The sequence below is a fragment of the Dromaius novaehollandiae genome, chromosome 15, assembly GCF_036370855.1.
Source record: "Dromaius novaehollandiae isolate bDroNov1 chromosome 15, bDroNov1.hap1, whole genome shotgun sequence".
In the NCBI taxonomy this organism is placed as follows: Eukaryota; Metazoa; Chordata; class Aves; order Casuariiformes; family Dromaiidae; genus Dromaius; species Dromaius novaehollandiae.
In genome coordinates, this window is record NC_088112.1 from 21,234,248 (window position 1) to 21,341,376 (window position 107,129).

General features: G+C 43.7%; 1 protein-coding gene and 1 long non-coding RNA gene across 7 annotated transcripts; both read right to left on the bottom strand.

Moving 5' to 3' along the window:
• Positions 1 to 1,800: 1,800 nt before the first annotated feature.
• On the bottom strand, positions 1,801 to 49,111 carry LOC135329988 (uncharacterized). Its single transcript, XR_010391700.1, has 3 exons — positions 48,655 to 49,111; positions 3,584 to 3,702; positions 1,801 to 1,946 (listed from the first exon to the last, which is right to left on the bottom strand). It is a non-coding gene; the product is annotated as an uncharacterized LOC135329988 (long non-coding RNA).
• Positions 49,112 to 65,971: 16,860 nt separating this feature from the next.
• Positions 65,972 to 97,858, bottom strand: P4HA2 (prolyl 4-hydroxylase subunit alpha 2). 6 transcript variants are annotated; one of them, XM_026118281.2, is made up of 16 exons: positions 97,723 to 97,858; positions 95,530 to 95,640; positions 88,451 to 88,550; positions 85,772 to 85,868; positions 84,687 to 84,838; positions 83,044 to 83,169; positions 81,538 to 81,750; positions 79,625 to 79,824; positions 78,654 to 78,830; positions 74,528 to 74,598; positions 74,192 to 74,291; positions 73,019 to 73,072; positions 70,518 to 70,583; positions 68,363 to 68,431; positions 67,761 to 67,857; positions 65,972 to 66,500 (listed from the first exon to the last, which is right to left on the bottom strand). In XM_026118281.2, the coding sequence occupies exons 3-16, from the start codon at positions 88,530 to 88,532 to the stop codon at positions 66,430 to 66,432; spliced, it is 1,575 nt and encodes a 524-aa protein (XP_025974066.2). In that variant the 5' UTR covers positions 88,533 to 88,550; positions 95,530 to 95,640; positions 97,723 to 97,858; the 3' UTR covers positions 65,972 to 66,429. The 6 variants fall into 6 exon arrangements, with proteins under 6 accessions (XP_025974066.2, XP_025974065.2, XP_064377226.1 ...); XM_026118280.2 differs by having other exon boundaries at positions 81,538 to 81,777; XM_064521156.1 differs by having other exon boundaries at positions 83,032 to 83,169.
• Between the last annotated feature and the right edge of the window lie 9,271 nt (positions 97,859 to 107,129).

Consider the following 107,129-nt stretch of genomic DNA (forward strand, 5'->3'; position numbering starts at 1 on the left):
GGCAGTGCCGCGCTGGGCTGCTGCAGCGGGGCGCGGAGCTGGGAGGCGGCAGCAGCCGCTGCTCCTGGAGGAGCCGGAGCCCGAGGCCGGCGGCGGCTCAGCACCGCGGACAGCGCCCACCGCCCCGGGCTCCTCCCTTGAAAGCGACCCGGTCTTCGCCCCCTGGAGCCACCGGGTTTTGTGACCGACTGCAGTGTGCGGTGCTGCTTGCCAGTGCTCTACATAACACTTACTGGTTAATGTTATTATATATAGCATACTGGTTACTATACCACCCTAGAAGCCCCACTTGCTCCTTCTGAAGTGCGTGCCTGCTCTCTGCATTCTCCAACCATTTTTTTCCACCTGTGAAAGACAGTTAACCTCATGCTGTATTTCCCAACAACCATCTTATACCCAAAAATGCGGTCTGAGAGCTGGCAAGCAGTCCAGCTATTCAGGATGAGAAGATGATACATTTACCAGAAGACCAGCACACAGATTCATGCTATTTGGCAGCTCAGATTAGGAACGAACGATAGGAGGACTGGCATTTTGGCAAGTCTATTTTGCATCCCACAGCAAAGAACAGTACAAATCGCTCCTGAAGGCTATATGAACATGCTGTACAGTGCCAAAGCATAAGTGTTCCTACCTACTCAGAAGATTTAAACAAACGTATTTTGGAGAGATGAAGAGCTAAGATCAGCCCTTTGAAGACAAATGTAAATCTTCATCAAGCCAATAGAAGTGGCTACCTCCTCTGACCACTACATAGGTGCTTAAGTCATCACTGATACTGGCCAGCAGAACATTTTGGTTTGCTAGCAGCTCTTGGCTAAACTATGTTTCTATTATTGTGTATCATCTCTTATCTGCAAGTGTGCAGTTACTATCAGAGAGCAGCAATGGCCAGCTGCTCCCTCAGGGACAGGGATCTGGGAGCCAAGCACAACCATGCAGCCAGGAGGACAGGGCCCTCACCACCTAGGGCCCAGTCCCACAGTACCTGAGCCAGGAAAGCAAGACAGGCCTAGGGATGGCAGCCGGTGGTCTACCAAGAGCCCAGATGATCAGACAAGTTTGTGATGAAGAGGCAGGTCCAAGGTCAAGCCAGGAAGTCGGTCCAAGGGCCAGGTTCTGGATCAAAGGCGACCTTGGCCAGGCACAGGCATGGCTGTGGCTGAGATGCAGGCTGGTGCTCCTCTGACATAGCTCAGGCAAGGAGTAATAGCCCTGGGGCTGAGCTTAAATAGGCTCCTGGGCCCATGGGCAAGGTGTGGGTGGAGGCCTCAGGTGAGGCTGATCAGGGCCATTAAGGTCTGTTCATGCCCCCAGGGCCCTGCCAGTTATCTGTGGCAGGAGAACTGTTGGAGAAGTGGCTTAGGGTCCAAACTTTCTGCAGCAAGGGCTGTCTTTCAATGTGTGACTCCACAGTTCTTTCCATAATGAGGGCTCTACGTGATACTGTAATGTAATCATCAACTAACTTGCATTTATCTGTTAAATATTTACAGTAAAGACATTTCATTTGGTAAATATATATATGTATGCAAATTGTAATTCTTGGACTCTGAAACAATCTAGCAAGCATGGCATTTTACTATGTCACATTAATTTCATATAATTTACCCTACCCACCCCTGTTTGCTGAGATGAACAACTGTAGTGACAAAATTCTTCCCCCTTGTAAGAAAAAGGCTGTGTATAAAATTTCTACTTAACTGTTCACAGGAAAATTCAGTTGACTGCCTATGCAAGTTAGGAAAACCAAAACATTTCATTTGAGGGTACAAAAATACCAGCAGTGCTAGATAAAAATGGTTTAATACCCTACTTTATTTTTTTGGTTTCTGTTCGCATCCTGTTCGCCATCGTGAACTCTCTGAACTATTTCTGGCAGGATTATGCAAGGAGAGGGGTGGTGACACTGCTCCGCTGCTGCTACACCAGTCCGAGGGCTCCAGCTGTGAAAACAAAGCAAAAAGTTACGAGAGCTTGTTGAGAACAAACACATTCTAGTCCTGCTTTTCCTACATTGCAGTAAGAATAAACAAGTAGCTCTATTAAAGTTGTTTTGGAACAAACTAAGACATCCAAGCTGGACGGAGCAGCTGTTTAATCTCATAACCCTTCACGCTGGCTACTCTGCAATCACATGTGGCCAAAGAAAGATATTCAGCTTAACCTCTTCTAGCTTGGATCCAAAAGACTCCTGTCAACACACTGGGCCTGGCTCTGGCCTCACTTATGCTGATGTCAACCAGGATTAATTCTTTTGAAGCAAATTAAGCTATACCACTATCAGGCTGGAAATAAAGCATCAGCCCTAATATAAATACAAACATACACTGTAATAACCTCTGTGTTTTCATTAGACAGAAGCTCTTCTGTTTGGATCTGGATAGCAGAAAAATATAGATATTGTAATGCTAGTTGTGGCTAACGAGCCATAGCTCCCAAGGAAAGCAGTGACAAAGGCAATACCTTAGCACATACGAAAATCCCACCTTCTCACAGCATTTTGATGGGAATTCCTCAACTTTAAGTGGTGTTTTAAAGGATAACTTGCATATCTTGAATTAGTTTGACACAAGTTTTGGGTGAAGGAGTCACAAGAGAATCAAGATTTTTGTATATCTATAGCTATATTTTATATGTTTGTGTGTTTATATGTGTATATCGAAATCTATAAATATGTATCTATAATATGCCCACACATATGCATACATAAATATATACATATAAATATGTTACACATCAAAAAGGCATATTTCACACATTAGCAGCAAAACGTGAACATTTAACCTTTAAGTAACAAAGACAATGTGTGTGAAACATTACATTGCACAGAAGATCTGCCTTAACCAGGACAATTTGAGAAGCTGTGAGTTTACAGTTGACATATAAAATCATCTGTTTGGTTTTAAACTTTTTGTACAAATGGACCCTGTTCACTAGAGATTGATAACCAGAGAGTCATCCGGTTTCTGCAGTTCAGTCGTCTCTAAGTTCACAGCAGAGCCAGCAATAGTAACTGCTAGTGCTTAATTAGGCAATAAAAATCTGGAGGAAACTAAAATGGAAAAAAACATCCAAAAGGGGAGGGTGCAGACTGAGTCATGAAGACTCAGAGTGAATTAATTGCCTAGGGAATTATCTCATTCAGAAATAATAATAACTTTTGAACAGAACAGAGCAAGTTCTCCTGGGGCAAACACAGGTTCTGGCAGAAATGGGCTCGAGGAGGGCTTGGGAAAAGAGAGCAGCTTAGAATCAAGCTCAGGAAGTTCTTCCAGATTAATCTTATTTAAATTAGAAACAAGGGATGTCCCCAAAATTTCACCTGACAGAGACTAAATGAGTAATTTTTCTCCCCAGACACCAGCACACGTGCTTCCTTACCCACTTGCCTTTTTTAAAAAATCTCCTTCTGCTGGTCAGTCTCTAAGATCTCAAGGCAAGTATCAAATGCTTCAAAATTTAACAAATATGTCAAAACCCCTGAGCATCACTGACAGGCACGGTGGTGCAGTACCTCATCACCTGATGAGCCATATTGAAGATACACGAGCAGATACAGAAAGCTTGTGCCTTTTCTTACCCTTCTGAAATGTCTGAAGCCTTTTTCCATGTGTGCTCCTTTCCATTTTCTAAAATCCACTTTTGGGATTGCTTTGTTTCTTTGATAACGTGCTTGTAAGGAACACTCTTCAGCATTTTCTGTGGCAAGGAAAATTCATGAAAATAGGATGTTAGTGTATGCACACACTTCAGGATTTCTTACAGCGACACTGAAATAAAACACGCGCTTACCCAGGAGTGGCACAACGCTGTATGTGAAGACCTGCCTCAAGAATACGTAGCTGATTGCCAGCTTTGGTACAAAACCTGCTCTGAACAATCAGGATCCTCAGCGCACCCTCTTTTAATTAAATTAAATTTCAAAACATAAAAAAAATTATGAGCAGAGTAGCCTTGGAAAATATAAGAAAAATCTCTTAGATAAAACACGATATCTTATACTTCAGCCTAGCCATGTAGCTGCTGTGTCCATGGTGCCGGTCTGCGTCACTATTAGGAGTTTCGCATTTGCGAAGGAATATTGCGCTCTGTAAGATGTTCCTGGTGATGTCCACCTCTATTTTTTGATTTTTGAACTGAAATGAGAATGAAATGGTGCTAACAAAGGCCCCAGCTAACTGTGCTTCGCCTTCCTTCCTCGCCGGCCCGGGAGAGGTCTGGAGAGGAGGACGGAGGAGAGGACGGAGGAGAGGACGGAGGAGAGGACGGAGAGCTGCCACCGGCGGTCCTGCAGCGCTACCCGCCGCACGCCGGGCCGCTGTGACGGACGCGCGCCGGTGCTTCGGGGGAACTGTTGACCGCATTATTGTAAAAGTCACCATTTGTGCTGCAAATGCTACACAGAAAAACAAACCACTAACTTTCCCAGCCTAGGCGAGAACCGAGATCCCCCAATGCCGAGTTTTGCCGCTGATCGGTGGCACGACCACAGCGACAGCGTGACCACAGCGACAGCGCGGCTTGGCAGAGCACAACAGTGAGGTTTTGGCTTTGTTTCCCTCTGCCGTAATCCCGGTTTTGGCGAAAGCTGCCATCTGCTGTCGGAAGCTCGTGCAGGCGCCGGCGCTCCGGGACGGAGCCGAAGCCAGGGAAGCAGCGGGACGCAGAGCTGGAGGAGCAGCTCACCGAGAGCAGACCCAAATGCCTTTCATATGACCTCATATTAGCAGCTGTCTCACACAGTCCGTCATGATATAATAGACTTAGATTGTACCGAAACGGAGCGGCTTTCCGACGAGAGTCCTGGCATCTGCACTGCAGACCACGAGCTGCTAAAGCCACTCTGCCAGGGCCTGTTGTGTGGACCCTTTATTCAGTACGGCCAACTGCCAGCTGCTTATTGCTGGCGATTTTATGAAAATATAGAAAGGATAGCTCATGTAATTTTTATAGTAGCAAGGTAAGAAGTTGGAAAACTGTTCAGAATTAAAGGTAAATGAGGTCTGAGTATCAGGGCTGAGCTTGAATTTTGCCGGCACTTTAGAAATACGTGGAATCCACTTGCGCCGCACATAAAGAATGGTTCACTGTTAACGACACAACAGCAAAAACAGCTGTGAAACAGTAAATCTTTCATTAATATTTGGAATCAAAGAATATGTCTCGCAGCGGAGTAAAATGCACTGTGTGGCCTAATGAAGAACTCTCATCTGAATATACGGGTGCGGAACTGAATGTGCTATAAGGGAGCGTAAATAAAATCCTGCGGATGAAGAGTTCAGTTGGCTTCAGTCAAACTACAGGGAAAATACCGTTGCATGACACAAGCGACTCGGACGAATTACTCACATCGTCATGTGTCATCAGCAGGGTTTAAAGCCAGAATTGTCAGCACAGGGGACTTGCATTGCTTAATGTCAGCCGGACAAGGCAGCGGATGTAACATGAGAAAGCGTGCAGTGATGCTGCATGTTCGCGGACACTGACTGTGAGGAGTTAGAGGAGGGTTTTGCAATGATGGGTGACCGGGCAAGAAAACAGCACATAAAATTCAGTGTTGGTAAACACAGACCTGCAAATAGGCAAAATCACCTTTGCTGCGAATAGCAAAGGGCCCTACGTTAGCTGGTCTCATTCAGCCTGGGACCAGTGTGGACAGTCCCCCAAGAGAATCAGCTCGGTCTAGTCTATAGCTGTCAAAAAAAGCTAATGAATGTTAGAAACCTTTTGGAAAGGATTTGAGTACTATATATATACATATATATATATATATATACATATATATATACACACACACATACACATGGGCCGTTGCAATCATGGGCGGCAAGAAGAAGGTTAATTGCAAGTAATTATTCATTATTTCTCAAAATGCGAAAACCAGAAAGACATTCAGTGAAATGACGAGGCAGCAGCAGTTTGTAAAGAACACACAAAAGCCAGTACCTTCTCACACAGTACTCACTGACTGCAGGACTAATTACTGTGCAATGTCATGGAAAACAAAATCTATACATTTGTTCAAAAAGGTGTTAAACAAATTCACAGGTGACAGGCCTCTATGCGGCATGAAATGCAGCAGCGGGGATGCAACATTAGTCTCAGAAATTCCCTGCGTTGCCAAGTGCCAGAGGTCAGGATGGTATCGTAGGGAAAGATCTTCCCACGCAGTCCATTCCTCAAACCATTTCCCTAAGTATTCACTGCTGATTGCAGGACACTGGGCAACGACAGGCCATTGATCTGTGCAGCACCTCAATTCTTACTTTTTTTGGTACCATTAGCACATTCTTTCATAAAGGCTCAAAAAGCTGAGAGCGTAGCATAGACCTTAGTTACATTTAGACACCTACAGTTAAGTATATGCAAGGAGTGGGTACATTTCCTGTAAAAAGTAGAAAACAGATTGACCGCAATAATGACATTAGGAGTGTTTCTGTTGAGCTAAACTTTCTCTATGCAATGGGAAATACTGTAATTCAAGCGATTTCACTGCCATAATGGCAACAGAAACAAGGAACATGATGACAAACAGCCAATTGCCCACAGCGAAATTACAGTCAGTCAGAAAATCATAGTAATCTGCAGGTGAACAAGATGTGAGCCACTGTCCCGTCATTAAATAATTTAAACACGAAACAGCTATTTTGCAGAGGGCTCCAAAACCTATGTTTTATAGGTGACATTTTCAAAGCCTATCTTTCCACCTGTAAACTTGTCATCACAAATACAACGATGTTCTCAGTGAAAGTTGAGCTGCAGGCACTCACATACTGTTTGTGTCAATTTTAGTATAACCAGTAATTTTCAGAAATTTTCTCAGGTTATATATCCTAAAATGGAGGCTACTAAAATAATAGTAGTAATCGTTTCTGAAAACACTAGGCTCAGAGATCTAAAACATCATCATACTTTGTCATCTTAGGAGACACTGAAGCAACTGTAGAGTTGTGAGAAAGCTGAAAATTATGCTGTTATAAGGTATTCCATGGACTTCGGCAGCTCCCTAAATTATTCCATGGAACAGTGCTTATTCATGAACATATTGGTCACCATTTTCTTAAAAAAGGAATTAGTAATACAGCTTCAGGCTGACTTGAGCTTAGCTTGAAACAAAGGATGTGAGAACAGAAAGAAGTTGATTAGTTGAGTGAAAATGGATAAAATTAGTGGGAAAAAACATGAGTTACTTTTGTATACTTTCTATAAAGGAAAACTAGAAACATGACAGCAGGCAAATTCTGGCTTTAGGTCTTTCCCCAGTGTGGAACTGAGATTTTCAGATGCTATTTCTGTTTCTGTATATTGACACAAATAGATGTTAATATTACACTTTAGCCATCGATACGGATTTCTCAGACTTTCATAGTCAGCAAGCAGCAACATGCTCGAGCTGAGCAGCTATTCTTGGGACTGAACTAAATGAAATGTGGCACCACTGAATGTAAGGGCGGGTGATACAGGTATACTGGAAAGTCAGAAGGTCTAATAAGTCCACGGAAGGCTTTGACTTTCAATTTACATTAGGGTTCTGGAAACACGTCTTCAGTGTTAACTAAACTGCTAAAGCAGTTGCCTGTAACGCAGGCAAGAAACCTCAAGATCTTTTTTTAGCGCGGAGCAAGGCATTGCCCAGAAAGAAGTGCTTCCCTGGGTCTGCGCGGGAGGAGACGGAGAGCGGCCGGACCTGCCGACGAGGAGCGCGGAAGAGCAGGGGATGCCGCGCTGCCTGTGACGCTGCCGGCTAACCGTGATAAGGGCAATATCTGCTGGTTGCTTTAAGCTGACATGATTATTCTTAGAACCTAAATCTCTTTTTCTGAGGGTGGAAAGTGTTGAAACCCAGGAGTTCATTAGCTGATCGAATGAGATATGGAAACCTATTTCTCAGCACCCAGCTAGGGAAATGGACTAAAATCCCCACTGCAATGTGAAATCTTACCTTTTCCCCCTGCTTTGAATAAATTGAGCCTGATGTGTTTTCATTTCTCAGCCCTGCCCTGCTCCCATGGGCAGCCTCGCAGCTGGTTCTGCGCCCACGCTGGGTTATCCAGCAGTGGTAGATACGGGGCTGCGTATGAGCATCTTCATGGCTTTGTGGGAAAAACAAGCTGAGAGGCACAGAGAAAAAAATTTCCTCACTGTTTGAAATGGATGAGAGGTAAATGGTTTCTTTTTCACCCCAAAAGGCACATTGGATATGTCAGAAACTTCCAAAGGAAGCTCTGACTAAGCTTTTGGGGCAGTCTCTGGTATCTGCCAGGGAAACGCCGACCGGAGACAGCTTTCTCCACACGGCTTCACTCAGGGCCCATTAACCCTTGACTTTTGCCATTAATTCCACTCGTCGCTGGGGCATTGCTGTTAGTGGAAAACCTTCTGCCGGCCACGGAGGTGACATGAGCGCAGCCCGGCTATGGGGCAGCCGCGGCCGGGAGCGGTGTCTCTGCGGCTGCCCCAGGGGCAAGGCCAGTCCTGCTGCCCCCTCACAGCATCATCCGTTTTCACTTTTACACATGGTTTTGGCCAACCAGGAAACAAAACTGGCAAAAAAACGAATTATGGAAGGTGCGCATTTCCATCCCCGCTCCCAAATCGATATCGTTGCCACCGGAATCATCAGTTGCACAAAGCCATGAGTGACTTTCTTGGCTAACTAGGCGAAGCCCAACAACAAATTGTTCTCCAGATCACTGATCTACTGGAGACCAAAAGGATGATTGGGATGGGAAACAGAAGGAGCAGACTGATGGGAAGCGGTTCAGGAGTTTCACACGGGATGGATACGGGTGTCTGGGCAGCACATCTCAGCGTCCATCACGGAGAGGCATTTCCCTTCGGGGCCTGGGGCTGCTCACACAGAAATATCCAACTTCCCTCTCCCTAAAACCTGCAAACTGTTGAGATTCGCGAGATGATTTCTCCCATATAACTCTAGCCGCTGTAAATCAGTTGCCTGAATTAGAAAAATGTAATTTCTTTGTCACAGCAGCAAGGAAAGGGAAGATATTAAAGCACCAGGGACATTCAGTGCATGCTAGCTAACTGTTTTGCAAAGCTGAAAGTGACAGCTAAATTTCTGTAACTTGAATAAGCGCATGGAAATAGAAGCTGGAAGATCTCTATCCTTCACTGAAGATTACCCATAAGTGAGTTATTTTAATTTTTTGCTAGGGATTTCTGTGAAAAAGCTGGATGAAGAAGGAGTATGGCTTTTGATATAGCCTGAGAAAGTGATATTTCTTCCATTCTTTCATCCTAAATTATATATACATATTATCATTTCTTTTAAGGACTAAATTCATATACCCAGTCTTTTTCTGCTGTGGGTTTGGCTTGTGCCAAAACTTGTTCAAACCCCGCTAAAGGGCAGTCATACCAGCTAAAGGGCGCTGGCACGTGCTGCAGGGATGGATGGGTGACTCCCGTACCCCAGCTCTGCTCTGCGGCCGGGGTGGGCGTTTGTCCTGTTTGGCAGTGGTAAGTGATGTCCCTCGAGAAAGGACACTGGTTTGGCCCCAGGACACGGTTGAGCTGTGCTCGATGACCCAGGGCACCAAGCATTCCTGCGTCACGTGGATGAGAGGCCACAGTTGGGCGGCCAAAGGTTGTAATTATTGAAAAAATACATAGATCTTTAACTAGTATGAGCAGTTACCTTTGAGGACATCTTTTCGTGAAGCATGACTTTTCTGTGCATGTGGACTTCTTGGCAATTGCCATATATTCTTCTCCCATTTCACCAGTTGTTGGGTATGGGAGATGATGGTCCATGGAATAGTTGTCTTTTCCAAGAGACGCACATCTGATAACAATTTAGGAACGAGGCCTTAATTATACACCTGTGTCTCTGAAGCATTGTCCCTTGCGGCTCCCATTATGATGCGGCCAAAGCTGTATTAAGCTTTTTAAACCTCTTTCCCTACAGTGAGATACCAAAATACGTATTTCGGCCTTTATATAAAACGAATCTGAATTTAAAGGCGTCTAAGTAAATGGGGACAGAGGGACCCAAGGTGGCCTTTTGGTCCAGTCCGCCGCAATACAGTACGGCTGGGGTCTAGGATGCACGGGGCCATCCTGACGCGACCCTGTGCCGCGCTGCTCGGGGCTCTGCCGGCTCGGCGCCCGCGGGAGAGCCTGCGCCTGCCTCCCTGCACCGAGGCGCTGAGCCCCGCGCCGCGCTTTCTCGTGGTACGCTTTCGAGAGATGCACCTTCTCCCTTGGCGGGTGAGGCTGATGCACTGCCTGCTGCGCTCTTGCCGAGAGACTTCTTCAACATCGCCGTGTTGAAACTTTCCGTGCTGACGCGGTGCTTATCTTGGAAGATTGCAGAGAGCTTTAGTGGTTTCTAAAAATAGGACTAAGGGAAAAAAGTTGCTTAGTAAGACTGAGAACATGCCAGTGACCTTTTGTGTGGAGTCTCTGAAGTGCGGTTCACCCAGTCATTAACCATGCTGGTGTCAGCGTGGTTCCGCAAGGTAGTGTCTCTGGGATTTTGTTTTCTTTATCGCTTGATAAAGAAACCTCAGAATTTGATATGAAAAAATCTGCTTCAAAGGATGATTAAGGTTGCAAAGCAATTTAAAAGCTGGAACAGGCTGAAACAACTGTCGCGGTCCAAGAAGGGTCCATCCATCAGGCTGAACAAAGCAGGGAGCTCATGGGAAAATTATATTAAACACGTAACCAAAGAAATTTTGAAAGCACAACATGAGGAGACCAAGTTAAGGCTGCACAAGCAAACTTCATTTTAGGAGTTCCTTGTTTCTGAGTGTTCAGCTTTGGACTTCCTAATATTGAGGCATCAAAAGCGGTCATCAGTGAAAGGATTCGTTACACAGACAGACAACAGAAAAAGAGGCAGTCAGATTCATCGTCTCTGTATAATCTATTATCACAGGATATTGAAAACTGTAAAAAATGTTCAGGTGAAAGCCTTGGTTACTGGGACAGAATTGCACAGGTGGCTTTATTCTGACAGTTCTTGTCTGGAGGTTGAAGGTTGGTTACATGAAGGGTATCACACGCAGATCCACAAATACTTGCCAAAACTAAATTTCCACTCTCTTTGCATTTACTACGCACAGGCGGGCATCCTTCTGCAGAAACAGAAACCACCAGCTGGGCCCTGATGTCACCTCAGCATCATCAGCTCACCGTGATGGGAACTGGGAGTTTCCATTCCCTTCCTGCTATTGCCATGTGTCCTGATGTACCTAAGGCTGCCTTCAGAATCGAGATGGATCCTGGGAAAATGATCTGATGGTCATCAGACCGTCATCAACACTTTGAATTCTGCTTTGTATTTATTATGTAAGATATCTTGAATTTTTTTGCCCAAAGCACCTGCTATACTCACATCATCCCTGGCTCTCGGATCCAGTTTATGGAGCTTCACTGATTTGCATCTGTGGATTGATCATGAGTGTTGGCTTTTTTTTCCCAGTGATACTGATGATGTCTATCATCCATATCATGCTAGCACAACCATCTCAAGCTCATGTCAGGAAGGTATTTATAAATGTAAGCCCTCGCTGTACTTTTCTTATCATATAGAGCCACTGGTTTTTGGTAGACAAATGTGTACGTAATGCGGCAAAAGTTATTGTGTGCTTGAAAATACGAAAATAATCAAGAAACACAGAGACTACAAAGAAGTTATTCTATGCACTGCTCAGGCCACTGCAAAATATGGTGAGGGACTGCTCGGCTGCTGTGGCAAGCCCACTGGAGAGGAAGGACGCGTGCCTTTGCCGGGGCTCTGGGTCCCGGTGCCTCGCGCCCCGCCAGCACTGCACTGCCCCGGGAACGAGCCTCCGCTGCTGCCTCCCCTCACCCGCTTGCTAAGAAAAATACCCAATCGAACATGGAAACAACCCATAACTGGTTTTAAGGATGGTTTGCGTATCTGGGCAATAGGAACACGAAAAGGTAGAGTTAGAGGCGGAGGAGGATGGACGTCAGCCTCCGCTAGGCGTTGGGAAGACCCGACCAGACTGACTCCGCCAAACACGCCTGATGTTATGGTTTATATTTTTATCATCCAAAAAAAATTTGCCTGAACTCGTCTAAATACAGCCGCTGTTCTCATCGCACAGCAGCAGCAGAGCTGGGGCCCCTCACACTTGACCCTCACATTTTTCATAACGAAACACGTGACATTAGATTTGCTAAAAGCAAAACTTTCGCACAAGTCTGAAACATGCTTCCAAAAACATGAAAGAATTATTTAATCCGGATCGCCCAACTGTAATGTTTGACAATTCCGGGATAAACAGTGTATATTTGTAAACAAACACACATTTTTGATATAAGTTACTGGGCCAAAAGCAAATCAACGGAGATTCCTGAGATTCCCCTTGGGAGACGCTCGCTCGGGCGAGCAGGGACCCCGCACGCCAACCAGACCCTCGGCTCAGCGCGGGGGCAATCCGTGCCCGAGGGCAACGCGGGCCGTGGAGATCTGCGCTGCCGTGGCTGCAGTGCAGCAGCGGACATTGATTCATCTCATCTGCGTTTTGCCACCTCGTTTCCAGTAACCCCGTGGCTACAGCAGGCAGCAAACATTTTCCTACATGCTGACAGCTACCAGGCAGCGATGGCAGCTACGGGGGAGGACTCGCTGCTCACTTGCCCTGTGCACAGAAACGTTAGGACTTTTTCAGCGCCTACTACACTAATAATACAAGATTAGCACAACACGCTAGCTTCAGAGGAAATAATTTCATTGAGCTAACGTGCAGTTCTGTTTGCACTCAGGATACACAGCACCCGGCTTTCCCCACGTCTGCCAGCACCGCACGACTGCAGAAACCCCTCCGGCTTCGCGTATCAGAGGTGGTTTGTGGCAGGCAGTAGTGGACCTAGTTTCAGTGCCGGTCTCTTTCGGGACCTCTGCGCGCTGCCGCGGCGCGTGCCCCCAGCACTCCCTCCTCGCCCGGCGCGGTTCGTTTTCTAGACGTGTTTTCTCCACGCCCCTGGGGCCGAGCGCACAGAAAAGGCACACGCGCTGACGCAATGGCCACTGATGACTGTGCACAAACCTTCCTGTGCACCAGTGTCTGATATAGGTCAAGAGCAAAAGTTTGCCACAGGTATGCTGCTTCTTAGAAAGGTCTTCTACGGGTTTCTTAGAACGGACTTGTGTATTATTTTACAAGGAATCTGTGGTTTCATAAATTGCGAAAGTTGGTACGGTGGTTGGATGCTCACCGTTTTACAAAGCACTAGGGCAGTTTGAAGTCGGAGGCTTTGGGGAGAGTTTCTTCAACTACAGCTGCTAAACGTCTAATGGGTCAGGCTATGGGCTTCACTTGCAGAGGCTAAGCTACATGCTGATCATGTAGCCCTCGATAACTAGGTTATGTTTTTGTGACTCCTCCTTTACCACCAACACACAGCTGTTCTTACTCATCCGTTGCAGAAACTGGGAGCAAAGATTCTGTAAACCAGGATGTACGTAAGAGATTTGGTCAATTAAACACACTAGCCTTCTCTGTAAAGAGAGCAATAAAGACTATTGAGATAAGATAGCCGTAGCTGAGTCTGCAGGACATGATGCAATCCCTCTTAGGGCACCCGAAGCTCTCCGCAACGTGACCGCCGGCAGCCGGCACGCCGCGGGAGCGCGAGGACCACGAGCCCTCAGGGAGCGGAGGAAGGCAGCCGCGACCCAGCCACGACAACGGGGCCGGAGCCCGCGGGACGGTCAGCTCAGCGTGAGCTCCAGGGAAGCGGTCCTTCACCAGCCTGTCCTGCTACAGAACAAGGCGATAAAATTAAATTTGAAGTCATCAGTAAGGATTTGCATTCTTGACATTTAGGTGTCCTCCGACAGACTGCCTGGCCTCGCAGGCGAGGGAGAGGGGCAGAGCGAGGTGCTGCTGGACGCCGGCGGGCTCGGCAGTGACAACCTCACGGGCCAGGTGGAGAAAGCGTCTTTCTGGCCCCAGATCCAATAAAAAAATTCATTACCTATTTGGATCATAAAACAGGGAAAATCCTTTCTAGATCTGGGTGTTACGTGGCCTCGGGAAGAGTAGAAACCGCTGGAAAGGCAGGATCAGGATCACAGGCCATGGCCAAAGGGGCTGAAATCAGTAAGATGGCACAAAATGAGGACAAGGCATAAAGTGCTACAATTAGGGAGGCCAATGGTCAAAAATCATCAAAACACACAAACACAAGCGCCGAAGGATCGCAAAAGTCAGCGACGTTTGCCGCTTTATGAGTGGCCAGACTCCCCTTGGGAGGTATCAACAGGCCGCTAGATGCAAGACACGGCAGATAGTTATTCCGCTGTGCCCATCCCTGGAGACAGAAGTGTTTTGCCCCTGCAGTGCAAAAAGCATTTCCTTCGCGAAACACTTCCTCGGAATACGACACCAACACCAGACCGCGATGCTGTTTTTCCACAGCCGCCCCAGCGTGGCTTTCTGCTTACTTTAACGATCTAGAGCGGAGCCAATAAAACAGTCATAAAACTCTCAGCGCTGGCGTTCGTCTCGGATTATCGCCACGGCGTGCGGTGCTCGGGTAGATGCTCTCCGCAAGCATCGCGGCCGCGGGGCGGTGGGAGCCAGCGCTCGGTGCCAGGGCACTGCGGGCCCCTCGCTGCCGCTCCGGCCGCCGGGTTTGGCACCTGCCGCGGCGCTGGACCGCTCGCCCCCCCCAGCCCCCCCAGCCCGCGGCTCCGGAGGGACTCGTCCTAAAATACGCCTGACCCTGACAGCTGCGCTTAAAATTCGGGGGATTACCAGAGAAGTGTCACAGATCACCGCAGGAATGTGGAAGGAATTATTAAGCGGGGCTTAGATGCTGATGAAATGATGGGGAAAGCATCGGTCACGGCTGGAAACTACCCCTTCGGTGGAAAGGCAGCACGGGGGCACGCTGCGGCGGGGGAAGGCGCCTGCCGAGGCTGCGAGCTGATACGGGATGCGCCCCGGGGGACACGCTGCCTCCTTTTCCCTCCCACTTCACATTTTTTAGAGACTGGGGAAAGTGACGGTGTCGACTAAAAATGCTCCTTGCAGCGGAGTCTGCTTCACATTGCAGCTGGAGAAACACAGGTCGTTACAGCAGGTTAGACATTTCAGGGAAAAAACCTACTCAGGTTAGGTATTTTGGGGAAAAAAATCCTCAGTGAAGCTAACAAACTACATCCTAGAGATGGGAAAATGCAAAACCCACATGTGACTTGAACATACCAGAAAATAAGAGGAGCTAAACCGAGACCGAGCCGTCAGTTCCTCCCCCCTACGTGCATAAAGCACCTGGACGCGGGCCGAGGGGGTGCTGCCCCCCAGAAGGTCCCGGTCGGTGGGGTCTGGCCAGAAGAAAGTCACGGCTGATTTTTAAAACCCCTTTCAGTTCCTGAAGGTTAAGAGCAAACGAGCAACAGCAAAGCGGATCATGTCAGCTGCAGCGTTTGGAACAAGTAGTTTAGTCTGCCCTTTAGATTTTCCATTTGGTTAGTAAGAATAACTTCACTTAAATTTTTCCCCATCTAAAATCAATAAGATCAATAAATCCATTTATTTTATATATATATATAAACACACACAAAATTATATATATAAAATAAATATATATTAAAATTCAATTATAAATATATTTTTATATAATGTAAGTGTTATAGCATATAAGATATATTAGGTTATATGCACTTACATGTTGTAATTATATGTAATATTATATATTATATTATATATTATATATCATATAATACATAGAGTATTACATATAACATTATATTACAAGTATAAATTATCTATATGCACACGAGTATATATGAATATGCATTATATAGTATCACAAGCAGACTAGGGGAAAATGACTGACATTGCTATATACCTACTGTAAAATAGGTCTGCGTATAACTTCTCAAAAGAGCAGGTAAGCAGCGATTCACCTTTGGCTGGAGAAATTTCTCCTAGACCCTGCTGTAAGACCCTGGTCTGGGTCTGGCGTTATTGAGGACTTTCATTAGTATTTTGGATTAAAGGGCAAAAGTGCGAAGTCTGCGCTAACGAAATCGGGGGGAGCGGTCGGGCAGGGGCAGAGCACGGGGCAGGGTTTGCGCTGCCTCCCCAGCGAGGTGCCCGCAAGCCCCCCCCGAGCTTTAATCCGCTTCTCGGTAGCTCTGGAAGTAACAAATACCCTGACAATGCTCTGATATGGAAACTGCCGTTGCACGCTTGAAATCAAATGTGGAACGCGACCTCCTGGCACCCACCTTCCCCCCGGCCCCCGCCAGCCCGGTGCGGGCTGCCGGCGGGTAGAACCGCCCTACCTGGCCGTGCCGGGACGGCTCGGCGTCCCTGCCGGGGCTCCCGCTAACGCCGGCCTGGGGACAGCTGCTCTTGCGAAAAGCCGATTTCTTCGTGTGCACAGTCCAACCCGCTTCCGAATCGTTCCGCACCAAACGTCCCCATTTGTTGCTCGTAAGTGGCTTGGGCACCGCGCCCGCAGCTCGGCGCAGGCTACATCAGCCCCGGCTGCTTCCGACGCTGCAGCGACAGGGACGAGGGGACGGGAGCGGACGTGCAGGCCCGGACTCGATGACAGCAGCTGCTGGAATTCTGGATTCCCGTCAATAATCCTTATTCATTTAAGCAGTCTCAGTTGCTGTTCAGGTGGTGCTAGAAGCCTTTTCTTTCACAGCCCCACGGGACAACGCGCTTCCCTGAGGCCCCCGGGGGCTCTCCCGAGAGCCCGAGCACCTCTGGCTGACCGGCGATCTGACCCAAAGCAAGTCGCAATACGTTTCCCCAACTTATCCACAGCATTCTCTATAGGAACTGTACAGAAAAATACGGTATTTTTACATCAAACTTAAAAAAATGTAAACATTGCAGCATCAAGCATCACAACCCAAGTTTTCTGGGGTGTCTCTACATTTTCTTTACATGGTCTCCAAACTTCTGAAAGCACTGAAGAATTAATATAAGAGACGTAACTCTCTAACATATGTGTTTGCGTCTGTATATGTCTATATATGCAAACGCATATGTATAATCCATGAACTTGGTCTCTAGTGCCTCTGCACATGTACACACATGCATATTTACATTTTACCCCCGTTAAAGAGCTGTAGAGCACATCTTGGAGGTATGCAACGAAGGGGGGGGTCAGTTGTCGGTTCTTTAGGCTGGCTCTTGGTTGAGGCAGTACGTAGGCTCTTAATCAGTTGAAGAACCAGCAGATTCCATTCTGCAGGTAAATCCTCCCCGCCTCCCCGTTAGCATGAGCGTGTTTGTGGTGAGGCATTAATCACTTCCTCTCGCACGGCATATAAGAGGAACCGGAGGCAGAGGCATGCACAGCAGCTCACCCAGCCCAGGCGCAGAGCCGACGCCACGATGCTGCCCCGGGCTTTGGCTGTGCTGGTCCTGGGAGCGCTCTGCAGCGCGGCACCCGCGCCGGCACCCGCGCTCCCCAACGCCCCGGCGCGCCCGCCGCGGGACCTGTGCCCCGGCGTGGCTGTCATCCAGGAGGTTCTCGTGGACGTTGGCAGCCTGGCAGTAAGTGCATTTGCTTTTAACGAATTCCGCTTGGCAGGTTTTCTGCTCTAAGTTTCGTTTCGACGTTGCTAACCTCGTTTTCTCTTGATCAGGTTGACAGAAGCCTCACCGTACCTGTGGACGTTAGGGTAAGAAATCGCATATGTTTCTTTCGTTTAAAAATACTGTCTTGAATGCCCAAGTTTCGTTGCCACTTCACAACTTCAATCGCATTACGACGGCTCCAGAAACCCAGGGAAACGCAAAGCTGTTGCAAGAGCCCACTGAAGGCTCCTGCCCCTGCTGGCACCTTCCGCAGGGTCTCCCGGGGCCACAGGTCCTACGTGTGCTCCGCGCTCCTCTCAGCAGGCGCAGAGATTCACTCTGAACCATTTATGCTACGGAGAGGTCAAAACTGCTGCTTGATTGACATCCCACAGAGCCCCGTGGCCGCCCCTGGGCCCTATTCTGCTGCAAATCCAGCAGAAAAAATGAGCTTTTTAGGGTGGAGATCAGCAGTACAAGGGAGAGGCAGGACCCCATCTCCTGCCAGATGGGACCCAAACAGCATCAGCCCCTCTTACTTGCAGGGAGAAGGAGCCGAAAATTCGTACCATTAGTCACAGTTAATTGTATTTTATTGAGACAATTCTCGTCCAGTCTCAACAGAGATACGATAGCAAGTAATAAAGTCTGAAACACTTGCAGTAAAGGCTCTGCCTTCCCTTTCCTTCAGAAATATCCACCTCTGGCAGTGGATACTTCCACACTGTGCTGGTCCGGGTGACAGTGGCACCTGCAACTTGCACTGGAAGCAGCGGGAAAGTTTCCTCCCTAGCATAACTTCTTAAAAAATTACAGCTTGTACTATGTTTTTCTAAATTTGGTGTCTGGTAAATTGATGAGTACAAAATAAGGGGCTGTGTTTGGAGACACAGTTTTTAAGAGGTATTTAAATTCCTGTGATACGATGCATTATGGATGTGTTACTAAGGAATCGCACAATTGTTGGAAATAACTGAACTGTTTTTGCAGGCGAAAAAATGCATGCGCCACCACCTGAAAACGTTTTTGGACTCCCTGGCCACTCTTGATGGAAAAATCGCCCAAAAACTGGCAAAACTCCACTCCTGTAAAGAGCTCTTCACCCAAGTAAGCTTGGCTTTGTGCTTTCTCTTAAATACCTCCTGGATTATTGCAGAATGGGTGCGTTGGCCGCAATAAGGGGCCGGGAAGGCGGCCCCGCAGCCCCCCATGGCCTCCCTCCGCCGAGGGCACCGGCCGGCCGGCGGCTGGTCCCTGCTCGGGGGCGATGGGTGCTGGCCGCTGCTCTCCCGGGCACGGAGGAATTGCTCGCGCCGGTTTCGCCGGTGCCCTGCCCCGGCCGTCCCGCTTGCGCTTCCCTATGACGTGGGCACTAGAGATCTCCCCGCTTCAAAGCTAATGTCGTTTAGAAAGGTACAACCGCGTCTTCTGTTTTCCTCTTCGAAGCACTCTCCCTTAAACCGGGTGCTGCTTCCTTTTACCGCTGTAATCTCAATTGCAAGAGAGATAATAATACGAAAAACAACAGATGTAAACGGAAACCGTGGCAGAATCTGATCTCGGGACATCCTTTGCATTTTGCCTGGTGTGGCTGATCACAGATACCACGTTGTATAACGCACACCTCGTAATGTTGCCTTTGCCTTTAGAGGCTTCCTCACGGAGCTTTCCAAAATCCCTCAGGTGATATTATAGCATATTTTACTAGTATTCGTTAAAAAACAGATGTATCAAATAACAGAGAGTTAAGTATGATATTCCAATTACCTGATGAATTATATCCTCAATTTTTTTTAAGGAACCTGACGAGGAATGTGAGACTGCAGAAGTGGATAACAAGTCATTCAAGACAAAAATCGAAGTGTTCCTTCTCTTCCTGAACGAGCAGCTTTAAAACATGCCCAGCCAGAATGATTGTGCCAAATCCGAGGAGCAACAAAGAACTCTAATTCTACTCCATCTGAAGATGGGATTCTACTGTTCACTGATTCTCAGGAATATGGTTATGGAATATTTATATATATAGCTATATGTTGTAGATATGTATATGTTTATATACATATAAATATATACATAAATATATATAAAAAGCAATGTTACGACAGCAGGCATGTTTTCTGTAACGACTAAAACATGCTGCTCACTTGAAAGACTGAAGTATTTTTAAGAAGATTTAAATATTTTAAATAGTTTTAATAGTTTAACTGATGCTGTAATGATCCATTAAGAAAGCCGTATTTATTTATTTATTTATTTATTTTATTTATGGATATTTAAAAATATTTATTTGGATAATGCCGTATTTAAGTACTTTCTTTAGGAGGTTGCTATTTAATAACGAGCGATGGGGAGCTACGCGGATGCTGTTTCCTTATCCCCACCACACTGTTTTCTCTATCACACTATTCAAAGCAACTTTTTCAAGGCTCGGCTCTCCAGCGCCCGCGTCCCCCCGAAGTCGGGGCGTCCCTGCGCCCATCGGGGCCACTTGCGGTGGCCGACGCGGACGCTGGCACAGTCCCGAGCCCGGCAGGAGCCCGGTGCCCCCGGCCCGGGCAGAGGACTTGCCGGCCGCGCTTGTCATGCGCCGGCCACCAAATACGACCAGATGCAGCTCTGGGAGACGCTGGTCGACCCTTCCTGCACCTTGGAGCAGACTTACTTCATCTGAGCTCAAATCTCTGCTCATCCCCTAGGCATTTTGACTCACTGGTTAAATGAGTTAAAAGAATGGTAACTTCAGCCACTGCATGTTTTATTATTCCTTCTCTTACTAAGCAGAGCAGTGTCACCAAAAATAACCAAATTCTGAATAATAGACAAACAACCGCTTCTCTGACGATGTGGGTTGCCCTCTCTCAAAGTGCATTCAGCTGGTACGAGGCGTTTCCCACACCTGACGCGAGCTGAGTTTCATTGAGCTGAATGGGGTAATACTTGTATTTTAATTCGTATTTAAGTATCCACAGCTATGGGAGCTACTTAAAAGACGTGTATGCTTGTAAAACTATCAATTTAGATTCCAGAAGTTAATATTTAATAAAATGGTATTCAATAAGGATGTTACTGCTGAGGCTGGTTTGTACGGACTCATGCCATGCTTCATATATATTGACTTTTCCATTATTAAATGTTTGTAAAACTTTCAGGAAAGCAAATGAAATCTTTACAGAATAAACAAATCCTCCAAAATCAAGAGACTTTGTCATTGCATTTTTTTGCTGGAAGGCGGAGCGGTTTCAAGACCATACCCACGAGCAGAGCTGTGTATCGGCGCTGGCTCAGCTGGGACGTACGACGGTTCCCGATGGAGAGAGACCGACAGAGGCTGCTCGGGATGGGCGAAACCCCCCCGGGCAGAGAGTGACCGCGTGACGTCCGTGGTCACCAAAGTCCAGCTAGCTCCTGACGAGTTTAAGTGAGAAATGAGCAGTGCCCTTGCTTTTTGATCTATCCCACCATAAGATATATTGCTCCTTCATCCCCTCCCTGTTGCGTCTGGCCTCAGAGCCCCTTCCCCTGGTTTATCTGATACCCCCAGCCCCGCACAAATCGTGCACTGAGGAACCTGCAGCCCTTATGCTGAATCCAGCCCCGATTTCAAGTTCGGCGAGTTGTATCGTGGTTCTCTTTTAAAAGAAGACAGGTTCCCCTCTCGCCGACCAGAGTGATTAACTCCTGTTTATAACACGTGCCTGCTATGTTTACAGCACTGCTGGACCAGAAGAGCTTTCCCTTGTCACAGCTATGACGCTCCCCCCACCTTTCCCCGGCGTAGGACAGCTGCGTTACTCAACCGACACAAGCGCGGGAGTCGAGCGGAGTCCCTTGGAGGAAGACAAGCGGGCAAGGAGCGAGCCGGAGCGCTGGGCGGCACGAATGAGCTCCCTAATCAGCACCACAGATTCAGGCACCGTGGGAAACAGCAAAAAAATCCACTCTTAATTACCGCTGGCCACTGCAGTGGGTTTGCAGCCCAGTGTCCAAGCGCTGCGTTGAGCATCCAAGCTGGGTTTGCTACCGATGGCTCCCGGGTGCCCGCCGGGACACAGACCCACCGAGGGAGCCGCAGCACCAAAGCAAACGTCCTCCAGACTGAGTGCGGCCATGCTATTTACTTGCTTTGCTTTTTAGTCCTCGTCTAACAGACTTCACACGCAGCATCATGCCTTCTCGGCACCTCAGCTAGATGTTAAAGTTGTAGAATTGTAGAAAGCCAGAAAAAATGCAGGATGCTATGCAAAACTGCCCAATACTTGTGTGTTTTTCCACCTTGAAAGCTCTGCACGGCCCAGAGCCACGCACGCAGGACTGCGGGGTGGAGGGGGACCTTCACTCCCATGCGGGTGCTGCATGTCCCCACGGGTGACCGCTTTCCTCCCAGGGCGTGGACCATACGCTACCGAGACAAAATACCGAGGCCATGCACTGAAAGAAGAGCGATTGCATCCTGCATGCATGGCGCATGTCCACCTTGCAAACCCTGCCGTGTGACGGAGCAGGCGAGATGCCCTTCTGCAGGCAGAATCAGCTCCACCGGATTTCAGGGCCGAAATTAGTCCGGCAACAGCAGCGTCTCAGCTGCCAGCTTTGCCCACGGAGCTGCCGAGACAGATCCTGCTTCAGTCATGAGTCCTCCCAGGGTTTAGCAATTCCTCCTCAGGTTTTCCAGAGCCTGAAAACAGTTGCGCTTCCTGAGCAGCTGAGTAGCAGGGAGCAGATGGATTTCATCCTCCGCCAGCTGTTTCAAGGCGCCCCTTTCCAGCCGAGCGCGGGACGAACCGCCCCAGAAAGCCCCTGCGATGTGCGAGATAGAAGCAAGCCCTGAAGGAGAGGAATTCCTCCACCCAGAACCTGATACTGCAAACGGCTCCCATTCCCTCGGCAACATCATTAGTGCCTCTGGTTTTTATGTTTCATGCTGAATTTCACGCAAACCAGAAAACCTGTAAATAATACCAAAACATGTGTCTGTTTATAAAAATTGGAAAAACGGAGAGCAAATGTTTAGATGCACTCCCACAGGTTATACAGAATCAACAAAATTTCTGATCTTGACTGCTCTCCCTCAGTGCTACAATAATAGAAGTAATAATAAGAACTAACCCTGAAGACTTTCCTACTATTGAATCTCAAAGTTTTTATGAACAAGGTGGTACCTTAGTTCTCCCATATATTATTTTAAATTGTATTTTGGCATTTTAAATTCACCCTTTAGATAAATGTATAGTCATCGAATTGCAGGTATATGAAAAAAGAGAAAAATATCAGGGTTTTCAGTACAAAATATTAGTGAAACTCAACGTTCTCAACACAGCAGTCCAGGAAACTCTGAGAAATACAAAAGTGGAAGGAAAAGTGAAGCATTAATAACTCAAAGTCAACACTAAAAGGCAGGGCTGGCTCTAGGCAAATGCAAAGTGAGCCGTTGCCCAGGACAGCAGACTGCTGGGGGAGGCAAAATAGTCATGGGCTGGCGGTTCTGGTGCTTTGCAGGAGGCAGGCTGTGGGCTGCCAGCTGTGCACAGCGCTGCCAGATGTGCCTGGGTCAGGCTAGCTGTGCTTGGGGCTGCCAGATGTGTACATGTCTGTCCAGACGTGCTGGGGGCTGACAGGTGTGCACAGGGCTGCCAGATGTGCCCAGGTCTGTCCAGTTGTGGCCAGGTCTGTCCAGCTTTGTCCGTGGCAGCCAGCTTTGCCCAGGGCTGTCCAGCTGTGCCCGGGGCTCTCCAGCTGTGCGCTGGGCTGCCAGATGTGCCCGGGGCTGGCTAGGGCAGCCTCTGACCAGCCCAGGGTGAAAGGTCGCTTTTGCCTACGTTTCCAAGTGGCTTCCAGTTACCTCTGGTCCCCCGTGGACCCGCATATCCTCCGAGGCTCTAAGCCTTGTTAAGCCCTTCAGGGAACCGTAGTGCAAAGAAGAGTGAAATGAATACCTAGTTTCAAGGAGGTGGTACAGTCATACCACTGTCATGATTAAACCGATATATTGAGCACGGTTGCCTGAACATGAGTACCACAAATGCATCATCATCATTGGTTTAATACTGCTGATAAGACACTAGCAACATCACAACACAATAAAACACCTATACTTTAAAGTCTGAAGTTATGACTTTGTCTGCAGCCGTGTGTCGCAGGGGTTGCCGCAGTTCTGAGCATACTTGCTAGTACAGGAAGTATTTTTTTATTAAAAATTTAATGATATGTTACTCCCTGTAAACATAGGTTAGGCAACGTGCACGGTGCAGAGCATCTTGCAGTTCTGAAAGTCCTAGGTGTGGACTAGATGTGCTAGACAGTGACACAGCCCGGGAAGGGGTGTTTTGGTAAGTGCATGTTCTGCTTTTAGAAGTTGTAGGTGTGAGTTATATTTAGCTCTCTGCATTGAATAAGCATGAAATTACTCTGGGTGAAGCCATTTCTTCCAAAGACTCTGGGATGCTCTGGGATGCTTCCAAAGGCTCAGGACAGCCCCGGGGCCCTGCAGCAGTGAACGGCCGGGGAGCTGCACGCTCAGGTGATGGAGATCGGCTCAGGCCCACTGGCATCCGCGGGGACAGAGCACATCAGCGCACCGGGTGCTGTCATGCAGAGACCTGGGCAGAGCCGAGAGTCACCGCCCTCTCCATCAGCCTACAAACCCAGCCAAGCAGATCCGTTCCTCCCTCTCTTTCCTCCTCCTTCCTTGCCCTCCCTCCCTCGCACGGCGGGTGAGTCACAGCGGTGGCCTGACCCAGGCTCTCCCCGGCAGAGCAGCCGTGGCAGCAGGATGAGAGCAGACCTCGTGGGCCAGGAGGGAGAGGTGCACGGCCGGCACCCGCAGCCTCTCCCGACACGTCTGCTCAGCACGTTCAGGGTGCAAACCCCATGCCGAAGGGTCTCCCTTGCCCTTGGGGACCTGCTGGGTCCAGGCCTCAGCAATGAGCCCTCCAAGGCTGGGCAAAGCCTGTCCACCCCAGCCTAGACCGGCCATCGTCTTCTGGGCTACCCTCCAAATCCTTACCATGACAAATGTTGTGCACCACCACCACATCCCGGGTCACTGGGAAGGTTTGTCTAGACTTGGCAGTCTCTGGGTGCATGTGGGGACGGGACACACCAAACTGTTGCTCAGACACCTGCGTTTCAAGGCCAAATTTTGCAAACGAGTCCATGGGTGCCTATCTTAGGTGACTGTCTTCCAGGCCATAGCAAGCTCATGTGCGGCATGCCCTGCTGCCCACAGACATTGCTCACAATTTCTGTGAAGTGGCACTGCCCACCGCCACCTTACAGAAATTAAGGAACAGGACCCGTTTGTGTAGGAGCGTGCGGCAGCGGTGGGCACTCCGGAAAGGCTCCTCCTGCCCTGTGACACTACGTGCTGCTGGTGTCCATCTCCCAGCAGTGTGCTATGTGAGCCAGCACACAGCCTCCCCCGAACAGCCTCTTCCACCACCAGCACGAGTTGTGCTGGAGAGGTCTTCTTCAGCAAAAGGTCCCTCCTTAGCTCCTGGTAAGAGCCGAAGAGGAAGAAGGGGGTGATGTACCTGTCCTGGGTACCAGCATCCTGACGGCAAGTCCGGGATGGGAGTCCAGGCACTGATAGCGCAGAGTGCTCTCCTCATGTCCTTGTCCTGGTCTCCTGCACGCACAGGTCCAGCCGCTCAGAAGCGCAGACGTGCAAAGGAGCAGCCTGCCACCCCGCTGCCGTTGGCCACGGAAACGTGCCGTTAAGGTGCTAAGCCGCTGGGCCAAGGGGGAGGCGTGCAGGCATGAGGCTGTGGGGTCTGCTGGGATGCCTCTGAGGAGCTGAAGCAGCATGAGGGAGACAGACACTGCACAGTTCATCCACTGCCTAAACAAGGACTAGACCCCAGCACACCGTTTCTTCTAGTCCACGCGCATGCTCCCCTGCCAAAGGCTCTTCATTTATGCCAGAGCAGAGCCAAAACCAGACACAGTGATCAAAGACGACAGAGAACTTGGACGCCAGAGCACAACAGAAGCACTCCAACATGACAATTCAGAGGTACAGTTACTACACCACCGAATTAAATCATTCTCCAAACTGGGAAAGCAACTGTTGAGTTACCACCAAATATCAACTAGTTAATGAAGAGGAGATGAGCCATCAGTCTCTTGTATAAAATACATCTTCAGGCACTGAGGGAAGGAGCCAAGCTGGCTTCTTCGAGGGTATGGCCTTCCCAGGCTCCAGCAGGCCTCGGAGAAGGGAAACTCTGCTGTCAAACGGCAGCTTAGACACAGAAATGCAGAGGCTGCGCCCATTCTCCCTTCCTCCCCTCTCTCCTTTCCTGTTCAAGCACCACTTCGGCTGACCCTGTTTCTTAGCTCTGAGGATGAGACGACGGGAGATAAACAACGGCATCATTCTCCCAGTCGGTTCTGCAGAAAGGGAGGCGATGACTTCATGGCCGGGTGAGGGTAGCCTCGACTGCAGCGCTTGCAGTCAGCAGCCAAATCTGGACTAATACACTGCACGGGCAATTCCACTGTTTGATTTTCATGAACTATTTGGCAGATTACTCATTTTCTCTTGTTGTTTTACTTCCTTTTTGATGTTCATTTCTCATTAGTCACTTTTCAGGCTTCAGAAACTTTTTATTTTCTGTAGAACATGATGCTACTTTTACAGGGTCTGGAACACGATTTTTTTTCTCATTAATATGAGGTGGCTTTACGACTGAAAAATTAAGTGTCCCTTTCTGGCCACCTTTCCAGAGCCAAACTTCAGATGGTCAGTGGGTGGGGCGACAAGCTTGAAAACACCCATTACAAATTGTTTGGATTCATCATCTGTGTTTCTCACAGACTTGCTTAGTTTCAGACGAGTGAATGAGAAGGTAGTGAATCATTACTGTTAAATATTGCCAAGTTGTTTGCGTATTTGCCAACAACTGCCAAAGTCACTGCACAAATTTGATAAACAGTAGTTTAAAGATGCCAGAGATGTGGGGCCATGGCTGCTGCCAGAGAGCACGGAGGATGCTCAGGGGGCTTGAATGTGATTTAACTGTAAACTCTAACCCAGACAAGTCTTTTAACTACTCTCCATGGACACGAATGTCTGAAAATATTCTAGAGATTTAAAAATATTCTAGATGTAATTTGTTTCAAACAAATGGTGAAGACTATTTATTTTATTTTTATGACCAAACTTTTTTGGTTTTGACTTACTAAAGAAGGGTAGAAATAGGCCCTGATGTATACCATGGCCTCTCTGCTGTCAAGGCTTGATGTACAGAGACAATAATGTATGCCAACCTATACAACAGCCCGACTATCACTTGGAATGGACTGGACAGATATGGAGGCTTTCTTTGAAATCTCTTGTGACAGAATAGACATTTTTTAGAATTTAACAGCTAAATGCAGAATTTATCCCATCTCTATTTTTTTCTGAGAGGCAAGAAACTCACTGTGGTTCTCCAGGACAACACTCCTTCGAGGGAGCAGGGCTATTTTCCTTGCTTCCCTAAAGTTTTCAAGCTAAGAAAAAGTCTATGATTCTTAAAGTATATGGATCCTGCTGAACCCCCTATTAGATACAGAGAACACCAGTAGATTCTCAAAAAATAAAGGAAATAAAAAGGCAGGCATGGGGTCAGAATGTCAAGAGGCACAGGATGAGTTAGCCTTGGACTAATTCCTGGTTATTTCATTAGTCTGTACAATACTCCCCCCGTCCCCATAAAGGAAGGGCATGCCTCTGTGACTCAGAGGTATTTTTTTGAGTAACTGCAGAGGAAGTAATACAAACCATGGGAGTACCTTTTCACTAAATAAAATAAAAACTCTTCCTGTGCTCAGAGACTATTCCAAAATGCACAGCCCGTGCTCTTTAATCAGTCTGACTTGGGTCCACATCCAAAGGCCCCTTTCCAAAGAAGACAACACACTGTCCAGACTGCTGGCCAAGAACCAGCAACCCCAGCCAGAGTACGAAATGTGAAAGGAATGTCCTCGGGCTGGGTGGGGGAGAGCTGCACATCTGCAACAGATGCACCAGCTTCAGCACAGGGACCAGCAAGGATCATTTTAGCTCAGTTTCTAAATGGCAGTTTAAAGCTTCTTTGAACTGCATGGAGAGCAATGGTTTCCTTCCTTCTGTAGATGCAGACCACGGAGATATAATACTCTAACTCCTTCCAGGACTAAGACAAAGAAGTATTAATTGTGTTGTACAAAGAATGTGATAAAGCATTCCAGTCTCTCACATTCAAGATTAATTGAAATTGGAAGAGATACAGGGCTAAAGAAGACTAACGAGGGGAATAGAGAGCTGATCATGCCCGAGGAGCCTAACAGCTTGGCTGCCTTAGCTGATCAAAATGAGGGCTGCTGATCTGTGTTAAGTGTCCTCTATAAATACGACTGGGGCAAATATATGAGAAGAAATAAAAAATTTTCAGTTAAGGCTAATGTTGCACAAGCATGTATAGGTACAAAACTTGACACAAGTGCGAGGGGGAAATAAGGGGAAAGTCTATAACATTCGAAGCAGTGAAAGGGGATGCTGATCAATCTTTCCACAGAGGAATGAGAACAAGAAGCTAATTTTAACATGAAGTGTCATGAATGAGTAAAACCATGTTGTGGCTAGCTAGGGGGACTTGACTTAGTCAAGGTCATCTTAAGGCCTCTGTTGCCACCTTGACAGAGCAGTCATGCACATTAGGTCTAGACCAAGCACAAGACATACCGTGCTTGTGCTGTAAGTCCTGTTTCAGTGTACATGAAATACACGGGCTCTGCTCATGGTGCTCCAGATGTTCGGTCCTATGAGACAGCCCCAGAGGACTGTTTCAAGGCAGTCTGGGCCAGCACATCATCCATCAATGTACCCTTAGTCCTGTGTATTCACATTGACACACATTGCTCGGTGGAACTATGGCAAAATGAAAATTAGATGAGATTTTAAAGTTTTAAGAGGTCAGGAGGGTCTTCTTCTAAGAACATGGAAAATTCCCTGATGCAATGTACTCTAAAAAATTTCTGCCTTCCCCCTAAAATAACAGGAAGCCTCACAAGACATGTTTGTGTGATAATTCAGGTGTCTGAATTCCTATGAGTGATTTAAATGTTCTGGATGACCCAAAAGTTCTTCAGTGAACTCTTCAGAGAGAGTGAATTTCACTCAGAAGGAAGAGTCCCAGCTTTTTGCAGTAGCATCACTTTACTGAGACTTTCCAACAGGATTTTTATTTTTATTATACAGAATACAGCTCATAAAAAGGAAGCCCTTCATCTCTCTAGGCTTAGAAAAGTGATTATTTCTGTTAGTTTTCAATTAATTCCTAATGGGTTAGGCCATTTTCTGGTCATTAATTTAATTCTGTATCTGACTATGACACAGGTATTTCAGACGGCTTCATTTAAGACTAAAATCATACCAGAGATTTATATCTCATCAGTGCAAGTCCTCACCAGATTTTTTGGTGGAGGAGGAGGAGGAGGAGGTGGAGAGGGGTGCTATTTGCATGAGCCCTCACTGGAAATTCCCTCCTGCCATCACTCAACATCCCACAGCAGTTATCCCCGAGATGCAGAGAAGGAAAGAAAGGTCAGCAGTGATCCCAGTACGAGAGAAGAGCAGAGTGGCCGCAGTGGTTTCATTTCTGAATGAATATTTACAAATGAGTCAATGCTTTAGAGACCAACTGATTAGTGTACGTACATGAATACACCACAAGTTCCATCCTCCTTTCTGATTTTATCAGCCCTTTTTTTTCCACCGTGGCTGCAATCTAAGAATATATCTGCATGTCATGCTATAAAAAGAATAAAGAGAACAAGGTGGAGTCCTAACTTAATAGTTCTGTTTTTTCCAGCAGTAAAAGTCTGTACTGCCCACACTTTTCCCTTCTGCCCACTGAGCAGGGACTGTCATTTCTTCAGCCAGTTTTGAGATAATACAAAATCCCTGATGCTCACCTATCTGAAATTTAGCTACACTCCAAGTTCTGACTGCCCCTTCTAAAGGAAGAAATCCTTCCATGTGGTTTGAACCTAGCTACAACATACTGTATCAGAATGCACTCTTGCCCAAGCAATATATATGGTCCGATACTTTCCTTTAAATCATACTATTTTCGGTTTTATCTCCACCAGCCACAGCAGAGCCACAGAGGTGTGACGTTTTGAACCAGTCCATTCGTTGTCTGGAGGTAGCAGGGACTGGGGCGAGTACCTGAATCTCAGGAGCGATGCTGCTGTTCCGTGTGCGTAATGGATAGTGTGTTACGCACTGCAATGGTTCACGCTATTTCTGAACTCACTGAAAACAGAGGAGGAACAGGGTTTCCTTACAAGAGGCCAGCTATACACCATGCTGACTAGTATTCCCTATTATTCAGCCTGAAATCTGGCTGAATTGATGTAAATCTGCTGATAGCACAACGCAAAGCTGCTGTGTCCGCTGTCCTGAAGCGGCTGGTGCTCTTCAATACCCATAAACAAACAGAAAAGGAGAACCTGAAGGACAGAGCTAGTTTTATCTAGCGGTAAAACTATGCCCCTGAGGGCAGCACAACGAAGAGGTGACGAGGAAGGGCTGCAGAGGAACCTCGTGACTTTAAAAGTCTTGATGATAAAAAGGCAGATGAAATTCATCATAGACAAATGTAAACACATGAAAAGCAAACACGGTTTTACAGATAATACCATGATGGGTTCTGATGTAAGAAATACCACGCAGGGAAGATGCTGGAGTTGTAACAAATGCTCTGTGAAAACATCAGCTCAAGAACAAATAGCAAAATACAACATTAGCATAGGAAAGGCAGCATCTGTGCTACAGGCAACAACTTTTATCAGCTCACCTAGCACATGTGTGGCTTTATTGCCTTTACTTTAGGGGGAGGAAGGGCACCTCAGACATGACAGCCTATGTACTCCTATGTACCGCTCATTTTTTTAAGGGTAGGAAAATCTAATGCGTATTGAAAAATGTTAGTAAAATTTCTGTAGTGTAAAGGGAGTGAGATTTTAAGTACAGCAAAATGTTTAAAGAAAAAATTCAGGATTTTTAGACAGCGAAGCAGCAATTTGCTGCATGTATCCGTGTGGTGCAGCCTACACCCTTCCTGCTGGTGCAAGTCCGGACACAGGGATCAGCAAGGGGAAAGGCCAGCAGCAGCTCTGCCCTCCTCCCCGGCAGGCTCTGACGGTGGTGCAGGGAGAAGGGAGGGCTCTGCACGTCCTTGCAGCTCCGCAGGGCCCCGTTGCAGCTCACCGCAGAGATCCTAAGGGGGCTGCTCTCTACCTAAAGGTGTGCACTGAGCTCGGTACGAAATTCTGCCTGAAACGTCGGCAGTGGGACCCATCCAGTGACCAAAAGTTCTTGCGGATTAAGTATATGGAAAACCGTCTAAATAGCTTCAGCCTTCTCAGGGAGAGTGCAGACCTTACCCGGCCCCTGCTCCCTCCAGGAGCAAGGAAGGAGCTGTCACCCTTTGGGGCAGTGCCAGGGATGTGCAGGGCACGGGCTGCGCCCGACCACACGCTCAAACCACGTCTCCAAAACCCAAAGGCACCTCCTGAGCGCACAGCGTAGGACTCCCAGATCCCATTTCTTGGAATGGGCACTGTTTGTCCCGCCTGGCAGCGTTTACTGAAACTGCTCCCATCGTCCTCAAACGGCACCTAAGGAGAACCTTCTGCAACCAGGGCTGCGAGGGGCCTCAGCGGGGCCCCTCAGTCAGAGGCCCTTTCCCGGGCGCGCTGGTACCTCTTCCCGGCCTGCAGCTGGGCTCATAAAATGCAACGCGCCATCTCAGAAGAGCTCTTGAACTTGTCATTTACATAGAGAACAAAGCAGGTAAAGATTTCAGTGGCATTCAGGTAGCCCTGGTTTATCTTGCACCAATTCTTTGCACTACATTGGTTCATAAAAATATTTGAACATTTAAAAACAAAGAGAGGCTTAAACATCTGAATGATGTAGCTCCTACTAAGCTTAAGGGAGGATCTTTATTTTAGAAACATGTAGGTTCCTAAATCAGATAAGAACCTAACAGGTTCCACTTTACAGGTGACTTCTCGCCTTTTAGACCTATCTGCGGCGAGACATTAATCATTTCCTCGAGCGCCGCATATATAAAAGGAAGCAAAGACCCAGCCGTGCACAGCCGAAGAGGTGGAAGCGCAGCGCCACGGTCACGATGCCGCCCCTGGTTTTGGCTTTGCTGGCCCCGGTTTTGGCTTTGCTGTCCCTCTGCAGCTCGTCACCTCTGCCGCCAGCCGCCGACGCTCCCCGCACCCTCGTAGCGGACTGCGGCGCAAGCTCCCTGATTCAGGAAACGCTGAACGACATCCAAAAGCTAAAAGTTGAGTTCGTTCCGTTTTCGTGACACCAGGTTCTCACGCCTGACTCATTGTTTTTAGTGCAACGTTTGCTAACTGCATTTTATCAATCTGTTTCAGGGCATCACCGAAATGACACCTCTGGTAAGATCACTTTCTGGCTCAAACTGCAGCGTTTTGTGCTCACGGTGTGGTTAACATGCTTTCTGGGACAAAATGGAAGGATGTGGTATTGTCAAAGGTCCACCGAGGACATCTGCAATCTCTTATGTCCTCAAAATCAGTCTCGCCTGGCTCGTAAGCGGCTCGCAGGCTTTGCGGGAGAACGCGGCAGGGCTCGGACCCTTACGACCGGCGTCCCCGCAGTGCCCTATACGTTTCAGGGAGGTAAATCCTCCTCGACGAGCAGTTATCAACGCAAAATTATTCCCCTGAAAAATCAGCGCTCAGGACTTTGTCTTAGGTGAAGTGAGTGCATAACAGCTTGCTTCCAGCCAGTGCTGGTGATCTCCCGTTCCGCGGGGTAGGCTGTCAGAAGAGACGATCTCCCGAAGTCAGGTGAGAGGCAGCTACCTGCTGCCTTTGAAAGGGAACGGAGGGGAGCAGGTTCGTCCCCTTGGCTTTTTTTGGAAAAAATATCCACATCATTAGCAGACCAACTCCAGCACCAGCATCAGCAACGAGTTTCATGAGCAAGCTCAACCGAGATGAATAGCAGCTGGTATGATCTGAGGTACTCTTAAACATTACTGCCTTCCTCTGTCTCAGTGTTGTGAAGGAGACAATTAAAAAGAAAACGGCCTCTGATTCTGTTTGATTCCACCCCGACAGTCTCACTCTGCACACAGATCCCTGGTTTTAAAGATACCTTCAGCCTTTAACAGAAGTCAGTAGAAAAGCACTGGGTTGCAGAACTGGTTGCCTACTCTAAGTGTCCCAAGTATTAATTATTGGTCTTAATTACTGAGATATACTATTTCTTGAAACAGGCATTTCAATTCCATTAACAGGCACATCCTGTGACACCAACACAGGACAGAAAAGACTGAAATAACTATGCCTTTTTATTCCAGAATGACATGGCAGAGCAGGAGGATAACGTATTCACACATCTGGAAAGATTTATTCAAGTCCTGGAAACCAGCAAGCCATCAATGGAGAAAATAATTGTCCAGAAGCTGCGGAGAATCCACGCTGCTAGAAATTCCTGCGTCCGCTGGACGGTACGTTTGGGACGGATTTCCTGTTAGATTACTACAAAAAGATACTCGGGCGTTTCTCCAGATTACAAGGAAAATGTGCGCGCAGTAAAAGCACGCAGCTCCCGGTGGATGGAGGGATGGATGGAGGGATGGGAGCAGTTTCCTCCTAGCAGCTGCCACCCGGCCGCGGTCCGTGGCATGGGACGAAAACGCCCGTCCCAGGTCTGCCAGTTTGCTCGCCCCGTGGGAGAGTCACTTGAGCCTGAAAATCTAAACTGAACCCATTCCTTACGCTTTCTTACTGCACTGAGTATTTTACCCAGAGTCTTTGTGATCTTAAAAGCAAGGGGGAAAGAACATACGAAATGAGGATCTAAACAAATTTGACTTTTGAAAAGAACAAAATCTGGCAGAGCCACACCAAAACACTCAAGCACTACAGCAGACCTGTTAGCATTTTTTATACCAAAAAATAACTACAGTCATGAAATGGAATGTAATGTACATGTCCAAATTATGCTCTTTTAATACTTTTTTTTCCTGTATACCCCCTAGGAACTTGTCTGGGAGCCAATGGAAGGGGAGGATTTTTTGGAAAATTTGGAATATTTAGTAAAGTTCCTAAATCACAATGCCTATCTGGAGAAAACAGCATAGTCTTCAAAGACGTCTGAAGCAGCCATGTTCCAGTCAGCCAGAAGACCTGATCTTTGCATATCTTTGTTTGCATAACCTTGCTCTGATGAGTAAGGCTATTGAAAGACATTATTTATTCATATATATGTTCATATTAATTTATTCTATTTATTTGTAGACACTTTGAGTTATTTATTCATCTTTATAACGAAAAAATGAAAAAAATGTTTACTTTAGCAGATTGCTATTTAATAATGGATGACGAGGAGCTACGTGGATCTTGTTTCCTTATCCCCATCACACTATTTTCTCTATCACACTATTCAAAGCAACTTTTTCAAGGCTCAACTCTCCAGCACCTGCGTCCTCCCGAAGTCGGGGCGTCCCTGCGCCCATCAGGGCAGCTCGTGGGCGGCCGGAGAAGCAGCCCGGGGGGTCCGTGACCCGTCTGGACCCACATCTGCGATGCAGACGCCGGCACAGCCCCGAGCCCAGCGGGACCCTGGCTCCTATGAGCACCTCACCAGCATTAACTATCTAACTGAAAACTGGTGCCTAAGAACCTGGTACACACCCTATTCCATGTATTTTAACCAAAAGAAGTCTTCATATAGTCTGTTTTCATGCTGTCATACTCCAGCTATTTCAGCATTGGGTTCTCGCAGGTGGAGTTTCCCGCATGCCTTCAGTGCAGCGTTTTACATCTGTTTAGAGAAGGTCAGAAAAATTTTCAAAGCGGGATCTTGCAAAAGGATGTGATTGTTACTTTTAAAATCATGCTTAAGTACCTATATTAACTGAAGCAAAATAGAACGTTACTCTTTTATGATTTCAGTGACAATCATTTTAAAATGTAAAAAAAAGGAAGTGCAAATTGTGGAAACATAACTTTTTCTTAAGGATCTGTGTGCTGCCAACACATCGCACATAAAATTTCCTTTTTTGTATTTTATAATAAGAGATTTGTGAAACTTTGATGCAAAATTATGAGATGTAATCAAGCTCTAATAGAAACTATGCAAAATAAATGTCTTCCACAAATGTATACCTATCATCTTTTTTGTGATGTATTATGGCGATTTAAAGAATATTTTGTTTAAACAAAACTAGAGTGATCTAATCAGGGTCTTCTGCTGGTTAGCGGGCTGTTGGCTCTTAGCTGCAGCCGTAACCCAGTTTTGGCCACAGCATTTTAAGCAAGATACAGATAAACTGGGGATTACCTAGAGGAAGCAACAGGAATAAAGAGATATTTTAAAGGAACATCTGAGCAAGGAATTGGGTGCAAGAGAGAGGAACTGTTACAACCTTCCAGCAAATGAAACACTGATGTGAAAGGGGGCAAGTTGGGAGGGGAGGTTGGAAATGGTCCATTTAGAGCAGGTTAGACAGCCACCGTCCAGAAACAGCCTCAGCATAACCTGCTACACAGGTCGTTCAGCCAGATAATGTGGGATCCCCAGCCAATTCTTTCTACATTTTTTCCTGTTTTAGTGAATAGTAAAATCTTCATCACTTAGGTCAAAAAGCTTGCAAACATCTACTCCAAAACTGAGGAACAACAGTAGCAATTTTCATTGAAAGATTACATTCTCTTCAAGTATAAAATACTTTCCCTGTATGACCTTCTATTAATAGGAACACTCTTCTTTACTAGTTAGTATTTTAGTTTGTCTTTATTTCCAGCAAATTAATATGCCCTTTCTGGATTCCAGTAAAGGGCAGCTTTTTCCTACCTATGCATTTGCATTAACCAGAGGAATGAAAGCAGCAGAACATCTGGTGTGGATGGTCAACAACCAGATGGGTAAAAAAATGGTTGGATGATTTGGCTCAAAGGATAGTGGATAGTGGGTCAAACTCTACCTGGAGGCCAGTAGCAAGTAGAATACTGCAGAGTCTGGCCTGGGACCTGTCCTGTTTTATGTCTTTACCGAAGACCTGGAGGGGACAAGGAAGTGCTTGCTCGTCAGATTTGCAGATGACACCAATTTGGGTGAACCAGTCAACACCTTATTAGGCTGGCAAGAGATTTTAATTGTAATCACTGGAAGAGAATCCAGTTGGAACTAAAGACTCTGGAGGATATTTACTGTTCACTTTTAATGCATGCAACAAGTCTGAAGAATTTTTTCCCCCAGAAAAAATAGCACATCTTGATTCACTGTGAAACAATAAAAATATTATAAAGACCACTCCCTCATTCCAGCGCAATGAAAGAATAAATAATCCCCAGGACTGTACCAAACAGAAGGCTCTAAGAAAGATACTAAACAGTCATATAAATGGCTTATTTTAACGGAACTTTTCTCTTGTACTGTTTCCATTTTAAGTAAGACGACTTTCCTTTCTGAAAGCTGCTTTCAACTCATTCGCTATTCAACAGAAAGCATATCTACTGGCCCTAAACAAACTCAGGCCAATTAGGTATTTACAGGGTTTTGCAGAGTAAAGACCTATTAGGTCAGAAAGAAAGCATGGATTTCCAGTGATGACAGAGGACTTTTAGAGGTCCAGACTTCAGCACACACTACTTGGTGGTTAAGAAGGGACAAGAGGCTTTTCACCCTGGTTAAACATTTCATGCTGTGACCTCTTGAAATGCCAATGCACTGGCAAAACTGAACTTCATCTCCTCCAAACGTATAGACTTCCACCATTTCAGGAGAAACCTATCTCTAACAGATAGGTCAGACAAACAGCAGCTGGACAGCTGTTGACAGCTGTTGTGCCTCCCTTCCTGCAGCTTCCGGCAGCGAATGCGCTCGCAGCTACCATCACCGCGGGCTTAGAGAACTGCGGACAGGCATGCACCCGGACAGCACCTTTCACGTAAGCTTTTAAAAATGCTCTCTGTAAAGAAATAAAATTACTCTCACTATAAATCCAACATGTTACCCTATGTCATTTCATCCAGGCTCTCAGGCTGGGGTAAACCACAGAACGAGCAGCTTGCCTGTTGTTTCAGTTAACCCATGCAAATAGTATGTCCTAAGATCTGGCATGCATTTCTTCTCAGAAAACAGGAAAACAAAGACTGCCTTAAACTGACACTTACTGCACTCTAGATGGCAGTCCTTTACTGCACAATACTACTCTTAACTCACGCAGGACTGGTGACAAGAATGATAGAGAAAGGGGGAGGAAAGGAAGAAAGGTTGCGAGTTTATTATTAACACGGGCTTTTAATAATCTTTTTCCGACTATTACTACAAAGAGCTCAGAACTGTAATAGAAAGTGAAGAAAGACTTTGGATTAGCTGTTTTCTGAACAGACCCGAGAAGGGGGGTTCAGACCCCCCAAGGCTCACCTGCAGTGCCCCAGCTATTCCCGCTGCCAAAGTATTACCTCTTTGTACAAACTCCAAGTTCCAAACATTCATGATTCTTCCATATTTTGTATTCTGGGGAACTCTGCGCGCTTGCTTGCTTAGCCTGGCTTCTCGAAACTCCCTCTGTCAACAATCACAGAAATTCCTCAGCTATTGAAAAAAGCTGAACAGTCCTGTTTATAACACCAATGTTACCAAGGGACTATAGAACAAAAGGGCTTAATAACATAGGGCAAAAGTTAAGAGAGAAAACGGCACTGCTGCAACCGTGTCAAGCCTAAAGCACCTAACAAGACCCCCCCAGACAAAATACTGGCATAAATTGGATGTGAGCGGAGCAAGTTATTAAACACACGATGACGACGATATAGTACACTCTTCCTGTCCTTGCAGCACTACCAAAAAACGCATCGTGTGCAGAGCATTTGGAGCCGCTTTCTTAAGTTTCATTATATTGATAACATCTTGCTAGTCCTGTCTAGAGCAAAATGCTAGAGCATTTTGACATTAAGTCATGATATGTTTTCCAAGTGGCTGAGTATTAAAAGCAATAACATTGTCCCAAAGAGTAATTAGTGTGAAAATTATTTGATAAATGGATTTAAGAAGTGTCAGTGTTTACCTAAAGGTTTAGACGAACAAATAGCCTAAAAGTCGTTTTCACCTTGTGGTTCTGGCTATTAAATCCCTGTATGGAATAAAACTATGTCGAACCAGTTGTCAGCAACTTCCCCTGGGGCGAATGTTGATGCAGACAAAGAGCGAGAGACGCTAAAGGAGACAGACTATCTTTGCTTGTTTTGAGGAGACAGAGCCTTGGAAAGCCAGGCAAATCTCTCTCTCCTTTTTGCAGTACATCAGAATCCCACCCTCAAGCACCTGCTGTTGAGAGCATCCCTTGGCTGTGTTACTAAACAAACATTTCCACTGTCGTTTCAGTCCTTTCTACATGCACGTACATGCTCACATGTGCATATAAAACCAAGCAATTAATTAATTTTGTGAAGTGCTACATAAGGACCCACGTACGATTAATGAAGCGATGGACTTTTCCCCCCAGAATGATAAGTTGCAGTTGACAGCTGAGATTAAAGACTTACACAGCACTGTCAGAAAAATTAATTATGTCAGGATAAGATCCAGTCTTCACACTTACTAATCAGGATGAAAAAATATTTTGCTTTATTTGCAGGTCAAAGAAAAATTATTTGCTATAGAGAGAGGGGAAAAAAAATCAGTATGGTTTTGAAAGGCTTTCGTACATCACTGTTTACCTCTCCGCTCCCACGCTTCCTGCCAAAGTAACGTTCTAGAGATGTAGACAGATGTTTAGGTCCTATGGGCTCCCTCTTCAGCTGATGTTAACTGCACAGGCACTGAAACCATTAAAGCTGTGATAATTTACAGCAGTATAGGATCTAGTCTCATCTGATAAGAAACAGTGAGCTTCATTACTGTGTTACTCGAAGTGGAATAATTTCCTCAGATATTAATGTTATTCTTTCACATTGTCTTGCACCTCATTAGTGCCCTTGTACACTGTAGTACTGGCATTGAAGGGCTGTCCTTGAGTTAGAAGCTCTAAGAAGTTAACTAGGACATTAATCACAAATGCTTCTAAAATCAGATACGCTGCTAATTCTACTGCTGAAGTTGTAGTTTATTTCCTATTTTTAATGATCTAGAAATGAGATAAGATAGTAATCACATCCTGCACTTACTCCGCTTCTCTATATAAGTGAACTTAATATCTGCCCACTACAGATAAGCTTGAAAGCAAGGCATTTTTCAGGTAACAAGGTCTGAGCTCCCAAATACACCGCCTTTAAAATGTACCTTTACATGCTCTTCTTACTACTTAGCCTTAGGGCATGCAGTTGCTTTCTTCCTCTGAAGGAAAAACCATTTTTGCAAAACAAGACTATATCTACAATAATTGATGAAATGCTTTGTTTGCTTGAAGCTGAAAAGGAGAGTTTAAAGGTAAATCACTTTCCACTTTTCTCCACAAAATTTTCTTTGCAACTTGTAACTGTTAATTTGTAACTACCTGATTTCTATCATTTCTAGATGGAGTTCAGCACACCGACTCACGTAAAGGTAAGTAGCTATTGCTTACTATTCTATCATTATCAGAGCATCCAAAGGGATTCATGATTTATAAACTTAAGAAGGACTATCATATAGTGATCTCTTATATAACAGGTCTGAGCACATTTAAAGGCAACACACAAAATAATATCTGAGTTAGGGACTGCCAGCTGGTGAGTACGGGCTAAGTGGTAAGGCAGGGAGGGAGCTCAAATAAATAAGCACTGCTGCTGCTTTCCCAGCTACCAATACAATATCATATTTTAAGAAGATTACTAGAACATGAGTAATACCCCATCGTAATTGCTAACAAGGACAAATAGTATGTCCTTCCTCAACTTTTTTTAAAGTCGTTTTAATGCTTTACATAAGGAGTTTCTGCTGACATTTGTAAGGTCTGGTCACCAAATGACTGGCTAATGCAATGAAAAATGCTTAAAGTGATGATCTGTAAGCATCCTACGCCCAAAGAAAAATCACTCTGATTTTGATGGAATTGAATCAAATCCCAAATGTTATCAAATTCATAACTGACAAACTGGAGCATTTTACTGGAAAATTTGCCATTATAATAGCCATGAATACTGTTTTTATAACATGACCTCTTAAAAGAAAGTATTAAAAAGATAATCAGATTAAAGAAGCTAAGATTTTCAGGGAAAAATAACAGTTGACATATTCAGCATGATTTATCAACAACTCTTTTAAGAGAAAAGAAAGCTATCTGCTTGTAAAATCGAACACCTTTTACTTTCCCTATTTCTCCTAGAATAAAACTTGTGCAGACAGTGACACTGAAAAATTTATTAAGGGACTAGAAAAGATACACAACCATGTGTGTATGAAGAGAGTGAAAGCAGGTATGGAAAGGCTACGAGAAAACTGTCCAAGTTTGAAGGTAAGCTTTCACTATTTATTTGATTTTTTTTTTCAAGTATTTTCTTGCACCTATCAATATATCCATTTTTTTCTGCTTGTTGATTTTGTTTGGTCAGCTTCCCACTCGTTCTTATTGGGAGCTAAATCCCAGTAACGGCAAGACGACAGACCTTTCCCTAGCTAAGTAATGCAGCTGCAGCCAGCAAATTGCACCAATATCTTCACCTTCATTTTTGCATATCACAGAGAATAAGGTGTATTTCTTTAATGGAATCTATAGATATGCTGAGAAAACATAAGCTGCTGTCCTTATGGTTTTAAAGAAGCAAGTAATGCTTCTGCAAAAGTTAATTTCCCTGAAGGAATTAAAGAAACATCAGTGGAAGTTGTTCACTAACACCTTGCCTGTCACACAACTTTGCACTCACCTCTTGCTAAATTTTAACTCAAAGTTTTGAGATTTGGAAACAAAGAAATTGTTCATCCTTTTTAATTTTGACCAGCTGTAGCCTCAAGGAAGAATATCAAGGTTTATCTGTCATGCACAAATTCTTTCTTACACAGACTACATTAATATCACCTAGTTAGACCTGCAGTAATGATGACGGTTTTATTAGATGCAATTAATAATGAACACAAGACCCAGTACAGCTTGTCCTTGAGGAAGAATAATGCAATGAATATCAGAAAAGATATAGACCAGGAATACTACAGACCAAGGAATCTGCGATAAAAAGAGACAGAGAAAATAAGGTGATAGAAAGTAGCTTTTGTGTATATTCTCCAAGCAGATGTACTTGCAACAGTGACTGTGCTTAAACAACGTTTTCCTGAAACAGAGAAATGGGCTGTAGAGGGAAAAGCAGATCTGCACCAAACTGCTGTCTATAGCAAGTCGCAGAAGAACGCAAGTCTAAACCTATCGCCTAATCAGCGGCACTCAAATTCATGCTGAACACCATCCTACTGCAGCTGAATTGTCTTTCTGCTTAGTATTAAGAAGCAGCATGATATGATGTTGCTGGGATCGTGCAGTGCATCCCAGGACTCACTTTGAGTATCCAGGATTTGCACATTATAGGAAAGGTGTTTTGACTTGACTTGCTGTCTTCCCATTTGGCAGATACATCTCCCCACAATAAAGAGGAAAAAATTGCAGTACTGTGCAAGTTGAAGGCATGGTTTTCTTTTACTAATGATTTGTAGGAGTCACATTGTCATTTGGAGCTGGTGAAAAGCAGTTAAGCCTGCCTTTATGCTCTGTACTAGTGATGTTATGGAAGCGATAAAGAAAATGTAGGCTTTGGATGGAATTCTTCCATAGCATATGTATCAGAAAAGAATCTATTCTTTTCTCTTAGAAATCCTTGCACCATGACAAACGATGCTCAGAGATGAAAACAGATTTCCATCGATTTAAAGAGACACTGGAAAACTTCTTGAGATGGATCAACCACAACATGGTATGCAAGAAGGTTGTGATAACTGAACCGGATTTGTATACAGATGACAAATGCACCTGTCATGACCCGCAAAAATATCGAAAAGGATCACTCTAAGAAAAAGTCATCTTTGCAGTGATGAGGATGGGTGGGATGGGGGAAAAAAAATGGCTGTTTTAAATCAGAATCTTTGCTGAGTGTTAAAGCCAATAGAAAAATTAATACTGTAAACAGTAATTAAAACTTTATATAACAAGTATGGCCAAGTGTCATGATTTATATCATTCACAGCTATTGAAAGTGCACGTTAGCTATGTCATCAGAGATGCATAGACAGGCACAAAGGTTGTGTTATTATGCATCTAGGGGAAGAAAACATAACCTTCATCCATAGACCATAAGGCCATTTAAATACTTTGTTAACTGGGGCTAAGAAAGCAGTTTCCACAGGCTACGTGCTGCCAGGTAGCTCAAGACTCACGAAATTCAGCAGAAATTTAAAGGACCCAATACAGCCCTTGAGAGCAATCCACTGAGGAGCAGGGAGGACTTTGCAAACTCCTTCTGTATTTAAAGTGCCTGAGAGGAAAAAGACACCCACGATACAGATGGTCCGCTTTAATCTGCATGGTACTAAAATCAATGCTTTTAATTTCTAGTATTTAATAACAAACTTTAACAATCTGATTAAATAAATCTTGAGGTTTCATGCAACTTCCACATCTGTTGCAATATTTCCTCACAGCATATTGAATAGTTTTTGCTTTTAATTTTTCAGATCTTTACAGTATCCAGCAGTTACCCAATTTATGACTAAGTTTATGACAGTTTATGACTACAGCCAGAATGGTGCTGAATCACATGCTTTTAAAAAGATACAAGGCATAATATTTCATGAACGAGAACCTGCACAGCTCTGTGTACATCAGTACAAACTAGGTGCCAGACGCTGGGGGTTTTGATATGTATTTACATCCTTGCAAAACAGTACAGTCAGGCAAAAAAATTAGAGGCAACATCTCAAAAATGCAGACTACCTAGACACAAGCTAGTGGTAAAGAATAATGCTGGTCATGGCAATATCTGCACTTACAGTCCGCAATAACAATACCAAGATAGCAGATACACGAGATCCTGAACAAACAACCTGCCGCTGACCACAGAGCAGGACTAGGATTGCCTGCACAGTCCGTCAGCCAGGCGTAGCAGTTGGGATTTAGCGAGGAGATCTTAGCAGCTCCGAGGTTACTTGCCGGGTGAAATGGTTGACTGACAAGATTTCCTTTTAGTGGGACTATTTTTCTCAGTGCCAGAGGAGCATGACCATGGGTTTCCCAAAGGCTGCTTCCAGGATGGCACCACTTTGTGTGTAGGCAGCAGTGAAGGAGTAGGAGTCCCAGGCACCGCAGAGATTTCAAGGGTTTTGTCCTCAAGACTTAAAGAAGATGGGGGGAATCCAGACCGAGGGTCTCATGCCATACAGCTATCATCTCTAAATACAGAAAGAAATAGTTTGCCGTAAAACTGATCCAAAAGACAGTAGCTTGTATCATAAAGGAATCTAACTAGTATCAGTTGGATAAAAATCCATAATTCTTCTTGGCCTAGCAAAAGGCTGAGACAGGAATTCAAATCTATTGTGATAAAACATGACAGAGTCATCAAATGATCTTCAACTCAGAAACAGCATAGACACCAATTTTCAAGATAAATCTTATCTTGGTGCTCAGACATTTGCTACCACTGAACGAGCCTCACCACCGTTGTACTCGTAGAATACCTAACTTCTATGAATTTGTAGGACAAGGATATGTGTTGAAATCATTAACAATAATGAAAATCACTCATTATGAAAATAGAATTTATCACAAATGTAGTATACATATAAAATTTATACATACACAAAAACCAGAAGGTTTACATGGCTGCCTGTAGTATCTTTAACACTAAACACCAAGTCTAGAGCTGGATGTCAGAACTGATTTTGGCAGTTTGCTAAGAGATGGCAAGAGGGAGAAAGAGACACAGCATTAATAAAAGCCATGTGGAGAGTAAAGAAAATCTGTTGCATTGTCATGCTTGAATCCAAACACAAGTACCTCTAGGATGCTCTAAAGACCCAGAAGGGCATCCCGAGGTTAAAACAGCGTCCAAAATGGGGTCGCAGGGTTCTCAGTTTAGCTGTCTGCATCTTTCCACATCTGATGTAAGATGACCACTTTGGAAACACCCACATCACAGTGATCTTCGAAAATTCAAATGAAATGATAAATTAAGTGAAGCTCAAAGCCTAAGAAAACATTTATAATAAAAGTACAAATGTAACTTGACTTGTAGCAGTGTTCTGAAGTGCTCTATTCCATAAAGCAAGTAAAAGATAAGCTTTTGCCATCATGCATGAAAGACTGGAACCTACAGAAAGAGACAAACCTGCTAAATTACTGTAATTGAATTATTCACAGTGCATACAGTAACTGCAGCCAGCCACTAACCTTCCACTCAGAGCAGCGGATGAGTAATACTCGAATTTGTTCACACACTCAGCTCCATCTCACCTTACAGAAGACATGAAAAACCATCAGGCTGAAAACAAAATACTTTTAGCCTGGATGTCTTCCATTATTTTTCAATCTTGAAGCCACTGTTTAATGTCATCTGTTTGCAGTTTTACCACAGTCTTAGCGTTTTACCCTAAGTCTTTAGATGAATCTTCCTCGCCCACCCAGTCCAGCCATTTCAAAGAATAACTGTACAAAAGAGAAAAAGCAACTGAAAAGAGGAGGCCTTAGGTTAGCTTCACAAAATTTAGACCTGAGTTAGTCACAAAACCACAAAACAAGTCCTCCTGTCCAACCTCCTGAGGAGGACAGAATAAGAGCACAAAAATTTCTGGAGCTGGCCTGTTTACCAACATACGTGTTAATGGCTACTCAGTATTTGCAGAATCTGTTGGTATTACTTTCACACCAGTTTTCTAAAAATCACAAATGTCGAAAACAGACAAATATACCAGTCAGTGTGTGAACTGTCACAGTTGACAGAGGAGTAATGTTATTATCAGAAAAAGATTCTTTCTGAAGGAGAAGATTTTTAGGAGCTCGTAGCTGAGAACGTCTTTCCATTACCTCTTGTGGTCAGGTTCGGTGAGACAAGTTTGGGTTTTCCTACTGAGCATTCGGCCTGTGCTAGCAGCTTCTCCATCATGCTAAAATTAATTTTTAAAATTCTGAACATGACACTTGGGCTTATCTCAGAAGTTACAATATTCCATTGACTTTTGTCATAAAGTCCCATATCGTCCCCATCATGATTCGCATTTGTTCTGTTAAGCCAATAAAGGGAAAAATAAACACTTATGCTCACTCCTATTGTGTCCACTTCTAACTCTAATTCATGTATATGTATTTACTTTTCAATACATCCACTTGCAACCCTTGCATCAAATAAATTCAGGAAAAGGAACAAATTCAAAATTAAGTTTTAACCATTCAAATTAGATATCTAGCAGCAATTTATTGACTTCATGAATGCATTTACTTCGAACGTACAACATTTCTCATATGCATTTCCCAAGACAAAACACTTCCCTTCCACAGTACCAGGTAGTGCCCTTGACAGGGCCAGGCCACCTCTGTCATCACTGACATGACCTAAGATAACTTCAGACCATGATATTCAATCTTTGCTTATCCAATCATGGATTTTCCATGAAGTAAGAACTACAATAGCTGGGCAAACACACAAGCTCCTTGGTTTCCTATATATGGAAACACTAAAAACTAAGTAATTCATTCCACAAGGTATGGGAAGTAACAAGTATTTGGAAAGCAAATACATTTTTTTTTTCCCGGGGGAAAAAAAGCCAGGACATATACATTTATTTAAATAACAAGACACAGAGAAAAAATTCACACTATCATAAAACATTTAATAAAAGAGCAAGCAAACGAAACAGCTGGCCTGTCCTTTCACAGTGACACTTACTGTAAGCCTCTCAGTCACAAAAAGCTCATGTAAACACAAGGCCTGCGCAAAGTGCTCCAAAATCCAGTTCTGAAAATGAGTCTTTCATAAAAAGCATCTCCTTGCAGATCTCCGTGAGAAATTAGAACAGCCCCATCTTGCACACACACAACCAAAACAGCAAGTTTTGTAGAGGAAGGTACTATCTTCTCCCTGCCCAGGCAAAAGGCATGCTTTGAGGACCAGCTGCCATTCTGAACATTTGCATCTTCTTCCCCCACAAACAAAACTAATTTGTTTAATGAAAGATATTATTTCTCTTTGAAAATCGGATCTTACTATCATTCATAGGCCTCAGAGGTTTCAGGGCACAGGAGAGCCTAGCTGCCACACCTCTGCATATGGAAAACGGCAAAATCCCCGCTCACTACGCAAGGCTTATAAATAAAATACTCAATAACTTAATCACAACTTGCAAGCTAATAAAGTGCTTGTCAGAACTGCCAAGGAGTTTAATCTAATCTCACAGCTTACTTGTTTCACATTCTGCTTCACCACCACCTCATTCCACAGGTTTCCAGATCACATGCGAGTTTACAATATTCAAAACTGAACCAGACTGGTATCACCTATTACACATCCCATTTGGCACGTTTTGGGAGAAACGGGTTTAGAAGACCTGTGGGGGTGGGGAGAGGGAGCTGGATCCCTCGCACCCAACATCACACGGCAACTGGCTCCTACACAGTCATCAGGTATTTGCTGACAGCAGTATATCAAGTTAATGGTTCCCTTCCCACCTCTGCAGCTAAGCCCTTTCTTGTATCATCAGCCCCTACAAACAATGCACAGGAGACAACTGAACTGAAAATGAAATGTAATATTCATAAAATATTGCAGACAGCTCCCACTTCTTTCTCAGTAAGTTTTAACTGGAAACGAGTAACATATCAAGTTTCTGTTCCAGTAGATGAGTCAGACTTCTGGTGCAAATTATATTTATAAATCAGAATTCACTTCCTGCACTTTCCAATACTTGCTCCAAAAGCTACGGTTCTTGTGACCATTCGGACACTATTTCACAACGATCATCCAACAGGAGAGCAAACAACATGCTGCAGCGAATCAGATTAAACCCTGGAATGAGTATCTCAGAAGATGGAATGGCATTAGGTTATGGTAAACGTAAGAGACCATGCTTGAGTTTAAAACATGACAGTCCCATTGCAGTCAAATAAACTACTCTTGTTTAACAGCTTTTACTGAGACTGCCCATGGTTTGCTGTAGCTGAACTGTAGCTCCAAGGACTAATATTTGGGGTAAAGGAACTCTTTGCAACAGGTCACCGCTTACACTCCTTAAGGTATGAGATGCTCATATTATACAAGCTTCAAAACAACCACAAATTCCTCAAGACTAAACCCATGGAAAGCTGTATCTGGCATTCTTCATATTTCTAAGGGGTAAAATAACCAAGCAAAATTTAGAGAACATGCAAACAATTAATACAGCTCCACTTCCCTGGCATCTTCTAGGATGTCAGAGTATGTATTGCATTAAAACAGTCAGAGCTGGGCAGAGACTTTAAAAATAAACATTAAATATAATGTTAATGTTTCTATAGAGAAATAAAGAGGCATAATTTAGGGTGATTATTGACACGATTTGGCATGGCAATTTGAAATTGTTGACACTCGCCTTCATTCAGTTAAGGAGAAGACTTGTACGAGTCTGGCCTACAGGATTTGACCCAATGGAGATACAGTCAGATAATTTCAGCATTTAAATTATTTCTTCCCAATGATATATCAAAGGGTAAATAAATACTGCAGGCACTGAGGTTACAATATCTACTTATCTTGTCTGATTTTTTTTTTTTTTTTTTTTTTTGAAGATATGTAGAGCTGTTGGCCACTTCCTTGAACAACGAATGTCATGAGCTGTAGTGGGCTAAAAGTGCAGGTTTATTAAAAGCTGTCACACCTTTCTTTAATAATAGTAGAGCTAAAGACAGAGTGGAATGAAACTAATTTAAAAAAACAATATACTAAGCATCCCACTCAAGGACAAACATCCTTCATCAGAAGACTTAATCAGATCTGCCCTTCATTTTCTGCAAAAGACTTTTAATCTAATGAATGATCCTTTAAAATACAACTGTGTATATATTTTTCTGCTTCTTTTGTGAGACATCAGCATGAAAAATACTATGATAAAGACTAAAATTTAAAAAAAAAGTCAAGGGAAGAAATGACAAGGAATAATTTATTTGTTTGAACTAATGGCCCATCAGTAATCCATAGACTAAAACTATGGTTACCATCTCCAGCGACTTTAACCTTATATAAAAGGTAAAATAATTTATTTCCTAAAGACTTGAGATCTACAGAAACCCAATCTAATTCTGGTCAGAAACAATCCTGAACCAAAATCCATTCTCCATATCCAATTTCCTACATTATTGAATTTTCATCCAGACTTTGAACCTTTTAAATACAAATACTCTGAGTATCCTCAAAGACTATGGAAAAAAAAATCTGGGTCTAATTTTCTCAGCAACAGCACAATCTTCATTTTAATAACTTCCATAAGTACTAGACTCTCATATCTTAAAGTGTGTCTCATCTGTAATAAATTTTGCATGCAAGATTTTATTCATTTTTTTAGCTTGCAATTAAATGTTCCTATTCTGTTCTTATGGCAAGGACTAATTTTCTATGTATTGCAGAGAACTCAGTAAGGGCCTCTGAGTAGAACACCCTGCTGAGTGCAGTTTTAACCACCTACCATAAACAAATAAATAAAACAGAAATAAAGGGAAATCCCTCTCCCTGTCCTCCTCCGCCCTCGATTATCTGTAAATGCATCATCTCTGTAATTTTTCTGATCTAAACTTCTATCCAGCCATCGCCCTCTTTCAAACATGCACAAGACACATCCTACCAAATTCACTGGAAGGTTAGTACTAAACCACACCTTTTGGACATCGATAACTTGCATTTACTGTCTGTAAATCCAGACATAATATTCTTGAAGAGTTCTAGTCCCTCCAGAAGCTGTTTTTTATTTCAAACATAAGAAAATAATAGTTGTTCCTCCTCAGCTTAAATATTATTTTAAAAAGTTTTTTTTTTTTTTTTTTAATTCAACAACTAGAATTACCAGTGCAAATTGTTTTCCCACTGGTCAGAGGGCTATTTCAATATATCTAGCAAAGTCCAAATTACATCATGGAAACAAACCTACCTTTTTGCTCCATTTTTGCTGCCAAGATGCTATATAGAATAGAGTCACTTGTGGTCACCTACTTAAAAACATGGTCCATGATGGAAAAAGTTTAACAAATATTTTAGCTTTTGAGAAGTTATAAAGGAAGGCTATTAGCTAGAAAATAAAAAAGAAAGAGGTGTGACACTCCGATAGAGACCTCCCTCAGATAAAAGTGAGAGATAAGATTGTGGTTGAAAGAGCAACAAGAGAAAACAACATATGCAGTGGTCATTGCTGTGCCTCAGTTTCCTGTGCAGTCCAGCCTTCATTCCCAGAAAAGCTTCATAAAATAAAATTAAATACAACTTACCTTTGTTTTTCAGATGAATGCAGCATTGCTGAATGGTGCAAGACTGATTACTCTGGACAAGGAATTCTGCATTCCTGGAAGAGGACACGAAAGTGATACCTTCCTCAGATTACCTCCCTGCTAGCCCAAAGAGCCTCCCTGCAGAGTCCACTGCTACTCGCTTTCTCTGCTGGGCTGAAGAGGAAGGGAAGTGGTTTGTCTTGCAAAGCTGGCTTTGCTCTGTGGACTGGTGATCCACTAGAAACTATAATGCAGTTTCCAGAAGTTCAAATGGCTTTTTTGTCCTGTGATCTAGCCAGGATTCGAATCAATCATCAGAAACATCGCATAGACAATATTTAGTCAGCTGAACTTCTCAGTTCGGCAGAATTCATGTTTACATACGAGCTGTTCTGTTTCTGCAGCTTTCCAGTCAAGAGGGTATTTCTTTATTTGTGTCAAAATTCATTAAAATGCAATGCTAGGTGCTACCACCATTACTATTCATTTGCAGAACAGTTTGAAATTATGTTTTTATCATTTTAATAATGCAATGATAGTGACACATCAGGTACTTAGACGTCTACAAACACTCCACATCATGTGAAAAATTCTGGTCACAGCTGACACTTGCAGAACTAATGGCTGCTCTGTTATGACACACCTCTATAAGATGCTATTTTAAAAATACCGTATCAAGTTCCAAAGTGTTTCTACAAACGTTGCTTTTCAATTTTTCTGGTAGTAAACTATAGCTATTGATCCTGGAAATCCACCCCAAGAAGGGTGCACCCAGTGCAGTACAACGCTCAGCTAAACTGTTCCCACGTGGCTCGTCTGCGTCTGCCGTGCTCACGGAGCCTGACAGCGCCTCGGGGCTTCCTCGAGCTGGCTAGAGGGGGCTACTTCAGCTGTACTTTCCCATCCACTTCTGCATGTAAATCATAGCCGAGCTTAGAAATTAAGCTGTGGGCCTGCACCAAACAGCACGAGCTCAGTTGCTGGAAAAGGACAGGACTAAATCCTTGAGAAAGGATGCAGAATAGCCTCTATAACCCTCCCATCCGGACCCACAGAAAATATCGTTGCTGAAAGCACCTACACAATCCACCTTATGCTTACCACATCCACCTTGGACTAACTTGCCTCTTACCATTTTGCTTTTATCAGACAGGTTAAGCTATATATATATATATATATGTGTGTGTATAATTTTTTTTTTTTTTTTTTTAACTAACAGGACAACCAAACAGTAAGGTCCATGTATTCTAGGAACACAGAAACACATATCTGGTATTTAAGGAGAGTAATGCTGGTGTCTTTGAGGGGAAGAAGTTTTTAAAAATCAAGCTTTAATGCCTTCCTTTGATATGCTGAACTACAAAAGTTTCAAGAGTGCTTCCACCACAGGATGACTCAAACCGCACCCTACAATCATTTCAGTGAGGGACCCTGCCATCAAAAAAATCAAGCAAACTATCTATGAATCAGAATAAGAATTTAGGACCAGGAATTGCACACAAATATTAAAACACCAAAGGCTTAAAAAAATATATGAATCATATCTCACACCTTTTCTTTCCCCCGTGAACTACATTTGCTGCTGTTGCTGTCCGTCCATCCTTTCTTCTTTTGTCAGTTTTGGATTGCAATTGCCCCAATTAAGTGCCTGGTGCTTGGTGCTTTCTGCAACACAGCTGCTATAGCTTGGTGCTGCACAAATGAGAACAGTGACAAGTATCATCTCTCTTTTCTTTTGTCCTCAGTGACCTTTTACTGCACAATTTTCTCATCTTTCACCTCTTTCTCAGTTTTATTCACCGTTTGCTTTTCAGTTGATGTTCTACCCATCTCCTCCCACCGTGCCGGTACGCGTTTCCCTCCGCGCTCCCTGGCATCCGGGACGCCAGCTCTGCTCCTTCGCTGCTTCCCTGCATCCCCGCTGCACCGTCGAAGCTCTTCCCCGGGTCACCTGCTGCCGACTCTCCTGGCGCGCTCCTCCCATCCGAGCTGGAAGGAGGGAATCTCTGACCCTTCGGGGCATCTCCCTGCTAGCTGGGTCTCTCTCCTGCCCTGTCTCCCCTCCCGCTGAAGCCTGTCACTCTTCGCACTGGGTTCTCTGGTATCCAGAGCTCCTGTTACAGGACAGAAACACCCACCGCAAGGTTCACAGCAGGTCCCTGTTCCCGGCTGCCAGGGGGGCTCTCTAGCTCCTTCCCCTTCGGGTTCGCTCCCTTTCCCTGCTCCCTCCACCGCAAGCCTGTCACGGCACAGCTGGGTGGCCGCGTACCTACAAACGGCCTGAATTGTTTCCCCATGTGCTGAGGCTGCTTCTGGATGCCAGAAAGGTCTCCTCTCCCATCAGAGACGCTGTTTTCCCATGTTCTTTGGAGCTACTGCCAGTTCAGAGAGGAGCCCTGTGTTTTTCCCTACCCATGGAGAACACCTTTAGACTTTTTTCTCCCTTCTTGGGGCAGTTTCTGCAGATCTCCCTTGAGCTCTGCAATTCTGGGGCCCTCCTTGCTCCTGCCTCCCACACAGCAGCACCAGCTACCCGCTCTGCTTGCGACGAGCAACCTCGGATCAGAAAGATGTAGCACCCGAGTGTGGAGGCAGCAGTAATGCCACAGTTCTTTCTCCATGCTGGCAGGAGGTCGCACCAGACCTGAGGAGTGCAGGGGCTTGAAGGTAGGGAAGAGCAAGATGGGGAAATGCTCCATCCCTACCCCAGCACAGGTCATCCTTACCTTAGCAAACCCCAATTCTGCGCATCTGTCTTAAAAAAAAAATGTTTCCCCAGGTGGCAGATATCACTGAGTGTGACAAAATGATCCTGTGCACCTGAAAGAAGTTAAGAAGCAGTGACAGAACTACCAATTTACCTGGTTACTCTCTTACATGTCAAACTGCTGATATGAATAGGGCTTCCCTTAGGTATCAGCTAGACATGGCAACCATACTCGTGAGCAGTAAGAGCTGCTAAAAGTAAGTCAAATGTCTTGTCTTTACTACAAATAACGTGCCAAGGAAACAAGGTCATTGCTGTTTTTCCCTTCTCCAAAAGGACATTGCATCAACTTATTGTAGTAATTATTTGGTGCTTATGGCTTGTAATATTGAAAAATAATTTTTCTGTCACGTAAGTCATGCCTGTCACTTTGCCTTTTCAGCACCAACAGGGCCTGTTGAGGGGCAGCATGACATATTCACCGTCTCTTCTCTATAACAACACACTGACTATTTTAAGACAGTTAAGGAACTAGAACCAGTCACAGGGAAGAGAAGTCAGTATTTTATTAGCTAAGAATTTGTTTCTAATATCACTTGAGGTATTTTAAGAGTTTTGTTCAAAACGGAAGCCCTTTATTTAGAAGAAAGCTGGTTTCTAGGAAACGACTCTTCCCCTCCAAGTACTGAACACTTTTTCAAACCATTCAAGTTGCAACCGATGCTTTGGCTAACAGCTAGTGCAGCTGGATGTGAAATTAAGTCTAGGTGAGGGCAAGTGTTTGACAGTTCCAGTTTTGAAGAGTTTCATTCTTCCTTTTCTTGGCACTGCTGCTGTTGGTCATCTCACAAAGGCAACGAAACAATAGCTTTCTGCTACAGATTACAGCAGAAGTAGAGGCAGTCTCCAGACTACTTCTAGTGTACCTAAGAGAAATACAACTACTACCAGTAGGCTTAAAAATACCCTGAGTCCACTACTCCTCACCTAGAGTTCAGTACTTTTAGATTCCTCCAACTGAAAATCATTAGCGCAGACATGCTTCACTGGAGGACAAAGTGCTTTATTTAGCCACAGCGCTGCACAGCGCTCTCAACATTTGGCCAAGTGTATGTATACATAAGTATACGTAAACTCCATACAAATTCAGTCACTAGACTCCAGCAATGAGAGGGGACTATTTTTTGCAGAGATGTTTGAAGCAGCACTGTAAAACATTTTTCTTTGGCACGAAAACACACTTGTGTTATTTAGTTCATATAGCCTCTGTGTCAGTTCCTAGTAATTACCAAAATGTCTATTTTTTTCAAAATTAGTCCTGCTACAGTAGAAATGAAAAATTTTAACATTGGAAAAAAACTAATTTTAACCTGCAAAGAACTAACTCTAAAGGAAGTCACCACAGTAAATCATGACATGGCAAAAGTAATCCCCAAGTTGCAGACCAGTTGTGGCTTTAAACATAGAAAGGAGATGGGTCAAGTATTCAGCTAAGAGGCAATGGTATCTATCTATTAGAAGCTCAGGAAGATTTTTTTCTGATAATGCACTTTGCATTTAATAATTTAACTTCAGAGTATCTAGCATGGTTTTCTAAATCCTTATTTGAGCAAATAGATTTCTTAGCCATTTATTTTTTGCAAGGTATCTATGCAATGCTTCCTTCTGTTTGTAAAAAGTAAAAATACTGGAAAGTAGACAGGCAGTTTCTTCAGTGTTCATTTCTCCAGTCAGTTCTTGGAAATACTGCGCAGACTGTTGTGAAGATAAGGGGGTATATTCTACTTTCATTCATACTGATGTAAATCACTCAGTTCATCACCTTAACAGCTTCAGTATAGCTACTCCAAATATGTATCAATCCCTGTATGAGGACTTGCCAAATTGGTCTAAGATCTATGAAGGTTTTGATCTTGCAAATACTTAGAAGAGGAGTGAAATTAACAGAACACTGCTCAAGTAATTCTGGGTGTACGTACAGGACGGGGCCTCTAACTTCTTCCAAGTTATCATCTGAAGCAGCTCAACTCCTCCAATCTTAGTAAGCTCACTGCTGCGTTACGAAAGTTATCTAACTTCGGAATCATTCACTTTGCGTACTCTGCTCTACATACCTGGATCTCGACATTAAGTGCGGAGTTTTCCCAGCTTCAGCCAACATCAGCGGGAGACGTGGTTGCCTACGTCCTTGCATCAAGACGGAGAGCCAGGCTGCGGGGTTTCTTTAAGAGCACTTAGTCCCTGTTAGTGGCTGCCTCCAATAACAACACCTCATGTTGAGCTGGCTTTAGGAAACATTTCTTAGAGACAAGAAGCTTCCTTACCTGTTTTTATCTGTTGTCAGTTCCTGTGATAATTTTTGTGCTGGTTCATTTCTGTAAGAAACAGAGCTGTCATTCAATCGTCCTAGAAATCAAGGAAATGATTTAGTCACAGGTTAGGCAGAAACATCATTTACCTGCTCACACCATCCTGCTCATGTCATTTCTGTTTTAAAGCGATCACAGGAACAGATGGAGAGCATTTCACAAGTTATTTGCTGTTCCCTACAGTTTCTGTATCACAAAAAAGGGTCATATTTTGTCCATCATGTGATGTTGATTGCAGTGAGAGAGAGCTGTTTGTTTTGCACAAGCTGCTGACAGGCCCCTGGGAGACAGCAGCTGTTGCAGCTGGATTTCACATCTGTGACCGAGGAATGGGTGCCTCACAGACAGCGTGCTCCTCCTTCGACCAAGGTTGCCAGCAGCAGTTGTTGAAACCCAGAGGGACACGAGGCCTATCAAAGAAGTCAGCTTTGTTCACATCTCAGTTTTGAATTTCTATGTACCCCAAGTTTGGGTTCATCCACCCAACATGCCAGCCTCTGAACTAGTTGCCTAAACTCCTTTCTAGTCAATGGAGAGAAGCAGACACCTCCAGGGCATGAATCATCTCCTCCTACAAGAGGCATGCGGAGCAGTCAGACCTGCCATGCCCAGAAGTGCCTGTTTGTCTCCCTGACTGTAAAGAGGATATAGAGCTGCAGGCATCTGGCACTAGGTAAAACGAATCCCACCCTGGCAGCTTAAAACAGGTTTGACACAAACAAGCCAGACAGATCTAGAGAGGGAAGTGATACCTTTTACTTGAACAACAAAGGAAAAGAATGCTTCTGAGTGCAATATCCCCACTCCAAATAGCAGGGAATTGGGGTTTTTTTGACAGGCTTATCGCTTAGAATGGCATCTCACAGCTTGGTAGTCTGCAAGACACAGTTCTGACTTTCTGAACTTAGAGCTGCCATTTATGAAACACATCAAAGACAAAGTGCAACCGCAGACCGAGAACAGATCATTGGCAGGAGAGAAGAACATTAAGTGTAGAAAGAGAGGCACCGACTGAAAAGATGGTTAGTAAGCAACTTCTGATCTGTGTGAAGCTATGAATTTGTGGTTTCCCAGGTATGATCTAAAAATGGCTTTTATTTATTAAATCATTTCCTCCTAACTGCTTGCCAATTCTTTTATTGACTAACATTTCAGAACAAAGGCAAAACTCCATCATGCAGACCTTCATGCAAATCTTGGATCTGCCCATAAGTTTAGCAGATTTGTAAGGATTTGCAGGTTAAAGACTAAACAGGACAAAAATGACATGAAATCTCCAACAACAGAGATCCCATTGTTGAAGGCATTGTTCTGTGCTTGTGCTTTGTACCCCAGAACAATGATCTTCAGCATTTCAGAGACACCCGATAAGAATTTGATAGTCTGATTACTGATTCTGTAACATTTCGAAGGTCAACACCATTCCACTTTAATGGACTGGCTGCACATTCCTGGTAAGTTTGAGCAAAGAGAGATGTCGTTCAGGGTATTTGCATGTAAAGACTGTAACTTGCACTTTTTCCTCTTCCGTGTTCTCAAGAAAGGTACTCCAAAGACAGGGATGAAATCGGGCAAAAGCAGCAAGCTTTGACTTGGAAAGTGAGATCTTTCAGTCCCTGCAATTTGATTCGACTGAAATAACCCTTCAGGGATGTAATACATAATGAATTTTCAGACAGTAAAAAGAAAGTTCTACACATTAATCCAGCATATTTTCATTTTTAGTATCATATTAACTTTATCATAACAAACAACACTAGTAAATGAAGCTGATGTAATACCCTAAAAGGCCACACTGGAATCCCTTTCCATGCATTTTCAATAGAGCAGAGGGAAGGCAAGTGAGAAAGGAAACACTTACTGTTGTTGGGCCCTACACTGTTCGTTCCCTCACTCTTCTTATTTTTCTTTGCAGAATTGATGTAATAATTTAAATGTTTTATTTCCCCCGCTTTTGCAAGAGGCTGACAAATTCCCCTTCCTAGAGACAAAACTCAGCTCCAGCAGCTCAGAATCTGTGAGGAGATACAAACACAACCTAGATGCAGCCTGCTCTTTGTGAACAGCTGCAACAGCAATCAAGGCACACACAAACAGTATGGAAAGAAGAGTTTGATGAGGATATGCCACAGCTGTCCAAGGGATTAACTTTTTCCAGGTTGGGAAACACAGTAACACTACCTTCAAAGAACAAAGTTATTCTCATAACTGATTATGAAAGAACCAGCATTGTAAGGTCCACTGTTCTTAAATCTTACCCAGTATTTACATTTACTCCCTGATGTTTTCACTTGTTATAACATGGTTTGTCCGCATTTTTGGACTGGTATCACAAAGAGTATTACCATTTTGTTATACAGTAAGGTCTTCAAAGTTTTTAAGAAACTCAAAATACTTTTGTCTAGCACTTCTAATCACTGTTCAGAGTCAGCTACGGACAATTTTACTCTTCTTACATGATTTTTACATTCAGAAAATATCTGACAGTAATATCTAATGACAAAGTATAAGTCTACATCACAGATGCAGACCACCACAATGTTGTCATTTAATGTTGCTCTTGCATTTCTCCCAACATGCAATAATATACCAATGACTAATGAATTAACAAATCCCCACTGTGCACTCATGACTAGCAGAATGACACCTTCATCCCAGCACACTTGTTTGACACTTGCTCCTTCACAGCTAGAAATCAGCACACTGATCAAATGTTTGTTTTCACTTTTGCTGCCAGTGGCTATTTGGGGCAAAACTGAATGAATAAGGACTGAAACATTACTTTGAAAACATGTTAAAGCATCCATGGCACCAGCTTTCTGACTCAGTAGAGATTTCTTCAGTAACCAGCTGAAGCAGATCTCATCAACCCTTAGAAACTAAGGGACTGAGGAAGAATTACTCTCTGCTATTATTCCACCAAGTGCTGCAAGATGTGCTCTGTAAAAAGCAGGTTAAATGAGCACTATCTGTGGCCTTCTGATGCTTTCCTCTGAGTCTGAATGCACCTGAGCTTGTAAAAAGGTTTCTTATGTACTATGTACTATTTCAAAACCAAATACAACTTGCCATTTCCTATTTCCTGTTAGTAAAACCATGCTAGTTATCTAGAAAATCCAAGTTATAATTTACTCAGAGCAAAACACACAGATGATAAACCACAATGATATAGCCTGTGCAAAGCTTCTTACTAAAAATACTGAGGCCTGCTGTTTTTCCATCACAAGCAATGCAATTAGAAGTGGGACATTCTGGGAAGGAATATTTGAAGATGTGAACATGTAACAATTCAGAGGCTGAAGTCTTGTTCAATTACAATCTTGAGTCACTGAGAAATCTGAATTTCTAGCAAGATGCTAACACAGATAATTTGGTCTCTTTTTGATGATTTACATGATGCACAAACCCTTTCTTGCTTGAACTTGACAAAATTATTAGTACCCTTCCACCCAACAACCATGCCCTAAGAACATACTAGACAAGGCTGCCATAAATAAATGGCTCTTCTTTAAATATTTGGTGTTTCTGAACTCTCTCTACATCCTCCCAGTCCCCAGAACAATGGGATGGGAAGTAAAATTCTGCAGGATACAAAAATATTAATACTGTATTTATCAAGTAGTTAGCAACCTCAGGCCTTTTGAATATAAAATGTATTCTAAAGAGAGACAGATATTTCATTACAAGTTAAATAGAATCAGTTACCCATACATGCACTGACAGAAACTCATTTTCATCACTATTAAAAGACTTGGTCAAATAAAAAATGTTCGGTGCATTTGTGTTAATGCTTTCTCAGCCTCTCTCCTTATTCGCAGGAGCACCTCTCAATCTTTTTTTTATTTCTTCAGATAAATCCAGCAGGTATCTATACCACCTCCTGCAACAGATTATGCATGGAGAGAGTAGTTTCAGCTATTCCCACACTGTTCGTTTTCATCTGCTCTATTCTCAGCCACTTAGAGTGGAGTCCCTGTACTTCTCCCTCTGTCCCATGTCTTGAGTTACGATGTTGTACAACTAAGCGCAGAGCTCGTTCCCCTGCCTCGAACACAAGGGCTGTGGCAGAGTAGTTCTGCTAACTCCAAGGGACACTTCAAGTGAGGGCTGCAGAATCCAGTTGCACAGGACCACGTGCATTTTTTAAAGGAGAATTCCTGTAGGAGGTTGGTCAGTAGCAGAGCCACAGCTGGGGTGATGGACTCGGTAAGAGATTTCTACCATTTACTTTGGCAAGGGTAAAACTACATGAGTAGGAGCTCAATGACCTCATTCCCTTCGTTTGCTAATTAGAAACAGCTCACTCCCTTCTAATCCAAAGCCAGAACAATACATGTGAGAGGGACAGTGGAAAGAAGACTGGAGCCAACTGTGATATGCTTGTCAAGAGAAAGAGCATATGTTCCTGGCTGCTAGAGGTACTGCGAAATGCCACACTGAAAGAACATGAAACCTTTACATGACAAAGGAGGACTCCTAAAACTGTCAGGTTTCCTTCTTTATTGTTAGTGTCATGTCCCACTGTTACGTGCAAAGATCGTTCCTTCCAGGAACGGAGCAAACAGCACCCAAACCATTACAGCAATTAGGCACGAGCGCGCTGCCTCTCTTGCCAAACAGACACAGCCCAGTACAGATCTCTCTTGCACAACATGAATCCCAGCTCAACCCTGGCTCTCCTGCTGTGTGCCATGCCAGCCCAAGGCAAATCACAGCCTTCCGTTATTTCCCCAGTCCAAACAGAAAAGGGTGAGCATTCTGGACACACACCAAGCCTTTGCAATGCATGTCCCACTGCAATACATACGTAAAGACAAAATAAGACTGAACAGTGTCAATAAATTAACACTCTTTAGGAAGTGACAGACTAAGGCCACATGTAGTATTAGGACTTACGAATTCACGTACTTCAAGTCAGAAATGTTTCATTTTTTTCCTCTGGTTCAAGAGCTAACATAAAGAGAAGGAAATCAGTACAGAACCAAGAGAAAACACTGTATTGCAAGTTAATTGCCATGGGACCTGGGAGGGGTCGCACTGCCAGAACACCTGAGGTCAAGCAGCCATGTCACATTTTACACAGGAATCAGCAATGCCACATGTGCAGCTGTGCATCTGGAGCACAGGTGTTTGATATTTACTAGCTAAGTATAGCTGCTGCCTTCAAAAGAAATCACATACAACTGCTATGCAGCCAGAGAAACAAGCAATCCCACAGGCTCAACTAATCTCCAGTAGGGTAACAGCCAAAGTCAGAGCCACTACTCTAACTCCTCTTCCAAAGTGATGGTCATTTGGGGATTCTACCCTGGTCTACAGATGGACAAGGGGAAAATTATTGCTAAACTAGAGAGACAACAGCTAGCTGAGTCACTCCATCCTTGGCCCAGATAAGCAGAGAAGATTTTGAAAGTGCATCGGGTCCTTTTAGCTTTGTTTCTCCCAGGCTGGTATTCTGGATGTGCAGTAGGAGATGTCTAATTTTCTACATGAAGATATGACACTAAGGACACAGACAGCAGTATCATTTGCAGCTGTAAGGGATGGCAAAAAGCCCCAAGAGCCTAAAAGATTAGGAACCAGACAAGGGGCCACTGTTTTTGGCTCAGCTCACTTCTGTCTCATTTTACATCACCATCATGATGTTGACTAACATTGAAGGATCACAAGGCTCACATCTCCATCGTAGTGTACAATTCTAAAGAGGCATCTTCAAATCCAGGCCCTATCTTAGGGAGAAGGGGCCTGATACAGCATGTTTTGAAGGAGAGGCTGCCTTCTAGTCTGGGGTCAAAGCAACTCCTGGTAGATTTAGCTACTCCGTTTTTTTAAATAAAAGTGCAACAAAATGTCACTGCAGTGAGGTTTCTTCTGTTCTTTCTTCACCTTCCATTAACAGAAGTAGTAGGAAGCAACAGTCAACACCCCACGAGCTGTAGCTGCAGCAAAGCTGGTACCATAGCTCCACCTGAAACCTGTCCCTTGTCACAGGATGAAGAAAAGGTGAATGCTCTAAAATTTTCAGGTTGCATGAGGGAAAAAATGAGAATGTTTACATGTGAAGTGATCATTTAATAAAGCTTTCTCAATAGTGCCGCAGAATAAACAAGGGATAGTTTGAAACATCCCAAATGACACTAAGGGCACATTTAAGATCTGTTCTTTCTGACCCACATCTGGACCCAAAACACCTAGCAAAATACATTGTCAGCCCAACAAACATGTTGCAAAACTGTTTCCACATATGCTCTCATTTGCCAGCAAACAGCCTTATGTGGCTTTGTTTCAGACACATATGGGTTGTATGAATATTCACAGGAGAGTACACAGTAGGCAAGAACTTACTCAGTGATACGAGCTGTGGCCATGGGGCTGCCCACTCCCCCCGCCCTCCGGCCAGCTATCAGCATCTCTGCTGCAGCTGTTGCCCCTATGCCCCTGACAGCTAGAAACTTTAAAAGTGCTACCACACACCTTCATCTTGTGATAAAAGTTGTGTGCTCTTATGTACACTGGTTATGCCTGCCCACACACACAGCAAAGTGTTCTGGAGAGAGCGCAGGTCACTTGAAATGTAATATCCCCATATAAAATGCCAATGTACTTGTGAGCTCTTGGAGGATACCAGGTGGTACACACAAAGTCCTGGGGTTAGTGATACATCTTCAGGTATTTCAAGAAAACCAGCCTCTCTCATGCAAACATTAACAAATTCACACTTTCAATATCCTTTCGTTAGTATGTTTTACTTGCTCTTCTCACACAGCAGTTAAACACATGAACACTGTGCTGAATACTTCCCAGCTGTGAATACCATCAAAATGCATATCAACATTGTTGTTATCCTACAACTACTGAAAACCTGTTTTATGGGATGCAAGAGCAATCAGCTAACTACTTAAGTACAAAGCTAAGATGTAAAGTGCACGCAAGTTAATCAAAATATCAGTAACTGTAAGGCATGTATGGTTTTTATGTTGTGGCCCAATAGTCCCCAGACAGATCCTGATCTGTGCATCGTGTATCACTGCAAACTATCTAGAAGACTAGGTATCAGCTTTTGCTTTCAAAACGCTCCTAGCAGTATAATACTGGCAGAGCCACACAGATACCTCTTTCAAGTTCAGAAAATGTTGAAGCCAAGAGCAAGAAATGAGGCCAAGACAGGAGTCAGGGAAGCTGGAATCAGACCAAACATAAGGGTTCCTGGTACCACACTGGTCTGGAGGCAGTTAACTGGAAAGGCTAAGAGCTGCCCTTCTCTGTTTCACCTCCATCTCAGAGGGAGAGGAGACAACCTTTCCAAAAGGGTGACACAAAGAGGTAATCATCACATGAGCATTTAGGAAAGGATTATCTGAATGATGACAGAAGACAAGTGCTAGACAGTGGTTAAATACATTCTCAACACAGAGATTGTTGTAGTCTTTTCACCACAGCATGGATTGGATATAGGATTAAACATGATCTTTTAAAATCCCCACCATCTGGAGTCCACAGGTGTCAGGTTCTGGCCATCTTTACAGTCCCTGACAGAGAGATTCCTCTTATTTGGGCCAAACATTACCTGAACCATACCTCTGGTATCTTCACCAGTTACAGGAAAAACAAAAGGCAAAGGCTCAGGGGGGACAGCTATATCCTGGACTCTTTCACACACACACTTAACCCTCACCTCAAATAAAACTTAGCATCATTGTAAGGACCACTCCTCATTGCTAGAGATCTTATAGCTCAGCTGAGGTACACAGCTAGCTTGCATAATACGAACATCCAAAATTAATCTCTCCCATACAAAATAAAAATTCAGTGAACTTGCATGCATAGCTTCCTTTCTGTCTATCAAAGTTAGACCCTTTCTCCAGTCACACACACTATTTTAGCCTGAATGTTAGTTCTCTCCTCTATGGCAATTCAATGGGTGATTTTCATGTGTTTTTCACTGGTAACTGGAACAGGAAATAGTAATAAATAACTCCAAATGCTGAAAGAAGACCAAGTATTTCATTGAAAATGCACACATCAACATCTATGCTTTAGGTGGTTTCCTAACCCAATTAGAGGGCTGCATAATCATTCAGTGACACAGCATATGTCCACACAGTAGTATTCAGGCCAGGAGTTAAGAAACCACATGTTTGAACTGGATGTGGATTACTGGCATGGGCTGGGGGTGGTTGTTCTTCTTATGACTACATAAGCCAAGATAAGAGGCCATCTTTCCATAAGAGAGTGTTCACATGGTATCAGCTTTCATCAGTGCCTACTATGCAGAATATGACCCGAGGGCCTCTCTAACACATCCCAAAGCACTTCAGTGTGCCTGGCAGCCACTTGCCATATTAAAGCACAGTCTGGCTTCTTGCCACTCCCGGGAGACTTCCCAGGGGCTGCGCCTCCCTCCACAGTCCCTTCATTAGTCAAGGACTGGCTTAGCACATGCCCTCTTCAGGAGAGCTCAACCCATTTCCCTCTGCTTGCCCAACTCTGACAGGGACCACACAGACAGTGTGTGGTGGCCCTGCTTCCCTCTTTCCTCTGACTGCACATTGGTAGTGTAAGGATGGACCCGTCCCTGTGCTTGGCAGAGGGCAGGGAATGCTCCGTACGAGGCATCGGTACAGAGCAGCGCTCCTGGTCCAGCCAGCTGCAGCCTCCCCTACGGGAAGGGTAAATCACCAAAACATAGTCCCCCAAGGACAAGAGTACCAGCACCAGTGTGCAAGCACAGCACAGTCACAAGGCATACAGGCATGCTTCCTCTTAGAACTGGTCACACTACACAGGTCAGAGGGGCCTTGGATTATTTGTTTTTTCCTCCATATGCTCCAGTATTTCCTATCTGGTAAACAGCCCAGAGAGCTGAAAGCTACTGAGGGCTCTAAAGCTATCTGTAATTTTAGAGCATAAAAAAACCCCCCCACACACCACACATCACATTGCTTTGACCTAATATTTACACAAACAGCCCTCCAGCCATCAAGTGCTGTTTACAACTATCGATTCTACTTTTTCAAGATGTAATCTACAATACTTTTATCACTGTAGCCTTGCTGACGTTTGGCAGTGGAGATCAATGAGTTTGATCCACATCTTTAACACAGCACATTTTCTACCAACAGAATAGGAGCAACAATGGACCTCTGCACACATCAAATATTGTCACACAGCAAGTATTATCACACAGCATCTATTTGGACAGCAGAAGAGATTGTGCTATGAGATTGTGCTATTTCTGATGATACTTGAATCTTTTCCAACAGTTTATTCACTGAGAAACAATAGTAATATTTTGCTATGCTGAAACTATTAGCAAATTCAATGCAAATTCACCAAATATTTGGGGGTGGAGGGCAGAGAGGGGGCTTTATTAGTTCCAGCCTATGAACCTTTTCTCTTTTAGGTCTAAACACTGTCCCGCAGGCTTAATTTTAGGCTTATTGCTATATTCTGTCCAGCATTTAGAACAATACAAAGCAGAAGAGGGGATACAATCTAACAAACATGCCTGAGAGATTACTGAACACCCAAGAGTTTCACATATGCTGAAGTTTTCCAAGAAATAATAGCTGTTTTGGAGACCAGACTAGTAATAAGAATGTGCTGTTTACAGCAAAAAAAAAAAGTCATCATAGCATTCAAGCAATTCCATATGCACACTAATGCATCCTATTTTCAGGAGAGGCCAAATGTGTGGAAGACAACTCATGGAATAGGATAGGCTTTTAGCTAGACAAGAGAAGCAAATAAAATGAGGTACAAGTGTTCAGTATCATAACATAGTTACCAATAGCATTTCCCAGCCAGTTACATGATTTCAGAGGTCATATGTACAGATTTTTGGCTGGAGTCCTGATGTGAACTTTATCTGTCAACATACCACATTGACAGAAAGTCTAAGCAGATTCCTCCCCCTCTGCCTGGGATTCAGAATGTTCCAAGTAGAGATTGTGGGTTTGGCTCATCACTAGCTGCTCTTAACATCTGTGAGGCTGTTGTACATTTTTGCTTTATAACAAAGCATTCACTCTTTGTTGCCCAAGTTTATATTGTGCTGAGAGATTTTTACTGAGAAAACTGGAGGGGCAACAGTGAAATATTCTGAGGAGCCAGCCAACAACCACAACATTCATGGCAAGTGAAGGAGTGCTACGACAAAGTTTACAGGGAACAGCTATTAAGTTATGCTGTGCAGAAAGGAAAGCTATTGAACTGCACTGGGTCTGGTAATTTGGGATTTCTTTCTGCATATTAGAAGAAACTACATATAAGCTTATGTCTCAACTGCTCAGCTCAGACTTAGGAGACCACAATGTGATCTTTTTCAAAAAGGAAAAGTTTAAATGAGTCCAATGAGGGTCAAAGGAAATCTTGCAATTCCTATTGCTACCTACTATAACTTTGCACAAAGCTTGTTTGCAAGATTAGATGCTCCTCTCACTTCAATACTGTTCACAACTGCAGTTATAAATAGATCTTTGCCTAGACAATCTGACAGCTTTCTCTTCAGCCAAGTGTGATCTTCTTTTGGGGGGGGGGGGGAGCTTTAGTTAGTACCTTACACATACCTACACTCTGCATCTAAACACAGCAGTAACCATAAAATCCTCAAACCTAAAATTCAGGGCATACAAGTTTTTATTACCAGCTCACAGATATCACTTGCACATATTCCATATTATCAATGTAGGTTATATTACCAGTAAACTAAACTGACATTTGTTATACCTACCTTGTAAAAACCTGCTGTTCTGCAAGTATTCTCCCAGGTAGAGAGGTGCATTGCTTCTAACCAAGAGAATGCCACCTGATACTTGTTTTAAGCATTAGCTCATTCAGTCTTTGTACAATGTACAACAATGTAGGGGAATAAAGTGAATCAATATTCATATTATGACTGCAATTGGACATTTCAATAGTTGCATTTTCTTCACTCAAGTCAGTTTCATCAGTAGTCCAAGCTAATCTACAAGCAATGACTTGTGCTTGTAAAGGCATTATTACTCCCTCCTTTGTGGGGTTCACTTCAAATCACTACTATTCCCATGAAATCATGCCCATACTAGAAGTGCCCAGCAAGAGATTAAGTCAACCCACACTGCACACAGTGGCATATCTACACAAGTCTAGTACTAGCAGCATGTTTCTCAATTTTTAAAATATTTGTCCATTTCTTCAACTTTGCTTGGTTGTTTGCAGCAATTAAATGCCAGTCACAGCATTTCTGAATTAGAAAGGAAATCCCATTTCTGAATTATATTATGGACTACAGACATTGGCCACAAGCCAACATATGTAGCACATTACATGTATGCCAACGAAGCAAAAAAGGCAAAGAATCCAGATCCTTGCGTCCAAAGGCCATGATTATTCTCCTCCTGTCTGAAGGGCAAGAGGAAACCTTGCCTCAGTCTACATAAGACTATTATATTTGCTTGCAATCTTCTTACTGACCTCAAGTTCAATATATGTTAAGCTCTTTGTCAGATCAGGTGATCTGGTAGTTAAAAAACTTACCCACAGATGCCAACTTTTAGAGTAAAGAATTATACTCGTTGTGGAGAAGGCCCTCCTTTTTGGAGGAGTGGATTTTTGTAAGCTCTTGCATCAGACTAGATAGTACCAGACAATATAAAAATTAACAGCTCTGAAAATAGTACATTACAGTTTCAAGACACAAATTAACAAAGTTTCAGCTTCAGTAGGAAATGGAACAGTTTGGTATCATGTGCTGGAGCCTTAAGTAAAGCATTGTCCAAAACCATAACATATTTCTAAAAGAAGTAAAGGCCAACAAAGTAAACGGCCAAAGGGCATTTGCGCTAAAGGGTATAAAGGGCAAAGTAAAGGTCCACTGTCCCTTAAAATGAAGCAGTAGTATACCCAATAAGGGCACACAGTAGAAAATAACTTTTTGTAAAGAACTTTTATTTTTGTTTCAAAACTTGTGATCCATAGAAATACAATAAAATCAACATGTACACAAAACAAACTTTGGTTCAAAGAAATATTTAACATCTAAAACTTCTGAGGTACAAAGGCACAAGACCAGGCACCCAAACATACTGAATCACCCACAGCACTGTTTGCACCACTTCTGCTGGAAGTTGTGAGGATTGAAGAGTAAAATGAGAAAGATGGCTGGGGGGATGAACAGAGATAGCCAATTAACAGTAACCAAAACACAAGCATGTGTACAATACCATTTGCTTTCACTCACAGGTGTTACATATTTTGTTGTCCTTTTTGGATAAAGTGCTAGGACTCCTGGAGGACAAAAGATGGATCATTTCTTAGAAATGAACTGGAAGAACAGTAGAAAAGGAGATGGAAGGAAAAAATGAAGGCCTGCAGGAGGCTGGATTTCAATCGACCTCTGTTCTCCCACAAGGTCTTAAGAATTCATTTCCTCTTTCATGAAACCATTTGTTTGAAACTGTGGAATAAGGACATTAAATTAGTTATCACTGCATACTCAGTCTGCATATATCACTGCCACCCAGACTGAAGGATAAAATTTTACTTGGAATAATCTGAGGATCCTTGCTTATACCTCTCCTCCTCCCATTCAACATAAAAACATAAGAAGATTCAAAGGGATGGAAAAGATAGGATCTTTCCAATTGCTCAGTTCTGGGGCCAACAGTGACTAGAACAGTGTATTCTAGTCTGTCATCACTACAGATGAGCATGCACTGGAACTTCAGCGGGATGCCATAAAGCTTGGGGGGTGGTGGGTATGCAAGTAGATGACAAGAAGCATGAGACATAAGCTACTTTCAGCAGTCAGCAGAATTTCCTCACTGTCTAAAAAACAGCTGGATAAAGTGGAAAACATCATCCCTTGTTCACAGCCTATGGACATCCAGGGCAAACAAGACAGTTTTATCTCCTGTTTGCTGTACAATATCAGATTGTTTGCTTCCAGGAAACATAGTTAAGACGTTATCTGGTCAGATAACATCATCAAGAAAGAGGTATTTCCAGGGCAAACTAAAGGGGAAAGTGCTAAAGGGAGGAACCTGAAAACACGCCAATAGTATTACTCTTTTTAAATATATAGTCTATTCTGCATATCACAAAAACACCATTTCTTATGTCTTTCAATTTTATCCTCCATTCTTTAACTTCACTATGCTCTACAGTGTCAGCATTCAACCAAAAATTTTTGTTCCATTTATAGCAACAGGCACACCTTACTATCACAGTTGAAAGGGTTCCCTCTGCACTTGATCTTTAAGGGCCCTCTCCAAAAGCATTCAGGCCCCACTCTTACAAGACTTACACATGCCCTTGAGCTGTGGGGCGTGCAACACTAGTGTTTCTTACAAGGACTTCTTCCCCTTCTACAGTTCAGGCTATGTAGCAGTTTCCATAGGAATAAATGATTCTAATCAAATGCTATTTCAAGTCATTCGGATGCAGATATACTACACAAAACCAGTGACACACTTGCATGCTTTGCATTGTCACCAACATGGAGAGAATTCACTAGGAAACATTACAGCTGAACAACATAGCAGCTTAGTGTTACCCAGTACTGATGGTGTGATTTTTTTCATTATGGCCAAAGGACTCTGGTAGTTAAAATGGCAACATCCAGGTTATTAAATGCTGTTGTAAGAATTCAGTATATCAGCACCTTTGCATACATGCGGACCTTCAGGTCCTGTACTCCTAAAGGAGTATTACTTACCCCATTTACACCCTACTAGGACTGGACAAGCTGCATGCCTCGTTCTATAGTCACCCTCACCACTTCTGAAAAGATTGTACCAAAACACTGCTGTACCCTGAAAAATGAAGTCAGATCTGGATTAGCCCAAACTTGGTCAACATAACTATTCCAGTTATAGTTAAGAGGGGTCATAAATGCCTATGAATCCAGTAACAGATACTTGAACATAGGTCACCTAATCACAGCCCATGAAAAGCTTATTAATTTATTAATATCCAAAATATAATCCAAGTTTATTAATTCAGCCATGTTCAGAGTGAAGAATAGTCTTACCTGAACACAAGTCTATAGTTAAAAAGAACTCCATAGAGAAATTGTTCAGATTATACAACATAAAACAAGGTAAACTCCCTTGCAGTCTAGAAAAACAGATACAATTGCCTTGATACACTGCAATCTGTTCATCAAGTTGCCATGGGTGTCAGGGCAGGAGGAAAACACACTTTTGCCACATTAGCCAACTTTTTAGATGTATGTAAGACTGTATGAGGTTACTTTTAGATGAGACAGTTACAGGGGAGATGAGGGGAAAGCAAGTGGAACAAGTACAGAAATTTTACCTTCTTGGGCCATATTGCTGCCCCAAAGTCTGGGAAAACTGTAGCACCTCCAGCTTCTACATCGCTCATCTGAGAAAACAAGGTGAACACCTCATACATTTACAGAGTTTTTTGTGCATGTGGTCTCAAAAGCCAAAGTGCCCCAAGCCCCAACAGAGATGGATTTCTACCTGCACCTCTGAGAGGCACCAGTGAGAAGTGGATGCATTACAAGCAACATGAACTGTGAAGGCAGAACAGAAACCATTTTTGAAGGCTTTTATTTCAACTGAAGGCCTCTGTTCAGCACTTCATCTAGTTTATGTATAATTTATTACAGAAACAGCCATAAAAGTTGTATAACTGCAGTGTTAATAACCTAGCTCCTCTAGAATAAGGGAAAGGACTTCAGAGTAACTCAGTTTCAAGAATTTCATTCCAATTTCCTACAATCCAATTAAGAAAACAAATGTCTTAAACCACACATTTCCTTACAAATTAAAACCATGTCTTTGGAACTGATTTTCATGATTTAGTTTATGCATCTCAGTCAACCACTTCAGACACTATACAAACTATTAGAAAACCTCACTTTTCTGCACTGTTTCTACAATGTTCAACAGCATTATACTTCAAGGGCTTCTTGCCTTTAAAGGAATACCTCTCTGCTTTGCTCCTTTATACTGGAAGGAATTTCACCTTATTTAATTCATTATCGATGATTTGCTATAAATTCTACAGGCTTGAGCCAAAGCCCCCTAGAGTTTCCAGAAATACTCCCACTGAAATAAAGAGTCCTGCAACTGATTTCCATCGGTTTTTGATCAGGTTCTAATTAAAAAGAAAAAAAAGGATCAAAATCCTACTCCCACCAAATTTAACAGCGGAACTACCATTAATACACTCCGAGTCTTCATATTTTCTATCTTAACTTGGATCTCTGTTTAAAGCAGATGTTATTACCACTTTGGTGTCCTCCTGCTTGGTACCTACAATTAAAGGCAAAAGATGCCATAGGCACAATTTTTTGCCCCTTCCAAACAGAAAGCATGTGCATGCAACTTTGCAAGTTAATTCCTGTATCTTAGCAACAAATCGCACTTTTAGTAGTGATGTGTGATATGCTCTACACAGGGCATACTGATGGTAAGTTGCCTTTGACCATGTACAACTGGCAGAGAAAAAGATGCATATCAATCTCAATCAAGGCTTGTCTGAAAGTGATAAAAATACAGATTGAGGCCATATAGTGTTACAAAGCCTCTTTGCAGCAGTCTATTTTGCTATTACCTATCTTATTCTGACTCTTGTTTTAGGGTTTTTTTCCACTTTTATGCCAAGAATGATTCTGGTTGTTTTGAGCTACGTTTCACTCTAAATGCCAGCAAAATAGTATTTCTTCATGAAATTGTAAATTTGAAGTTGTTTCTACTCAAAAGTTAGACATACCAGATGAGGTGATCCGATAATAAGTGATAATAAGTATTAGGCTGACAGATAAAGTACTGTCAGAATAGAACTACTGCCAAAATGTTAGGCCATATATTGCCATTTCAGTGGCAACTGCATATAAGATTCCAGTGTACATGGTCTGTAGGCTGTATAATGCAGGCACTAATAAACATTCAGTTCTGCATTTGGAACCCATTCCCCAGTTCCACTGAATTTGTTAGCTTTGTCTTCATTTTCTAAAGTGACAGTTATGCCAGAATAATTCTAGCTTTTTTCAAATGGTTAAAAATGGAGACTGCCAACAGATCACAACATCAAGTGCTGTCAAACCATGGTGGAAAAACATGACTGTCTCACAGTAAATGGCCAAGTCAAGACTGAAAACAGTGTGAGGAGCACTCCAAGCACTCATCTTTGAGAAATGCGCCAAATTCTCCTCTCCCACCAATGGGAATCCAATGAAGTCAAAGACTTCATAGTAGTGAGACCAAAAAAGGGAAACTGGGCCCTATTTAAATTAGACTTTCTGCACTGAGGTTAAAGAACACCAGATCCCTAATAACTCAAATGGGACAGCACCTGATGCTGCAAGAATAATGAAGTCCCTACTTCCAGATGCCAGGAAGTCTCTACAAAAAAAAAAAAAAAAAAAAAAAAAAACCTGCACAAGCTATAAGATGCTACTAGTAGTTGCACTCAACGCGTAAAGGATCATCATACTTACATAGTTTAAAAAAGTGGCCACACGATTTCCAGTCCCTAACCGCTTGAAAGCATCTGGTTCATCTTTCTATAAAATTAAATGAGAATAACTGCAAACTTCAAGCTCACAGACAGCAGACAAAGAGGTACTTACATAGTTAAGAAACGTCGCTAGCCTATTTCCTTCCGATTTGAGTGTGCTGTCAAAGGGTCGCTGTAACAGACAACAACTTTAACCCAAGTTCCAAACAGGCTCACACTAGCGTTACATTTGTGTAGCTCTGCAGAAAGAACCTCAAGCTTGATTTAGAGTTGAATTTTAAAAGTGGACAGTTTATACAGGGCAGTATTAAAGCCATTACATATTGCAGCCAAACAAAATGCATAAATGCATGCACACTGCACTCAGATGCTATAAGGAAAGGTTGCCCTGAAACAATTCTTAGAGCATCAGAGCAGAAGCGATGCTTTTAGGGCCTGCAGCATAGCTGATATCAGAGTAGTCTTACAAAGTTATCAGGCTTATTGCACTGAACACTGATGCAAAGACAACTGAAGCCAATATGAAAATTCCTATCAACTTCAGCATGCTTTAGATAGAACTAGATTCTCACAGATGTCCATATAATACTGATGCTCATAAGAAATACTGTGCCATAAGAAAAAATTTTTGGCCAACAGTGATGAATTAGAATAGCAATAATGAACTTAGGTGGTTGCCTGTCTGGGATTAAGGATCACATCAAAAAGATCAAATTATCTTCACCCTGTTGAAAATGCTTTAAGCTCCATTTGTAGAAATACAAGAGCCAGTCGGGGGGGGGGGGGGGGAGGAAGGAGAAACATCTAGAATCCCAGTATGTCCCTGTTCCCTTCAAAAGATGCAAGGCAGTATTTATTTACATTGTGAGTAGTAATTAACTTCAAGCTTTTTGGGGTTTTTTTTGTTCTTTTGTAGTAGTGCACCTTAATGTCTCCTGGCTGAACATTAGAAATCAGTATTAGGAAAAACAAAAACAGCAAGAAAAACACAGCAGCCACCACCTCTAAAGTATTGTGGTTGAATATGTTTGAAGAATAAGTTTTAATAAAAGGTCTTCCCCAAAATGGATTTGCATTTTATACACAAATTCAATCTAAAAGGTCTAACATAAAAACACTGAAATAGAGGCCAGGGAATCTCCTATATAACCACTGCAAAACTCAGGTCCAGCCATACATTTCTAGACTTCAATTTGGAAAGACTTTTCTATAACTTTGAGCAACACTGTAATATACAGTTATTAAAGTGTCTATCTGACAACTGCAGGAGAATAAAAAGCTGCAAGGCTGATCAAGAGATGGCAAGACAGATGCCTCTGGATTTCAATACTGAAATCTGCAATGCACACAGAGCCTGGAGGACCAGTGCAAGCCTACAGCAAATCTTACGATTGCCTTGCCTTAACTGTGACTGCAGCCAAGGTTATGTTCCAAGTGGAGCTCTGCCCCAGTTGCCTAATCCAAAAGTAAAGACCATACTGGCCAACTTGACAGCTGAGCTCCTTGTGTTCAAAGGCTTTGAAAAAAATTTAAGAGCATTTGCTTTACTCAGGAAACCAGGCAGTCTTAAAGTTAACAAGAACCTGGTTTCAACAGGCCAAAGCTAATGAATATGAGATTCCACAGTGCTGAAGTTCAGGCTTTTTTTTCCTCTTTTAAATCCAGTGTTAAGTATGGTTGGTGGCTTCAATTCTGACATGCGCTCAAAGTTACCAGGTTGCTCTCTGGGTGCAGGAATCTATCATAAATAGATCATATATTTTAAATAACCAGTTGCCATAGCTCTTCAGTATTATTACTGTGTTCATAAAGTATTTAACTAAGACTTTGTCCCCGTACACCCCTGCTGCCACCAGCCAGAGCGGTGGCTAGGCAGGTAGAGCCCCCTAGTGTAGATCCAGCACAGGTTTCACGCTCTCATTGCAGCGCTGTCCTCCTGAACACCGTGCCGAGAAACGAAGCTGCAGCCACTCTCAGGGTTTTGCCAGCCTGGCTCTGTGACTCAAAGGTTGGGGGAGGCGAGGGGGAAGACTCTTAACTCAGCCAGCTCCTGCTAAATGCTTCAAAGTCTCCAGCAAAGCATCAAGTAGCCAAATGAACAAAGGAGGATTCAGACATCCTTGCTGAACTCAGGAGCTTAATGGAACAACTCAGTACGCTTGCAACCCAGGGCTCCCAGACCTCAATTTCCTAATAAAGTAATGGAAAGAACATATTCAACTGCTGCACTTCATGTCTCCATGCTGTGCAAGGAACCAAAGTGACAAAAATAAGTGGACAGTCTGATTTGTTCATTGTTCTGGAACTTAAAGCATCAGAGAAGGTATTATGAAGGCTTTCCAAAGGTCACCGTCTACCTCACACAACTGGGCTCCAGATTACTGCTTTAATGGAAAACGTTTTAATACAAGAGTTTCCCACAGTTTTCTCCCAAAGCAATCCATTTTCCCCTCTAAGGAGTAACTGAAAGTGTGATCTTACCCTAGAAAAATCGAAGTGTGGCTCATACTGCCCTCCCATTCCATAATTGGCAACCTACAGTGTTGAAGGAAGCATAAACAAACATTGAACTGCAAATGAGACTGTTGAGAGAAAACACTGTCTTCTGCAAAGACCCGAAACATCCTTTGAGAAACAGCATTTTGTGGCAAGGCTTTCATCCATAGCATGCTTCACTTTATTTTTCTTTAAATTGCCAGAAACAAGGCACACAGACAAGAAGCATCATCTTGAGTGATCTCTCATAACATGAATAAACAGAAACAATCTTTCACTCTTGCTTTCTTTTCTTTGAGGCAAAATACAAGTGTTTCTCTAGTGTGTGCATCCAGTCTAGGAGATAAACAGCCAAGAATTAGATTCTGTATTACATATGTATGATCTGTCACATACACATGCCTGCCCAGGAACACGGAAGGTACAAGATAGTTTAAAACTGCCTCTTTGCTTGCTTAAGCTATTTGAAGATCACATACATCATGATTTAGAACAACTCTCAGGCTGCACTTAACACATCTCCCAGATCAGCGCAGTTACCAGCCTCCTGACAACAGCCAGAATTCAACAGCACTTCAGCCATGCTCTGAAACTGGTATTCAAGGACCATGGAGAAAGAGGACATGTCATAACTATTTGGCAATGTTGTTCCACTTGTACGCTACTCTCTCAGCCCAGCAGAGTGCTAAGGATCAGACTTCATATCAGAATACAGCAGGACTATGAAAAATGTTTATGTCTTTGAAAGGTTTATGTCTATGAAGACAGCTCAACTTTAACAGACTAAAACAAATGGTGGGCATGTCACTTAAAATAAGCTAGAGCTCTCAGAAAGTTTATTTTTTTTAAATCACAGATCCCTGCACAAAGTTATCCCCTACTCTTCACATGGCCTCCCATCCTTCTTTGCATGCCACAGAAAGGCAAAACATGTACCTGTCAGGTCATTATGGCTAAATGCAGCTGGAAACATCCCTGCATTCTTCACGATCACCTTCCTCACCTACTCCAAGGGAACCTATGTGTTTAGTCAGCAGACAGAATCCCTAACAAGGGCTGGATAAGAGCCATCATGCCTGTAGCTATTTCTGAACACGCACTACCCAGACTGACAGCTAATAAGCAGATTCCATCCTGATAAGAAACATCCGTACCAACCTGCAATAATTCAGCTGTTTTCACTGTTAAGCCAGTGATCTGCTGCATTCGCCGATTCACCTTGGCTACAACAGGATCATCATCTTCCTCCAACCATGAGCTAGGATAACGGAAAGGATTAAAATATATAGTTTTGGAATACCAGCCAGCACTACTCATTTCCCAAAACAGAAGGACTGCTGCTGCCCTCAATCGCATGGCTAAAAAAGCCATTAACCATGCATTTGTTCTGCAGGCTTTTGCTCCTGGCAGAGTATTTCAAGTTTTAAGTTCTAGGTAGCTGATGAGGGCTGGGTGGTACAAAGAGCTTAAGGCTTAACTTTTCTGTATGCTTACCTTTTTGATACCCTGTAGCTAGCCACTGTAAGGACACCGGTTTTGGGATCACGTACTGTGGCTCGTGCCAGCTGTGTCAAAAACAAAAAATCCCAATGGGGAAAAACCCATCAACTACAGATTAAGAGTTAAAATTAACTTAAATTTATCTTTCATCTTAACCAAAATCAGCACCTGAGGTTTACTCAATTTAAACATATCACTGGTTGAAAGTCACATCTCCAATCTACAGTTGGATTTTGTTCTAGAACAGGGCATGCAGAAATGCAACTGCAATCCATCACCTCTAGTAGATCCTGGAAAAAGAGTGTGACTGACTGCATAAGCCATGATATTCTTTAAATCCGCAAGTGGACAAACTTGCTGAACAGGTTTTGAAGCTAGTTTTCAGACAGCTGGAGTCAATATTAGCAAAAGGGAACAACAACAAAAATTAACAACATATGAATCCTAAATCCTTGGCAGAAAGTTGTTGGATATTCCATAAATTTAACCCTCCTGCATCTCATGCGGACTAAAGAAAATCAACCTCATTCTCAGAGATGAAAAATAACAAGTGATAACATTCATGAAATGAGTTAAGTTACAGGGCATGCAAATCTGCATCAATAGAAGGCTCGTCAGGACAAGTTTCAACATCACTGTGCTCAGATTTTCCAGTTGCAAGATGTCTGGAACATCCAATTCACAGAGACAGTTTGAGATAGTGTTATAACATTATGAAGATACAGTGCAAAAGTACACTGCGTGTACACAGTAATCACTGTTTAAAAATGGCTGTTCAGCCACATCACTATTCATGGCAGAAGTCTGAAGCTTAGTAAGATTGATTAGGTTTGCCACAATGTCAAAGTGATGGACTAACACTAGCACCACAGAATAGGTCACTTTGGATTTATACTTGCAGCTGAGAACAAGTAGTCACACAGTCCTTCAACTGCACCAACTCAGACCATGCTTAAGTTTGCTTTGGCAAACCACTAACTTCAAGTCATGCCCTCTTCCTTCCACTTAATTACAGGTCAAACAACCTTTGTCATTTGTTTTCTTCACAGTATGCAATCATGATTTCCTTCATATTTCCTCAGATGAGTCTCCTCTCCAGCCAGCTTTACAATTCATATTAACTTCTCCCTGTACAAGAGTTCTTGGCAAAACTATTCCCTCAATCTGGTATTTTGTTCCAGATTTCTCCTGCATAAATCATAAAGGAGAGGCCAGGCTGACTAAAAGTATTTCATTTGTACAACGAAGCATAGCTTTTGGGGATAAAGTCTGTCTTTCCAAACTTTTCATTATGCTGCCTTTTTTGAGCTTGCATACGCTCACTGGCTTCCTGCGCCTAGCTGTTGATCTAAACAAATCGGAACTATAATATGTTCATACAAGAGTAGTCATGCATATATCTCCTCGGTCTGACAACAGAACACTTCTCATTTCCAAGATGTAGCATTCTCCACTTACTAAGCACAAAAAAAATGTTAGTATCCAAACTACACCTCACCTGCTATAACACATTGATTAAAGAAAAAGCTCCTTGGTGCTGTTTCCTCTCTCAGGGAGGAAAAAGCAGCCTTATAACAGATGTTTACTGGGCTTTCGAGAATCATTATGAAACACTAGACCAGTTAAAAGCTTCATCCTGTCTTCTTCTTAGTCTTAGTTTACTTCAGTTTAGCATGGAGTCCATGATATTTTTCTTACAAAATTCTGTATTGCTGAAAACCTGTAACAGTATGTTCTGAAGTGTTCTCCAAATGTCCTTCCATGCTGTGTCTTTGTCTGTTCAGGCATGCCCATATCACACGTAAGCTCACTGCTGAAAGTCTGGATGTTTCCATACTTTAATGGCAGACCTGTCCTAATGCTATCCATACCAAGAAAATTAAGAACTTCCTTAACCCTCCCAGTCGCTAGTAGCTGAAACAAGTCAGCCTTGATGTATTGCCTGTAAAGTTGGAACCGCTCTTTCAAATTGGAGTAAAAGTGACTGCATTTTGCAAAACAAGCATGAAACCCAAGCTGAATACAGCTACTCCCAATCACATACAGATGTTATTTTTCTACAAAACAAAAATATTGGCAAATGTAAACTGCAGATAATGTTAAAGAGTTTGGACCCAAAAGTAGAGATTTCTTGCAGCTACATTTTAGAACAAAGAAAGTCCTCATCTTTCCAAGCCCAAAGCTAACAAACTACTTTGAGTCTTGTCTGAAAGTTTCCATGATTACTGACTAAAATTTCCTGGCTGAAATTAAGCTGTATTTATCAAGGACTATCTCATCACACAACTTGCATTTTCCATTCTTTCAGCAGTACTGCTGAATTCAGAGCTACTCCTGCAACTGAGCTATAGACCAATTGGGGAAGTGGGTGAGACGGAGAAGAGTCAGGGAAAGCAAGAAACCAAAGATTACAGTATTTACTTGCTTTCACTGGAACTTATCCCTATCTTGCACTACACAGGCCACATGAACAAGAACTCCTGACATTAATGACATAATAATCAATGCTGACAGCAAGCAAGGCATTTCCACAAATAAAGTTTTGAACACAGAGTAAGTCAAACAAAAAATTGTTAACAGATGTTTTAGAGTGTGCTTAATTTGATAAACTAGATTAAATGACATGCTCCATTTGTATGTTTCCATTTTATCTGAAGCTCTTGAAGTTCCAGGAATAGTTTTACAGTATGATGCAATAGGAAAGAAATCTGTTTATGGAAGTGAGAGTCCTCAACACAGACAGAGGAGTGTTCTGCCAGCATTCCTCACAGCTGGTACTCACAGAAGTTCAACTTCATAAGCACATCAAATAAATTCATGTTCTTAGGAAGTATGAGTTTCTCAATCTGTTTCTAACTAGATCTTTATGTTTACATTAAGAATTACCCTATTTGTGGCCTGGACTTTTAGTACCATGGCTTATAGCAGTAGCTAGAGGAAAAATGCTACTGAACCATAACTACATACATACTTTTAATTTCAATTTGTCAAATCTGACAAGAACAAGTGAGCAAGGCATAATGTTAGTTTTGACCTTGAATTGCCATAATTTTTTTTTTTTTTTTTTGCTAATAAGGAAAGGCAAAAGAGTAAGACACATTTCTGCCGGGAGGGGGAAGGGAACCCCCCACACAACACAAACTGCTATGGAAAAAAAAACTAACTTTCCCATTAGCTAGGTGCTTTCTTATTGGGTACAGAGCAACTACAATTCACAGCATTAGTAAAGAGATATTGCATCAGAACTAAAGTTCTTATTCAAAGCTGTTGCCTTTTGAGTTGGATCTACACATAGGAGACCGAAGCTGTTGAACCTGCTTCTCTGTTGCCCAAAGAACTACATAGGTGGAAAATTCAGATCCACAGTGCTCTGGGAAAAAGACTGCACTATGCATTCACTCTTGGAAGTATTGTGCCCTTCCCAAGTGTCCAAAATTGTGGATTGCTAGAGAGCACAAAAGAATGCTCCATTGTATGTTATATTAACTGTACTGCATTAGTGTCAATGCACACAAAGTGCTGCTTCAGGAGAACACCACAGTTCCACTCCTGGATGCAACCATGGCATCTAAAATGCCTGGCTCTAAGCAGGTCTAGACTATAGTTTAAAACAGAAGTGGTGGATTCCAGGTTACCATAAGCAAAACCCACAAACCTCTAGATACTCTTCTACAGGACTTGAGACAAACCCACACACTAGGTATTGTTTCCTCACATTTTTGTTAGTATTTGGGGTCTTTCTGATTTTGTTTTAAAGTTAAGTTTACCTTTTGAAATGAAACTGAAGATGCTTAGACAGCTAACTCCTACCACTGTAAGCCAGTCAGTCATCCACCTACCTTGTCAGGTCCGGTCCCTAATCTCCTAAAAGGTTCTTAAGACCATATACTGAAAACTTTGCATAACTAAGTGCAATAATACATAAATATCTTCAGGAACCTGGGCTTTATGGTTGTACATCACCAAGCAGTTTCGAAATCATTCCCTTAGGCTCACAGCTGTAGTGCATCATCTGTTGATTGAAACCAAATCTTTCTCAAATCCTTTGCCTAGTCTTCGCTAATAGAGATTAAAGCACTGAATTTGCAACTAACATTGAGGTGGGGGAGTGGAAACTTACCCTTGGTTTAGCTAGTTGTTTGATTTTCTCAATTTCTTCATCAGACATGACATCATAGTATCGTACAATATGAGGGCTGTCCCATTCATCTTCTTCCTTAAAGGGAGCTATTAGCAGATGAGGGTTTCTGTTTCCATCATGGTACCTACAAAACAGCCTTTTCTGTCTTCGAGGTGTCTGAAATAGAAAGTGCCAAGCAAGATGCATTGTTTGCTCACACACTTTTCATGAAAGTGGACAAGATATGCCTTATACCACAACATAAACACACTGGAAAAAAACCTGTCACCTATCAAATTTAAGATTTAAGCATGAGATTAATTCTGCTATTTACTGTGAATAAAAACAGCATATATTACTCTAAAGGTACACTGGGCAAGGCCTGGACCACTAACTTCTAAGAGTGGAATCATAATAGGTTACAGATTAGAGAAACCCAGCAACTATGTAAGCAGCCAGCTGTAAAAAATCTGGATCTTCTAATTAAGACTGTGCAGACAGAACAAACACCAATCCTCCTCCCTGCACTGAGAATTAAAGTCATAATTGGAGAGGTACTAGAGGCTGTTTGATCAAAACAGATCCCACTCAGAGGGATGTCTTTAAGACATGCAAACGAGAAAGGATTAATGTGATTCCGTAACAGTGGCAAAGCAAAGTTAACTCTCAGAGGAAAAAGCCTCTAGTATATTGATACAGCAGCATTTAAAATGACTCAGTAGACAGTCAGGAGAATCAATTTTCAGCAACCTTTAAGAGGAACAGTTGAGAGCTGTTTTTCTGTTTAGGATTAACAGCTAAAGATACAGAGGCCAAGATATAAGCAGGTACAAATCTCAACATGGACAGATCTACACCTAGTTTTTCCAAAAAAATAACCAGTTCCACAGAAGGAAAAAACTTAACATGCTTTAGCAAGCTTGATCACCCTTATGCAGTAGCAACACAGACAAAATCTTCCTTTCTCTTACCATTTTCACCCCTTCACCTCTGCAGAGGGCCTCATAGATATCACGCTCTGGTAAGTAGTCAAGAGGCCTCTCGTAGGCCCCACCTTGCACCACAGGTTCTGTTGTAGTCATTGTCTTATTTAATGACTTATCTTCTCTCTCCTTCTCCAGCAATTTCTCAAAGTAACGGAGATTACTGCCTGCTCTCTCATGAGTACTGTCTTGGTTAGGAGGGGGGGGGAAAAAGAAAAGACGACAGAACTAGTGACTTAACCAGTTCCTGAGACTGCATAATACAAGTCTTTTTCAAGACACTACAGTAATTCTCCCCTTCATAAAGCATCATGAGGTAGCCAAAGACATCAGCTCCAGTCTGCACTGGAAACCAGCACTGGGCAAGTTTCTCCCTTTCTTTGCAAAGGGAAGCTAGGTATAATCCTGCAAGAGAAGTTTCTGGATGGACCTATGACAAAACTTGAATTTCAGGTAGGGAAGGGGAAAAGGAATTTTTGGATCTTTACATCCCTCCTTTTCTCCAAGCCTTGTCTTTCCAATTCTGCCTAGGATGAGTAGACCTCAGAACTTGTACACAGAGATAAATCTAGTTGTTGCACCACCACCATCTCCCACCCTCCCCACTCCCCCAATGCTTCTCATCCACATCGCACAAGGACTGTGGTGGAGTCCCAGCCAGACTTCAATTCCCAAAGCTTCTCCAAACTTTGAAAGGTCAGAGGTAAGTGCTACCACTTAGCAGCCTAGCTCTAACATCTATTTCTAGAGGTTTATAATAAGTTTCTATAAAGAGGTACCATGGATCACTATAGCATCATTAGACCTACCATTAGTGATTTATTACTGGATGTTAGTATGAATCAAACACCACCAGCAGATTTTCAGCCAGCATAACTAAGGAATTATTCCCTGTTCATACTAAGTATTTTTAGACATTAGTACCTAGAACGGTTTCCCTTTTCACCCTAACAAACTTAGTGTTTATCTTACATAACTAACCCAGAAGGCCATAGAAGTAACCACTCAGTAGAGCATAGACTAGTATTAGCTAGACAGACAATTAAACCAGAGCAGAGGAAGCTGCTGCTTCCAGAAGGGACTGCCAAGCTTATTCCACCATATGGTGCCAATAAGGCTTTGTGTTCTGCTATCAGTGCACCGCCCCATTGCAAAATGAGCTGGATTCAATACCTTCTCATATTCCTGTAAACTTTAACCTATGAGTTCCAGTTTCTATGGAAATTAAACTGATATTTATACATTTTTCAATAAAAAAGGCTTTATCCACTCTTGGGATGCAGCTAACATCTGGATTAAGAATCACACAAGTAAACATCACAATAGACTGGAGCTCTTAACTGGAAAGGTTTATCCTTTCCAAAAAGTCCCAAAAGCAGGCAAGACAATTCTATGGAAAAAAAAGTTCTTTCTTTACTCAACAGAAAGCTGAAAACAGACCAGAGAAAGGCAAGTTTAAAAAAAATCCACTACATGTTCTGCTGCTCAGAAATAAATACTTTAAAGTCTCAGGCAAAGTAGTCTCCTGGCATCAAACAGTGCCTGCAGAGAGGGATATGGAGACAAATCTGACAAGTCAGCAGGACTTGACACAGGAGGCGGTACTCTGCTCAAGTCCATGGTAGCCTTGATCTCCACATGAGATAACCCAGGTTTCAACAGTTACTAACCAACATCTCAGCACACAGATACTAGACACATTTAGTCTCTAGGTAATAACAGCGTGGACTACAGGATACGTTGCTGAAGACGCTTCAAGCAAGAGTGGATTGTTTTTTTCTCAAGACCTATGCTTACTGTAAAACATGGCAGCATACTCTTCCAGTCAACTCGCTATTGCATTGACTGAGATTGTCCTTGGCTCTGTTGCTTTAGTGGAATAGCAGATCTTTTGTTCTTACCAAGAGATATCAGACGTCTGGTAAGCTCTGTGGCTCTATGTAAATCCCCAAACTGGAAAACAGCATAGCTGAGATAATCTAGGATCTCCACTTTGCTGACTGTTGTATCCTCCCCTTCGTCATGCTGTTTTAAGGCTTGTTCCATCCAGAGTACTGTATGATAGTAGTCTCCATCATTGTAAGCAGTCTTGCCCATGCCAAAGCAGTCTCCCACTGTCAAAGAGGAACTATATTTTGTTCCTGATAACAAAAAAGAAAAGTGATCCACACAAACATCCTTGTCTTCAAATACTAGAAGGAATAGCTGTAAACACAGACATTTATCATCCAGAAAGGCTTCTAAAAGACGATGCTTTAACAATATTTTAAGTTCTACACCAAAGTGATCACCTTCAAGAATTAAAGGCTACATTGTCATGATTTATGACATTTATTCCTCTTTAAACCAAGAGAAATTTAACATGAGTTAGTATTAAGCTATTCTCTTGCAGATAAAAGCAGAGCAGACCAACAGCTTAGCTGACTTTGCTGAACCTAAGAATTAGAGTTAGGTGATCAGAGAAGCCTGGCCATATGCAGAACTTGCTAAAAAAACTTTTTTGGCTTTTTACTAGAGAATAAGGAACATGTTTATGCATAAGCTTCTTGCTGATTGTTATTTACAGACAAACTAGGTATCCAATAGACTCTTTCACTGCACACAGATTCCTGGTTGCTCCAGCTAAGCAGGTGCAAAGGTAAATGAGTTTTAGAATTATTTAAATTTGCTGTTAATCACCCACAGGTAACAACTAGAACTGTGTGTTGTGAAGTCATCTACCCACATGATTATTTGTTACTAACAAATCTCTTACGAGCAGAAACTATAAACATTTATCCGGGCTCAGCTGCCAAAACACTGAAGCACTACAAAATATCTATATAGATTCCAAAACACCTTTCTGTGGCATATACTGTTAGCCCTCATTTCACAGACGAGGAACAGAAGCAAAGATAATCAACCAAAGCCCCACTGGAAGACCAGAGGGAAGAAACAGAGCAATGCTTCCTAAGAGCTGCACAGCAACATGTTGTGAGGCACTCCCCCCCAACACCTTGGATTGCAAGTTCTCTGGGACACAAAGTGCCTATTTTACTTGCTTACATTGTAACCAGTACAGTGAAGACTACAGCAGCCAGCACAAGAAAGTTTTTGTCTTTGGTATTAGTAAGTAGTGAAATCAGCATTTTCTTTTTAGATTATTAAGAAAATACGCTACTTGAACTGCAATTCATGGCTGCCTGGCCTGGGTGGAAACAACTTTTAGGTTGTTCTCAAATATTTAAATAGATACATCCAAGTGTCCAAATCTCATGGATTTTTAGTTCCATGGCTCTTGGATGCTTCATCACTACTAAAAGAGGACTTTGAAGGGGAATAGATGAAAACCTCAGAAGTGCCAGGATGCTGCCACCTCCTTTTCTGAAGGGCAGAGGGGACCCTTGTGCAATTACCTGGTAAGTTACCTCGAGAGAGTGTCTCAGGATCCAGTTTGTATGTGTCCTGCAGGCGCATCAGAGCCTTTGCAGCTCCAGTCTCATCTTCCTCAGTTGGAAAAAACTGACGCTGAATTGTGAGATTTGCAATAAAGCCTTTGCATTGAAAGGGAAAGAAGTTGTTACTGCCAGAGTTTGAATGAATTAAGAGCACACACACAATACCAGATTAACATGAGAGGGAACATCTGCTTTGTTTTTGGAATTCTATAAGAATCAGAGTCTAGATTTAAACACAGAGCCTCATATCAGGCTCTTGAGTTATATAAACATTGCTTTCTGCCCCATTTTAAAGGATTACAGTTCAGATAAGAGGAAAAAGGCAAGCAAAAACTAAAAATGCAGTTTTCTTGTGCTGCACAGTTACTGAAGTGTAATGCAAATCTAATGATCTTCAGTTTCCTGTAATGTCTTCCCAGCATGAAAACTTAATAGCTTCCCTCAGTTCTCCTTTTACAATATCCACAAAGAAACTGCAGATCATGGCATTCCGTAATGATTTCTACTCTGCACTCCACCAACCTGTTAAGCCATAAGAGATCTGAGATCCAAGTCTCAGCTCAGGGGATGCAGACCCTCAGCCAGGATCCCCTACACAGGATTTTAAAGGGCTTGTTATCTGGTAAGAGGCTTTTAGATCTAGCAACTAAAAGAACAGGTCACATGAAGAAATACAATTAAATGCACTACGCAAATAAATCAAGGTTGTATAGCAGGTTGGGGGACAGGAGAGAGATCAGCTGAAGGAAGAAAATATCTATTTCCAGTCACATGGCAAGCAGACTTCTGAAAGGAATTCTTTAGAGAAAGAATTAAGGACAGAGGTATTCCATAGAATTGTCTAGTTCTTTTCACCTTGGATGATTATTCTAACACACACTGAAAATCTTGGCTGGAAAAAACCTTGAAGTCATGCAGGGTGTTCAGCATGAAATATTCCTTCTTTCCCCCTTACTTTCATAGCATCCAGTAAAAATAAATGTGCATAAAAAAGCTTAAGGAAGCAGGATTCAGGCATACAGACATTTTGACAATATGATGCAAGAGGAAGGATTAGTATTGGAAACATTTGTTTTGGAAGGACGGTTTATAGATAACAGGATAATACAGCAGTCATATCAATAGATACACTACAACATCTGCCAACAGAATGCTGGAGCTGATGGGAATTCCTTTATCAATATAGTACAGGTGTCTGATCGAAGTGGTCAAAAGACAACAGGTGAGGGAAGAAGCAGATTGCAAAGGCAGATGATAAACTTTTAATTAAAGGAACATAAAACTCAAGACAAGGCATGAAACAATAGTTGCCAACACAGCTGAAAATTTGGGGATATCCTAATCTCCCCTCCAAGGCAGCACAAGCCAAACAAAGTATTATCAATCTTAGACATGTTAAAACCTCGAGCCTTGACTCAAAAGCATCCAAGTGGCAACTGCCACTCATAGGTAACCAGTAAACAAAAGGCCAGTCATTACCCTAAGTTTCAAATGGACTTGGCAACAGCATTTAAACCACAACTGAGTTTGCAGCTTTCCAGAATACAAGGAGGGGACGTAACTGTGTTGTAAGGCTACCTCCTACCAATATTTTCTTCCCCGAAGCTCCTTACCATTTGTTGTGTCCTGAAGAACCAGGTTTTCTAATTCCAGCCAATCAGTATTTAAACGCTTCACCAGTTTATATGCATTTACAGGATGTGCCAGATATCCTTCTGGATCAGAGGTTGATTTGCTAGTCAGTACATCCATTTTTTCAGCCCAGCTGGAAAAAAGAAGCATATGCCTCAGTCTGAGACCAGTTTATGAATGCATATCTTCCTTATTAAGTCATCCTAATTACAAAGCTAGAACCAATTTATTGCTCCTTTTGCCATTGTAACCAGCTGTTGAGCTTTCAACTTCACAACGACAAAGTGAAGTACAACTTTTTTTTTTTTTTTTTTAAATCACAATTATTTTCCTGTCCACTATTTAAAAAAAAAAAAAAACTTGCTACAGAAGAAACTACACCTCACTTGCAATGAGTCTTAGCAACCAATTTTCAGCATACTGCAGTTTGGAAAATGATTATATAATACACAATAATCACTGCAAGTGTCATTTGCTCATCTCAAAGTAACAATACAAACCTGTATGTAACCTCAATAACTTGTTAGCTTTATGGAAGCCAACCCCAAAGCTTTGATTTTTTTCAGACTAAAAATGTTCAGCAGCAACAGAACAATAGCAGTGCTGTCCACTGACAAGAACACTCTCATTCAGCTTCAAACTAGTATTAGGAAACTTCATGCTCTGCATTGTAGGATATCTGAACCACCATTTATGCTACTAATGCTGCAGTGATAATTTCTTCTGTTCCCCTCCATATTATCCCTTATCAGAAAGGGTCTTCTACACAGAGTGTTTGTGATGGTACAAGGACAAGGAAAGAAGCGGAAAAAGCCCGGCAAATGACAATTACTAAAGCAGCAGAGAATTTAAAAAATACATTTCTGAAGCAGGGACCCCTCTCTGCAGTTCTACTGGAGGAAATCACAACCACATTGTTACCACCTATGGTCCTACTTTGTGACTGTCTATGAGGAAGTATTAACAAGATCCAATGACAGAGACAGCAACAAGGTCGTGTGTAAATCAGCCTAATGGGTTAGCCATTTTGTTAGGCATCTTGGTTAATGCAATCCTCCTCCCCTACCTTTTAATCTGAGAGAGCTTGGATTCTTCTGCTCGGATATATTCCTTTAGAGACTGCACCAAGTCTTTCTCTGCATAAATCAGATCTGTCATTTGACCTAAAAATGGGAAATGAGGAAGTGTTAATCAGAGCTAAAACAAGAAATCACTTTCCAACAGCATAGAAGACCAACCTCAGGTGCTCTAGGGCTATCAAAGCCACCAACAAGAACAGACAAACTAAGGTTCAGAGTGTGAGTGTTTTTTAATGTTTGTAAGCCACAAAAAAAAATATACATGCAAATCTGGCATTCAAATACTTCAAATAGCTTTTAAAAATCTCAACCTTAATGGCCTATGAAGTAGCTTTGTTATGACCCTTTTACCATCTCTGAATTACTTTTAATATTGCAGTTACATAAAATGCAATCAATGGAAAGGTTTGACATTAATACAGCTAGAGTCAAAGCAATGAAAGATCCAAATAGTTGCCATAGTATCTGTTCCACATGTGGATACAGATTAGGTCACACCAGTAATTTATTAGTTGAACCACTGGCATCACTTAAAATTACAGCTTTTCAATATGGGTAACTGTGGAAACACAACCTAACATTAAAGTACAGAGGAATTTCAGACTAATGTTTATAGACTAACATGCAAAATCTCTCCCAATTAATATTAGTGGAAACTGCTAGCATATCAATCCAAATTACTATAAGAAACTTTTACAGACCAAACACTGAATGATCCAGAGATTTAGAAACACGGCAACAGATTTATTTTCAGCATTCCAAAGTAATTATTAATGAGGCATAACAAAGCAGATGGAAGTCAGCAGGCTATTTTCAGTCTATCCCCTAACGTAAGTTTCAGGAATGGGTAAATCTAAACAGAGAAGATGGTGATTCATGGCAACTGTGTACAAAATCCTACCTTTAACTTACAGGAAAGAGACAATGAAATAAGGCATGTCTAGGTAAATGTTACTTAGCCAGCTTGCCTTGCCCTCCCTCCAGTGTTGGGGGTCAGTAGCAAACAACACTCTTTGTCCTGACAGAGGTTCCACAGGGAGGCAAGACACACTGAGGTAACTTTCCACTGAGACATGTGCAAAATATACCACAAGAAGTTTGAGTTTTGCCATTACAAAAATATAGCTCCACTAAGCTCTGGAGAATAGGTACATGTAGTTAATGAATCTGTATTATCTTTATGATGGGCACTCCCTGCACTGTTCCACAGGAAAGCATTAGATCTGAAGTCACAGCAGAATTCAGTTTGTCTTCATATTTTTAGAATCTACCATAATCACAAATGACTGCATCACAGCTGTTAGAACAGAACTAAAACTAATTTTCAGGATGCAAGATAACTGTGTGAATTTTCTAGGATTTACTGAAGTCTTGTACAACACCCACAGAGTAAAGGGGATATTAATTCTCCATTCCCATCCCTAACCCTAGCTTTCATTGAGGATAACAGATTTCAGCTTCTGTGAAAGAAAGTACTTCACATTTTTATTACTAAGTTCTTTCCATGAATCAGCAGTTTTGGATTATGCTTTTAATATAAGCTTGGCACAAAACATCTCTGCTGTGCTCAAGACAATCAGATGCACAGTTCTCAAGATCAGGAATTGTCTTACTTTACACAGAGGCCCCAGAGAAATTGTACCATGTTGGTCATGACATGCTAAGATACTGAATTGCAGAAAAAATCCACTCATGCAAGATCTGAATTGCCATTGAGAGAGACCTGGACAGGCTGGAGAGCTGGGTGGAGAGGAACCTCATGAAGCTCACCAAAGGCAAGGGCAGGGCCCTGCACCTGGGGAGGAATAACCCCAGGCACCAGGACATGTTGGAGGCTGACCTGCTGGAAAGCAGCTACATGGAGAAGGACCTGGGAGTCCTGGTGGACAATGAGTCAACCACGAGACAGCAACTGCCCTTGCAGCCAAGAAGGCCAAAGGTATCCTGAGGTGCATTAGGAAGAGTGTTGCCAGCAGGTCAAGGGAGGTGATCCTCTCCTCTGCTCAGCCCTGGCGAGGCCACATCTGGAGTGCTGGGTCCAGTTCTGGGCTCCCCAATACAAGAGAGACATGGAGCTACTGGAGACAGACCAGTGGAGGGCTGCAAAGATGATTAGGGGACTGGAGCATCTCTCACATGAGGAGAGGCTGAGAGCCAGGCCTGTTCAGCCTGGAGGAGAGAAGACTGAGAGGGGATCTCATCAATGGGGAGGGTGTCCAGAGGAGGATCTTTTCAGTGGGGCCAAGTGACAGGACAAGAAGCAACAGGCACAAACTGAAACACAGGAAGTTCCATCTGAATATGAGGAAAAACTACTCTACTGCAACGGTGACAGAGCACTGGAACAGGCTGCCCAGAGAGGCTGTGGAGTCTCCTTCTCTGGAGAGATTCAGAACCTGCCTGGACACGATCCTGTGCAACGTGCTCTAGGTGACACTGTTTGAGCAAGGGGGTTGGACTAGATGATCTCCAGAGGTCCCTGCCAACCTCAACCATTCTGTGATCTGCTACACAGAATAACACTGAGGATGCAGAAGAGTAACTTTTCCTAACAAGGACAGTATTTGATAGGGCTGTATGAATGAAGTCATATGCTTCAACCGCAAACTTTTGTAAAAGAGTTTTGGCAACTGTATTAGCTACATTATCACAACATTGTGCATTACCTATAGAGGTGAAAAACTCAGCTTCTGTTTGCCAGAGCAAGCAAATACAGGTCAAGAGCACCAACTGCAGCCCGGACTTCATCTTCCAGACAGCTCTAACCTGTAGTGTATTAAAACAAAGAGGAGTGAACAGGATTAACCAATCTGTGTGGCAAGTGGAGAACCACACATGCACCCCAACAAGGCATTAGTCATCTTCAGTCAAATTACTCATGAAAATGATTTAGGTCCTTGAAATAGTGAGCTCTAAACAGCAAAAAAAATCTAAGTGATTTCTTTTGCAAAATTAGGAGTTCTGTTATTTTATTTAAACTGTCCCACCTGATATCTGGTTCTACAAGTTTCAGTAAAGGGAACTTAATGAGACCCTAGACACATAACAAGGGTGTTACAGTCAGCAGTAGTTAAGATTTCTGTTCATTCACCACAATACAGTCAACACTTAAAGCTTCATGAACACCAGCACTCAGCCCATAAGTTGTCTTTGCTTCTTACCCTCTTAGCATCTGTAGAGTGCAGATGGGTGTTATTCCATGTGACAAGTGCACACACTTTAAGGCCCAGAAAACAACATTACAGATGCCTCAGTATTGTGCAATATTTAAGACACATATAGCAACAAAAAGTTGTTTCCAATCAGTAAGCTGGGGAGGCTTCCCCACTAGTGAGATATAGCAGGAAGGAAGTATTTCAAGAAAATTGCATCTCATTAAGTTTTAGCAAACATTAACAATTAAGTTATCAGGAGCAAAGTTCAGTAATGTCTGGAACAGATTCAGGTCCTAGTGTTGTGCTGAGGTCCAGTTACATCAAGATCTCAAAAAACAGGAGATCAGAAACAACCATTCCTAACACAAAATCCAGTCTACAGACTATTTAATTAGCTCTCTCCACTCAGTATTCCAATGCAAGCAGCTACAGCTAACCGGAAATGCTTGGTTTTGCTCTCAGGATGAACAAGAGAACTAGACTGATGCCACTATACTTTGTTACAACAGCATCCAGCAAAAAAACACACTGGCATATTTAACACTAGGTAGAAGCTTGTAGCCATATGCACTTAATTCCTCATTACTGAGCTCCAAAGAGCAGAAGAGAAAAAGGAAGAGGTAACTATGTCTTGTCAACACTGGCAAGCATTCTAGTGCCATAAAGGCAGACCAGCCATGGCTGAGGCAGTCTGCATGGAGACACTTATGTCTACATCATCTGTGGCTCGGCACGGAGGGGGTTACTCAAGACCTCATTTAGTCTAGTTCCCTGGACTGAACATCCCCACCCATGCACATGGTTTGGAATTGCACGCAGGTCCAATCACTGGCTCAGTTTTCTTTGAGTGCATTTAGCAAACACTAGGAGCACAGCCTGAGTTAGTTTCCTCACATGTATGGAATGTAGCTTGCACACCCCAAAAACCAAGTGCATATGCTGCAAGTGATGAGGACTAGAAGGTTTCAAAGAAAAAGCACATGCAAGTCGCTACTAGACCATTAATGAAGCATCCGCAAAGCACTACTGCAGTTGCAAGACATTTTAAAACAAAGCAGAAGTAAAAAACATAAGGGAGGACATCAGAGAAGTATTTATGCTCAAAGATGTGTTCCTATAACACTTAAAAACAACTCCCACAGTAGAGGGTTTTTTTTAGATTGTTCTACTTCAGCATTAATTTTGAAGAGACCAAACACAGCATGACTTTGCCTTTTTTGGTTTTATAAAAGATCCATACACTTTCTCTAATAATTTCAACAAATTTCATTTTACATAGCCAACAGAAGTATTGAGCCCTCAAAAGTATTCTTCCACTTAGCTTTTCCATGGGTGCAGCCTAATACCTTCCACTTCACACAATTATAGCTGGAAAATAAGAGTACACAAAGCTGTACTATCTTCCAATAATAATAAAAATCCTAAATTATGGTAAGTTAGACTCAGCATGCTAGGAAATTCAGTTATATAAAAACTTTCTAGGAACACGAATAGTGAAAAGTAAAGACAAAATAGCATTTTGCACAGTAGAATTCACAGCAAAGGCTGGAAAAGTAGAAAGTTTCCAGCTGTACTTATTCAGAATGCATTGTCCCAGCATATTGGCCACAGTCTATGATTTTTGTATTTCAAAGACTGTGCCCATTTAGAAACAGATTTTTGAAACAGAGACAGAAAGCAGCCTGTTACATCTCTGAGAGTACATGACACAGGGCACAGATGAGATAGAGAGCCTGAGCTGGCAGGTGGAGAAGGTTGTAAATAGTTGACAAGTGGTATAAGGGAGAGAGGGTCCATACAGCAGAGCTCTAGGGAAGCTTTAATTCTTCTGGGATATCTGACAGCCAGGACTGCCTCTTCCACCAAATTCATGAGGAGCCCGCACTGCACTTGGACCCAGAGGTCAGTTCACCGCTCACTCGGGGCTGCCTGTTCAATGAGCAGGAGCAGCCACTACAGCCTTCACATGTGAACACTGCAACTCAACATACATGAAAGCTATCATAGCACCCGCACGGCATCAAAAGAGGAAAGGACAATTGCTCATTTTAACCCAAGAAGCAATAATTCCTTTTTCTAACCACCCCTTATAATTAAGTAAACTCTTTGGTGGCTGGAAATAATGATTAACAACCTGTTCCTACTCAAAATATATTAAGCAGCATGAAATTATTTGAAGCAAAAGGGAATCTTAAATCTGATGAGAAACAAGGGAGAAGGGAAGGGCAAATGATGGAACATCCTGGAGTTTCAAGCAATACAGTAAGTGAGAAGGTATTAAAATAATTGTGACAATTCTAGCTCATTGTTCCCTTGGGTTCCACATGTCTGCCTGCACAATGTGAAACACAAGGTGGCAGGTGGATGCCGCTTTTTCCTTCTGGGTTTTCTAAGCACAGCATGATAGGCACTCTGACCCTCTAAGGAGCTCCTAGGTGCCATGAAAATTAACAGCAAAAACATTGTCAATAAGACCACCATTAAAAGGAGTTACAAATAGCTCTTTTTTGCTATATATTATCTCATTGTGAGATAAAGTTTATTCATTTTGCTTCCTTTAAAAGTCTACATGAGAAACCAGAAATGTTACTGCAACAGTATGCAGAAAACATCTCATAGCATCATAATGCCTTCCCTTCCCCGCCTCCAAACAATGTATTCCCAAACTGCTTGTTTAAGTTAGTTCAAAGCTGTACAAGGGTAACCTGAGAATTGAGTAAAGCTGAATGAATAGTACCATGCAGAGGTCTGCCAACACTAAAAGCCACAATAAGCGATATAGCAGAAAGCACAGCAAGTCAGAAGCATTCAAGAAGCACATAGATTTAAGGATATTAAGCCACCACTGTCCATCTGCATAGTCTGTTCTTGTTTCATGAAGCAGTTTTTTGGATGCACTACACAAAGCTTGGCAAAATAACTACAAGGGAATTTTCCAATTGAAATACCATGATTCTACGTTCTCTCTGCACCTCCTCACCATATTCTCTCATGGCTCAGGATATCTGCCAACAAGAACATTTACTACAGCTAGCAGCTTCTCATTATAGCAGATCTTTAACAGCTTTGCCATCCTACTCAGATTTACTTAAGTCAATAAACAGAAACTCTCAGTAAACAGAGAAATCGGCTCTTGCTTGAACAAGCAGGACACCTGGCTGTAGGGTTTTCAGACTGTTTATACACATTCTTTTCACAGCTGTTACTCAGAAAACCAGCATGAATAATGAATTACAAGAGAATGAGCATAATGTTATAACCACATTTCTGGAGAGTGGAAGCGTGTGTGAGCACACGTGTGCATGCACACGCCATTGCATATAAACCATCTGCTAACGAAGAAGGGAAGAGGCAGAAGGGACATTAGCACCTCCTACCTCAATAACCAAGATTAAAATAAATGACTATAAATCAAATATGTTTTATTCAAACAGAGAATGAAAGAACTTACTTGTATAGAAATGCCTAAACCCTGCAGAAAATAAATCTATGTAGGATAAATACTGCCTACCTTCCTGGCTTCTTCTCAGTAGTATCTCTAGAAGATAAACATGTCATGTTGGGCAGGTAAAACTAGGATTTCCTTTTATTTAGGTGAGAATAGCTACCTTCCTCTGCAAGAGACTTGGAGAAAACTTGTAAGGGTCCATTAGGCTCAGTTTCAGCCTTGGGCTTATAAGAAAAACCCCATGCAAGAACTGTGAGCAGGCAGTTCGCACACTGCTCTGTGCTAAGGCTATAAGATGTCCCAGGACAACAACTATACTCCCCTGGCCTGCCCAGCTATGTGAAGTGTTGTCCACACAAAGATCAGTACAACACACTCCTCTTAGAGGAGAGCTTACATCACTGCCTTACCTCGGGTACTATTCTCACTCTAGCAAGAAACCACTCCACTAACACTGCCTGAGCTGTACTTCGCTGCATAGCATAGCAGCTGTTGATTGCTTTGTTCCTTTCCTTCCCCTGAACATCCCCAGCTAGCAGGGCTAAAAAGCCAACCAGATACATATCATACAAACATTTCACTTCTTCAGGAGTGAGAGACCTCAATGAATCACTGCTCCCACTGGAAGAGTGCTCTCAGACTTTAGAGAGTACTGGCAGAAGGAAAAAGACTGTAAACAAAGTAGACAAGGATGGAATTTCCTTTAGAAGTTAAAGACTGAATTCTTTATTTAATAAGCCTTCTAAAAACTCTTGTTCAGTAAGATTAAAAGCATGGATCTGATCTAAAAAGTCATTTACATGTCTACCAGGCCTATCAGGTTTTTTCCCCCATCTCATCTAGGATATTTCATATCCAGTCACAGGGGTTCGAGCTTCCACAAGAACCAAAAGGCAGGCCTTCTTCAGGCCAGATGAGGAAACTCACCTGTTACTCATCCTGTCCCTCTGATCAAAGAAACAGGCTGCCTCATTCTCCTTTGTAGGCCACAGAAGGAGAGTGCGACCCTCACAGAGCCTTTCTTTAGAGAGGAGGCAGCAAATCTACCTACAATACTTGGCCCCCATCCCTTGGGAGTACTGGAGCCATTAGGCTGAATTTCACAGTAAGCCACAGTTAGAAACGCTGAAGAACATGAATCCCTTCTCCTCCTCCTTCACCCCAGAAGAGACTCCCAACAAGTTTTAGTCAGTTGGTACAACAGTGCATTATCAGGAAACTTGTACGGGAACAACAGTAAGAATGGAACCTAAATAGGCAGTGGCAGTCCCATAACCACACTTTGCTACAGAGAAATAGTTTGTGAAACAAAATACCTTGCAGCAACAAGACGCTGTCAAAGTCTGATTAATATTATTTCTTTGAATTACACAGTAAATCAGCACTGCATAACTACTTTCAAGCTGATGACACAAATAAGGATTACAATTTGGCTCTTCTTCTGTGCTTGACAAAGCTCAAAAATTCACTTAGAAAACCACAGTTAAAATAGCTGCTTCCACATTGAATCTAAATTTAAACTATTACAGAATAATCTAACAAACAAATCACTGTTTCAAAGTCACCTCTGGCCACAGATTGGCTCTTGGTTTACACATCAGAGCTGAGGCTCCTATGCCGGGCTCTGAAGTACTGTCTATCCTTATACAAACAGCAATCTGAGGCTGGGCTCTTGGATGAGCCAAGCCTGTTAGAGGTTTCTCCAAATGCCAGTGCTTTCTACCCTCTGTCTCATCACTCACAGCAGCAGCAGGGAGTACTGAACTGACTGCATGGCTGACTTCATCCCCAAAACCCAAGATTCCCCAAAACCCAAGATTCCCCAAAACCCAAGATTCCCCAAAACCCAAGATTCCCCAGCATTGTTTCCTTTCAATGTTAGGTGCCTCAGCACATACAAGTTCTTCTCCCTTATGCATCAAAGAACTGCTTTCCAGCTCCTCTCCCCAGTATACTTCAGATTTGCAGCTTTAAGCAACATATGCCTACATCACTACCTTTCTTGCCAAAGCACTTGATGTGAATCTGAAAAGAATTATGATTGCCTAACAACTAATAAAACATGATTGTATTTTTCAAGACAGGCCAAAAGACAAAAGGAAGAGCTGTTTGCTTGCACGCATTAACAAGGTAGCAGTACTTTTAGTAAAAAATTGTGTGTGTTCCCTCTAATGTAAAATGGATCTTGTAATCCTTAGTCATGTAAGCTTAAAAACTATAAGCATCTGGATTAGCTCCCAACAGTTTTTCTAAAAGCATAGCAAAAAAAAGAAAAAACACTTTGGCACTGTGACAGAAAATTCATGCTAATCTAAGGGACCACAAATCTTCCTGTATCTTACTCTGCAGGATCAGTAAGCTCATCCCATATGAAGCAATCTAGTGTTAAATCCCACCCTATTAATGAAGATAGGCCAGCAGGATTGCAAGTTTTGTCATTTCCTAGTAGAGCTTGTTCTTCATCATTGAAATTTAGGCTGAATTTTACTGCACAGAGCCTAGAATTTTAGCTTATCAAGAGCTTCAGATAAGCTTCCATATACTCATGCCACATTAAAAGCAATCTCAGTGTTGAGAAACAAGTTTTATATAAAACAGGTCTACTGTCAGTGAACTATTTCTTTCGACTGACATCAGAAATTGAGTTAAAGTTGAGATACCACCTCAAAGGTTTGGGGGTTGAATCTATTCTAAGATCACCTTAGAATACGCTTCCAAACATGCCTTACATTCTCAAGTGTATAGAAAACTATATACAAGAAGATCAGAACTAGTCATAGGAAAAATATCCATCTACATGTTTATAGCTTGCTCCTTGGAAGTTTGTCAATATAACAGCATGAAAATAAAACAGGCTGGATCCCTAACTTAAACCTAGAATGAAAAACTCCTTATACTAAAGGGTAAATCACGCTCCCTCTACTGTTACCGACTGAAATAAACCATCGTACTCTGGGCTTGTACTTCCTGCACTGAAGAGCTACATTAAAAAAAAAAAAAACACACACACAAGAAACTAAGATATACAAACAAGAAGTAAAGTTCTTATGTATTAGTGTCAGAGCAACACCAATTTACAGCCGTTAACTAATTTTCAGCCTGTAAGAGTGGCAGTTATTGCTGCCATATATTTACAACATACCTGGGGGATTACCTCCTAGGTCCTTAATGTCAGAAAGCCGAAGTATTAATCTGTTGAAGATGGCTGTGGTGTCCTTTCAGCTCAGCTTTGTCCTCAAAAAGCACCTATAAACTTAAGAGGCAAGACACTTTAGGTAAAATGTCTTCTGGGAAAAACCTGCCTTGAATACTTACTATTGAGGAACATGTGTGATTACTGGCTACGAATACTAAATACTACAAAGCCAAGCAGCTCAAAGTCTTTTTTCCAAGATAAAGACATTCTTTGCTGTTTAAAGCGAAGTTATGCCTGTCTGGCCTCAAAGGCATGTTTTGCATTACCACAGCATAGCACACCATTGTGCCCCGTTTGAGCTATGGTAGCCTTCTAGGTAATGTTTTTAGGTTTCACACTGCCTACCTTAGGCTATATTTGCACAAGCCTTTTTCACAAAGGCTTAGAACAACTGCATTGTACCACACATTCACAATTGTCTGTGTTCTGGCTTATCACCACAGATCAGCCGATAGGCAGGAACTCAACTGCACATCTGTGTTTTACATAGAAAAAAGTAAAAACATTTTTCAGGAAAAAAAATCAGGTTAAAACAAGAAGCTGGGTAAGGGTGAAACTATACTAAAACATTAAAATGAACTGGGAGTTATTTTAAATAATGTCAATGGTTCTGAATATCTCTAGGGATGCAGATTTATTTCCAGTAAGAATGGGAACTCTGAAGTGATTCAGGAACTTTCCAGGCAGAGACAACCCAGCCGCTATGATTCAGACCTGAGACAAGTTACTGCATGGCAGCTGAGCTGCTAAAGTGGTCCATGTACACACACTTACTCTTAATCCATCGAAGATGGGAACAGAACAAGTGAGTTTTGAACTCCTTCATATGAAGTTGTAGTCAACATTTGCTTTGCCTGAAGGCTGCAGCAGACTGCTAACACACATACAGCCTGTTAAAGCAACTCTCACACAGTAATTTTTCTAAGCGCTGTGATAATACCAGTCATATTTAAATTCAAAGGCAAGGCAATAAGAAATCAGCCCTTCCACTTTTTAGGAGTGGACCTTTATTTATTACAGGGCATTTTCGGGGGGGGGGGGGGAAGGAGGAGGAGGAAAACTGTACTTTTATTAATACATGCTTGGTTTGGCTTTTTCCAAGGAATATGAACTTCCTCCCGGCTTAGGCCACCCGACAGGAGACAGAGGAAGTGCTGGAGCAGCTACAGGGAGCGACAACCACACAAGGACAGAGGTTTCACTTGCTAACTCCAGAGCTAATTCCAGTAATTAGCAGTTGAGCTATGGGCGTTGCTCAGAAAGGCAGCTGGTCGTGATTTACAGACACCAAGCAACGCTGAACGTCTTTTGGAAGCTGCTCGAGTGTTTAATTACTCTTGTTTAAAACTGGAACTCGATTTCCAGGCAGTTCCGAACTACAGCTTTGCTCTCGCTGTCAGAACACCCCCCGCCCTGACATCCAGCCCCCCAGGAACTTGCAGGTCACCTTCTCTCCGCATGGAGAGCTGGCTGCCACCTCCTGCGCTTTTCCCCAGGGAAAGGCCAGGCTCGCTGTTTATGTCTCCCCGCTCCGTAAAGCACCCTTCGGCAGAGCAGCTGCCGGCTGCTGCCCCCTGCCGCACGCCGGGGCCGCGCCACAGGCGAGCCCGGTCCCACCGGGGACCGCCGGAACGGAGCGGGCTGCGGGTTATCGGGCACCTACGAGCGGCGCCGCGTTTTACCCGGCAGCGGCCACCTCAGCCCAAAAGCCCGTCAGGAGAAAGCCTGAGGGCACCGGGACCCCCCCCCCGGCTCTGCCGCGGCGCCGGGCGGCTCCCCCACCGCCCCAGGGCTGCGCTGACGGCCGCCCCCCCCCCCGGGCGGGGCACGGCCTCGCCTCACCTGCCACCCGCCCCTGAGGCGAGACCTCCCCCTCCACATCGCGCGCCGCTCCCGCCACCCGCCCCTGAGGCGAGACCCCCCGGCGCGCGCCGCTCCCGCCACCCGCCCCTGAGGCGAGACCCCCCGGCGCGCGCCGCTCCCGCCACCCGCCCCTGAGGCGAGACCCCCCGGCGCGCGCCGCTCCCGCCCTTGAGACCCCCCGGCGCGCGCCGCTCCCGCCACTCGCCCCTGAGGCGAGGCCCCCCTGCGCGCGCCGCTCCCGCCCCTGAGGGGAGACCCCCTGCGCGCGCCGCTCACCGCCGGCGCGCGGCCCCCCTCAGCGCGCTTCTAGAACCGCCCCGGCCCTTCCAGCTGCTGCCGCCGCGCCGCACCAAGCCGCGCTGCCCGGCCCCGCTCCTATTGAGCCGCCGCCACGTCGGAAGCCCCGCCTCCCGCCAGGCCCCGCCCGCGCACGCCGTAGTGCCGCGAGTAGCTGCGCGGCCAGGCGCCCCTCTCGTTTCCCCCCCTGCCCGCGGCCCCGCGCCGGGCGCCCCGCGCTGAGGCGTTGGCCGTTGGGCACCGCCGCCCTCCGCCGGGGCTCCCTGGCGGGAAGGGAATTAAGCGGATAACGAAATTAAGCCCGAGGGGAAATTGGGGGCGGTGAATCGCCGCGGGTCCGCACGCAACGCCCGCTCCTCTCCGAGGCTCGCTGGCCCCGGCCGAGCCCCTCCGCCGCCGCCGGTCCCCCGGGGCGGCCCCCTGCCCGCCTCCCCCGCGGCCTAGAGCAGCCGGTGGCTCCGTGAGGAGGGGGAAAACGGCGTGTGAAAGGCAGAGGAGGAGAGAATTTCTGCACTGAAATATCCCGACGAGACGGGGAGGGCGTGAATGAGCCCCCCGCCCCCCGAGGACACCCGTCTGTCCTGTTTTATTTCCCCAAACACGCGGGTTAGGAGTGACCATCTTCATTACGAGTCATAATCATGGTAATGATTACCTTAGCCAAAAAATAACGTATTTTAAATACGAAGTAGAACCAGAAACTGAAGCAGACCGTGCAAGACACGAACAGCTAACTTCCTACTCTGAATATTCACTCCACCGTCACAAAGTCAACTCACTGAACAGAGTGAGCTGCAAACTCTGTGTGTACAATATATATATACAATATATTGCACTGAAAAAGCAACTCTATATACAATATATTGCACTAGCAAACTACATATACGATATATTGCACTGAAAAAGCAAGACGTATGGAAATGACTCATCATAGCAGAATTCACAGAGAAAGTGGAAAAATAGCAAAACAAATATCCAACCCAGGGGTATAATTTCATGGAGGCTTTTAGCAACTGCTGATACCATGAACCGCAATCAAAGGGTCCGGCTGCCTGTCACCAGCGCTTCCAGGCAGGATTCCATACGTCACACATATGTGTGCTTTATACATCACGATTTATTTGGATAAGGTTAATTCCTGTTTAGAAAGAGTTGTCACTGTCAGTAATAAAAGCAATCTGCAAGTCTGCAACTCCCCTATAGATACTGGTACACTTTAGAGGCAGTAATAGCAATATAGTCTTAAAAGAGAATTCAGAGACAGAACTCTTATACAGCTCTGATGCTCTTTTTTAACCTATTTTTATGTTAGACTTTTTGCTTTCACATTATTAATAAAGAAATAGATACTCTCCTCTATTTTAGTGGGAAGGGCTACAAGTGGATTTAGGGATTTCAAAGGGATTAGGACATGAATCTGCAGCATTTGCTCATGTGAATCATGCAGTCCTTTTAACTGTATGTCTAGACCGTATGATGTAATATTGGCATAGCCTTGACTGCTTCGTGTTTCTAAGTACTGTACAAAGGATTATCCATATAAAGCACCAATTTTGCTTTAGTTATATTTGCTTTGTAATTCTTTTACGTGTTCTAATGAATTTTGCAAAACACAAAGTTAAATTTAGCTGGTTATCATCCATCTAATGCACTCTCTTAGGAAACTGGGGGGTTTCGAGGTAAATCACAGTGGATGTGCAGTGTTAGATGGTCTGCAGCTGGGTGAATTTCCAGACCTACTGTAAGGATGTGGGAGCTGCCAGATTTATTTTATTAACAGTCCATATGGGCAGTGCATTTTGATACTCATTATGTGCTTTATTGCGTGTTACAATTAATTCTCATCTTGATGGATTTACATGTCTAGGGAAACCAAAGTATAGTGTTAGACCAGTAATAAACATTCAGAGTTTTTGCATTTTTATCTCTACATGATTTTTTGTATCTCTTCCTTGGCATAAGGTGAGGGTCTGAAACAGGGAAGGAGTTGCCAGGGAACTGGTTAAGGGGGACACGCAGGCATGGGACCAGGTCTAAGCACTAGCAGGGCAGGTTCATTTTAGAGCTCTTTTTTGTGAGCTCTCTTCTGAATTGGAGAGCAGCACTCAGCCCTGAAGGAGCCAGTCTGAGCCCAGCTGAGCCTGCAGCGTGGCCAGGGCTGGGACCAGGAGCATGCACCAAGTTAAAACCAGTTCCTTTGCTTCTGCCCCGAAAATGAGCGTGAGAGATTTCTGGTAGGAAAGACGAAGGAGGAGTAGACATCGCCCACTCAGCCAAGGTCTAAGGAGAGGAGGGAGTAATGGCTGGAGGTGTATTTCAAGCACCTGATTCTGCCAGCTTGGACTCATCTCCCTTCAGGACAGCCCCAGCTGGCACTAAAGAGCTAGGACACAGAGACCTGGTTTTGGAACAGGCGCATCAGCATCCTGCCAGTGTTTCAAGGCATTACTTTCCCTAAAAGTGGAGCAAAAATCACTTTGCAGGGAGCTTAGCTGCCAAATGCACTCAGAAGTATTTTTGGATGCCCTCCTTATCTATCATATTACAAGGCTTTGTCTGAGATCTTAGCAGAGGAAATATTAAAACTATCTAAGAGAACATACGTAGTACAGTATAGGATTTCCCATAAAACAATGTGGTGAATCAAAACTGAGGAAGCAGGGACATGTCTGAATAACAGAACTCTTTCTGACCTCAGTGGGGCTCAGGTTTCTCACTGAAACCATAGTTTAAAAAGCATGCTTGTAAAAAGACCTGGTACAAGAATAAATTCTAAATTTAGCTGTGTGCCTATTGCTTTTCCTTTCTTTTTTATGAATGAAAAAAACCTCACACTATGTCCTAGAAGAGGAGGAATTGAAGCCAAAAGCCAAGGCATGCCATCATCATCTTTCTGCTGTTCAAAGACCCAGCCAAAAGTCTGACCAGTGTCTACAACTACCATAACAAGGATCATACTACACTAAGAGAGTGGTGTCCATTGAGGTATCATCTAGCTACTAGTCTTCCTTCAGAGCGTGCAGATGGATTTTGCCAGGTGAGGATTTGGGTGCACCAAGGGAAACGTAGACAAACTCCGTTGGAGATGATGTGAAGAAGCAGGAGGTTTTCTGCAGTGAGGGAGAGTGCTGCAGTGGTGTTCAGATGAGCCTCCTGCTCTGAGAACTGCCTTTGTGCTCCGGCTGCACCTGCGAGCTTGACAACTGGTGTTATTCAGCCACTGTCTGATACCCGTGTGACAGCGCAATCGCAGATGCTGCTCTGCCCCTTGGGCAGAAGGTCGGGAAGCCATCCCAAGCCCTAGCCCCAGCGTTAGAGAGACAGAAGCCATCACCAGGAAAAGGTGTGTGGATGGGTAAGATCCAAAGCTGGCCGAACACAGGAGAGGCTGCGTGGCAAGACATACACACCTTACCATGAACATCCTTCAGTTTAATTTCCTCTTCAAGCGATATATGTGTGCAGCAGCAACGGGAAGCTACAAGCAGAACTCGGAGATCTTGGCTGTGAGCAAAGCCCTGCTCTGAACTTTTCCGAGCAGTCAAACCTGCACCAGGGGCTCCTGGAACGGCAAAAGGCCGTTTGCACTTGCGCCGCTTTGGAGGCTCAGTGCTGGGAGGTCCTGAGCCTCTCCGACACCGGTGTGCAGCCGAGCCGAGGACACAGGGATGCTGCAGACAGCATTCGGCGTTATTCAGGATTGCACCCCTCGAGGACACCAAAGTGCAACCGGAAAAAATGAAAAGATGGATTTTGTTTGTTAAATTCTGCTGCAGATAAACAAGACGAGAATTAATCTGAGATAAACAGACAGCGTTCAGCTGGGGAAGGTCTGTCATGCAGAGCAGGAACTCCAGCTGTCTCTGTGCCAGGTTTGGGGAAGGAAGGGCAGATTTGCTGGGAGAAGCGGGAGGACGAGCCGAGGGAGGAATCCAACGGCTCGTGTTCCCGTTTAATGTAATTATGGTACAGCCGAGGCTGCTCCGGCAGGGCTCCGAACCGTGCCCAGCTGCACGTTTACAAGGTCATTTAAACTTCTGGAAATAGAGAAATAACCAGCAATTGCCTGGCTAGCTTATTTGAAACAGTCTAAATGCCACCATACAGAATTAGTAGTGTCCTGACTACAGGGAAGGGAAAAGACGTGTATTCTCCCTCTTATATTATTTTAAATGACACTGCCATATTTTAAGTATATTTTTGGAACGATCCAGGGATGTCCAAAAGAACTAAGGGATTTAGGGAGGCAAATCGTAGCCCTCACTAAGCGCTGCTGAGGCTTGCAGGGAGTGAGGCAGCTTTTCTAAAAGGTGGTGGGAATATTCTGCCTCCGAGTCTGAAAATAGGCACGGAGAGGCAGACCGCTCCGCTGAAGCACCGAGCACTGCGGATGCTTCACATGCACGGCAGGCAGGGTCCAGGCTGAAACGTTTTTTAAATCTTATCCTCCCCCCCCCCCTTTTTTTAATCAAAGTTTGGCCCCCTCCTTAGCCAATGAGTAAGCTCTTTCGTGGCCTTGGCTAGCAGGAACGATGAATCACCGTGTTCCCGCTGCCTGAGCTCAGGGGAAAGCACTGCTAGGCATCCGAACCCGGGGGGAGATGCCGTGGCAGAGTCCGGCAGCAGCCCGGCTGCGGCAGAAAGACGCGTTCCCGTCTCCCTGTGTCACTGCACGCTGGGTCCAGGCGCTGCGACGCGTACCTGGGCGGCTGGCAAGCACACCGCGCAGAGCACCGTCTGGCTGACCTTTAAGTTTGCTGTGTAATGGTAATTTTCATGGATAACAGCTGAGAGAAACAAAGGTCTTGCAGCAACCCAGCCAGAGCACCTCCAAGCAAAGCTCGGAAAACAACCTGCAATCGATCTAGCCTTGCCGCACCTCTGACACGGGGGTTTGGGGAGGTGAAGCACATTTTGACACAGAACAGAGAAAGTCCGAGGAGAGGCATGGAAAAGAGCTGAGATCCAGCGCTGTGCGGACCTCCCTCCCTGCTCACCCGGGTTTAACACAGATTTCATACATGACTGTGCAGCCAATGTAAAACAGACTCCATGAGTCATTCTTTTGCAGACTCCAGCATAAATCAAATCCAGAAATAGGAGAGGCTAGTTGGTCACACTATTCCTTTTAGGTTCAGGGAAAGATGTAGTTAAGAAATGTGGGTGAAAGACATTGCAAGACCATAAGAAAACAAAAAAAGGCCAACCTGCATTTTATTTAGGCTACTGATTAGTGGGTGAAAAGAAAACCCAAGCCTTACAAAAAACATACTGAAGCAGGCTGAAGTCAGATCAGAAACCTTTCTCTGCAGACCGAGGATAATTTGCAGTCACTGTGCTGTATGTGGCTGTTGTCTTTAGGGCTTGAGTCTTTTTGTCTGCGTGGGTTTTCTACGTGGAGCTGAGACACGTTTCTCCAGAAGTGATTTCATAAGCAAGGAAGGGTCGCAGCATCTCTCGTTTTATGCTGGCCCAGCCCAGCCAAGCCTTGCTGGCAGCTCTGCTCCTTCACTGCTGACTGGCTGCAGGGTTCACTTAGCTCTCGGCTCCTGCTCATCCCGCATCAGCCCGTGCTGTCGTGTCACGTCCCTTCCTTGCGCACAGCATTTTTTACGGATGCCTCGGAAGGAAAACCCAGCTGATCAAAAACATGTTCATGCAAAAGACTCGCGAGCTTTGTGCGAGCTCTGAGAAATGAAGTCGGTATGACAACATCCCTCCTCGATGTGACTGGTCACGGTGTGACTTCCACACCGGCGGGGAAACATCTCCCCATCACCTTTGGGCTCACCAGCAGCGAACGAGCAGAAGGAACGTGTCTTTCCCCCGTCTGCAGAGTACCTCGTCCTTCAGCTCTCCATCGTTCTCACACGTTTGTGGGAATTCCTCCCTGCATTTGTGTTTCCTATCATTCCTAGCTCATACGCAGCCTCCCAGGGAGCGAGGTGCTCGTGTGAGGTTTTTTTCCTCGCGGTCCCTCGCCTCCGGAGCTGCTACTGCAAAGGATCTTTCCCGAATTCCCTTTTCCGTGCTGGAGCCCCGCACCCTGGCAGCGCGGGTCTCGCTCCCTCCTCTGAGCAGTCACATCTGCGCAGCGACATGCAGAGTGCTACTAACTTTCGGCGTTCAGAAATCCCGTCTGGCACGTCACTGGATTTTAAGAATATTTGGCTGACTCGAACAGTGGATCGTTATTCCTTCCCGGGCAGTGGAAGGCTGTGTACACGGTACACTCGGCATAAGTAAACAGTGGATGCCTGAGCGTGGACATGCACAAAGAGGTATTAAATAAGGCAGCGAATTCCTTTCACTTGAGCGGCTGGAAGGGGAAAGCACATCTCCCGCATACACCCATGCTCCCCTTCCACAAGTAAACTCACGCTGTGCACTTGCTGCAGTTACTGCAGAGCAAGTATTTTCCCCTGCTCTGGCCACGTTAGGACGAAGCCAGTTCATTTCTGGTGTAATCCAGTGGAAGTGCAGAAGTCTGAACCTTCTCCTGGAGTGACTGCTTGTACAGTAAATCGTGTGTGCTGGAAACACTGTTCAGCTTCTCATTTCCTAAGCAAATCTGAATAAACCAAAGAGCTTTAAAACAGCATGGGGGCTGTTCTTCCCTTCCATTGCAGAAGCATCAAAATAAAAAAAAAAGCAAGAAGTAGACAGGCAAAGGGTTTAAACTGCAGCTGCAAGAAACATAATTCCATATCTGTAAAGGGCAAATAAATTTAAAAATTTCTGAAATTTGAGCAGATTCAAGCATTGTTTATTTTGTAGTCATTTTCATAACTCCTGATATAATTATGGTGATATGACTGTGGTTTTTTTCTTAGCCTGGTCTTTGTTATATGTTGTTTACAGTCTTTACTTCAGCTCTATTTAGCAAGTACTGAGCTGAGGCATTATGACTAATGAAGGTTTAAAGGTTCATGGTTAATGCAGAAAAAGAATATGTTTGGAAAACATGTATTAATACAACCAATAGGTAGAAAAAATAATAAAGAGGCTAAATAAAAATATCTGCTGTAAAAATTAAAATATCCCTTGGCTTTTTTACTTTCTCTAGAGCTATTTGGAAATTCAAAAGAAAATGAAATGATATTTTCTCTTTCGTAATTCAAGAAACATATTAAAATGCTATGAGAACAGCCTTCATTAACCTTCCCGGGCTGCTGAACCCCACTTTTATTACATGCATGCATGTGACAGAGAAAACTCATGATGAGAAAATAAGTTTGGCACAACAGACAAATTTTCAGCTAGTGCAAACTGTAAAACCCTATTAATTTCAGGAGAGTGGCTCTGCTTTAACCAGCAGAGTTTCACTATGCGTTAAGAGCCATAGCTATTTTTAATTGTCTGTGGATGGGACCCTGATGTCATGGCCTAGCATGCTTTCCTCGTCGTGATTTGCTTTCCTCGTAATGCTTTGAGGAGCCAAATGTTTAATGAATCACCCCGGGCTAAACTCGTATTTGTTTTAGGTTCTCTTTGTGGAAGTGACTCACGGCACCGTTTCGCAGCCGTGGTTTTGCACTTTGGTGCAAAGATTGCCAGACGGACACCAGCAGCGCGGTGCAGCCCGAGGGACGGGGCCACAGCTGCCCGCTTGCAGGGAGGCCTGGCGTGCCGCGAGCTGCCGCCCTCATCGTCCTCATCATCCTCGGGGATCACCGCACTGCGGTGAATTAGCGGACGCCCTTGGGTTATTGGGAGGTTCCCTTGGAGCCATTAGGCTGGGCAAAGCAGCTGCTCGTGCTTCACTGCCGCAGTATTACCTGCTTATTTCACCGTAGCCAGCTCGAGGCAATGCTGTGATTCCTAAAATGAGCCCAGCGCAGCCTTGGCCCCCGTTATTAGCTCCTCACCAGCCATGTCTCCCTGAGCTGTGCCTCAGCGAAAGCTGGCACTACTCTTCGTCCCCAGGGCCACCGAACAGCTCAGCTCTACGCTCTGCAGGGGACCCAGCAGCTCTCACTGGGGACCGGGTTACTGGAAGACGTATCCGCACCAGTGCAGGACACCACAAACGCAGAACCACCCTCGCTTCCCCCCGCAGGTCACCTCCTCCGGCTGTTTCACCGTGTTGCAAACCAGGCTCCTCTTCACCCTATTCGGTTTCATGTCCCCAGAGGAGCCATCGAGCACCCGGGCACTGCCGCACGCGCAGCCGCCCTCGGGGAGCTGTGGCATCCAGGGATGCTGCGCACGAGGGGACGGGTGAGAGGACGGTTCAGCCAAGATGTGCTGGAAACCGCCGCGCTGGCTGGAGATGCCATTGGGGCTGTGGGCAGCAGAGAGGGGCCCTCGCACGGTCACCAGGCTGTTCCCGCACGGCGGTGGGATGCGCGGCAGCAGCACCGCGGCGGATGCTCCGGCGCTCGCGGGCTGTGATTACTGGAGCGGCCAGGAGAGAGCACGCGAGACCAGCGCCGGGCCGCTCCGTGTAGCAGCAGCCAGGCTGGAGGCTGCAGAGCGAGGAGCTGCTCTCGGGCTCTTTGCCACCAGCCTGGAACAAAATCGAGGCCGATACCCTCTGAGGCACCGCGAGCATTGCACGGGACGAGGTGGGAACGGGACCGCTCCTGAGAAGCTGCAGGAGGATGGGCTCCCGGTAAATAAAAGACTGCCACAACAGAAACAGCCTCGGTTTTCTCCAAAGCTGGGGTGGGGGATAAACAGCATCAGACTGAATTTGCAGCAGCAGAAGTCAAGCTTGAAATTATTATTTTAATATCAAGCTGCTAGGGCTGTGGCTCCCGCAAGCAGCTCTGCAGGCAGAGGTGTAACCTGCCAGCGCAGCTCCTGGAGGAGCCGGGCTGGCATCTTCGGAGAAGAGCAGGATCCAGATCCCTGATCAACCGGGATGTCTCTCATTCATTTCCATGCATCCACTTCCAACAGGAATGTTTCCACAGTTGAAACTGAACATTGAAATAACGAACATGTTTCTTGCTACAGGTGCTCAGCACAAGTCCGCTTCCCCCGCTGGCAGCTCGGCTGGCTCGGCACGGCCGGGGTAAGTCCTTACCGTCCCCGAAGGGAAGAGTCTCAGCAGGCCAAGGAAGCAGAGCTGGAGAAGTGCTTGGTGCCTCACATCAAGCTTAAATAGTTAAATTTTGCAAACACGTTGTGGCTACGCATGCAAGCGATGTATTTCACTATACCTCACATAAACCATCTTTAATATGATACCAACTTCTACCATACTGATCTCTCCGAGCTTTTATTTAACGCAGTGCAGGACTATTGCTAATGCATGCTTCAAAGTACATAGCTTGTGTACTAATAAAGCAGCTCTGGCACCAAATTCAGAAAGCAGACTGTAACTGCTCCAGGGGCTCTATTACGACCCAGCTGGAAAATGATGGTATTGCTATATTTAG

Coding starts and splice junctions, on each gene's coding strand:
- P4HA2 (XM_026118275.2), bottom strand. CDS start 88,532: ATGAAGTCCGGGCTGCAGTTGGTGCTCTTGACCTGTATTTGCTTGCTC. Junction 73,073..74,191: donor AAACAGCTGAATTATTGCAG/GTTGGTACGGAT, acceptor TCAACACTGTAG/GTTGCCAATTATGGAATGGG. Junction 70,584..73,018: donor CACACTTCGATTTTTCTAGG/GTAAGATCACAC, acceptor TTAATTTTATAG/AAAGATGAACCAGATGCTTT.